Source organism: Nyctereutes procyonoides, unplaced genomic scaffold, assembly GCF_905146905.1.
Source record: "Nyctereutes procyonoides isolate TBG_1078 unplaced genomic scaffold, NYPRO_anot_genome, whole genome shotgun sequence".
Classification (NCBI taxonomy): domain Eukaryota; kingdom Metazoa; phylum Chordata; class Mammalia; order Carnivora; family Canidae; genus Nyctereutes; species Nyctereutes procyonoides.
Window position 1 is genome coordinate 56292807 of NW_026575047.1, and position 142562 is coordinate 56435368.

General features: G+C 46.3%; 1 protein-coding gene, 23 non-coding genes and 1 pseudogene across 24 annotated transcripts; all 25 read left to right on the top strand.

Annotated features, from left to right (window-relative positions):
* The first annotated feature begins 26705 nt into the window (after nucleotides 1–26705).
* LOC129510662 (small nucleolar RNA SNORD109A) lies at nucleotides 26706–26772 on the top strand. The gene has a single exon (XR_008664639.1). It is a non-coding gene; the product is annotated as a small nucleolar RNA SNORD109A (small nucleolar RNA).
* A 5223-nt stretch (nucleotides 26773–31995) lies between these two features.
* LOC129510648 (small nucleolar RNA SNORD116) lies at nucleotides 31996–32088 on the top strand. The gene has a single exon (XR_008664627.1). It is a non-coding gene; the product is annotated as a small nucleolar RNA SNORD116 (small nucleolar RNA).
* A 2842-nt stretch (nucleotides 32089–34930) lies between these two features.
* Nucleotides 34931–35025, top strand: LOC129510708 (small nucleolar RNA SNORD116). The gene has a single exon (XR_008664675.1). It is a non-coding gene; the product is annotated as a small nucleolar RNA SNORD116 (small nucleolar RNA).
* A 3088-nt stretch (nucleotides 35026–38113) lies between these two features.
* Nucleotides 38114–38208, top strand: LOC129510643 (small nucleolar RNA SNORD116). The gene has a single exon (XR_008664623.1). It is a non-coding gene; the product is annotated as a small nucleolar RNA SNORD116 (small nucleolar RNA).
* A 2936-nt stretch (nucleotides 38209–41144) lies between these two features.
* On the top strand, nucleotides 41145–41239 carry LOC129510646 (small nucleolar RNA SNORD116). The gene has a single exon (XR_008664626.1). It is a non-coding gene; the product is annotated as a small nucleolar RNA SNORD116 (small nucleolar RNA).
* A 2870-nt stretch (nucleotides 41240–44109) lies between these two features.
* On the top strand, nucleotides 44110–44204 carry LOC129510707 (small nucleolar RNA SNORD116). The gene has a single exon (XR_008664674.1). It is a non-coding gene; the product is annotated as a small nucleolar RNA SNORD116 (small nucleolar RNA).
* Nucleotides 44205–45939: 1735 nt separating this feature from the next.
* On the top strand, nucleotides 45940–56170 carry LOC129510218 (uncharacterized). Its single transcript, XM_055326190.1, has 5 exons — nucleotides 45940–46209; nucleotides 46820–46960; nucleotides 49890–50030; nucleotides 52958–53098; nucleotides 56026–56170. The coding sequence occupies exons 1-5, from the start codon at nucleotides 46139–46141 to the stop codon at nucleotides 56168–56170; spliced, it is 639 nt and encodes a 212-aa protein (XP_055182165.1). The 5' UTR covers nucleotides 45940–46138.
* Nucleotides 47208–47302, top strand: LOC129510694 (small nucleolar RNA SNORD116). The gene has a single exon (XR_008664662.1). It is a non-coding gene; the product is annotated as a small nucleolar RNA SNORD116 (small nucleolar RNA).
* Nucleotides 50278–50372, top strand: LOC129510695 (small nucleolar RNA SNORD116). The gene has a single exon (XR_008664663.1). It is a non-coding gene; the product is annotated as a small nucleolar RNA SNORD116 (small nucleolar RNA).
* On the top strand, nucleotides 53346–53440 carry LOC129510696 (small nucleolar RNA SNORD116). The gene has a single exon (XR_008664664.1). It is a non-coding gene; the product is annotated as a small nucleolar RNA SNORD116 (small nucleolar RNA).
* Nucleotides 56171–56413: 243 nt separating the features above from the next.
* Nucleotides 56414–56508, top strand: LOC129510697 (small nucleolar RNA SNORD116). The gene has a single exon (XR_008664665.1). It is a non-coding gene; the product is annotated as a small nucleolar RNA SNORD116 (small nucleolar RNA).
* A 2972-nt stretch (nucleotides 56509–59480) lies between these two features.
* Nucleotides 59481–59575, top strand: LOC129510698 (small nucleolar RNA SNORD116). The gene has a single exon (XR_008664666.1). It is a non-coding gene; the product is annotated as a small nucleolar RNA SNORD116 (small nucleolar RNA).
* Nucleotides 59576–62547: 2972 nt separating this feature from the next.
* Nucleotides 62548–62642, top strand: LOC129510699 (small nucleolar RNA SNORD116). The gene has a single exon (XR_008664667.1). It is a non-coding gene; the product is annotated as a small nucleolar RNA SNORD116 (small nucleolar RNA).
* A 2972-nt stretch (nucleotides 62643–65614) lies between these two features.
* LOC129510700 (small nucleolar RNA SNORD116) lies at nucleotides 65615–65709 on the top strand. Its single transcript, XR_008664668.1, has one exon. It is a non-coding gene; the product is annotated as a small nucleolar RNA SNORD116 (small nucleolar RNA).
* A 2973-nt stretch (nucleotides 65710–68682) lies between these two features.
* Nucleotides 68683–68777, top strand: LOC129510701 (small nucleolar RNA SNORD116). The gene has a single exon (XR_008664669.1). It is a non-coding gene; the product is annotated as a small nucleolar RNA SNORD116 (small nucleolar RNA).
* Nucleotides 68778–71750: 2973 nt separating this feature from the next.
* LOC129510702 (small nucleolar RNA SNORD116) lies at nucleotides 71751–71845 on the top strand. The gene has a single exon (XR_008664670.1). It is a non-coding gene; the product is annotated as a small nucleolar RNA SNORD116 (small nucleolar RNA).
* Nucleotides 71846–74817: 2972 nt separating this feature from the next.
* On the top strand, nucleotides 74818–74912 carry LOC129510704 (small nucleolar RNA SNORD116). Its single transcript, XR_008664671.1, has one exon. It is a non-coding gene; the product is annotated as a small nucleolar RNA SNORD116 (small nucleolar RNA).
* A 2971-nt stretch (nucleotides 74913–77883) lies between these two features.
* LOC129510705 (small nucleolar RNA SNORD116) lies at nucleotides 77884–77978 on the top strand. The gene has a single exon (XR_008664672.1). It is a non-coding gene; the product is annotated as a small nucleolar RNA SNORD116 (small nucleolar RNA).
* A 2971-nt stretch (nucleotides 77979–80949) lies between these two features.
* On the top strand, nucleotides 80950–81044 carry LOC129510706 (small nucleolar RNA SNORD116). The gene has a single exon (XR_008664673.1). It is a non-coding gene; the product is annotated as a small nucleolar RNA SNORD116 (small nucleolar RNA).
* Nucleotides 81045–84095: 3051 nt separating this feature from the next.
* LOC129510642 (small nucleolar RNA SNORD116) lies at nucleotides 84096–84190 on the top strand. The gene has a single exon (XR_008664621.1). It is a non-coding gene; the product is annotated as a small nucleolar RNA SNORD116 (small nucleolar RNA).
* A 3089-nt stretch (nucleotides 84191–87279) lies between these two features.
* On the top strand, nucleotides 87280–87375 carry LOC129510645 (small nucleolar RNA SNORD116). Its single transcript, XR_008664625.1, has one exon. It is a non-coding gene; the product is annotated as a small nucleolar RNA SNORD116 (small nucleolar RNA).
* A 1869-nt stretch (nucleotides 87376–89244) lies between these two features.
* Nucleotides 89245–89332, top strand: LOC129510651 (small nucleolar RNA SNORD116; annotated as a pseudogene).
* A 2961-nt stretch (nucleotides 89333–92293) lies between these two features.
* LOC129510644 (small nucleolar RNA SNORD116) lies at nucleotides 92294–92388 on the top strand. The gene has a single exon (XR_008664624.1). It is a non-coding gene; the product is annotated as a small nucleolar RNA SNORD116 (small nucleolar RNA).
* A 2941-nt stretch (nucleotides 92389–95329) lies between these two features.
* LOC129510649 (small nucleolar RNA SNORD116) lies at nucleotides 95330–95424 on the top strand. Its single transcript, XR_008664628.1, has one exon. It is a non-coding gene; the product is annotated as a small nucleolar RNA SNORD116 (small nucleolar RNA).
* A 2871-nt stretch (nucleotides 95425–98295) lies between these two features.
* LOC129510650 (small nucleolar RNA SNORD116) lies at nucleotides 98296–98389 on the top strand. Its single transcript, XR_008664629.1, has one exon. It is a non-coding gene; the product is annotated as a small nucleolar RNA SNORD116 (small nucleolar RNA).
* The last annotated feature ends 44173 nt before the right edge of the window (nucleotides 98390–142562 follow it).

Sequence of the window (142562 nt, forward strand, 5' to 3'; positions counted from 1 at the left end):
AATGTAATGATGCTGTCATTATTGGCAAAGTGTCCAACAGCTTTTTGGGTTTTTTTGTTTGTTTGTTTGGTTGGTTGGTTGGTTTTTTGGTTTTTGAAGGTTTTGTTTTGTTTTTTTGTTTGTTTTTTTGAAATGACTGAGTGGAGTTCATGTTCAAATGCACTCATTCTGTGTAGATGTTAAATCAACAGTGTTCCTCTTTTTGTTCATTATTGCTTTAAGTTTCCATAACACTTTACAGAGTCTGAGACTGATGGTGATGGAATTTCCTTTGAGGTGCTATCTAAAGATGAACACTCAGCTTTCTGACCTTTTTATTCATGCTTTAACTTTCACTGTTCCTCCATCCCTCTGTGGTGCTGTCTGTATAGATGATAGAGAGTGCAGCAGTGGTTGGGTTGACTAAAACCTATATATCCCTAAATTCTGTGTTCTGTGTAACAAGAGAATTTTTTTTTAAGTTTTTATTTATTTTTTTATTTATGATAGTCATACAGAGAGAGAGAGAGGCAGAGACATAGGCAGAGGGAGAAGCAGGCTCCATGCACCGGGAGCCCGACGTGGGATTCAATCCCGGGTCTCCAGGATCGTGCCCTGGGCCGAAGGCAGGCACCAAACCGCTGTGCCACCCAGGGATCCCGTAATAAGAGAATTTTAAGAAATCTATTCAAAAACAGAAATTTTATGCTAATTAAGGAAAGTTTCCAGAATAAAGATGTTTTAAGTTTTCAAAAATGACCTGATGTTTTTATTCATCTGAAAATTATTTTCAAAGTCTGGCTCAGTTTTTCTAAAGTGCAGATCACCTCATATGAATAGAAATGTCATACCAATTTGTAAGTTGTAAATTAAGGCAGTATATTTAGAGAAGCATGGATATGTTATAAGGCTTTGGGTCAAAATAGTGATCTGAATACTCCCTGCTTCCCATATTTATGTTTGTACACAGTCTTTAATGACAAGCTTGTTGGTAGAGGCTCAACAAGTGTTCTTATTAAATGCATAAAGGATAAAACAGAAGTAAGGCACAAATTACTGATTGTAAACAAACGAAGTATCAACTAAATGAATATGCAAGTAGGTGAACAGATAACCAGTGAAGAAACTTGTCATTTTAAAGGTGGAGAAACAGTTTAAAAAATAGCCAGTGACCAATGGAAGTCTGTTAACTATATTAATATAAATATTGTTACTTTCATATATAACATAATAAAGGTATCTGGGAAAATTTGAAATCTGCCTGGCTAAAACACATCTTCCTCTCTTTTATGAGGCAAAATGTATCAGATTACTGTTTTCATGTTGATGTGATTAAAACCACTTTTATTACCAGGTTAATAAACTGAACCTCAACCTAGCAAACCCTTATAATTTCCATGATATGAAGGGAGTTTTCAAAAAAGTAAATAAGATGATGAGCACTGATGTTGTTATATACAACTGGTAAATTATTGAACACTACATTTGAAACTAAGGATGTAGTACTATATGCTAGCTAACTGAATTCAAATAAATAAACAAATGGAAGATCACAGCAGGAGAGCATTAAATTACTATTTAATTATTCTCTGAGATGATAATAGAGATTGTGCTATGAAAAACTTTTTGATACCTAAAGAAATTTAGAGTAGTACCAAATAAAACAACCTCTCAAGTTTCAAATCTAAATGAAATTATATGCCCTTACCCTGGAAAAGAAGGCAAGGGGGCAACATAGCTGGGTTTTTTCATGAAGAAAGCCACTGGGAAGTTATCAGCCAATGAAGTTGAAATGAGACTGCAAATAAGAGTGAATGCATGGCTGACCTCAGAACACTGAAGTCCCCTTAAAGAGAGGCCCAATAAGATCTCTTCATTCAGGATGGAGCCTTTTCCTCCCAGAGTGAGCGATGTGAGGTGTCTGAGAAAAAATTTAGGGAGAAGATTGTAGCCTCTTCTCTCTCACTATGTCTCTTGAGTTTATTACTACTGTGATAAATCATTTGCACAAAAATCCAGACCTGTGGCTCTTCTTGTAATTGGTTTAATAGTGCAGGACATTAAGTTGGTTCCAAGGTAAAACTATGACATTTGTTAAGAATACTACCTTTGTATTTATTTGACAATTTGAAATAATTCTCTGGTATGTTGTTCTACATAGGTCATCGTATGAGATTATGAAACAATCATGTTATCTTTATTTTCATTTCACCATGAAATAAATTCTAAAATTGATATGTCATTTATCTTCAAGAATTATAAGAAATCTTTCCTCCCGTAATTTCTCATTCAACACTTTTCAAGGTAGAGTATTTTCATTTAGTGTTTAGGGCTAGAATTATTGTCCTGTTCAATAGCTGTGTTTTATTCATAATTAACATGCCAACTACTTTTTTTTTAATTTCCAAATTTTGACTTCTACCATTCTTATGTTTTCTATATTTTATATAAATAAATTAGATAAGATTAAGTTCACTGTGCAAGACTTGACATAAGAAGGCAAGGTACATAATTTTTTCAAAAATCGAATGAAAGGTGTTGTACCAGGTTGATGACATGAAAGTAATGGGATTTAGGATGTATTTTGAAAGTATTGTCAGTCCTGCTTAAAATATTGAATGGTACTGGATGAGACAAGAAGAGGATTCCAATAGGATGGTTGTGATCAGGGTCTCACAAACTGAATAAATGGTAATGCCATTTACTATACTAGGCAAAGTTGATTTTCTTGAAATGCATGGTAAGGAAGAAATATGTCTTGCCAGTTTTATATTCATATTAAACCTGTGGTTTTAGATGTTGATTTTTAATGTAAAAACAGGATTTAGGGGCAAAGGGTTTAGATTGGAGACTGAGAGATTTGGATGCAGCAGTATGGAGTGTTGTTACTTATGGCCATGTGAAAGGCTAACATCTAGAGATGGTGTATATGTGGGAGTATTTACCTTAATACTGTTCTTGTATGATCTAGAATTTAGATATTCAATAAATAAGGAGAAATCATTAAAAGAGATTGTCAAGGATGGCTGGAGTCATTGAGTGAAAACTAAAGGATTTTGTTGTTCCTGAAGGGAAATGAATGAATTTCAGAAAAAGTAATGAGGTAGCAGTTGGCTTTCACATGACCTTGAAAGGCTCAGTTAATTTTGGAAATAAACAGAATGTCACTGATTTTAAGTAAAAGTTCTGTGTGGTGGGGGACAGTAAATTTGGGTTGAGACATTGTGGAATACTTAAGTAAAAGTGCTGTACTTATAATCAAAGGAGCCCTCAGAGTCCACATTTTGCTCTGTAATATTGTTATCAGTGTCAACTTGGCACAGACATTTGCTGGTTTCTTGTAAGTTGCTCTCATGAATCATAAAATGAAGATACATCTCAGTTGTACAATTTGAGATCCTTTTCATTATTGAAAATTATATGCATACAGGATAGAATTTGATTGTCTTCATTAGAACTATTCAGTCTTCTAATAATAACCTTTGTTCACCTTTATCTGTTGAGTTCCCACTTGCATCATGTTGATCTGCTCCTATATCTTTGGACCACAGTAGAATTTTCATTAAGGCAAAATTGTTCACTAGTTCCAGAGATCTTAGCTTTTGTGAGATGTTGAGCAAAGACTGTTGAAGAAACAGACGGGTGAGGAGCCAAGTGAAAGGAAGATGAATAACCTAATCATGAATAAATGAAAAAGGCATGAAGAAAGGAGGTTCTTGGAATCGAGTGAAGCAAGACTATATGTACAGAAGGTAGAATTTTGAAGGAATGAGGTATAAGGACAAGGTCAAAGTATGCTGAAGGTACATTTTAGATACTAGTTATATACACTAGTAAAATATCAATAACATCACTTAGGTCGAGGAGAAGATAAGAATGTGGAAGGTGTTATTTCTTTTTTTAAAATTTATTTATTCATGAGAGACACAGAGGCAGAGACCTAGGCAGAGGGAGAAACAGGCTCGCTGCAGGGAGCCCAATGCAGGACTTGACCACAGGGCCCTGGCATCACAACCTGAGCCAAAGGCAGATGCTCAAGCCCTGAGTCACCCAGGTGCCCCAGAAGATAATGTTTCTTAATTGAACCTGGAATGGCTCCAGAAATTTATTATACATTGTCCTTTTCTAATGTTTCGGGAATGAGAATGGAAATTTTTTATCTGACCAGTCTAAGTTACCACCATTTAACTTCTAACATGCTTTATGCTTATTACATTTCAGTTGCCAAATTTTGCTTTATTTATGTGTCTTAATAGACCAGAAATAATGAGCTCCTTTTGACAGGGATATTTTCCTACTCCTATTTAACTTTCCATTACCTTACAGAGCCTAGTATGTAGCAGACACATAATTTTATAATTGTGTTGACTACTTGTTTAGTGTGTGGATGAATGATATTTTGATATGTTAGTTTATCACTTAAAAAGGGCTAGGAAAGTAAAATTTATACAGACTCAGTGTAAGGCAGCTCCTTAGGAATATTTTTTGGGGAGTTTTTGGCCATTCCTGAGGAAAATCATAGATTCTTTAGAATCTGCTGTGTTGGAAATTGCAAATATAGATTATACTATAAGAAAATTGAGTATCTATGGATTAGATATTTTATGATGAAAATTATGGGTTGAGTTATAAATTCCCATTGATAATTGTGGAGAGTAGAATGCCACCCTTGTTTTTTTTTTCCCCTGCTTATATTACATGTACCATTGGTGTTCTTTTTTTTTTTTACAGTGTTCCCTCATATAGAAATAATCCAAATATGAAACTTTATGGATGGCACACTTTTCCCTCTAGAATACAATGAACCTATTTTGTACTCTTTCTCTTTTTACATGTAATCTGTTCCTAGAATACACTTTCTATGTATTATACACTTCTCTATTTTCTTTTTTTTTTTTAAGATTTTATTCATGCGAGAGAGAGAGAGAGAGAGAGAGAGAGGCAGAGACACAGGCAAAGCAGACTCCAAGTAGGTAGTCTGATGTGGGACTTGATCCCAGGACTCCAGGATCATGCCCCGGGCCAAAGGCAGGTGCCAAACCGCTGAACCACCCAGGGATCCCCTACACTTCTCTATTTTCAAAATTACCTTGGAAATAATAAAATAAAATTACCCTGAAAGAGGAGAGTTGTTCTTAAGGAGAGACTATGGATAGGTCCATTTAATGAAACACATCGAATTGTAGAATATAGTAAATAATGGCATTCAGTCATTATACCACATATAATCAGCTTATATGACTGGCTTAAGTGATACCAGTGTCCCTATAATACTGTAGTAATATTGCTGTTTAATTTTCTAACTTTTAAAAATTATTCTTTTGTGTTTATGTATGACACTCTACCATGCTAAGTATGATGAGTATTTCTCAGAAGAGTATAATAGTTATAACCATCTATGTAACCAGTTGACTCGTTTAGTATTTAGATTCAGGGAGTGCTGAAGAAAAGTCTACTGACTTTTCATATATATGTATTTCAAAGAGCAATCCATAAGAGACAAAGAAGTAATTGTATGTACATGAGCCTTTCTCATTACTCTTAGGTTGGGATGTCCAGAAGAGTAAGAACAATCACCTGGTAGAGACTATGACGAGGTGAGAAATGCCTTTTCACTAGGAGTTGACCAAGTTGTCAGTGTTGATTTCTAGAAAGACGGTGAAACAATAGGCAAATAGAAACTGCAATCCTTTGTTTCCTTCTGGTAATCAGCTGTTCTGAGTAAGTTTAAGATATCTTCAGACTACATTACCTTTAATACTTTTAGGAAAACACTACTGCTCTTGGTTCATTTTGGGGTTGTGTCATTGATTCATGGTTATCTTCATTCATAATACTATTTTGCATTGTCATTTCCTAACTAATGGTTTAGAAATATTTTCTATAAGTAATCTCTATGCTCAACAATGGACTTGATCTCATGACCTCTAGATCAAGAGTTGTATGCTGTACTGAGTCAGCAGGCGCCCTAAGTTTAGAAATCTTATGTCCAACCTGGACATGCACACCCATACCTCCTATCCATTGGTGGAGAAAGTGCTGATTTGGAGAGAGAATCTGAATGGATCCATTAATAAAATGGTAAATATGGGATGAGCCATTGTTGAATGGCACCCAGATCTGAGGTGTCTCAGGATTGGTCAATATGCCTTAATGTAAATAGCTGCATTCGTTGAATCCTACTTGCTTTGACTCCCTACTTCAAATACTTCAGTGTTGTATTTATGTCCTTATCAGTGCACACACCAATTTTGATTCATTTTATGCCTTTTTTGTTCTGTCTTCTCCATATATATATTTGAAATGAGCTCCTACTTGACAGGGATTTTTTTCCGTTCTCTTATGCTGCAATGTCTGAAAGCAAGAATTTCATTAAAGTTTGTGAAATAAATTTGTGGAAGAATGAGTGAGAGACATCATAAATAATGAGATAATATAACAATAAAAGAATGATAGTGTGATTCAGATAGACAAGTGATGTTATTTGAAGAGTAACTTGAACCTCATGTTTGACAATGTTGAAAAAGAAGAACCTAAAATTCAGTGATTATTCTTTTTCTGAGACATAGACATGGATATATTAACTCTGAGAATAAAGTGGTTTACAGGTCTTCCTCAACGTACAGTGGGGTTATGTACTGATAAACCTATCATAAGCTGACTGCATTTAATACACCAACACTCCCTACCCTACCCTATCTTAAACATGCTCAGAACATTTACATTAGCTTACAATTGGGCAAAATCATCTTAACACAAAGCCTATTTTATGATAAAATGTTGACTATCATATAATTCATTGGTTATTGAGAGTGCAAAGCAGAATAGTTGTATAGGTATAGAATGGCTATAAGTTTATCAGTTATTTACCCTGGTGATCATATGGTTGCTAGGAGCTGCTACTTGCTGCATCTGCCTAACATCACACGAGAGTATCATATTGTATGTCAGTAGCCCTGAAAAAGTTCAATTAAAAATTTGGAGTTCAGTTACACTGAGTATGTCCCACTTCTAAGCAACATAAAGTAAAAAACTCCTAAGTCAAACTTGTAAGTCAGGGATGTCTGTATTTTAAAAATAATGGATAAAACCCATTAATCATGTTTGAATTTGGGAAATTAGAACAGAATTATTCTTTGTGACTCCCTTCTAAGTATTTTCCATATGAATGTTGTATAATTTTCTTTTAGCCATGGGACTTGTCTACCTCTTGAATTTTTGCATTGAAGGAAGAGGGTCACCAGTGATACCACTTGGGTCTGTCTTCAGATTTATTGTGATGGAAGGTAAATGCTCTCTGCTGCCTATGGAAGTATAAGGGCTTAGTTGTGTCAGTTGTTACTGCTTAAAAAAAATCTTGGATACTGCTTTTAAAAAACTTTATTCCTAATTTTTTGCCAGTTTTATTGAGATATAACTGACATGTATAATTGTAAGACCTTTTTAAAAATATTTTATTTATATATGAGAGACACAGAGGGAGAAGCAAAGACATAGGCAGAGGGAAAAGCAGCCTCCCTGTGGGGAGCCCGTTAGGAGACTTGGTCCCAGAACATGGGGTCACACCCTGAGCTGAAGACAGATGCTCAACCATTGAGCCACCCAGGTGTCTCCTAATTGTAAGATCTTTAAAGTATGATATAAAATTGTAATATTTATAAAGTGATATTCAAAGATGATTCAACGTGTAATACAACAAAAGGATTTCCCTCATCAAATTAACTCTGATACTTGTGTTTTTCAGTAAGATCATTTAAATTCTATTCTTTTCACAAATTTATATAGTACAGTGTTACAAAGCATAGTCACCATATTTTATATATAGATCTTCAGATTTTCTTCACCTTATAATTAAAAGTTTGTACCCCTTATCAACCTCTTCCTATTTATCACATTCCCAAGCCCCTGGCAATTGCCTTTCTACTTTGCTTATGGGGTTGACTACTTCATCTTTTTTTTTAAGATTTCTCATATAAGTATAACATGCAGTATGTGATTTGTCTTTCTATATGGCTTATTTTACTTAGCATGATGACCTCCAGGTTCATCCATATTGTCACAAGAGATAAGATTTCTTTGTTTATAAGGGTTAATGATATTCCATTAGATTACAGTAAAATATTATATAATAATAATTGCATATTAAATTATATGTATTATAATTTAATCCATTTTATCTATCATATATATGCAGCATTTTTCCTTACTGAGTTATTTTAAATAACTTTTTTTAAAGATTTTATTTATTTATTTATTTATTTATTTATTTATTTATTTATTTATGATAGAGAGAGAGAGAGGCAGAGACACAGGCAGAGGGAGAAGCAGGCTCCATGCAGGGAGCCTGATGTGGGACTTGATCCCGGGTCTCCAGAGTCAGGCCCTGGTTGAAGGTAGGCGCTAAACCACTGAGCCACCTGGGCTGCCCCGTCCTTACTGAGTTATTTGTTAATGGAGACATAGATTGTTTCCATGCATAGGCTACTATGAATAATGCTGCTGTGAAAATGGGAGTGCAGCTACTTCTTTGAGATATTTTGATTTATTTTGAACCTATACCCAGAAGTAGTATTGCTGATGATGTGGTAGTTACATTTTTAATTTCTTGAAAAACCTAAATACTGTTTTCCAAGTGGGTTTGCCAATTTGCATTCCCATTGATAGTGTACAAGGGTCCCTTTTCTTTACATCTCACCAGCATTCATTCAATGTTTTGTTTTTTTATTTAAAAATTTACTTATTTTAGAGAGAGAAAGAGAGCACACACATGTGAGAGAGTGGGGAGGGGGCAGAAGGAGAGAATCTTCAAGTCGACTCCCTGCTGAACATAGAGCCTCATTTGGGCCTCTATCTCTTAACCCACAAGATCATGACTTGAGCTGAAACCAAGAGTCAGGTGCTTAAACAACTGAGCTACCCAAGTGCTACTTAGGTCTTAATTAACAAGAGACATCCTAACTGGTACCAGGTAATATATTGTAGTTTTGGTTTGCATTTCCCTCATGATTAGTGATGTTGAACACCTTTTTATTTGCCTGTTGGACATTTGTATATCTTTGGAAGATGTAAGTCCTTGCATATTTTTAAATTGAGTTGTTTTGTTATTGAGTTCTATGAGTTCCTTGTGTATTTTAGCTATTAATCCCTATAAGATAGGTGGTTTGCAAATATTTTCTCTCACTATGTAGGTTGTCTTTTCATTTTGTTGATGACTTCCTTTCCTGAGAGGAGGCTATTTAGTTTGATGTAGCCTCCTGTGAAATCCAAAAAATTATTGACAAGAGTAATGTCAAAGACCTTGTAGCCCTATAGAGTTTTAGGATTTCAGGTCTTATATTTGAATGCTTAATCCATCTTGAGTTGGTTTTTTTCTGCATGGTAGAAGGTAGGGTTCTACCTTGGTTTCATTTTGTTTGTTTTATATGTACCTGTCCGGGTTTCAATACCATTTATTGAAAAGACTATTTTTTCCTTCTTATGTATTCTTGGCTCCTTTATTGAAAATTAATTGACCAAAGATGAATGGATTTATGTCTGGTCTCTCTGTGTTGTGTTGATGTATAGATCTGTTTTTATGTCAATACTATTCTGTTTTGATTATATGTCTTTGTAATATAGTTTGAAATCATGAAGTGTGTTACCTCTGGATTTGTTCTTCTTTCTAAAGATGGCTTTGGCTGTCCAGGGTCTTTTCTGGTCTCGTAAAAATTTCAGAAATTTTTCCTACTCTTGTGAAAAATTCCATTGGGATTTTTATAGAGATTATCTGTGGATTACTTTGGTTAGCATGAACATTTTAACTATAATTCTTCCAATTCATAAAGACTGAATATTTCTTTCATTAATTTCTTAGTTTCTTTCATTATAGTCTTACAGATTATAGTAAACAGATCCTTCACCTCCTTGGTTAAATTTATTCCTAAGTACTTTATTATTTTTGATGATATTATAAATTAGATTATTTTCTTAATTTCTCTTTTCAAAAATGTATTATTAGTGTTAGACACAAAAGTGATTTTTGTATATTGATTTTTTTGTATACTACAACTTTACTGAACTTGATTATTTGTTCAATAGATTTTTGTTGGAGTCTTTGGAGTTTTCTATATACAATATCATTCCATCTGCAAAGAGTGATAGTTTAACTTTTTTCTTTCTGATTGGGATTCCTTTTATTTCTTTTTCTTGCCTAATTTCATTGTTTGGGACTTCCAGTAGCATTGAATAAAAGTGGCAATTGTGAGCATCCTTGCCTTGTTCCAGATCTTAGAGGAAAAGCTTTCTACTTTTTTTACTTTTGAGTATGATGTTAGCTGCGGATGTGTCATACATGGCTGTTCTTAGGTTGAGATATATTTTCTCTAAACCCACCTTATTGAAAGTTTTTTATCATGAACGATCATTGATTTTTTAAATGGTTTTCTGCATCTCCTCCTCCTTCAGATTATTTTAAGAAGCATTGGTATTAGTTCTTATTTAAATATTGGGTTGAATTTACTAGTGAAGCCTCTGGGTGGACATCTCTCTGTTGGGGTGTCTGTGATTATTTATTCAGTCTCTGTACTAGTAATGCATTTGTTCATATATTTTATTTCTTGATAGATTCAGTTTTCATAGGTTTTATGTTTTTAGAAATTTGTCCATTTCCACTGCATTATTCAGTTTGTTGGCATACATTGTTAAACTAGTCTCTTATGATTCTTTGTATTTCTCTGTATCAGCCATTATGTCTCTTCTTTCATTTATGCTTTTATTTAAGTCTTTTCTCTTTTTTCCTGGTAAGTCTATCCAAAGTTTAGGTTTTTTTCTATTTTGATTATCTTTTCACAAAAACTAGATCTTAGTTTCATTGCTATTTCCTATTGTCTTTTTAGTTTCTATCGATTTTCTGCTCTAATCTTTGTTATTTCTTTTATTAACTTTTGGTTTAGTTCTTGTTCTTGTTGTTTGAGGTATAAAATTTGTTTATTTGAGATCTTAATGTAGGTGCTTATCATAAACTGCTTTTTTAAAACTGATTTTGCTGCATATTTAATTTTTGAATGTTCTTACTACATTTTAGTTTGTCTCAATATTTTTTTCTTCCAACCTCTTGTTTTTACATTTTAGTTTGTCTCACAATTTTTTTCTTTCAATCTCTTGATTTTTTTCTTTAATATATTGATTTTTTCTGGAGAATATTGTTTAATTTCTATGTATTTGTGGATTTTTCAGTTTTCTTGTAACTGATGTTTAGTCTCATACCATTATGGTAAGGAAAGCCATATGATATGATTTCAATCTTTTTTTGACTTCAAATATTTTATTTAAGTTTAATTTAGTTAACATATACTGTATTACTAGTTTTTGAGGTAAAATTTTGGGATTCATCAGTTTCATATGACACCAAGTACTAATTACTTCAAGTGTCCCCCTTAATGCCCATCATCCAGTTACCCCATCCCTTCACTTACCTCCCTTCCAGCAATCCTGTTTGTTTCCTATAGTTAAAAGTCTCTTGGTTTGCCTCCCTCTCTATTTTCATTTTATTTTTCCTTCCCTTCACCTATGTTCTTCTGTTTTGTTTCTTAATTTTCACATACAAGTAAAATCATATGATTCTTATTTGTCCTTTTCTGCCTTATTTCACTTAGCATATACTTACTAGTTCCATCCACGTTGTTGAAAACGGCAATGTTTCATTCTCTTTAATGGCTGAATAATATTTAATTATATCTATCATGTCATATCTGTATCCATTCATCTGTTGATGGACATCTGGGCTCTTACCATATTTTGTCTATTGTGGACATTGCTGCTATAACCAATCCTCTGAAATTTATTAAGACCTTTTTTGTAGTCTGACTCAGTTCTATGGAATGCTCCATGTTCACTTGATAACAATCTGCATTCTGCTGCTTTTAGATAGAATGTTCTGTATATATCTGTTAAGTATATCTGGTCTAATATCTGTTAAGTATATCTGGTCATCTAGATGATCTATCCATTGTTGAAAGTGGATTATTGAAATTCCTTACTATTATCGTATTTTCATATATTTCTGCTTTTGGACCTGTCAGTATTTGCTTTATGCATTTAGGTGTTAATGTTGAATATATAAGTATTAACAGCTGTCATATCCTCTTAATTGGTTCCTTTATCATTATATAATGAATTTTAAGTCTTTTCTTACAGTCTTTGGCTTAAGGGTTTTTTTTTGATATAAGGATAGCTACCCCTGCATTATTTTGGTTTCTACTTGCAAAGAATATCTTTCTCATCCATTCACTTTCTTTCTATGTCTCTCCTTAAAGCTTATTTGAAACTCTTGTAGGCAATATATTGTTGGGTCTTATTTATTTATTTTATTTTCAATTAAAAATAATCTGTCCATATTGTCTTTTTTTAATATTTTTTAAAATTTATTTATGATAGTCACACAGAGAGAGAGAGAGAGGCAGAGACACAGGCAGAGGAAGAAGCAGGCTCCATGCACCAGGAGCCCGACGTGGGATTCGATCCTGGGTCTTCAGGATCGCACCCTGGGCCAAAGGCAGGCGCCAAAATGCTGTGCCACCCAGGGATCCCCATATTGTCTTTTGATTGGAGACCATTATCCATTTACATTTAAAGTAATTATTGATAGATTTGGAACTACTGCTCTTGTTGATATTTTAATTGTTTTCTAAATTGTTTTTTTAACATCTTTGTTTCTTTTCTTCTTTCTTAACCTATTCCTTTGTGATTTGATAATTTTTTATAGTAGTGTGTTTTGATGCCTTTGTTTTTATCATTTGCCTGGTATAGGCTTATATTTGTGGTTACCATGAGGCTTACATAAAATATTTTTTATATATAACACTCTATTTTAAGCTGATAACTCCAAATGTATACCAATATGCTGTAACACAACATGTTATATTTTTGATGTCACCATTTGCATCTTTTTTTAGGTTTTATTAGGTTTTCTAGGTGGGCAATTAATTTTTTTTTTTTTTTTTTTTTTTTTTTTTTTTTTTTTTTTTTTTTGCAGTTTGAATATATCCTCATACTCCCTTCTGGCCAGCAAGATTTCTGCTGAAAGATGTATTGATAGTCTTATTGGGGGTTTCCTTGTACCTAACAAGTTGCTTTCTCTTAACTGCTTTTAATACTATTTTCCTAGTCTTTGACAAGGGAATTACACTGTCTTCACGTGAATCTTTTTGAGTTTCTTTTATGCGGTATTATCTGGGATTTATAGATATGAATATCTGTTTCTTTCCCCATTTTAGGGAAGTTTTCAACCATTATTTCTTTGAATAAGTCTTTGAATCCTTTTTTTCTCCTTCTTCTGTGACCTCTATAATGTGCATATCACTCAAATTGATGTTTTCTAAGTCCCTTAAGCTACCTTCACTTTTTTCATTTATTTTTCTTTTAGCTAATCTACCTTCATAAATTATGCTTTACTCAATTTTACTAATCCTTTCTCTCACTTGTTGGACCTGCCTATCATAATTTTTCATTCAGTTATTGTATTCTTTAGCTCTGTGATTTATGTTTGTTACTGTTTTTACACATTTTTATTTGACTTTAGTTAACATACGGTATTATATTCATTTTATGTGTACAATAGAATGATTAGACATTCCATACATTATGCAGTGCTCACCACAGTAAGTATAGTTATGTCACCACACAAAATTATTGCAATATTATTAACTATATATTCCCTATGCTATACTTTAATTAGTGATTTATTTTATAACTGGAAGTTTGTATCTTTTAATCTCTGTTACCTACTTTGCTCTCCCCCACCCTCCCCTCTGACAATCATCAGTTTTTTTATATATATTTATAAAACTATTTCTGTTCATGTGAGTTCATTTCTTTTGGGTTTTAGATCACACATATAAGTGAAATCATATGGTATTTCTTTTCCTGTGATTTATTTTACTTACCATAATACTATGTAGGTACATCAGTGTTGTTGCAAATGACAAAATTTTTTTATGACTGAGTAATATTCTGGTGTGTGTGTGTTGTGTGTGTGTGTGTATACACACAACACACAGAAACATACCATCTTCTTTATCCATTCATTTTCTTGGTACTTCAGCAACAACAACAAAACTTCAGGGGTGCCTGGCTGGCTCAGTCTGGAGAATATGTCAGTCTTGATCTCAAGGTTGTAGGTTTGAACCTCATTTTGGGTGAGAGATTACTTAAAATAAAATCTTTAAAAGAATTTATTATCTCTATTGAAATTCTTACTTTATTCATACATTGCTCCTCTACCTCAGTGAACATATCTGTGACCATTATTTTGATATGAGGTTTATCACTTATTTCCATTTTATTAAGATTTGTTAAGACTAATTAGATTTATTAATTAGACAGAATGGTCTCTTACAGAAAATGAACCTCACTGATCAACTCAGCTTGGGTTCCTAGTTGTCTTTCAAACCTTCAGGATTGTCCAAGCCTTTGTACTTTGTAGCTTTCACTTGTGGGTATAGCAACACCCATCTGTGTCCCCAAGGGGTAGACCAGTTAACCCTAGATGCAAACTGATTAGAAGCTTGCCCCTTAGGCAGCAGGTGGGAAACTTTATAGTTAAACCCTTTCCAGAGGGAACGTGTGTGTGTGTGTGTGTGTGTGTGTGTGTGTGTGTGTGTTTGTGTTCATAAATAAAAGTATTTGTTTCTGCCAACTCTTTTCCCAATTTGGCTTTTTTTGCCTGCTCCTTCTCCTGTGGACCTGGGTGTATAGCCATGGGAGTGCGCTGCTGAACCTATTAAGAACTACTTAGTTTGCTACAATCCTGTGGAACTTGTAAATGCAAGCCCTCTTGGCTTGTAAAGCCAGGTGATCGTAGGGCCTGACCCTAGGTGAATGCTGCAAAATATGTATATAGAAATTTCTTTCAGGGAAATAATGGTAACTTGGTTTTATTATTGGAGTAAGGTAAAGGAGAAGATGTAAGAAGTGTCCACCTACTTTCTTGGTTGCTGTATAAGATAGCAGCCAACTCCTAGATACCAATCAAATTAGACCATCAGCTAGTTTATCCCTTTCAGAGGAAATTTCTCAATGTGTATAAATTTCTCAATATATTCAATTTGTCTGAGGAAGGAGATAAACTCAGGAGCCTCCTGAGTCACCATCTTAGTTGATTTTAATTGTGGTTCTCAGTTAAAATTTTTGCCTTTGCTCTAACATTTTTTTCCTCCAAATTTAAGGTATTTTCTTCAATAATATTGCAATAACCTGAGTTTCCTTAGCTTTGGTAAGATGCCTTACTTAAATGATATTAAAAAATATTTAATTCTGCCAAATCTTTTCATGATGGGATGGGATCATTATTCAAGAGTTGCCTTTTAGTTCTTTGCAGACTTACTGTTTCATGTAAGGATTGCTTAACTTTAAAACTGGAAAATCAGAGTTTCATTTTCTATAAAAATTACATTAGCTAAAGAAATATATACGTCCTTCACTGTTTTTTAAAAAAATGTTTTATGTATTTCTAATTTTTATTATGGTCATTGGACATATTCTCTATCAATTGATTTAGGTTTTTTGAGATTTATTTGTGAAAAGTTCATGGAAAATTTGAACACACATGCAATTGTTCTAAAATCATTGGCTATAGTGTTTTATAAATGTCTTTTAGGAGCAGGTTGACAGTATTTGAATGAGTATTTTCTCATTCTTCTATGCTGATGTTTTGTCTTGTTTTATAAATTACTGAAGGAGTTGAGTTTAAAATCATCAACTATGATTGTGGATTTATCTACAACAGCTTTTATTTCTCTTGGTTTCATTTTACATAATTTGTCTTTTTTTATAGTATACAAATAGGTTTATTTTTATTTCTTTATAATAAATTTATTTTTTATTGGTGTTCAATTTGCCAACATAAAGAATAACACCCAGTGCTCATCCCGTCAAGTGCCCCACTCAGTGCCTGTCACCCAGTCGCCCCCATCCCCCCGCCCTCCTCCTCTTCCACCACCCCTAGTTTGTTTCCCAGAGTTAGGAGTCTTTATGTTCTGTCTCCCTTTCTGATATTTCCCACACATTTCTTATCCCTTCCCTTGTATTCCCTTTCACTACTATTTATATTCCCCAAATGAATGAGACCATATAATGTTTGTCCTTCTCCGATTGACTTACTTCACTCAGCATAATACCTTCCAGTTCCATCCACGTTGAAGCAAATGGTGGGTATTTGTCATTTCTAATGCCTGAGTAATATTCCATTGTATACATAAAGCACATCTTCTTTATCCATTCATCTTTCGAAGGACACCAAGGCTCCTTCCACAGTTTGGCTATTGTCATTTCACATAATTTGAAGCTGTTATTAGTCACAAGCATTTGTAATTATTAATGTATTCTTTATAATTTGACTCTCATAAATGTATCTCTCTGGCAACATAGTCTTGAGTTTTACTTTGTCTGAAATTAATATAGCTACTCTAGTCTTCATATTTTTAGTTTGCATGGTGTATCTTTTCATCTTTTTTTTCTAACCTATATTGTTATATGTAATAAGTTTTGTCATTTAATTAATTTATTTTTAGGTTTCATCATTTTAATTTTTTTTAATTTATGATAGAGAGAGAGGCAGAGACATAGGCAGAGGGAGAGGCAGGCTCCATGCACCGGGAGCCTGACGTGGGATTCGATCCCGGGTCTCCAGGATCGCGCCCTGGGCCAAAGGCAGGCGCTAAACCGCTGCGCCACCCAGGGATCCCTGGTTTCATCATTTTAGACCGCAGAGTGTTAGGTATATGTTTTAAGATTTAGCAGATGGATTATTTATTCCAGTTTACATTTAATACAATTTTTGAAATGGTAGTTTTAAGTCTACCATTTTTATCATTTAAGTATGAACTCTGTGCTATTGTCTCTCTTCTGTTTTTTGTTATTCTATTCCTTCTTACCCACCATCTTTGATGGCATTTTTTTCAGAATTCCATTTTCTTTTACCTTTATAACTCCACCTCTTTGTGTATTTTAGTGGATATTCTAGTGATTAAGCTATACATGTTTTCAACCATATATGTCCATTTCTCTAGTTCCTGACCCTTTTTATGCTAGCGTTGTCATATATATATATATTTGCCATATGCCTTACAGCCAATAGTATAATTGTTCTAAATAGGTATATTTTTCAAGACAAAAGAAAAAATCCTATTTACTTAAATATTAACTAGTTTCAATGCTCTTCTATCCTGAAGATCCATATTTCCTTCTGTTATCATTATCTATCTTCTTCCTTTTTTAAAATTTACTTTTTATTGATGTTCAATTTGCCAACATATAGAATAACACTCAGTGCTCATCCCATCAAGTGTCCCCCTCAGTGCCCGTCACCCAGTCACCACCCCCCGCCCACCTCCCTTTCTACCACCCCTAGTTCTTATCCCAGAGTTAGGAGTCTCTCATGTTCTGTCTCCCTTTCTGATATTTCCCACTCATTTTTTCTCCTTTCCCCTTTATTCCCTTTCACTATTTTTTATAGTGAATATAGCTTTTGCACATTATATATCTTCTTAAAGAACTTTCTTTAGCACCATAACTACTAGTGGTAACTTTGCTCAGTTTTCTTTTATCTGACAATATATTTATTTAGCATTTTTATATTTATCATTCTTTATTGAGGTATATTGTTACTGAATATAATTCTGGTTTGATTTTTTTATCCTTAGTACATTAAAGATAATAACAATATTAAAGATAACATTCCATAATTTTTTCAATGAAAAAAAACTATTTCCTTTTCTCGATATACATGTGTCCATTTCCTTCTTTTGATACTTGTAGAAAATAATAGAAACAAAAATTTTGGCTAGCAAAGCATGATTTGATATTTTAACAAAGTGCAGTTCTGAAGAGCTCTTAATTAACAGTTTGTCTTATGTGTTCCTTCCTCTTTCTCTTTCAAGATTTTGATAGAATAATCTCCTTTGACAGAGAACTGGGCTTTTTAATATTCTTACCATACATGCAAAGTAATATAAAATAATCATTCATATTTTTAAATGTCTGGTTTTGCGTTCATGGTATTTATAGAGAAAAATCAGAGTATTTGAAAGAATTATATTATTGTAAGAGTGTTAAAGAGAAGAAACAAGGTAAAAAGATTGTAGTGAAATGAGTGGGCAAAATCAGAGAGGGTAACATAACATGAGAGACACCTAACTGGGTAGTGGAAAGGGAGTTGGGTGGGGGTGGGGTTGGGGTGACTGGGTGACGGGTACTGAAGGGGGCAACAGGATGAGCACTGGGTGCTATACTACATTGGCAAATCAAGTTCCAATAAAAATATACAAAAAATATTAGAGTGATTTGATGATAGAAATATAATTTCATTAAATAATTGATAAACTGCCATTATTGTCAAAGCATAGAAATATGGAATGTTTTGTGAATTGTGCTGTGTTGCAAACATTTGATGTGCATTCTCTGAACACAGAATTGTTGTAGCTCTTGAAATACCATCTTTTTATTGAAAAAAAGTGGAACATAGGCATTTTACAACTTCTGAATTTGGAAAAGATAAAATTTGATACGAATGGCATTTTTTTCACTTTGGCGTGACTCCCACGTGTCAACCCTCATGACAACCATGCAGGAAAGGAAATCTGTTGCAGCTTTTTACATGAGGACTATCACAAAACATACTATTGTTCTTCTATGATCTTATAAGAAATTTACAAATAGCATTCCAATGGACATGTAAGATAAATACAGTTTTGTGGAAACAAATACTCAGTTTTGAAAAACACTGTGATTGATATTGTAAGGTCTTATTTTAATGATTCACAAATCCTTCCCAATTCTATTATCCTCTATCTACCTGCCAATTTATTTTCCATGATCTATCTGTGTATCTCTACCTTTCAATAATCTATCCTCTATTTTACCTCTTTGTCTATCATCTATCTATCTGCCTATCTTTCTGTGTATCCATCCTGCCATTAGATATGAGGCAAAAGAGCATAGAAATAGAGGACCAAGGAAGTTACTTCCCATGAGTGAGGAGAGTAGTAACAGTGGTTTCTGTGGTGATAATGTATAGATGGAGAAAGCAAAAAGAGAATATGACTGAGGACCTTTAATTCTGGGACCTGCCTCGTGGAACTTTGGCCCTATTACTATGCTTGAACTCATAGAATCAAAATAGAACTGCTTTCATTGTATGGCAGCCTGACATGATAAAATTTGAACTGAATATGAGGATTCTATTTTTTCCAGTCTTTCTATACTTCCATATTTTAATACAGTTTAATTAGTTGGAATTATCACCTCAGTCTATATTATACTAGACCGTGGATTGGCAAATCTTTTCTGTAAAGAACCAAATAACAGTTTTAATTTTTCATGCTGTTGCAATTATTCCACTCTGCTATTGTAGTATGAAAGCAGCCAAACACAATGTGTCTTTGAATAAGTGTTGCTGTATTCCAGCAAAACTTTGTTTCTAACTGTAGACTGTGGGCTTGAGTTTACCAATCCCTGATCTAGAGCATTTGTAAACAAGACCCTGAACAATGATTAACTAATTCAGACACATGGTAAAAATGTCTGAAAATTATATCTCCACTTTATTTTCATTAAAATTATTTTAGCTCATTGGCTATATGCCCCTCACAAGAGAGTCATGAGTGCTACATTCCATCATCAGCTAAACAATGTAAAACTAGCACTGATTGAGGAATTAGAGTTATATGATCTCTTTTCCATTTATAACCAATAAATTAAATTTCAAAATTGAAAATATTTCTCCCACATAGATCCTTAATGGCATTAAGGAATTAGTGACCAAAATCAAAGTGCCTGCTTTCTTTTCTCCTTTAGCATAGTTTAAATTGAAATGTTGTCTGGAAGCTTCCTTTGTGGTATCCAGTCTCCTTACGCAGTGCCTTCAATTTATTTTGATTTCATCTAAGCAGGTTTAATTGTTTCAACATATCTAAATAGAATTTCTATTTTCCAAGGCTGTTATTTAAACTAATTTATAAAAACTTGAGTCAACAATACTCCTAGGCAATGGATACAATCCTTAATCCAGTTTAACTTTTCTTCCAAATTTACTATTGTTTTCTCATGTTATATGTATGGAAGATGAAGAGGAAAGAAACTCAGAATCTCTAAAATCTGGTAACGTAAAACTGAGTTCTTTGCAGTCAAATTAAAAATCTATATCATATATATAGGCATATTTGCTTAAAATTTATATGACCAATTTAGTGTTAATATTCTATAAAAACCTCCCTGAAATCAGTCAGATAAAGACAAGCATCTCAGTACAAATTTGGGAAGCACATAAATGAGCAATTCATAAGGGAAAAGCATTGTGAATGGTCAAGAGCATAGAATAACATGCTCAGCTGTCCCAGTCTTTATAATTAAATAATTAAATATGTATGAAATAATTACAAATTGTTACAAACATATAAGGAAATTAAATATATGTGTGCATACACAGACACACTCATAATGTAGTAAATCAACAATTGTCTTTTTTTCACCTATCAGATTAACATGTACATTTGTTAACCAAGCAGGAGAATTTGGCATTCCAAATTCTAGTCTTTCTAGAAGACAGTGGAAAGTATCTTAGATGGAAATTAGCACATTTCAACTATTATTTAGAAATGTACCTAAAGTATGTAATGGAAAGTATTCAAAGATGTATGTAAACTTAAGGGTAATCATTACAGCCTTAGTTGTACTTATAAAATTGTAAGTAACTTGTTTACCTAAAGTCATAATTCTAAGTAAATTAATGTTGTTACATTTATCCAATTGGATTATATTCTGTTATATCATAATGTATATTCAAATTAATTGATACGCCAATCCAGGTTTGTCAGAAGTTTATCTACCACTTACAGAGTACCAAGTATGTTTGAGGCAATAATACTGTATTTCATTCATGTAAAATGATATAAATATGTGCTGTGCAGAATGGTCAATAAACTGATTTTACAGGAACAATATCAAATATTGATAATGAGTTCTGGTCATTAATTTGCTGTTCATTTGTGTGTTGCTTATGTGTGTGTGTGTGTGGTTTCAGATACACATATTTCAGTTACACATAGTAGTAATTTAATTGTTGGTATAAGCATGAAATGCCAAGATAAACTCTATTTCAAGAATTATATCAGTGCTAATAATAATCATACAAAGTAGGATATTCCTTTTTAAAAAATAAATGAGAATCTGAGTCTTAGGCTAAGTTTGAACGTAAAATTTATTTGCAACTTAAAAACACAGCCCTATGGTGGAACAGCCATTGGAAGATAATAATTAAATATAGTTATACTTTGGGGCCTCTGGCTGGCTCAGTCAGTGGAGCATGAGACTCTTGATCGCATGGTTGTGAGTTCAAGCCCCCTGTTGGACATGGAACCTACTAAAAAGAGAATTAAAATGTTTGCATTCTGCTAAGTCCATCGAGCAAAATCATGTTTTGGGGAAGAATGCAAATTTCTGAGATCATGTTAATTTACCCTGTGTTTTTAATAAGGTCAGAGCCATAAGAATTTTCAAGTGCAACTTAGGCTAAAATAAGTGTTTAGATATGGCAGGAACATGAGAAAACAATGTCAAGGTATGGTTTGTGAAAAATTCCACTGTATAAAACTACAAAGAAGCTTTATAGTCTCTGGAAATGTGGGGTACCAGTGCTTAAGAGATATTGTCTTACTTAGAAACCATTTCACAAGAGCACATATCACATTCCAAACTACTGGCTAAGAGAAAGAGTGTCATTCAATGGAAGAAACAGCTTTGGAAGAGATACAATGATAGGCATAAATACTGTGGATAATAGGGAAAAGGCCACTGAGGGTCTTAGAAGAAGCTATTCTGAACTGACAGAAATTTAAATGTCATGATCTCCCATTGGAATATTTTTTTCTTTCTCTGTTTTATGACCATGTAGTCTGGATTCTAAACTGTCTGCATTCTATTAACCTGTGTTTCATAATCAGTTTACTTTCCCCCAATTATCTGTATTCATGCTAACCCTTTTCTAAAGATAACACTTTGTGTCTTGCAAGTATAATTAATAGACAGAACTACTAGCTAAAATTTTGGCCAAAATGATAGAGAATTATAACAAATTCTGCCTGAATATGCCAAAATAGAGGCAAGATTATGTTTAGAAATTTGGCTTATAATGTAAGGAATGTGCTAAGCTGTTCTAACTTTGCCTTTTTATATTCTGTATTTTGAGGGGAAATGGACTGTATAAGATACTCCCAGTTGGGGCTTTGGAACATCATGAATAACACTGAAGAAGTATAGAAGGAGAAAGCTTTCATAGATGGGTAAGGCTGCATCTGTCAAAGGAGGACTGCTTGATAGTAAGCAGTGAGCCAATTCTAGGTTTGACTGATAAAATTCAGGCATATCTTGGTATGGTAAATTTCTTTAGTAATGATAAAAGCTGATTACTAATGATAAGATGTTATAATGTTATTAAACTAATATGTGAATGAATGGATAATAGGGTAGAAATTAAAGTTCCACATGATAGAATGGTGTAATAAATGAAGTAGAAATTATATAAAGTATAAACAGTTGGGAATGATTATAATAATTGTTTCAACCTGAAAACATTAAAAGATGCTAAAACTTTTTGGAGAAAATTTGAGGAAGAAGCAGGATACATGGGATGCCTGGGTTCTCAGTGGTTGAGCATCTGCCTTCCGCTGAGGGTGTGATCCCAGACTCTCAGGATCAAATGTTGCATTGGGCTCCCTGCATGGAGCCTGCTTCTCCTCCCTCTGCCTATGTCTTTCCGCCTCTCTCTCTCTCTCTCTCTCTCTCTCTCTCTCATTTGTAAATAAATAAGTAAAATCTTAAAAAAAAAGAAACAGGATACTTTTATAGATTGTGATTATCTCCTCCATGATATACTTATCAGTTGCAAAGAGAAAATGATGGTGGAGAACTAGGCAGACACCACCTGAATTAAGTAAGAGATGAAAGATAATACTACCAGTGATGGGAACATCTGGCATCACTGATAGGAAGCACTGAGGAGAACCTAGCCTTATTTCTTTAGTACCTCAGACAAAAGTGAATAAACCTGAATCAACTCATGAGAAAGTATCAGTCCCAAATTGAGTGACGTTGTACAAAGTAAACAAAACAAAATCACCACAAACTGTCATTTAGTTTCGAAACATTAATATCACTGTGGTAATGTTCTAGATTATGTTAGACTAAATAGATATGAAAACAATACGATATTTATTCAAGATCTCTATATAAGATAGCAGAGGGAAAACTGGCAAAATTCTAAGAAAGTCAAATAGATTACAGTATTTTTTATGGCAGGTGATAATTGCTTGGATTTAATAATGATACTGTGGCTATGTAATAGAAAATCCTTGTTTTGAAGAAATTAATTTAGGGGATAAAGGAAAATCATAGCCTGTTTTATTGTAAATGGTTCAAAAGAAGTTTCAGACAAATATTTTAACTCTTAATCACTTATCAAAATGTTTTCACAGTTCAGCCTGTGGTAGCATTTATTGGAACCCCATTTCCTTTTTATGGATGAGTGATTTTCCACTGTATGGATATATCACGTTTTGCTAATCCATTTATCACTTAATAGATATTTGAGTTGTTTTCACTTTTTGTCTATTATGAGAAGAAACTTTCCTATGAACATTTATGTAGAGGGTTTTGTGTATACATGTGTTTTTAATTTCTTACGGGTGAGAATATGGTAAATATATGTTACTATTTTGAATAACTGGTTGACATGGATTTTTAAGACCCTATTTCTTGCAATTAAAAGAAAAGTCTATGCATAGTGAATATTCTATTAAATAGTGGTGGAAACTCTTCCTGTAGACATAATTAAGTAAATGGAATAAGTGTATATAACATTGAAGTCTATTTCTTTATATCTGTTGAGTGTGAGGTGTATATATATATATTTTTATCATTGGACATTTTTGTTTTTGTATTCTCAGTTTTAAATTTTATAGAATCATTGTTGGTTTGGATATAAACCTTGGATATATTTCCTTGTCTTGTTACATTAAGATGTAGAAAGGGTATCTAGAATAGATGAGCTGCATAATACTCAAGGATAATAGAGATTGTTCAGATCAGTAGAATTTTGCCACAGAAATTATACTGGTTTTCTTATAATGTTCATGTAGAACTATAATGAAAAACTTTCTTTTGTGGGCTTCATAGCTGACATAGGCTCCCTCAGTTATTGTCATCTCCAGTTTCTATGTGTAAATGAAATGGTTCAGTATGTTTTAGGGTTATGAATGTTTGTCTGACTTCATGGATGAAAAGTGTTTTACTGAGTGAATGTGCTTGGATTATATATTCGTACATTGTAAAATATCTGAAGAAAATGAGAGAATAAACCACTGTTGATAAACATTCCACTATTTCTATTCTAAGCAAATGAGGATGGACTTCTACTTAACTCATTTTAGTGTTAGCCCACAATTTTTGTGGTTTTGAATTCTACCAGTCTTGCATGTATTAAGTATTTAATCTATGAATATCTTGTTCCTTGGTTAAATGGTGTGTGCCTGCTAACAAATACACAGGCTTAATACAGGAGAGTGTGCAGTGAGTATGTGTCTGTTCCAGCCTGTTTTCATTTTTATATTTGAATCTTTTATTTTTATTTTATCTACAGTAAAATTCACTCTGTCATGTGCAGTTATATGGATTTTGACAATTGTATAGACTAGTATATCTAACACCACAATTATGATATGGAGGAGTTCTATTACTCTTAAAATTTTTCTTTGTTTTACTCCTTTGTAATCAACCTCTCATTCTACTCCATAATCTATTGCAACCATTGTTTTTATAGTTTTGCCTATTGCGAAATGCCTGAAGTCCAGCTCCTTGTACCTAACACTTTGAATTTTCCAGTTTACTTGCAAGCATTTATGCTTAAAAGACCTCTGCTTAGCCTAACTATGAACTCCTAGGATTATTAATTACGTTCTGTTTTGAGTAAAGATTGGCCATGCTTGTTTTCAGTCCTCTTATGTCTTGCCCTTCTGATGTTCTTTTCAATTTGGTTCTGTTTTATAATTTCCATTATTTTATGAAATTGTTAATGTTTTTTAGAAAAATTATACCATTGTTCCATCAGTTTTTATATGTTGTTTGCAATAAATATTTTTTAAAGATTTATTCATTTATTCATGAGAAACACAGAGAGACGGAGAGACATAGGCAGAGGGGAGAAGCAGGCTCCTTGCAGGGAGCCTGATGCAGGACTCAATTCCAGGACCCTGGAATCACGACCTGAAGGCAGACGCTCGACTGCTGAGCCACCCCAGTACTCCTGTTTGTAATAGATTTTTGAAGTTCTTATCACTTACTTTGAGAATATAAGTCTTAAAACACACTTGTCATGTGCCCTTCATTTTACCCAACAAAGAGCATTTTTATAGTCTTTATTTGGTAGAATACAATTTTATTTTATTTTATTTTTTTAATAATAAATTTATTTTTTATTAGTGTTCACTTTGCCAGCATGTAGAATAAAATACCCAGTGCTCATCCCGCAAGTGCCCCCTTCAGTGCCCATCTCCCATTCACCCCCACCCCCTGCACTCCTCCTCTTCCACCACCCCTAGTTCATTTCCCAGAGTTAGGAGTCTTCATGTTCTGTCTCAGAGACAGAGAATACAATTTTGGAATTTCTCAAAGAGAAAATTAATGTGCCGCTAATTTTTTTATATTTTATTTAAATTCAATTTGCCAGCATATAGCACCCAGTGCTCATATCATCATGCTAATTTACATAGCATAATAGAGAGGATTATTGACTATTTGCAGAGTTAATAATTCAGAGGGGAGACATGAACTGGCAAAGATGGCTAAGCAACTGTGGCTTGGACTTGGATGCTATGTATGGTAGGGACTAGAAGTATGGGGATTCCAGTATGACAATGACTACAGAACAAATGATTGTGCTTTATTATTAAGTGAATTTCATGTATATTCTGATCTAACATATTATTTGTGATGTTTTGCTGCAGGACAAAGGCTGGAACAACTTAACATACTTTAGGGAGGAGAGATGAGCAGTTATTCTGATGCTTTCAAAAATCTGTTTCTGTTGTGGCCAGTGATGTCAGAACTTCAGGTTCTCTGGGCTCATTATTTCAGAAGCCCAAGGTAGACTATTTTGATAATAGGTTTCTTGTCCCATGAGTGAGCCTACTTTGTTAAAGCAATAGTCATTATTATTTGTTTATTTTATTGAATAAAAAATCTCTTTTGAAAGTAACTTGAATAATCCTGGGAATCATTGATGTATTTCCTTTCTATACCATTTTATAGTATATGAAAATAATATTTTAAAGAAAATTAAATGTAACAAAATATTTATTCATTTATTTTTAAATTATTGGCATATCCAAAATAGCTGTTCTTACTCATATTTGTACTGTAATCACACCTTATTTACTAGGACATTTATGAATACCTTTCCATTTCTCCTTGAAATTTTAGTTGAGTATTTTTTAAATTTTCCCAAAATGATTTATGTAATTTTATTAGAAAAATACAAGGTCACATCCATTTTGTTCTATGTACATTAGAGTTCGGTTGTTCAGATATTAATAAAATATCCATTGTGCATTTACTATTCTTTATTTATAATGCAGCAGATAAACCTGAAGAAAATAAGCCTGGCTATGGAAATGCTTATTTGTTTGGGAGGATGTTTGTCTGGATCAATGATGATCACAATTGTCTGAGGATGCTGAGGGACTCATTCCAGATGTCAATCTGAGGTCCAGATGAGTGGCCCCTCTTGTAGGACAAATAAGACTCTCAAAGCCTGGCTGTATTTCATGACCTTAAAGAAAAAACACTATCCCTTGGGCATGTCTTTTATTAATTTTGCAGCAAAGCATTAACTTCCTATCTCATGAGACAGTGTGCAACTTTAGATATGCTGTATGACCACGCCCTTGCTTCATTTTGCTCACTTTGAACATAGAGTTGTTGATAGATATTTGTATATGTGAAACATGTTCTTGAGTAATAAATGATGAAACAAATGAAAGATTGAATTAAGAGGTCAAAGAACTAATATAGGTACTGAAAATTTCATTAGTGTTGGCTGAAAGAAGGAAACATTGCTTATCTATACTAAAAATTGACAATGGAGACAATTTTAGTGTTATTATTTTTCATGGTCTACCATGAAATTTCAGAGATAATATCTTCTCTTTTCTTTCTGTCATGTTTTCCTGAGGTAGACAGGATGGAATGAAATCCTCCACTTCAGAGAAGAGCAGTGAGTATCTATGCCAGCATCCTTAAAATTTACATCATGTGCTTTTTACCACATGCTGAGCTCTGAGTTCATCTTTTCAATGACTTATTGGATAATATATTCATTTTGTGTCATTATCTTTGGTGAGTGTCTCTACACTCATATCCAAATTTTAAATTTATTTTATTTGAATTCTGTGTGAACTGACAAATATAGAACTTTGGAAAATATTTGATTTGTTTTAATTTTGTATTCCAGTGAAATATTCTTTTATGAAATTAAACTATGGGAGTTTCCTTAAAGATTATTATGGCTTTAACTCCGTGAGTAAGATTATCATAGATAATTTTGGCCAGATATACAAGATCATTATGGATCATTAATGTTACTGTTTGCATCATTATGATTTTATGTCATTTTGATTTATTTTTTTTCATTCTTTGGTATAAAAAAATTATATGTTAATTTTATGAGATGTTTCTAAGGCCTTCATTTTATTTTATTTCATTTTTAAAGATTATTTATTTATTTATTTATTTATTTATTTATTTATTTATTTATTTATGAGCATGTGAAGGGGGAGGGTCCATGGGGGAAAGAATCTCAAGCAGATTCTAGGTTGAGCACAGAGCCCCACATGATTTGATCTCATGACACTGAGATCATGACCTGAGCCAAAACCAAGAGTTGGACACTTCGCCGACTAAACCACCCAGATACCCCCTAAGCCCATCATTTTAAAACATAAAGAACCAAACCCAAAATTATTTTTTAAAACAGTCCAACTTTCCATATAGTGTTTGTGTCATGAAAGATATTAGGTTGGAATAATCAAGTGAACGAATAATGAAATTTCATATGTTAAATTATTAATCATTTTGTATAATTTGAAATATCCTTCAATAAGAAAAATAGTCTATCTTCCTTAGGATGATCACATCGAATGTTTTATGTTTCCTGGGGTCTGGTGTTTAATATTTTAGGAAGAGTTAAATTTTTTTCTTGACAAAGTTTCTATCACACATTGTTTCAATCAGTAATTATTTTTGTGTTCTCTTCATATTTATGTATTTATGTATGTATTTTAATGAGAGTATTTTTTTCTCCAGAATCTAGGAAGTTCATTCAAATGAGCTTAATAATAATGAGTAAAATAGCATTGAACACTAATAATTGTAATATCAGAAAGTAAAAAAGCCCTACTAGAATCTGATGTAAATTCCAGAACTTCTATTATTAATAATGTATATATTAAGAAAAAAATTTGAGGATGAATGTAAATGATAGGAACACTAGAATATATTTTTGTCTAATAAATATGATCCTACAAATAATCACATGTATATTTTTCCATTTGTATATTTATATAATACTTAAATATATATTTGCCATGCATCATTTCTGTATCAAGGTATAGAAGTATATCACATAAATATTTATGCTGTAAGGGCCGGTATTAAAACTGTACAACCCAGGGGCACCATGGTAGCTCAGTTGATTAAGTGTCTTGCTCTTGGTTTCAGCTCAGGTCCTGATCTCTGGTTCATGGGATTGAACCCAACATCAGGCTCCATGCTCAGAAGAGAGTCAACTTGACATATGATCTCTCTTCTTCTCCATCTCTCCTCCCTCCACTGGCATGCTAAAATAAATAAATAAATAAATAAGAAATAAATAAAAATGTACCACCAATAAAAAACCGAGTGTGTTTTAAATAGAAATACTTTCTCCCTAAGATTGGGAACAAGACAACAGTGTCCTCTCCCATCACTTCTGCTTATATTTTTCTGTACAATCATAACCCATGCAAGAGGGCAAGAAAAGTAAATTAAAGGCATAAAAACCAGAAAGTAAGAAACAAAGTTTACTTGTAGATAACTGAATTGTCTCTGTTATAAAATACCAAAGAATCAAGAATATCACTCCCAGATTTAAAAACTGAGTTTAGCAAGTTTGCAGGATACAAAGTCAATATAAAAACAATAAATTCTGTTACTATATACTGGCAGGGAACAATTAGAATGTGAAATAAATCCCATTTATAATATTACAGAAAATAAGCTACTTCTGTAATAAAATGCAATAAAATATGTGCAATATCTCTGAAAAAACTGCAAAAACACTGATTAAAACTATGAAAGACAACATAAGTAAATGTAGAGATATATTCTGTTCATGGATCATAAGTCTCAATATTGTGAGGTCTATTATCCCAATCTCTAATGTATATTAAATGCAATCTAAATTAAAACCATTGTAAGCTTTTTGTAGATATCAACAAGGTAATTCTAAAATTCATATTCAAGGTAAAGGAATGTGGGCAGCCCGGGTAGCTCAGCAGTTTAGTGCCACCTTCGGCCCAGAGTGTGATTCTGGGTACCTGGTATCTAGTCTCATGTTGGGCTCCCTGCATGGAGTCTGCTTCTCCCTCTGCCTGTGTCTCTTCCTCTCTCCCTCTATCTCTTTCTCTCTCTCTCGAATAATTTAAATCTTAAAAAAAAGGTAAAGGAACTAGAATAGCAAAAGAGATAATGAAAAAGTTGTAAAGTCAGAGAACTCACACTGGTATTTTAAAGATTACTAGAAAACTGTTGGAAACACTATAGTGTGTTGCTGAAGGAATTAACAAATAGCTGAAAGAAGATAATTATAACTCTTCAAGATAGTCATGTGGAAAGATAGCTGGGTGGTTTTTATAATGCTAATAGTGTTTGTTTCCAGATCTGTTTATTGAAAAATTGTGGTTTTTAAGATGCAATTTCATGACGTCTATAATGTAAACATACATTTTCATGTATCTATATTATATTTCAACAGAGAGTTTAAAATATAGCATAAAACTTGTCAAATTTTGATAATATATTTCCTAGGAATATTGTTCACTAGACTGTGTGTAACCTGGGGACAGAAGACTGACATTCTTAGGATATGTCAAGAGCATTCTCTAATTCATGGACCTAACTAGCTAAGTCCATAGCACTTGCAATTTGAAAGAGGGTGGTGATGTCATGAATCAAGATGGTATACCGTAAAATTAAAAAAAAAAAAGACAGTTGTTTCTGTAACACAGGCATTTCAAAGTTACATCAGGAATAACTGGAGATTGATAATTTTTCCACTTTAATTATTTTCCATTAGTAATATTACATATCAAATTTTCTATTGCTTTATGCAAAGATATTGAGAAATTTCATATTTAATATATTATATTATTGTGGTGTAACAATCTTTATTTTTATTATCATATAATTAATTATAGGTGTTTCAGTTCACTCAGCTGTTCTAAGTGCTATCAGTCATAAAGGCCACCACCTGCAGGGTCTTGTTTTGCCTGCCTCCCTAGGGCCTTAGCCAAAACAGGGAGACTGGGCTTCTGATTTGCCTTACCATGGCCAACTTGCCACAAGAGGGCCTACAGGAGGCTTCAGGACTGCAGCAAGAAACCTATGGCAACTGAATTGCAGGGGGCACATTGCTTTGTCCCATGATCACTCAGATTTCAAGTGATATAAGTGTGCCCGGAAAAACAGGATATCCCAGTGCACATCAGCATCTCACAATAACAGGCAGATGTATGTAGGAGAACCAGTGTGTGCTGTGTGTTAGGAGAGGGATTTGGACACATGGATTTTCTGGATATTTGCAGCCACCTGCTATGTTAGAAATATCGTCTCGTGATGCTGCGTGGCAGGACATGAGGCCAGGGATCCACATAAGGGTCTAGCACTTTGCGGAGATGACCTCCACATGTGAGCACCTCTGCCATGGCCAAGCAGCCTGAAAGCCTACCCTGCACATGCACGCACATGCACATCTGCTAATAAACACATAGAGTCACACTGACAACACACACTCAAACACACCCACAGAGGGCCCCTCTTACACAGACACACGCAAGCCCCCATTCATGGTACATGGCCTTACCAGACACCATTTCTTTTTTTTTTTAAGATTTTATTTATTTATTCATGAGAGAGAGACAGAGCAAGCAGAGGCACACAGGCAGAAGGAGAAGCAGGCTACATGCAGGGAGCCTGATGTGGGACTCATCCAGGGACTCCAGGATCACTCCCTTGGCTGAAGGCACATGCTAAACCTCTGAGCCACCCAGGAATCCCAACCAGATGCAATTTCATACACTCACATGGAAATTCCTAGACACACGTGAGACACGTCCCCTTGTATGAGATGAAGTGGGCCCGTGCCATCTCACTGATGAACAGCTAGTCCTGTGGGACAGAGGGACAGCATAGGTAGATGCAAAGCTTCCCCACAGAACCGTTAGGAACGCTCAGGCCATCTGAGCGACTGGGTACATTGTGACACATTCACCTGATGTCTCCACACTTCCTCAAGTGCCAAGGCCTAGCCAGGTTTGCACGGTGAAGAGGACCTTCCTTTCCGTGGAGGTGTGGAGGAATGATGGAAAGGAAGGAAATGTGGAAGAAGAGTGACCCAGGTCAGGAAGCTTGCACATGGATTGCTATGCGGGTAAGCCTTTCATTCCCTCAAAGCAAGCCAATGGACCTAGAAACTCCGGGTGGGTCTGCGGGCCTACCATGTGGCTTGTGACTTGTGGCAAAGGGCGATTGCTCCCCAAAAGGATTGCCCAAGCCTCTTGCTCAGGGGCATAGCTCTGGATGGTCTCCAGTGTGCTAGAGGGTGCTGAGGTTACGGGGAGACCCTATGAGCTGTTCAGCCTGCGTAGTTCAATTTACCAGGAGGCCGAGAAAGTGATTGGATCGATGATGACTCCCTCAATCTGCATTCCTTGGAAAAGCTGAACAAAATGATTGAGAACTCCCTACCATCGTTCTCATCAAAACAGGTCCAGCACCTTGTCTCCCCCAGGGAAAGTAGGAGTGAGGGACAGCTTCACCTTGGTCCAGCCACACACTTGCAACCACCAACACCATCTCCAACCATGGGCCTTGAGATCAGAGAGCCTGGCGGAGGACTGAGGGCCCAGAAGACATGTGCTCTCCTAGGATGGAAGTCCTCAACTAGGTGGTGCTCCATGGCATGGCTGGGCTTTGGTGGATTTCAGACAGCCAGCAGCCAAGCAGTAGGAGTTGTGTTAGGCAGGGTTGGGAGGTCCTCAAGAGCATCTTTGCTGGAGCAAGTCAGCCAGGCTGATGATTGAGCCAGAACTCCTGGTGGTGTGTGCAGTGACCCCTTTCAGGGTCAAGCGCCATGGATTTACAGGTGGACTCCCATCCAGGGAAGCAGCAATCTTTGCCCGAGGCCTCTGTCCCAAGTTCTCAGCTGAGAGCTGAATGGGGATGGGGGAGGACAGGAAAGGCATCAGCTAGGGCCAGTTCATTTGACAGCACCTGAATTCATCTCAGGCCAGACAAGGACAGACACATACAAACTCCCATGCACACATGAACATACACCCACATACACTATGTGTTTACACAGGCATTTAAACACACACATGCAAGGAGGTCCAAGAGCTCGTGGTGTACATTCAGGGCAGGAGTGTCGATGCTCTGCTGGCACTGGGATGAATGGGAATGGCAGAGCCCAGGGAGTCCACAGGATGGGTAGGTGCGGGAAGCGGCGGCCTCCCTAAATTTGGATGGTGTTGTGAAAACCAATGGGTCAGTGCTAGATGGGCTGTGTGCAGCCCCACCACCTTTCTACATGGGCTGTGACTTACAGGCATTAAGGGGCTGCCTGGCGATGGCGATGAGGGCTCTGTCGGATGGGCCCCTGGCCACTGATTTCCCGAAGAAGGGCTCTCCTGGGCATCTACCTGTGCCTGTGAGAGGTATGCCACATTTTGCCAACCTGGCTGGCCCTCGCTTTGCCGGCTGACCTTGCAGACCCTGACCGTGAGGACCTTGCTTCCTGGACTGAGGGGTTCCTGTGTAAAGGCGTCCACCCAGGGAAGCCCTTGATTCAGTGTCTGGGGTGGCTCCTTCATGCTCTGTGGGCACAAGACTTCTCTGGGCTAGCCTGTAGTCCAGGCCACAGGGACCTGATAGAAGTCAGGTACAGCCCTGTTTTGTGGCATTGGAGCTTGGCCCACGTCTTCCACTTCATGAGAAGGGCACCAGTCCACCTTTGTGTGTGATTCTCACCTGCGATACTGTGGCCATGACCCTGCACCAGAACCACTGTGTTGGACCTGTGTCTGCCGATCGATGGGACCTGCCTTGAGTTCCACAATATGGATGCCTATGGAGAGCATGCCGTGTATTGCTCATCTCTTTGAGGTTCCCAGCCCCCGACACGGGAGTCCCTTTCAAGGGCAGTGGTGACTTTCCCTGCAGCAATGAGGACTCCAGGACATGGACCTGGAAACAGCAGCCTGACTGATGGCACGTGTTCCCGGAGGCCGAGAACATGAAGCACAATGGTCATGGACATGCCAGTTCTCTTGGTGGTAGCCCTCCCCTGGTTCCCTCGACTGTTCTTTGGCTCTCAGTGTCCTAGAGCTGTTGTGCCCACACACCAAGAGCCAAATTGTTCTGTGAGCGGGACGGGTCACCTGGCCAACCTTTGGGTGACTCACTTGCCTCAATAGGGCTTTATGGAGGACTGAGGCATGAAGCCAGTACCTGAGGCCTGTTGACCTGCACAAATGCTCATTGCCTCACCCCATGATTGCTGAGGTTTCATGCTGCTGGCCAGAACTAAAGCAGCTAACGAGATGACCTAGTCCTCATTGATGTCGCTTCGAGTGTCGAAAGTGAGTTTTTGGAGGAGAGTCATTCTGCTGTGCGTTGCCAAAGGACTTTGGACATGTGGTGTCTCAGGCCTTTGTGGCCTCCCCTGAGATCAATCACGTCATCTCGTGCCATTGTGTGCCAGAGTCTGAGGCCACGAATCCCGGGATGGGCCATGTGCTTAGCGGAGATGAACTCCAAACATGAGCACCCAAGCCACAGCCGGCCAGCCTGCCAGCCTTCCCTGCACACACACACACATGCATACCTGCTAATAAACCCATAGAGTCACACTGATGCACACACACTCAAAACACTCACAGAGGGCCCCTCATAAACAGATGTACACATGGCCCACTAATGGCACATGGTCTTACCAGACACATTGTCATGCACTCACAAGGAAATCCCAAGAAACACATGACGCAGAGGCACATCACCATGTGTGGGATGATGTGGGCCATGGCATCTTACCGATAGGCAGCTAGCCCTTTGGGACAGAGGGACCGCACAGGCAGATGCACAGCTTCCCCACGGAACCATTCAGAACGCTCAGGCCATCTGAGCACATGGGTGCATTTGTGATGCATTGACCCATTTTCTCCACAATTCCTCACATGCAGAGGCCTAGCCAGGCTTGCCATAGACACAGAGAAGAACATCCTTTCCCAGGAGGTGTGGAGAGATGATGTTGGGATCTGTGGAAGAAGAATGGCCCAGGATGGGAAACCTGCACACATAACACCAGGAGGTAAGATTTTCGTTGTCTCAAAGTGAGCTGATGAGACTAAGAAGGTCCTGGGCCAGCCTGCAGACCTGCCAGTTGGCTTGTGCTCATGACGAGAGGCGATGGCTTCCCAAGAGGATTGGCCAGGCTCTTGCTCAGGGGCATTGCTCTAGATGGTCTACAGGGTACTGGAGGGTGCTGAGGCCATGGGGAGATGCTATGAGCTGTTCAGCCTGCATAGTTCCTTACCAGGAGGCCGAAAAAGTGCTTGGATCAATGATGACTCCCTCAATCTGCATTCCTTGGAAAAGCTGAACAAAATGAGTGAGAACTTCCTACCGTCGTTCTCATCGAAACTGAGGTCCAGCACATTGTCTCCCCCAGGGAAGCTAGGAGTGAGAGACTGCTTCACCTTGGTTGGGCCACATGCTCGCAAACAACCATCACCAACAACGCCATCTCCACTCAAGGGCCTTGGGATCAGAGAGCCTGGCAGAGGTCTGAGGGCTTAGAAAACGTGTGCTCTCCTTTGGTGGGAGTCCGCTACAAGGTGGTGCTCTGTGGCATGGCTGGGCTTTGGTGGCGTCTCAGACAGGCAGCAGCCAAGCAGTAGGAATTGTGTTAGGCGGGGTAGGGAGAGCCTTGAGAGCATCTTTGCTGGAGCAAGTTGGCCATGCTCATGATTGAGCCAGAGCTCCTGGTGGTGTGTATGGTGCCCCCCTTTCAGGGCCAGGCATCATGGGGTTACAGGTGGACTTCCGTCCTGGAAAGTGTCAATCTTTGCCTGAGGCCTCTGACTCGAGTTCTCAATGAGAACTGAACAGGGTTGGGGGAAGAAAGGAGAGGCACCAGGTAGGGACAGTACCTTTGAGAGCACATGAATTCATCTGAGGCCAGACAAGGACAGACACACAGATTTGCACGCACACACGAAAACAGACACACGGATACGAAACACATACATGCACAAACACAAAGATGCACACACCACACACGAAAGGAGGTACAGCAGAGCTTGTGGTGTACGTTCGGGGCAGGAATGTCAACGCTGTACTGGCCACTGGGATGAATGGGAATGGCAGGACCCAGGGAGTCTGCAGGATGGGTGGGTGCAGATGGCCGACGGCATCCCTAAATTCGGATGGTGTTGCAAAAACCAACGGGTTGGTGCTAGATGGGCTGTGTGTGGCCCCACCACCTTTCCACATGGGCTGTGACTTAACGGCCTTAAAGGGGCACCTGGTGATGTCGCCGAGAGCTCTGTCTAACATGCCCTGGCCACTGCTTTCCCGAAGAGGGGCTCTCCTGGGAGTGTATCCCGTGTCTGTGAGAGGTATGCTGGCCATTGCCACCTGTCCAGCCCTTGCTTCGCCGGCTGGCCGTTCAGACCCTAACCATGTGGACCTTGCCTCCTGGGGTATGGGGCTCCTGTGTAAAAGCATCCACCCAGGGAGGCCCTTGATTCAGTGCTGGGGTGGCCCCTTCCTGCTTGGTGGGCACAAGACTTCTCTGGGCTAGCCTGCACACCATGCAGGACAGGCCACAGGGACCCTGATAGAAGTCTGGTGCAGCCCCATGTTGTGGCCATGGAGCTTGGCCCACATCCTCCTCTTCATGGGAAGGGCACTGGTCCTCCTTTGTGTGTGCCTCTTGCCTGTGGGACTGTGGCCATGCCCATGAAATGGAGCCACTGGTGGCACCCGTATCTGCCGATCAGTGGTCCCTACCTTGAGTCCCACAATGTGGATGCCCGTGAAGAGCATGCTGCATGTTGCTGTTCTCGCTGAGGATACCAGCTACCCGATGCAGGAGTCCTGTTTGAGTGCAGTGGTGACTTTCCCTGCAGTGGAGGAATCAAGGACATGGACCTGGACAAGGCAGTCCAACTAATGGCATGTGTTCCCAGAGGCCGTGCTCATGAAGCATGATGGCTGTGGACTTGCCAGTTCCTTTTGTGGTAGCGCACCCCTGGTTCCCTCAGCTGTCGCATGGCTCTCAGTGTAGCATGGGCACTGCTTGCCTAGGGCTGTTCTGCCGGCACACCAAGAGCAATTTGTGTGTGTGTGATGGATCACCGGGACAATATTCGTGTGGCCACCTTGCCTCATAGGGCTTTGTGAAGCCCTGAGACGTGCAACCAGTACCCGAAGCCTGGCAGCCTACACAAGAACTCGTTGCCTTACCCCATGGTCACTGAGGTTTCTTGCTGCACTCCAGACCCAGCCCAGCTAACCGCTTGACATAGTCCTCATCGAAGTCTCTTTGACTGTCGAAACTGTTTTTTTTAATTTTTTTTATTAATTTTTATTTATTTATGATAATCACAGAGAGAGAGAGAGAGAGAGAGAGAGGCAGAGACACAGGCAGAGGGAGAAGCAGGCTCCATGCACCGGGAGCCCAACGTGGGATTCAATCCCAGGTCCCCAGGATCACGCCCTGGGCCAAAGGCAGGCGCCAAACCACTGCGCCACCCAGGGATCCCTCGAAACTGTTTTTTTTAGCAGTCATTGTACTATGCATTGCCAGAGGTCTTAGGACACGTGGTGTCTCAGGCCTTTGCAGCCTAGGCCAAGGTCAGTCGCATCATCTCGTGCCATTGCATGCCAGAGTCTGAGGCTACAGATACCTGGATGTGCCATGTTCTTTGAGATGAACTCCAAACATGAGTACCTCAACCCAGCTGGCCACACCACCAGGCTGCTCTATACACACAGACACCATACCTGCTAATAAACCCAGAGTCACACTGATGCACACACACTCAAACACACCCACAGAGGGCCCCTCATAAACAGACGCATGCACGGCTCCATTCATGGCACGTGGCCTTACAAGACACATTGTCATGCACTCACAAGGAAATTCCTAGACACACGTGAGACATGCACATCGCCATGTGTGGGATGACATGGGCCCATGGCATCTCACCGACGAGCAGCTAGCCCTGTGGGACAGAGAGACCACACAGGCAGATGCAAAGCTTCCCCATGGAACTGTTCAGAACACTCAAGCCATCTGAGTGCCTGGGTGCATTTGTGACACATTTGCCCGATTTCTCCACTCGTCCTCAGGTGTGGAAGCCTAGCCAGGTTTGCCATCAGCACAGAGAAGAAGACCTTCCTTTCCTAGGAGGTGTGGAGAGAGAATGGTGGGAATGTGGAAAAAGAGTGGCCCAGAAAGGTGAACCTGCACACAGATCACCAGGAGGTAAGCCTTTCATTGTCTCAAAGTGACCTGATGAGACTAGAAGGTCCTGGGCCCACCTGCGGACCTGCCAGTTGGCTTGCTCATGGTGAGGGGCAATGGCTCCCCAAGAGGATTGCCTGAGCCTCTTGGTCAGGGACATAGCTCTGGATGTTCTCCAGGGTGCTGGAGGATGCTGAGGCTATGGGGAGATCCTATGAGCTGTTCAGCCTGCATATTTCAATTTACCAGGAGGCCAAGGAAGTGCTTGGATCAATGATGACTCCTTCAATCTTCATTCCTTGGAAAAGCTGAACAAAATGAGTGAGAACTCCCTACTGTCGTTCTCATTGAAACTGAGGTCCAGCACGTTGTCTCCACAGGGAAGGGAGGAGTGAGGGACAGCTTCACCATTATTGGGCCACACACTCGCAAACACCACCACCACCAATGCCATCTCCACCCAAGGGCCTTGGGATCAGAGACTCTAGTTGAGGGTTGAGGGCCCTGAAAACATGTGCCCTCCTTGGGTGGGAGTCCTCGACTAGGTGGTCCTCCGTGGCGTGGCTGGCCTTTGGTGGTGTTTCAGACATCTAGCAGGCAAGCAGTAAGAGGTAAGAGTTGTGTTAGACTGGTTTGGGAGGCCTCGAGAACATCTTTGCTGGAGCAAGACAGCCAAGCCGATGAGCCAGAACTCCTTGCAGTGTGTGCAGTGACTGCCTTTAGGGCCAGGCCCTGTGGGTTTATAGGTGGAATCCTCTCTAGGCAAGCAGCAATCTTTGCCCAAGGCCTCTGTCCCGAGTTTTCAGCTGAGAGCTGAACAGTGTTGGGGGAAGACAGGAAAGGCACCAGGTAGGGCTGTTGAATTTGACTGCACCTGAATTCATCTCAGGCCAGAAAAGAACAGAAACACATAGACTTGCATGCACACACGAATACACACAGAAACATACACAAACGCATACATGCTCTCACACACACACACACATGCAGATGCAGGCACAGTCTTGCAAACCTAAACATACACACACACGCACACACCACAGATGCAAGGAGGTCAGGAGATCTCGTGGTTTATGTTCAGGGCAGGAGTATCGACCCTCTCCTGGCCACTGGGATGAAAGGAATGACAGGGCCCAGGGAGTCCGCAGAATGGGTGTGTGCATACAGCTGTCAGCCTCCTTAAATTCTGATGGTGTTGCGAAACCAATGGGTCAGTGCATGGTGGGCTCTGTGGCCCCACTGCCTTTCCACATGGGTTGTGACTTACGGCTTTAAGGGGTTCCTTGGTGATGGCACTCAGAGCTCTGTCTATTGTGCCCCTAGCCACTATTTTCCCGAAGAAGGGCTCTCCTGGGCATCTATCCTCTGCCAGTGAGAGGTTTTTCAGCCATTGCCACCATGGCCGGCCCTCGCTTTGCCGGCTGGCCTTTCAGATCCTGACCGTGTGGACCTTGCCTCCTGGGGTGTGGGGCTCCTGTGTAAAGGCGTCCAACCAGGGCAGCACTTGATTCAGCCCTGGAGTGGCTCTGTGGGCAGAAGACTTCTCTAGGCTAGGCTGCAGACCATGCAAGATATGCTGCAGAATCCCCGATAGCCATCAGGTATAGCCCCATGTTGTGGCCATGGAGCTTGGCCCATATCCTCTGCTTCGTGGGAAGGGCACTGGTCTACCTTGTAGTGTGCTTCTTGCTTGCAGTAATATGGTCATGCCTACATCAGAGCCACAGTGTTGCACCTGTGTCTGCTGATGGACGGACCATGCCTTTAGTTCCACAATCTGGATACCTGTGGAGAGCTTGCTGTGTGTGCTGTTCTCGCTGAGGACCCCAGCCCCCGATGTGGGAGTTCCATTAGAGGGCAGTGGTGACTTTCTCTACAGCAATGAGGAATCATGGACATGGTCCTGAACGTGGCAGCCCGATGATGGCACATGTGTCCGGAGGCCATGTCATGAAGCACAATGGCCATGGACATGCCACTTCCCTTGGCAGTAGCATGCCCTGGTTCCCTCGGCTGAGGCATGGCTCTCAGTGTACCATAGGCACTGCTTGCCTAGGGCTGTTGTGCCCGCACACCAAGAGCCAAATTGTCATGTGAACGGGACGGGTCACCGGGCTGACCTTTGGGTGGGCAACTCGCCTCACTAGGGCTTTGTGGAGGCCTGAGGCATGCAGGAGTACCCGAAGCCTGCCAGCCTGCACGAGGTTTTGTTGTCTTGCCCCGTGGTCGAAGAGGTTCCATGTTGCACTCCAGACCAGGCCCAACTAACGATGTGACCTAGTCCACATCAATGTCGTTTCAATGGTCAAAAGTGGGTTTTTGGAGGAGAGTTTTTGTGCTGTGGGTTCCCAGAGGGCTTTGGACACGTGGTGTCTCAGGCCTTTGTAGCCTCCCTTGAGGTCAATCTCATCATCTTGTGCCATTGCATACCAGGGACTGAGGCCACGGATCCCCGGATGGGCCATGTTCTTTGAGGAGATGAACTCCAAACATGTGTACATGAGCCACGGCCAGCCAGCCTGCCAGCTTGTCCTGCACACGCACACATGTGCACACCTACTAATAAACCCATAGAGTCACACTGGTATACACACACTCAAACACTCACAGTGTTTTATGAGGACCCTCATAAACAGATGCACGCACTGCCCCACTCATAGCACGTGGCCTTACCAGACACATTGTCATGCACTGTCAACGAAATTCCTAGACACACATGAGACAGAGGCACATCGCCATGTGTGGGATGACATGGGCCTGTGGCATCTCACCGATGAGAAGCTAGCCCTGTGGGACAGAGGGACAGCACAGGCAGATGTACAGCTTCCCAACGGAACCATTCCTAACATTCAGGCGACCTGAGCACCTGAGTACGTTTGTGACGCATTCCCCTGAATTCTTCTCAATTCCTCAGGTGCAGAGGCCTAGCCAGGCTTGCCTTCGACATGGAAAAGAAGACCTTCCTTTCTAGTGAGGTGTGGAGAATGATGGCAGGCTCTGTGGAAGAAGAGTGGCCCAGGAGGGGGAACCTGCCCACGGATCACAAGGAGGTAAGCCTTTCGTTGTCTCAAAGTGAGCCGATGGGACTAGAAGGTCCTGGGCTGGCCTGAGGCCCTGGCAGTTGCCTTGTGCTCATGGCGAGGGGCGATTGCTACCCCAGAGGATTGCCCATGCCTCTTGCTGAGGGTCATAGCTCTGGATGGTATCCAGGGTGCTAGAGGGTGCTGAGGCAACAGGGAGATCCTATGAGCTGTTCAGCCTGCATAGTTCAATTAACCAGGAGTCCGGGAATGTGCTTGGATTGATGATGACTCCTTCAATCTGCATTCCTTGGAAAAGCTAAACAAAATGAGTGAGAACTCCCTACCATCGTTCTCACTGAAACTGAGGTCCAGCATGTTGTCTCTCCCAGGGAAGGAGGAGTGAGGGACAGCTTCACCTTGGTCATGCTACACGCTCGCTACCACCACCACCAACAACACCAGCTCCACCCAAGGGCCTTGAGATCAGAGAGCATGGTGGAGGGCTGAGGACCCAGAAAACATGTGCTCTCCTAGGGTGGGTGTCCTCAACTTGGTGGGCCTCTGTGGCGTGGCTGAGCTTTGGTGGCATCTCTGACAGCCAGTGCAAAGACAACAGTAAAGTGTTAGGAGTTGCATACGCAGCGTTGGGAGGTCCTCGAGAGCGTCTGTGCCAAATCACGTCGGCCAGGCCAATGACTGAGCCAGAGAGTCTGGCATTGTGTGCGGTGCCCCCCTTTCAGTGCCAGGCATCCTGGGGTTACAGATGGACTCCCGTCAGGCAAGCTGCAATCTTTGCCCGAGGCTTCTGACCCGAGTTCTTAATGAAAGCTGAACAGGGTTGGGGGAAGACAGGAAAAGCACCTGGTAGGGCCGGTGCATTTGACAGCACCTGAATTCATCTCAGAGCAGACAAGGACAGACACACAGACTCGCACGCACACACGAAAACAAAAAACACATGCACACACACACACAGACGCAAACACCACACATGCAAGGAGGTCCAGGAAATCTTGTAGTGTACATTCAGGGAAGGATTGTAGCCTCTCTACTGGCCACTGGGAAGAATGGGAATGGCAGGGCACAGGGAGTCTAGAGGACAGGTGGGTGCGGGCAGCTGGCGACCTCCCTACACAGGGATGGTGTTTCAAAAACCAGCGGGTCAGTGCTTGGTGGGCTGTGAGTGGCCCCACCACCTTTCCACATAGGCTGCGAGTTATGGCCTGAAGAGGCTGCTGGGCAAGGGGCTGCGGCTCTGTCCAACGTGCCCCTGGCCACTACTTTCCTGAAGAAGGGTTCTCCTGGGCATCTACTCTGTGCCTGTGAGTGGTATTACAGCCATTACCACCCTGGCCACTGCTAGGTTCGCTGGCTGACTTTGCAGACCCTGGCTGTGCAAACCTTACCTCCTGTGTTGAGGGGCTCATGCATAAAGGAGTCCACCCAGGGAAGCATGTGATTCAGCATCCAGGATGGCTCCTGCCTGCTCTGTGGGCACAAGACTTCTCTGGGCTATGCTGCAAACCATGCAGGACAGGCCACAGGGACCCAATAGTAGTCAGGGAATCCCCATGTCCTGGACGTGGAAATTGGCCCACATCCTCCTCTTTGTAGGAAGGGCACCAGTCCTCCTTTGAGTGTGCTTCAGGCTTGAGGGACTATACCCCTGCATCAGAGCCACTCTGTTGAGCCTGTCTTTACCAGTGTTTGGGCCCTACCTTGAGTCCCACATTGTAGATATCTGTGAAGAGCATCCCACGTGTTGCTGTTCTTGCTGACTATCCCAGCCCCAATGTGAGAGTCCCATTCTAGGTAAATGGTGACTTTCCCTGCAGTGATGAGGACTCAGGGACATGGATCTGGATGCAGCAGCCCGACTGATGGCACGTGTTCCTGGAGGCCGAGCCCATGAAGCACAAAGGCTGTGGATATGCCAGTTCCCTTGGCAGTAGTGCATCCTCAGTTCACTTGGCTGTTCTTTGGCTCTCAGTGTAGCATGAGCACCACTTGCTTAGGGCTGTTCTGCCCAAACACCAAGAGCCTTATTGTCGTGTCTGTGGGACAGGTTGCCTGGCTGACCTTTGTGTGGCCACCTCATCTCAATAGAGCTTTGTGGAGGTCTGAGGTGTACAGCCAGTACCCAGGGCTTGCCGGCCTGCCTGAGGGCTCGTTGCCTTTCCCTTTGGTCACTGAAGTTTCGTGCTGTGCTCCGGACCTGGCTCAGCTAACGGAATGATCTAGGCCACATCGACATCGCTTTGAAGTTCGAATGTGGGTTTTCTGAGGGGAGTGGTTGTGCTGTGAATTGCCAGAGGGCTTTGGACACGTAGTGTCTAATGCCTTGGCGGCCTCCCCCAAGGTCAATCGTGTCATCTCGTGCCACTGTGTGCCAGGGTCAGAGGCCTTGGTTCCCAGATGCGCCATGTGCTTTGCGGAGATGAACTCCAAACATGAGCACCTGAGTCATGGCTGGCCAACCTGCCAGGCTACCCTGCACACACACACATGTGCACACCTGCTAATAAATCCATAGAGTCACACTGATGCACACACACTCAAACACCCACACAAAGGGCCACAGACAGGCACACAAACAGCCCCACTCATTGCACGTGGGCTTACTGGTCACATTGTCACCCACTCACAAGGAAATTCCTAGACACATGAGACAGAGGAACATTGCCTTGTGTGGGATGATGTGGGCCCATGCCATTTCACCGACGAGAAGCTAGCACTGCGGGACAGAGGGATAGCACAGGGAGATGCAAGCTTCCCCATGGAACCGTTCAGAACACTCAGGCCATCGGAGTACCTGGGTGGGTTTGTGACCCATTCACCTGATTTCTCCACACTTCCTCAGGTGCGGAGGCCTAGCCAGGCTTGCCCTCGACATGGAGAAGATGACCTCTTTTCTTATGGAGGTGTGGAGTGATGACGGCAGGCCTGTGTGAAGAAGACTGGCCCAGGACGGGGAACCTGCACACAGTTCAGAAAGAGGTAAGCCTATCGTCTCAAAGTGAGCCGATAGAAATAGAAGGCCCTGGGCCAGCCAGCAGAACTGAAGTTTGCTTGTGCTCATGGCAAGAGGCGAAGGCTCCCCAAGAGTATTGACCATGCCTCTTGCTTAGGACATAGATCGGGATGGTCTCCAGGGTACTAGAGGGTGCTGAGGCCACGGGGAGACCCCATGAGCTGTTCAGCCTGCATAGTTCAATTTACCAGGAAGCCGAGAAAGTGCTTGGATCGATGATGACTCCCTCAATCTGCATTCCTTGGAAAAGCTGAACAAAATGAGTGAGAACTCCCTGCCGTCGTTCTCATTGCAACTGAGGTCCAGCACCTTGTCTCCCCCAGGGAAGGAAGGAGTGAGGGACAGCTTCACCTTCGTCGTGCCACACGCTTGCAACTACCACCATCACCACCACCAACAACAACAACAAAACCAACAACACCATCTCCACCCAAGGACCTTGGGATCAGAGAGCCTGGCGGAGGGCTGAAGGCCTAGAAAACGTGTGCTCTCCTTGGGTAGGAGTCCTCGACTTGGTGGTCCTCCATGACATGGCTGGGATTTAGTGGTGTCTCACACAGCCAGCAGCCAAGTGGTAGGAGTTGCGTTAGGTGGCTTTGGCAGGGCCTTGAGAGCATCTATGTCGGAGTACGTCGGCCAGGCCAAAGATTGAGCCAGTACTCCTGGTGGTGTGTGGTGCCCCCCTTTCAGGGCCAGGCACTGCCGGTGTACAGGTGGACACCGGACCGGGCAAGGAGCAATCTCTGTCCGAGGCCTCTGTCCCCCGTTCTCAGCTGAGAGCTGAACAGGGTTGCGGGTGGACTGGAAAGACACCAGATGGGTTCGGTGCATTTGATAGAGCCGTAAATCATCTGAGGCCAGACGAGGATGGAGACACAGAACTCGCACACACACACGAATACACATACAAACATACAGAAGCACATATACAGTCACACGCACGCTCACATACCTGTAGTCACATGCACAGGCATGCAAACAAACACACACACACACAAACACACACACACGCCAGGAAGTCCAGGAGAGCTCATGGTGTACGTTCTGGGCAGGAGTGTAGAAGCTTTGGTGGCCAATGGGAAGAATGGGAATGGCAGGGCCAAGGGCGTCTGGAGGAAACGTGTGTGCGGGCAGGGCAGCTGGTGGCCTCCCTACACCTGGATGCTGTCGGGAAAAGCAAGGTGTCAGAGCTTTCTGAGCTGTTTGAGGCCCCACCACATTCCAACTTCCCCATGGGCTGTGATTTACGGCCTTAAGGGGCCGCCTGGCGATGGTGCCGAGGGCTCTGTCCGACCCGCCCCTGGCCACTCCTTTCCCAAAAAGGGTCTCTCCTGCGTGTCTACACTGTTCCTGGGATAGCCGTGCCTGCCATTGCCACCCTGGTTGTCCCAGCTAGGCCTTGCAGACTCTGGCCGTGCAGACCTTGCCTCCTGGGCTGCCGGGCTCCTGTGTAAAGGCATCCACCCAGGGCAGCCCTTGATCAGCATCCGGATTGGCTCCTTCCTGCTCTGTGGGCACAAGACTTCTGTGGGCCAGGCTGCAGACCTTGCAGGACAGGCCACAGGGACCCGATAGTAGGCAGGCGGAGCCTCTTGTCAAGGCTGTGGGGCTTGGCCCTTGTCCTCCTCTTCGTGGGAAGGCACTGGTTCTCCTTTATGTGTGCCTCTCACCGATAGTAATGTAGCCATGCCCCTGCACCAGAGTCTAAACACCACCTGTGCACCTGTGTTTAGCCTGTCTCTGCCAATGGACAGGCCCTCCTTTGAGTCCCACAATATAGATGCCTGTGAAGAGCGTGTCACGTGTTGCTGTTCTTGCTGAGGATCCCAGCCCCGACGTGGGAGTCCCTTTCGAGGGCAGTGGTGACTTTCCCTGCAGTGATGAGGACTCAGGACATGGACCCGGATGCGGCAGCCCGACTAACGGCGCGTGTTCCCAGAGGCCGAGCCCGTGAAGCACAATGGTGGTTGCGATGCCAGTTCCCTTGTCAGTAGCGCACCCCCGCTTCAGTCGGCTGTTCTTTGGCTCTCGGTGTAGCACGGGCACCACTTGCCTAGGGCTGTTCTGCCCGCACGCCAAGAGCCAAATTGTCATGTGTGTGGGACCAGTCGCCTGTCCGACCTTCGTGTGGCCACCTCTTCTCATAGGGCTTCGTGAAGGCCTGAGGCGTGCATCCATTACCTGAGGCCCGCTGCCCTCACAGGGCTCGTTGCCTTTCCCCGTGGCCGCTGAGGTTTCATGCTGCGCCCGGACCCGGCTCAGCTAATGGGGCGACGTAATCCACATCGACATCGCTTCGAAGGTCGAAAGTGGGTTTTTGGAGGAGAGTCCTTGTGCTGTGCTTTGCCAGAGGGCTTCGGACACGTGGTGTCTCAGGGCTTTGCAACGTCCCCTGAGGGCAGTCCCGTCATCTCATGCTATTACGTGGCAGGGTGTGAGGCCACGGATCCCCGGATTGCCCGTGTACTTTGCGCTGATGAACTCTAAACATGAGCTCCTGAGCCACGGATGGCCAGCCTGCCAGCCTGCCAGCCTGCCCTGCACACGCACACATGTGCACACCTGCTTGCTAAGAAACCCATAGAGTCACGCTGATGCACACACACTCAAACACACCCACAGAGGGCCCCACACAAACAGACGCATGCACATCCCCACTCATGGCGTGCGGTCTTACCAGAAACATTGTCATAGTCTAACAAGGAAATCCCTAGACACACAGGAGACAGAGGCACATCCCCTTGGGTCGGATGACGTGGGCCCGTTCCATCTCACTGATGAGCAGCTAGCCCTGTGGGACAGAGGGACAGCACAGGGAGATGCAAAGCTTCCCCCACAGAACCGTTTGGAACGCTCAGGCCATCTGAGCGCCTGGGTGGGTACGTCACGCATTCGCCTGATTTCTCCACACCTCCTCAGGTCCCGAGGCCTAGCTAGGCGTCCTGTGCACATGGAGAAGAAGACCTTCCTTTCCTTTCCACGGTGGTGTGGAGAGATGATGGCGGGCCCTGTGGAAGAAGAGTGGTCCAGGACGGGGAACCTGCACACGGATCACCAGAGGTAAGCTTTTGTTGTCTCAAAGTGTACTGATGGCACTAGAAGGTCCTGAGATGGCCTGCGGACCTGCCAGCTGGCTTGTGCTCCTGGCCATGCACGTTGGCTCTCCAGGAAGTTTGCCTAAGCCTGTTGCTCAGGGGCATTGCTGTGGATGGTCTCCAGGGTACTGGAGGGTGCTGAGGCCACCGGGAGACCCTAAGAGCTGTTCAGCCAGCGTAGTTCAATATACCAGGATGCCGAGAGAGTGCTTGGATCGATGATGACTCCCTCAATCTGCATTCCTTGGAAAAGCTGAACAAAATGAGTGAGAACTCCCTGCCGTCGTTCTCATCGCAACTGAGGTCCAGCACCTTGTCTCCCCCAGGGAAGGAAGGAGTGAGCGACAGCTTCACCTTCGTCGTGCCACACGCTTGCAACCACCACCACCAACACCACCACCACTACCACCACCACCACCAACACCACCATCTCCACCCAAGGGCCTTGGGATCAGAGAGCCTGGCGGAGGGCTGAGGGCCTAAAACAACGTGTGCTCTCCTTGGGTGGGAGTCCTCGACTTGGTGGTCCTCCATGACATGGCTGGGCTTTGGTGGTGTCTCAGACAGCCAGCAGCCAAGTGGTAGGAGTTGCGTTAGGTGGCTTTGGCAGGGCCTTGAGAGCATCTATGTCGGAGTACGTCGGCCAGGCCAAAGATTGAGCCAGTACTCCTGGTGGTGTGTGGTGCGCCCCCATTCGGGGCCAGACGCCGCCCGTGTACAGGTGGACTCCCGACCGGCAAGGAGCAATCTCTGTCCGAGGCCTCTGTCCCCCGTTCTCAGCTGAGAGCTGAACAGGGTTGCGGGAGGACAGGAAAGACACCAGATGGGTTCGGTGCATTTGATAGAGCCGTAATTCATGTGAGGCCAGACGAGGATGGAGACACACAACTCGCATGCACACACGAATACACATACAAACATACAGAAGCACGTATACAGTCACACACACACACACACACACACACACACACACACACACAGACACGCCAGGAAGTCCAGGAGAGCTCATGGTGTACGTTCAGGGCAGGAGTGTAGAAGCTTTGGTGGCCACTGGGAAGAATGGGAATGGCAGGGCCAAGGGCGTCTGGAGGAAACGTGTGTGTGGGCAGGGCAGCTGGTGGCCTCCCTACACCTGGATGCTGTCGGGAAAACCAAGGTGTCAGAGCTTTCTGAGCTGTTTGAGGCCCCACCACATTCCAACTTCCCCATGGGCTGTGATTTACGGCCTTAAGGGGCCGCCTGGCGATGGTGCCGAGGGCTCTGTCCGACCCGCCCCTGGCCACTCCTTTCCCAAAAAGGGTCTCTCCTGCGTGTCTACACTGTTCCTGGGATAGCCGTGCCGGCCATTGCCACCCTGGTTGTCCCAGCTGGGCCTTGCAGACTCTGGCCGTGCAGACCTTGCCTCCTGGGCTGCCGGGCTCCTGTGTAAAGGCATCCACCCAGGGCAGCCCTTGATCAGCATCCGGATTGGCTCCTTCCTGCTCTGTGGGCACAAGACTTCTGTGGGCCAGGCTGCAGACCTTGCAGGACAGGCCACAGGGACCCGATAGTAGGCAGGCGGAGCCTCTTGTCAAGGCTGTGGGGCTTGGCCCTTGTCCTCCTCTTCGTGGGAAGGCACTGGTTCTCCTTTATGTGTGCCTCTCACCGATAGTAATGTAGCCATGCCCCTGCACCAGAGTCTAAACACCACCTGTGCACCTGTGTTTAGCCTGTCTCTGCCAATGGACAGGCCCTCCTTTGAGTCCCACAATATAGATGCCTGTGAAGAGCGTGTCACGTGTTGCTGTTCTTGCTGAGGATCCCAGCCCCGACGTGGGAGTCCCTTTCGAGGGCAGTGGTGACTTTCCCTGCAGTGATGAGGACTCAGGACATGGACCCGGATGCGGCAGCCCGACTAACGGCGCGTGTTCCCAGAGGCCGAGCCCGTGAAGCACAATGGTGGTTGCGATGCCAGTTCCCTTGTCAGTAGCGCACCCCCGCTTCAGTCGGCTGTTCTTTGGCTCTCGGTGTAGCACGGGCACCACTTGCCTAGGGCTGTTCTGCCCGCACGCCAAGAGCCAAATTGTCATGTGTGTGGGACCAGTCGCCTGTCCGACCTTCGTGTGGCCACCTCTTCTCATAGGGCTTCGTGAAGGCCTGAGGCGTGCATCCATTACCTGAGGCCCGCTGCCCTCACAGGGCTCGTTGCCTTTCCCCGTGGCCGCTGAGGTTTCATGCTGCGCCCGGACCCGGCTCAGCTAATGGGGCGACGTAATCCACATCGACATCGCTTCGAAGGTCGAAAGTGGGTTTTTGGAGGAGAGTCCTTGTGCTGTGCTTTGCCAGAGGGCTTCGGACACGTGGTGTCTCAGGGCTTTGCAACGTCCCCTGAGGGCAGTCCCGTCATCTCATGCTATTACGTGGCAGGGTGTGAGGCCACGGATCCCCGGATTGCCCGTGTACTTTGCGCTGATGAACTCTAAACATGAGCTCCTGAGCCACGGATGGCCAGCCTGCCAGCCTGCCAGCCTGCCCTGCACACGCACACATGTGCACACCTGCTTGCTAAGAAACCCATAGAGTCACGCTGATGCACACACACTCAAACACACCCACAGAGGGCCCCACACAAACAGACGCATGCACATCCCCACTCATGGCGTGCGGTCTTACCAGAAACATTGTCATAGTCTAACAAGGAAATCCCTAGACACACAGGAGACAGAGGCACATCCCCTTGGGTCGGATGACGTGGGCCCGTTCCATCTCACTGATGAGCAGCTAGCCCTGTGGGACAGAGGGACAGCACAGGGAGATGCAAAGCTTCCCCCACAGAACCGTTTGGAACGCTCAGGCCATCTGAGCGCCTGGGTGGGTACGTCACGCATTCGCCTGATTTCTCCACACCTCCTCAGGTCCCGAGGCCTAGCTAGGCGTCCTGTGCACATGGAGAAGAAGACCTTCCTTTCCTTTCCACGGTGGTGTGGAGAGATGATGGCGGGCCCTGTGGAAGAAGAGTGGTCCAGGACGGGGAACCTGCACACGGATCACCAGAGGTAAGCTTTTGTTGTCTCAAAGTGTACTGATGGCACTAGAAGGTCCTGAGATGGCCTGCGGACCTGCCAGCTGGCTTGTGCTCCTGGCCATGCACGTTGGCTCTCCAGGAAGTTTGCCTAAGCCTGTTGCTCAGGGGCATTGCTGTGGATGGTCTCCAGGGTACTGGAGGGTGCTGAGGCCACCGGGAGACCCTAAGAGCTGTTCAGCCAGCGTAGTTCAATATACCAGGATGCCGAGAGAGTGCTTGGATCGATGATGACTCCCTCAATCTGCATTCCTTGGAAAAGCTGAACAAAATGAGTGAGAACTCCCTGCCGTCGTTCTCATCGCAACTGAGGTCCAGCACCTTGTCTCCCCCAGGGAAGGAAGGAGTGAGCGACAGCTTCACCTTCGTCGTGCCACACGCTTGCAACCACCACCACCAACACCACCACCACTACCACCACCACCACCAACACCACCATCTCCACCCAAGGGCCTTGGGATCAGAGAGCCTGGCGGAGGGCTGAGGGCCTAAAAAAACGTGTGCTCTCCTTGGGTGGGAGTCCTCGACTTGGTGGTCCTCCATGACATGGCTGGGCTTTGGTGGTGTCTCAGACAGCCAGCAGCCAAGTGGTAGGAGTTGCGTTAGGTGGCTTTGGCAGGGCCTTGAGAGCATCTATGTCGGAGTACGTCGGCCAGGCCAAAGATTGAGCCAGTACTCCTGGTGGTGTGTGGTGCGCCCCCATTCGGGGCCAGACGCCGCCCGTGTACAGGTGGACTCCCGACCGGCAAGGAGCAATCTCTGTCCGAGGCCTCTGTCCCCCGTTCTCAGCTGAGAGCTGAACAGGGTTGCGGGAGGACAGGAAAGACACCAGATGGGTTCGGTGCATTTGATAGAGCCGTAATTCATGTGAGGCCAGACGAGGATGGAGACACACAACTCGCATGCACACACGAATACACATACAAACATACAGAAGCACGTATACAGTCACACACACACACACACACACACACACACACACACACAGACACGCCAGGAAGTCCAGGAGAGCTCATGGTGTACGTTCAGGGCAGGAGTGTAGAAGCTTTGGTGGCCACTGGGAAGAATGGGAATGGCAGGGCCAAGGGCGTCTGGAGGAAACGTGTGTGTGGGCAGGGCAGCTGGTGGCCTCCCTACACCTGGATGCTGTCGGGAAAACCAAGGTGTCAGAGCTTTCTGAGCTGTTTGAGGCCCCACCACATTCCAACTTCCCCATGGGCTGTGATTTACGGCCTTAAGGGGCCGCCTGGCGATGGTGCCGAGGGCTCTGTCCGACCCGCCCCTGGCCACTCCTTTCCCAAAAAGGGTCTCTCCTGCGTGTCTACACTGTTCCTGGGATAGCCGTGCCGGCCATTGCCACCCTGGTTGTCCCAGCTGGGCCTTGCAGACCCTGGCCGTGCAGACCTTGCCTCCTGGGCTGCCGGGCTCCTGTGTAAAGGCATCCACCCAGGGCAGCCCTTGATCAGCATCCGGATTGGCTCCTTCCTGCTCTGTGGGCACAAGACTTCTGTGGGCCAGGCTGCAGACCTTGCAGGACAGGCCACAGGGACCCGATAGTAGGCAGGCGGAGCCTCTTGTCAAGGCTGTGGGGCTTGGCCCTTGTCCTCCTCTTCGTGGGAAGGCACTGGTTCTCCTTTATGTGTGCCTCTCACCGATAGTAATGTAGCCATGCCCCTGCACCAGAGTCTAAACACCACCTGTGCACCTGTGTTTAGCCTGTCTCTGCCAATGGACAGGCCCTCCTTTGAGTCCCACAATATAGATGCCTGTGAAGAGCGTGTCACGTGTTGCTGTTCTTGCTGAGGATCCCAGCCCCGACGTGGGAGTCCCTTTCGAGGGCAGTGGTGACTTTCCCTGCAGTGATGAGGACTCAGGACATGGACCCGGATGCGGCAGCCCGACTAACGGCGCGTGTTCCCAGAGGCCGAGCCCGTGAAGCACAATGGTGGTTGCGATGCCAGTTCCCTTGTCAGTAGCGCACCCCCGCTTCAGTCGGCTGTTCTTTGGCTCTCGGTGTAGCACGGGCACCACTTGCCTAGGGCTGTTCTGCCCGCACGCCAAGAGCCAAATTGTCATGTGTGTGGGACCAGTCGCCTGTCCGACCTTCGTGTGGCCACCTCTTCTCATAGGGCTTCGTGAAGGCCTGAGGCGTGCATCCATTACCTGAGGCCCGCTGCCCTCACAGGGCTCGTTGCCTTTCCCCGTGGCCGCTGAGGTTTCATGCTGCGCCCGGACCCGGCTCAGCTAATGGGGCGACGTAATCCACATCGACATCGCTTCGAAGGTCGAAAGTGGGTTTTTGGAGGAGAGTCCTTGTGCTGTGCTTTGCCAGAGGGCTTCGGACACGTGGTGTCTCAGGGCTTTGCAACGTCCCCTGAGGGCAGTCCCGTCATCTCATGCTATTACGTGGCAGGGTGTGAGGCCACGGATCCCCGGATTGCCCGTGTACTTTGCGCTGATGAACTCTAAACATGAGCTCCTGAGCCACGGATGGCCAGCCTGCCAGCCTGCCAGCCTGCCCTGCACACGCACACATGTGCACACCTGCTTGCTAAGAAACCCATAGAGTCACGCTGATGCACACACACTCAAACACACCCACAGAGGGCCCCACACAAACAGACGCATGCACATCCCCACTCATGGCGTGCGGTCTTACCAGAAACATTGTCATAGTCTAACAAGGAAATCCCTAGACACACAGGAGACAGAGGCACATCCCCTTGGGTCGGATGACGTGGGCCCGTTCCATCTCACTGATGAGCAGCTAGCCCTGTGGGACAGAGGGACAGCACAGGGAGATGCAAAGCTTCCCCCACAGAACCGTTTGGAACGCTCAGGCCGTCTGAGCGCCTGGGTGGGTACGTCACGCATTCGCCTGATTTCTCCACACCTCCTCAGGTCCCGAGGCCTAGCTAGGCGTCCTGTGCACATGGAGAAGAAGACCTTCCTTTCCTTTCCACGGTGGTGTGGAGAGATGATGGCGGGCCCTGTGGAAGAAGAGTGGTCCAGGACGGGGAACCTGCACACGGATCACCAGAGGTAAGCTTTTGTTGTCTCAAAGTGTACTGATGGCACTAGAAGGTCCTGAGATGGCCTGCGGACCTGCCAGCTGGCTTGTGCTCCTGGCCATGCACGTTGGCTCTCCAGGAAGTTTGCCTAAGCCTGTTGCTCAGGGGCATTGCTGTGGATGGTCTCCAGGGTACTGGAGGGTGCTGAGGCCACCGGGAGACCCTAAGAGCTGTTCAGCCAGCGTAGTTCAATATACCAGGATGCCGAGAGAGTGCTTGGATCGATGATGACTCCCTCAATCTGCATTCCTTGGAAAAGCTGAACAAAATGAGTGAGAACTCCCTGCCGTCGTTCTCATCGCAACTGAGGTCCAGCACCTTGTCTCCCCCAGGGAAGGAAGGAGTGAGCGACAGCTTCACCTTCGTCGTGCCACACGCTTGCAACCACCACCACCAACACCACCACCACTACCACCACCACCACCAACACCACCATCTCCACCCAAGGGCCTTGGGATCAGAGAGCCTGGCGGAGGGCTGAGGGCCTAAAAAAACGTGTGCTCTCCTTGGGTGGGAGTCCTCGACTTGGTGGTCCTCCATGACATGGCTGGGCTTTGGTGGTGTCTCAGACAGCCAGCAGCCAAGTGGTAGGAGTTGCGTTAGGTGGCTTTGGCAGGGCCTTGAGAGCATCTATGTCGGAGTACGTCGGCCAGGCCAAAGATTGAGCCAGTACTCCTGGTGGTGTGTGGTGCGCCCCCATTCGGGGCCAGACGCCGCCCGTGTACAGGTGGACTCCCGACCGGCAAGGAGCAATCTCTGTCCGAGGCCTCTGTCCCCCGTTCTCAGCTGAGAGCTGAACAGGGTTGCGGGAGGACAGGAAAGACACCAGATGGGTTCGGTGCATTTGATAGAGCCGTAATTCATGTGAGGCCAGACGAGGATGGAGACACACAACTCGCATGCACACACGAATACACATACAAACATACAGAAGCACGTATACAGTCACACACACACACACACACACACACACACACACACACAGACACGCCAGGAAGTCCAGGAGAGCTCATGGTGTACGTTCAGGGCAGGAGTGTAGAAGCTTTGGTGGCCACTGGGAAGAATGGGAATGGCAGGGCCAAGGGCGTCTGGAGGAAACGTGTGTGTGGGCAGGGCAGCTGGTGGCCTCCCTACACCTGGATGCTGTCGGGAAAACCAAGGTGTCAGAGCTTTCTGAGCTGTTTGAGGCCCCACCACATTCCAACTTCCCCATGGGCTGTGATTTACGGCCTTAAGGGGCCGCCTGGCGATGGTGCCGAGGGCTCTGTCCGACCCGCCCCTGGCCACTCCTTTCCCAAAAAGGGTCTCTCCTGCGTGTCTACACTGTTCCTGGGATAGCCGTGCCGGCCATTGCCACCCTGGTTGTCCCAGCTGGGCCTTGCAGACCCTGGCCGTGCAGACCTTGCCTCCTGGGCTGCCGGGCTCCTGTGTAAAGGCATCCACCCAGGGCAGCCCTTGATCAGCATCCGGATTGGCTCCTTCCTGCTCTGTGGGCACAAGACTTCTGTGGGCCAGGCTGCAGACCTTGCAGGACAGGCCACAGGGACCCGATAGTAGGCAGGCGGAGCCTCTTGTCAAGGCTGTGGGGCTTGGCCCTTGTCCTCCTCTTCGTGGGAAGGCACTGGTTCTCCTTTATGTGTGCCTCTCACCGATAGTAATGTAGCCATGCCCCTGCACCAGAGTCTAAACACCACCTGTGCACCTGTGTTTAGCCTGTCTCTGCCAATGGACAGGCCCTCCTTTGAGTCCCACAATATAGATGCCTGTGAAGAGCGTGTCACGTGTTGCTGTTCTTGCTGAGGATCCCAGCCCCGACGTGGGAGTCCCTTTCGAGGGCAGTGGTGACTTTCCCTGCAGTGATGAGGACTCAGGACATGGACCCGGATGCGGCAGCCCGACTAACGGCGCGTGTTCCCAGAGGCCGAGCCCGTGAAGCACAATGGTGGTTGCGATGCCAGTTCCCTTGTCAGTAGCGCACCCCCGCTTCAGTCGGCTGTTCTTTGGCTCTCGGTGTAGCACGGGCACCACTTGCCTAGGGCTGTTCTGCCCGCACGCCAAGAGCCAAATTGTCATGTGTGTGGGACCAGTCGCCTGTCCGACCTTCGTGTGGCCACCTCTTCTCATAGGGCTTCGTGAAGGCCTGAGGCGTGCATCCATTACCTGAGGCCCGCTGCCCTCACAGGGCTCGTTGCCTTTCCCCGTGGCCGCTGAGGTTTCATGCTGCGCCCGGACCCGGCTCAGCTAATGGGGCGACGTAATCCACATCGACATCGCTTCGAAGGTCGAAAGTGGGTTTTTGGAGGAGAGTCCTTGTGCTGTGCTTTGCCAGAGGGCTTCGGACACGTGGTGTCTCAGGGCTTTGCAACGTCCCCTGAGGGCAGTCCCGTCATCTCATGCTATTACGTGGCAGGGTGTGAGGCCACGGATCCCCGGATTGCCCGTGTACTTTGCGCTGATGAACTCTAAACATGAGCTCCTGAGCCACGGATGGCCAGCCTGCCAGCCTGCCAGCCTGCCCTGCACACGCACACATGTGCACACCTGCTTGCTAAGAAACCCATAGAGTCACGCTGATGCACACACACTCAAACACACCCACAGAGGGCCCCACACAAACAGACGCATGCACATCCCCACTCATGGCGTGCGGTCTTACCAGAAACATTGTCATAGTCTAACAAGGAAATCCCTAGACACACAGGAGACAGAGGCACATCCCCTTGGGTCGGATGACGTGGGCCCGTTCCATCTCACTGATGAGCAGCTAGCCCTGTGGGACAGAGGGACAGCACAGGGAGATGCAAAGCTTCCCCCACAGAACCGTTTGGAACGCTCAGGCCGTCTGAGCGCCTGGGTGGGTACGTCACGCATTCGCCTGATTTCTCCACACCTCCTCAGGTCCCGAGGCCTTGCTAGGCGTCCTGTGCACATGGAGAAGAAGACCTTCCTTTCCTTTCCACGGTGGTGTGGAGAGATGATGGCGGGCCCTGTGGAAGAAGAGTGGTCCAGGACGGGGAACCTGCACACGGATCACCAGAGGTAAGCTTTTGTTGTCTCAAAGTGTACTGATGGCACTAGAAGGTCCTGAGATGGCCTGCGGACCTGCCAGCTGGCTTGTGCTCCTGGCCATGCACGTTGGCTCTCCAGGAAGTTTGCCTAAGCCTGTTGCTCAGGGGCATTGCTGTGGATGGTCTCCAGGGTACTGGAGGGTGCTGAGGCCACCGGGAGACCCTAAGAGCTGTTCAGCCAGCGTAGTTCAATATACCAGGATGCCGAGAGAGTGCTTGGATCGATGATGACTCCCTCAATCTGCATTCCTTGGAAAAGCTGAACAAAATGAGTGAGAACTCCCTGCCGTCGTTCTCATCGCAACTGAGGTCCAGCACCTTGTCTCCCCCAGGGAAGGAAGGAGTGAGCGACAGCTTCACCTTCGTCGTGCCACACGCTTGCAACCACCACCACCAACACCACCACCACTACCACCACCACCACCAACACCACCATCTCCACCCAAGGGCCTTGGGATCAGAGAGCCTGGCGGAGGGCTGAGGGCCTAAAACAACGTGTGCTCTCCTTGGGTGGGAGTCCTCGACTTGGTGGTCCTCCCTGACATGGCTGGGCTTTGGTGGTGTCTCAGACAGCCAGCAGCCAAGTGGTAGGAGTTGCGTTAGGTGGCTTTGGCAGGGCCTTGAGAGCATCTATGTCGGAGTACGTCGGCCAGGCCAAAGATTGAGCCAGTACTCCTGGTGGTGTGTGGTGCGCCCCCATTCGGGGCCAGACGCCGCCCGTGTACAGGTGGACTCCCGACCGGCAAGGAGCAATCTCTGTCCGAGGCCTCTGTCCCCCGTTCTCAGCTGAGAGCTGAACAGGGTTGCGGGAGGACAGGAAAGACACCAGATGGGTTCGGTGCATTTGATAGAGCCGTAATTCATGTGAGGCCAGACGAGGATGGAGACACACAACTCGCATGCACACACGAATACACATACAAACATACAGAAGCACGTATACAGTCACACACACACACACACACACACACACACACACACACAGACACGCCAGGAAGTCCAGGAGAGCTCATGGTGTACGTTCAGGGCAGGAGTGTAGAAGCTTTGGTGGCCACTGGGAAGAATGGGAATGGCAGGGCCAAGGGCGTCTGGAGGAAACGTGTGTGTGGGCAGGGCAGCTGGTGGCCTCCCTACACCTGGATGCTGTCGGGAAAACCAAGGTGTCAGAGCTTTCTGAGCTGTTTGAGGCCCCACCACATTCCAACTTCCCCATGGGCTGTGATTTACGGCCTTAAGGGGCCGCCTGGCGATGGTGCCGAGGGCTCTGTCCGACCCGCCCCTGGCCACTCCTTTCCCAAAAAGGGTCTCTCCTGCGTGTCTACACTGTTCCTGGGATAGCCGTGCCGGCCATTGCCACCCTGGTTGTCCCAGCTGGGCCTTGCAGACCCTGGCCGTGCAGACCTTGCCTCCTGGGCTGCCGGGCTCCTGTGTAAAGGCATCCACCCAGGTCAGCCCTTGATCAGCATCCGGATTGGCTCCTTCCTGCTCTGTGGGCACAAGACTTCTGTGGGCCAGGCTGCAGACCTTGCAGGACAGGCCACAGGGACCCGATAGTAGGCAGGCGGAGCCTCTTGTCAAGGCTGTGGGGCTTGGCCCTTGTCCTCCTCTTCGTGGGAAGGCACTGGTTCTCCTTTATGTGTGCCTCTCACCGATAGTAATGTAGCCATGCCCCTGCACCAGAGTCTAAACACCACCTGTGCACCTGTGTTTAGCCTGTCTCTGCCAATGGACAGGCCCTCCTTTGAGTCCCACAATATAGATGCCTGTGAAGAGCGTGTCACGTGTTGCTGTTCTTGCTGAGGATCCCAGCCCCGACGTGGGAGTCCCTTTCGAGGGCAGTGGTGACTTTCCCTGCAGTGATGAGGACTCAGGACATGGACCCGGATGCGGCAGCCCGACTAACGGCGCGTGTTCCCAGAGGCCGAGCCCGTGAAGCACAATGGTGGTTGCGATGCCAGTTCCCTTGTCAGTAGCGCACCCCCGCTTCAGTCGGCTGTTCTTTGGCTCTCGGTGTAGCACGGGCACCACTTGCCTAGGGCTGTTCTGCCCGCACGCCAAGAGCCAAATTGTCATGTGTGTGGGACCAGTCGCCTGTCCGACCTTCGTGTGGCCACCTCTTCTCATAGGGCTTCGTGAAGGCCTGAGGCGTGCATCCATTACCTGAGGCCCGCTGCCCTCACAGGGCTCGTTGCCTTTCCCCGTGGCCGCTGAGGTTTCATGCTGCGCCCGGACCCGGCTCAGCTAATGGGGCGACGTAATCCACATCGACATCGCTTCGAAGGTCGAAAGTGGGTTTTTGGAGGAGAGTCCTTGTGCTGTGCTTTGCCAGAGGGCTTCGGACACGTGGTGTCTCAGGGCTTTGCAACGTCCCCTGAGGGCAGTCCCGTCATCTCATGCTATTACGTGGCAGGGTGTGAGGCCACGGATCCCCGGATTGCCCGTGTACTTTGCGCTGATGAACTCTAAACATGAGCTCCTGAGCCACGGATGGCCAGCCTGCCAGCCTGCCAGCCTGCCCTGCACACGCACACATGTGCACACCTGCTTGCTAAGAAACCCATAGAGTCACGCTGATGCACACACACTCAAACACACCCACAGAGGGCCCCACACAAACAGACGCATGCACATCCCCACTCATGGCGTGCGGTCTTACCAGAAACATTGTCATAGTCTAACAAGGAAATCCCTAGACACACAGGAGACAGAGGCACATCCCCTTGGGTCGGATGACGTGGGCCCGTTCCATCTCACTGATGAGCAGCTAGCCCTGTGGGACAGAGGGACAGCACAGGGAGATGCAAAGCTTCCCCCACAGAACCGTTTGGAACGCTCAGGCCGTCTGAGCGCCTGGGTGGGTACGTCACGCATTCGCCTGATTTCTCCACACCTCCTCAGGTCCCGAGGCCTTGCTAGGCGTCCTGTGCACATGGAGAAGAAGACCTTCCTTTCCTTTCCACGGTGGTGTGGAGAGATGATGGCGGGCCCTGTGGAAGAAGAGTGGTCCAGGACGGGGAACCTGCACACGGATCACCAGAGGTAAGCTTTTGTTGTCTCAAAGTGTACTGATGGCACTAGAAGGTCCTGAGATGGCCTGCGGACCTGCCAGCTGGCTTGTGCTCCTGGCCATGCACGTTGGCTCTCCAGGAAGTTTGCCTAAGCCTGTTGCTCAGGGGCATTGCTGTGGATGGTCTCCAGGGTACTGGAGGGTGCTGAGGCCACCGGAGACCCTAAGAGCTGTTCAGCCAGCGTAGTTCAATATACCAGGATGCCGAGAGAGTGCTTGGATCGATGATGACTCCCTCAATCTGCATTCCTTGGAAAAGCTGAACAAAATGAGTGAGAACTCCCTGCCGTCGTTCTCATCGCAACTGAGGTCCAGCACCTTGTCTCCCCCAGGGAAGGAAGGAGTGAGCGACAGCTTCACCTTCGTCGTGCCACACGCTTGCAACCACCACCACCAACACCACCACCACTACCACCACCACCACCAACACCACCATCTCCACCCAAGGGCCTTGGGATCAGAGAGCCTGGCGGAGGGCTGAGGGCCTAAAACAACGTGTGCTCTCCTTGGGTGGGAGTCCTCGACTTGGTGGTCCTCCCTGACATGGCTGGGCTTTGGTGGTGTCTCAGACAGCCAGCAGCCAAGTGGTAGGAGTTGCGTTAGGTGGCTTTGGCAGGGCCTTGAGAGCATCTATGTCGGAGTACGTCGGCCAGGCCAAAGATTGAGCCAGTACTCCTGGTGGTGTGTGGTGCGCCCCCATTCGGGGCCAGACGCCGCCCGTGTACAGGTGGACTCCCGACCGGCAAGGAGCAATCTCTGTCCGAGGCCTCTGTCCCCCGTTCTCAGCTGAGAGCTGAACAGGGTTGCGGGAGGACAGGAAAGACACCAGATGGGTTCGGTGCATTTGATAGAGCCGTAATTCATGTGAGGTCAGACGAGGATGGAGACACACAACTCGCATGCACACACGAATACACATACAAACATACAGAAGCACGTATACAGTCACACACACACACACACACACACACACACACACACACAGACACGCCAGGAAGTCCAGGAGAGCTCATGGTGTACGTTCAGGGCAGGAGTGTAGAAGCTTTGGTGGCCACTGGGAAGAATGGGAATGGCAGGGCCAAGGGCGTCTGGAGGAAACGTGTGTGTGGGCAGGGCAGCTGGTGGCCTCCCTACACCTGGATGCTGTCGGGAAAACCAAGGTGTCAGAGCTTTCTGAGCTGTTTGAGGCCCCACCACATTCCAACTTCCCCATGGGCTGTGATTTACGGCCTTAAGGGGCCGCCTGGCGATGGTGCCGAGGGCTCTGTCCGACCCGCCCCTGGCCACTCCTTTCCCAAAAAGGGTCTCTCCTGCGTGTCTACACTGTTCCTGGGATAGCCGTGCCGGCCATTGCCACCCTGGTTGTCCCAGCTGGGCCTTGCAGACCCTGGCCGTGCAGACCTTGCCTCCTGGGCTGCCGGGCTCCTGTGTAAAGGCATCCACCCAGGTCAGCCCTTGATCAGCATCCGGATTGGCTCCTTCCTGCTCTGTGGGCACAAGACTTCTGTGGGCCAGGCTGCAGACCTTGCAGGACAGGCCACAGGGACCCGATAGTAGGCAGGCGGAGCCTCTTGTCAAGGCTGTGGGGCTTGGCCCTTGTCCTCCTCTTCGTGGGAAGGCACTGGTTCTCCTTTATGTGTGCCTCTCACCGATAGTAATGTAGCCATGCCCCTGCACCAGAGTCTAAACACCACCTGTGCACCTGTGTTTAGCCTGTCTCTGCCAATGGACAGGCCCTCCTTTGAGTCCCACAATATAGATGCCTGTGAAGAGCGTGTCACGTGTTGCTGTTCTTGCTGAGGATCCCAGCCCCGACGTGGGAGTCCCTTTCGAGGGCAGTGGTGACTTTCCCTGCAGTGATGAGGACTCAGGACATGGACCCGGATGCGGCAGCCCGACTAACGGCGCGTGTTCCCAGAGGCCGAGCCCGTGAAGCACAATGGTGGTTGCGATGCCAGTTCCCTTGTCAGTAGCGCACCCCCGCTTCAGTCGGCTGTTCTTTGGCTCTCGGTGTAGCACGGGCACCACTTGCCTAGGGCTGTTCTGCCCGCACGCCAAGAGCCAAATTGTCATGTGTGTGGGACCAGTCGCCTGTCCGACCTTCGTGTGGCCACCTCTTCTCATAGGGCTTCGTGAAGGCCTGAGGCGTGCATCCATTACCTGAGGCCCGCTGCCCTCACAGGGCTCGTTGCCTTTCCCCGTGGCCGCTGAGGTTTCATGCTGCGCCCGGACCCGGCTCAGCTAATGGGGCGACGTAATCCACATCGACATCGCTTCGAAGGTCGAAAGTGGGTTTTTGGAGGAGAGTCCTTGTGCTGTGCTTTGCCAGAGGGCTTCGGACACGTGGTGTCTCAGGGCTTTGCAACGTCCCCTGAGGGCAGTCCCGTCATCTCATGCTATTACGTGGCAGGGTGTGAGGCCACGGATCCCCGGATTGCCCGTGTACTTTGCGCTGATGAACTCTAAACATGAGCTCCTGAGCCACGGATGGCCAGCCTGCCAGCCTGCCAGCCTGCCCTGCACACGCACACATGTGCACACCTGCTTGCTAAGAAACCCATAGAGTCACGCTGATGCACACACACTCAAACACACCCACAGAGGGCCCCACACAAACAGACGCATGCACATCCCCACTCATGGCGTGCGGTCTTACCAGAAACATTGTCATAGTCTAACAAGGAAATCCCTAGACACACAGGAGACAGAGGCACATCCCCTTGGGTCGGATGACGTGGGCCCGTTCCATCTCACTGATGAGCAGCTAGCCCTGTGGGACAGAGGGACAGCACAGGGAGATGCAAAGCTTCCCCCACAGAACCGTTTGGAACGCTCAGGCCGTCTGAGCGCCTGGGTGGGTACGTCACGCATTCGCCTGATTTCTCCACACCTCCTCAGGTCCCGAGGCCTTGCTAGGCGTCCTGTGCACATGGAGAAGAAGACCTTCCTTTCCTTTCCACGGTGGTGTGGAGAGATGATGGCGGGCCCTGTGGAAGAAGAGTGGTCCAGGACGGGGAACCTGCACACGGATCACCAGAGGTAAGCTTTTGTTGTCTCAAAGTGTACTGATGGCACTAGAAGGTCCTGAGATGGCCTGCGGACCTGCCAGCTGGCTTGTGCTCCTGGCCATGCACGTTGGCTCTCCAGGAAGTTTGCCTAAGCCTGTTGCTCAGGGGCATTGCTGTGGATGGTCTCCAGGGTACTGGAGGGTGCTGAGGCCACCGGAGACCCTAAGAGCTGTTCAGCCAGCGTAGTTCAATATACCAGGATGCCGAGAGAGTGCTTGGATCGATGATGACTCCCTCAATCTGCATTCCTTGGAAAAGCTGAACAAAATGAGTGAGAACTCCCTGCCGTCGTTCTCATCGCAACTGAGGTCCAGCACCTTGTCTCCCCCAGGGAAGGAAGGAGTGAGCGACAGCTTCACCTTCGTCGTGCCACACGCTTGCAACCACCACCACCAACACCACCACCACTACCACCACCACCACCAACACCACCATCTCCACCCAAGGGCCTTGGGATCAGAGAGCCTGGCGGAGGGCTGAGGGCCTAAAACAACGTGTGCTCTCCTTGGGTGGGAGTCCTCGACTTGGTGGTCCTCCCTGACATGGCTGGGCTTTGGTGGTGTCTCAGACAGCCAGCAGCCAAGTGGTAGGAGTTGCGTTAGGTGGCTTTGGCAGGGCCTTGAGAGCATCTATGTTGGAGTACGTCGGCCAGGCCAAAGATTGAGCCAGTACTCCTGGTGGTGTGTGGTGCGCCCCCATTCGGGGCCAGACGCCGCCCGTGTACAGGTGGACTCCCGACCGGCAAGGAGCAATCTCTGTCCGAGGCCTCTGTCCCCCGTTCTCAGCTGAGAGCTGAACAGGGTTGCGGGAGGACAGGAAAGACACCAGATGGGTTCGGTGCATTTGATAGAGCCGTAATTCATGTGAGGTCAGACGAGGATGGAGACACACAACTCGCATGCACACACGAATACACATACAAACATACAGAAGCACGTATACAGTCACACACACACACACACACACACACACACACACACACAGACACGCCAGGAAGTCCAGGAGAGCTCATGGTGTACGTTCAGGGCAGGAGTGTAGAAGCTTTGGTGGCCACTGGGAAGAATGGGAATGGCAGGGCCAAGGGCGTCTGGAGGAAACGTGTGTGTGGGCAGGGCAGCTGGTGGCCTCCCTACACCTGGATGCTGTCGGGAAAACCAAGGTGTCAGAGCTTTCTGAGCTGTTTGAGGCCCCACCACATTCCAACTTCCCCATGGGCTGTGATTTACGGCCTTAAGGGGCCGCCTGGCGATGGTGCCGAGGGCTCTGTCCGACCCGCCCCTGGCCACTCCTTTCCCAAAAAGGGTCTCTCCTGCGTGTCTACACTGTTCCTGGGATAGCCGTGCCGGCCATTGCCACCCTGGTTGTCCCAGCTGGGCCTTGCAGACCCTGGCCGTGCAGACCTTGCCTCCTGGGCTGCCGGGCTCCTGTGTAAAGGCATCCACCCAGGTCAGCCCTTGATCAGCATCCGGATTGGCTCCTTCCTGCTCTGTGGGCACAAGACTTCTGTGGGCCAGGCTGCAGACCTTGCAGGACAGGCCACAGGGACCCGATAGTAGGCAGGCGGAGCCTCTTGTCAAGGCTGTGGGGCTTGGCCCTTGTCCTCCTCTTCGTGGGAAGGCACTGGTTCTCCTTTATGTGTGCCTCTCACCGATAGTAATGTAGCCATGCCCCTGCACCAGAGTCTAAACACCACCTGTGCACCTGTGTTTAGCCTGTCTCTGCCAATGGACAGGCCCTCCTTTGAGTCCCACAATATAGATGCGTGTGAAGAGCGTGTCACGTGTTGCTGTTCTTGCTGAGGATCCCAGCCCCGACGTGGGAGTCCCTTTCGAGGGCAGTGGTGACTTTCCCTGCAGTGATGAGGACTCAGGACATGGACCCGGATGCGGCAGCCCGACTAACGGCGCGTGTTCCCAGAGGCCGAGCCCGTGAAGCACAATGGTGGTTGCGATGCCAGTTCCCTTGTCAGTAGCGCACCCCCGCTTCAGTCGGCTGTTCTTTGGCTCTCGGTGTAGCACGGGCACCACTTGCCTAGGGCTGTTCTGCCCGCACGCCAAGAGCCAAATTGTCATGTGTGTGGGACCAGTCGCCTGTCCGACCTTCGTGTGGCCACCTCTTCTCATAGGGCTTCGTGAAGGCCTGAGGCGTGCATCCATTACCTGAGGCCCGCTGCCCTCACAGGGCTCGTTGCCTTTCCCCGTGGCCGCTGAGGTTTCATGCTGCGCCCGGACCCGGCTCAGCTAATGGGGCGACGTAATCCACATCGACATCGCTTCGAAGGTCGAAAGTGGGTTTTTGGAGGAGAGTCCTTGTGCTGTGCTTTGCCAGAGGGCTTCGGACACGTGGTGTCTCAGGGCTTTGCAACGTCCCCTGAGGGCAGTCCCGTCATCTCATGCTATTACGTGGCAGGGTGTGAGGCCACGGATCCCCGGATTGCCCGTGTACTTTGCGCTGATGAACTCTAAACATGAGCTCCTGAGCCACGGATGGCCAGCCTGCCAGCCTGCCAGCCTGCCCTGCACACGCACACATGTGCACACCTGCTTGCTAAGAAACCCATAGAGTCACGCTGATGCACACACACTCAAACACACCCACAGAGGGCCCCACACAAACAGACGCATGCACATCCCCACTCATGGCGTGCGGTCTTACCAGAAACATTGTCATAGTCTAACAAGGAAATCCCTAGACACACAGGAGACAGAGGCACATCCCCTTGGGTCGGATGACGTGGGCCCGTTCCATCTCACTGATGAGCAGCTAGCCCTGTGGGACAGAGGGACAGCACAGGGAGATGCAAAGCTTCCCCCACAGAACCGTTTGGAACGCTCAGGCCGTCTGAGCGCCTGGGTGGGTACGTCACGCATTCGCCTGATTTCTCCACACCTCCTCAGGTCCCGAGGCCTTGCTAGGCGTCCTGTGCACATGGAGAAGAAGACCTTCCTTTCCTTTCCACGGTGGTGTGGAGAGATGATGGCGGGCCCTGTGGAAGAAGAGTGGTCCAGGACGGGGAACCTGCACACGGATCACCAGAGGTAAGCTTTTGTTGTCTCAAAGTGTACTGATGGCACTAGAAGGTCCTGAGATGGCCTGCGGACCTGCCAGCTGGCTTGTGCTCCTGGCCATGCACGTTGGCTCTCCAGGAAGTTTGCCTAAGCCTGTTGCTCAGGGGCATTGCTGTGGATGGTCTCCAGGGTACTGGAGGGTGCTGAGGCCACCGGAGACCCTAAGAGCTGTTCAGCCAGCGTAGTTCAATATACCAGGATGCCGAGAGAGTGCTTGGATCGATGATGACTCCCTCAATCTGCATTCCTTGGAAAAGCTGAACAAAATGAGTGAGAACTCCCTGCCGTCGTTCTCATCGCAACTGAGGTCCAGCACCTTGTCTCCCCCAGGGAAGGAAGGAGTGAGCGACAGCTTCACCTTCGTCGTGCCACACGCTTGCAACCACCACCACCAACACCACCACCACTACCACCACCACCACCAACACCACCATCTCCACCCAAGGGCCTTGGGATCAGAGAGCCTGGCGGAGGGCTGAGGGCCTAAAACAACGTGTGCTCTCCTTGGGTGGGAGTCCTCGACTTGGTGGTCCTCCCTGACATGGCTGGGCTTTGGTGGTGTCTCAGACAGCCAGCAGCCAAGTGGTAGGAGTTGCGTTAGGTGGCTTTGGCAGGGCCTTGAGAGCATCTATGTTGGAGTACGTCGGCCAGGCCAAAGATTGAGCCAGTACTCCTGGTGGTGTGTGGTGCGCCCCCATTCGGGGCCAGACGCCGCCCGTGTACAGGTGGACTCCCGACCGGCAAGGAGCAATCTCTGTCCGAGGCCTCTGTCCCCCGTTCTCAGCTGAGAGCTGAACAGGGTTGCGGGAGGACAGGAAAGACACCAGATGGGTTCGGTGCATTTGATAGAGCCGTAATTCATGTGAGGTCAGACGAGGATGGAGACACACAACTCGCATGCACACACGAATACACATACAAACATACAGAAGCACGTATACAGTCACACACACACACACACACACACACACACACACACACAGACACGCCAGGAAGTCCAGGAGAGCTCATGGTGTACGTTCAGGGCAGGAGTGTAGAAGCTTTGGTGGCCACTGGGAAGAATGGGAATGGCAGGGCCAAGGGCGTCTGGAGGAAACGTGTGTGTGGGCAGGGCAGCTGGTGGCCTCCCTACACCTGGATGCTGTCGGGAAAACCAAGGTGTCAGAGCTTTCTGAGCTGTTTGAGGCCCCACCACATTCCAACTTCCCCATGGGCTGTGATTTACGGCCTTAAGGGGCCGCCTGGCGATGGTGCCGAGGGCTCTGTCCGACCCGCCCCTGGCCACTCCTTTCCCAAAAAGGGTCTCTCCTGCGTGTCTACACTGTTCCTGGGATAGCCGTGCCGGCCATTGCCACCCTGGTTGTCCCAGCTGGGCCTTGCAGACCCTGGCCGTGCAGACCTTGCCTCCTGGGCTGCCGGGCTCCTGTGTAAAGGCATCCACCCAGGTCAGCCCTTGATCAGCATCCGGATTGGCTCCTTCCTGCTCTGTGGGCACAAGACTTCTGTGGGCCAGGCTGCAGACCTTGCAGGACAGGCCACAGGGACCCGATAGTAGGCAGGCGGAGCCTCTTGTCAAGGCTGTGGGGCTTGGCCCTTGTCCTCCTCTTCGTGGGAAGGCACTGGTTCTCCTTTATGTGTGCCTCTCACCGATAGTAATGTAGCCATGCCCCTGCACCAGAGTCTAAACACCACCTGTGCACCTGTGTTTAGCCTGTCTCTGCCAATGGACAGGCCCTCCTTTGAGTCCCACAATATAGATGCCTGTGAAGAGCGTGTCACGTGTTGCTGTTCTTGCTGAGGATCCCAGCCCCGACGTGGGAGTCCCTTTCGAGGGCAGTGGTGACTTTCCCTGCAGTGATGAGGACTCAGGACATGGACCCGGATGCGGCAGCCCGACTAACGGCGCGTGTTCCCAGAGGCCGAGCCCGTGAAGCACAATGGTGGTTGCGATGCCAGTTCCCTTGTCAGTAGCGCACCCCCGCTTCAGTCGGCTGTTCTTTGGCTCTCGGTGTAGCACGGGCACCACTTGCCTAGGGCTGTTCTGCCCGCACGCCAAGAGCCAAATTGTCATGTGTGTGGGACCAGTCGCCTGTCCGACCTTCGTGTGGCCACCTCTTCTCATAGGGCTTCGTGAAGGCCTGAGGCGTGCATCCATTACCTGAGGCCCGCTGCCCTCACAGGGCTCGTTGCCTTTCCCCGTGGCCGCTGAGGTTTCATGCTGCGCCCGGACCCGGCTCAGCTAATGGGGCGACGTAATCCACATCGACATCGCTTCGAAGGTCGAAAGTGGGTTTTTGGAGGAGAGTCCTTGTGCTGTGCTTTGCCAGAGGGCTTCGGACACGTGGTGTCTCAGGGCTTTGCAACGTCCCCTGAGGGCAGTCCCGTCATCTCATGCTATTACGTGGCAGGGTGTGAGGCCACGGATCCCCGGATTGCCCGTGTACTTTGCGCTGATGAACTCTAAACATGAGCTCCTGAGCCACGGATGGCCAGCCTGCCAGCCTGCCAGCCTGCCCTGCACACGCACACATGTGCACACCTGCTTGCTAAGAAACCCATAGAGTCACGCTGATGCACACACACTCAAACACACCCACAGAGGGCCCCACACAAACAGACGCATGCACATCCCCACTCATGGCGTGCGGTCTTACCAGAAACATTGTCATAGTCTAACAAGGAAATCCCTAGACACACAGGAGACAGAGGCACATCCCCTTGGGTCGGATGACGTGGGCCCGTTCCATCTCACTGATGAGCAGCTAGCCCTGTGGGACAGAGGGACAGCACAGGGAGATGCAAAGCTTCCCCCACAGAACCGTTTGGAACGCTCAGGCCGTCTGAGCGCCTGGGTGGGTACGTCACGCATTCGCCTGATTTCTCCACACCTCCTCAGGTCCCGAGGCCTTGCTAGGCGTCCTGTGCACATGGAGAAGAAGACCTTCCTTTCCTTTCCACGGTGGTGTGGAGAGATGATGGCGGGCCCTGTGGAAGAAGAGTGGTCCAGGACGGGGAACCTGCACACGGATCACCAGAGGTAAGCTTTTGTTGTCTCAAAGTGTACTGATGGCACTAGAAGGTCCTGAGATGGCCTGCGGACCTGCCAGCTGGCTTGTGCTCCTGGCCATGCACGTTGGCTCTCCAGGAAGTTTGCCTAAGCCTGTTGCTCAGGGGCATTGCTGTGGATGGTCTCCAGGGTACTGGAGGGTGCTGAGGCCACCGGGAGACCCTAAGAGCTGTTCAGCCAGCGTAGTTCAATATACCAGGATGCCGAGAGAGTGCTTGGATCGATGATGACTCCCTCAATCTGCATTCCTTGGAAAAGCTGAACAAAATGAGTGAGAACTCCCTGCCGTCGTTCTCATCGCAACTGAGGTCCAGCACCTTGTCTCCCCCAGGGAAGGAAGGAGTGAGCGACAGCTTCACCTTCGTCGTGCCACACGCTTGCAACCACCACCACCAACACCACCACCACTACCACCACCACCACCAACACCACCATCTCCACCCAAGGGCCTTGGGATCAGAGAGCCTGGCGGAGGGCTGAGGGCCTAAAACAACGTGTGCTCTCCTTGGGTGGGAGTCCTCGACTTGGTGGTCCTCCCTGACATGGCTGGGCTTTGGTGGTGTCTCAGACAGCCAGCAGCCAAGTGGTAGGAGTTGCGTTAGGTGGCTTTGGCAGGGCCTTGAGAGCATCTATGTTGGAGTACGTCGGCCAGGCCAAAGATTGAGCCAGTACTCCTGGTGGTGTGTGGTGCGCCCCCATTCGGGGCCAGACGCCGCCCGTGTACAGGTGGACTCCCGACCGGCAAGGAGCAATCTCTGTCCGAGGCCTCTGTCCCCCGTTCTCAGCTGAGAGCTGAACAGGGTTGCGGGAGGACAGGAAAGACACCAGATGGGTTCGGTGCATTTGATAGAGCCGTAATTCATGTGAGGTCAGACGAGGATGGAGACACACAACTCGCATGCACACACGAATACACATACAAACATACAGAAGCACGTATACAGTCACACACACACACACACACACACACACACACACACACAGACACGCCAGGAAGTCCAGGAGAGCTCATGGTGTACGTTCAGGGCAGGAGTGTAGAAGCTTTGGTGGCCACTGGGAAGAATGGGAATGGCAGGGCCAAGGGCGTCTGGAGGAAACGTGTGTGTGGGCAGGGCAGCTGGTGGCCTCCCTACACCTGGATGCTGTCGGGAAAACCAAGGTGTCAGAGCTTTCTGAGCTGTTTGAGGCCCCACCACATTCCAACTTCCCCATGGGCTGTGATTTACGGCCTTAAGGGGCCGCCTGGCGATGGTGCCGAGGGCTCTGTCCGACCCGCCCCTGGCCACTCCTTTCCCAAAAAGGGTCTCTCCTGCGTGTCTACACTGTTCCTGGGATAGCCGTGCCGGCCATTGCCACCCTGGTTGTCCCAGCTGGGCCTTGCAGACCCTGGCCGTGCAGACCTTGCCTCCTGGGCTGCCGGGCTCCTGTGTAAAGGCATCCACCCAGGTCAGCCCTTGATCAGCATCCGGATTGGCTCCTTCCTGCTCTGTGGGCACAAGACTTCTGTGGGCCAGGCTGCAGACCTTGCAGGACAGGCCACAGGGACCCGATAGTAGGCAGGCGGAGCCTCTTGTCAAGGCTGTGGGGCTTGGCCCTTGTCCTCCTCTTCGTGGGAAGGCACTGGTTCTCCTTTATGTGTGCCTCTCACCGATAGTAATGTAGCCATGCCCCTGCACCAGAGTCTAAACACCACCTGTGCACCTGTGTTTAGCCTGTCTCTGCCAATGGACAGGCCCTCCTTTGAGTCCCACAATATAGATGCCTGTGAAGAGCGTGTCACGTGTTGCTGTTCTTGCTGAGGATCCCAGCCCCGACGTGGGAGTCCCTTTCGAGGGCAGTGGTGACTTTCCCTGCAGTGATGAGGACTCAGGACATGGACCCGGATGCGGCAGCCCGACTAACGGCGCGTGTTCCCAGAGGCCGAGCCCGTGAAGCACAATGGTGGTTGCGATGCCAGTTCCCTTGTCAGTAGCGCACCCCCGCTTCAGTCGGCTGTTCTTTGGCTCTCGGTGTAGCACGGGCACCACTTGCCTAGGGCTGTTCTGCCCGCACGCCAAGAGCCAATTTGTCATGTGTGTGGGACCAGTCGCCTGTCCGACCTTCGTGTGGCCACCTCTTCTCATAGGGCTTCGTGAAGGCCTGAGGCGTGCATCCATTACCTGAGGCCCGCTGCCCTCACAGGGCTCGTTGCCTTTCCCCGTGGCCGCTGAGGTTTCATGCTGCGCCCGGACCCGGCTCAGCTAATGGGGCGACGTAATCCACATCGACATCGCTTCGAAGGTCGAAAGTGGGTTTTTGGAGGAGAGTCCTTGTGCTGTGCTTTGCCAGAGGGCTTCGGACACGTGGTGTCTCAGGGCTTTGCAACGTCCCCTGAGGGCAGTCCCGTCATCTCATGCTATTACGTGGCAGGGTGTGAGGCCACGGATCCCCGGATTGCCCGTGTACTTTGCGCTGATGAACTCTAAACATGAGCTCCTGAGCCACGGATGGCCAGCCTGCCAGCCTGCCAGCCTGCCCTGCACACGCACACATGTGCACACCTGCTTGCTAAGAAACCCATAGAGTCACGCTGATGCACACACACTCAAACACACCCACAGAGGGCCCCACACAAACAGACGCATGCACATCCCCACTCATGGCGTGCGGTCTTACCAGAAACATTGTCATAGTCTAACAAGGAAATCCCTAGACACACAGGAGACAGAGGCACATCCCCTTGGGTCGGATGACGTGGGCCCGTTCCATCTCACTGATGAGCAGCTAGCCCTGTGGGACAGAGGGACAGCACAGGGAGATGCAAAGCTTCCCCCACAGAACCGTTTGGAACGCTCAGGCCGTCTGAGCGCCTGGGTGGGTACGTCACGCATTCGCCTGATTTCTCCACACCTCCTCAGGTCCCGAGGCCTTGCTAGGCGTCCTGTGCACATGGAGAAGAAGACCTTCCTTTCCTTTCCACGGTGGTGTGGAGAGATGATGGCGGGCCCTGTGGAAGAAGAGTGGTCCAGGACGGGGAACCTGCACACGGATCACCAGAGGTAAGCTTTTGTTGTCTCAAAGTGTACTGATGGCACTAGAAGGTCCTGAGATGGCCTGCGGACCTGCCAGCTGGCTTGTGCTCCTGGCCATGCACGTTGGCTCTCCAGGAAGTTTGCCTAAGCCTGTTGCTCAGGGGCATTGCTGTGGATGGTCTCCAGGGTACTGGAGGGTGCTGAGGCCACCGGGAGACCCTAAGAGCTGTTCAGCCAGCGTAGTTCAATATACCAGGATGCCGAGAGAGTGCTTGGATCGATGATGACTCCCTCAATCTGCATTCCTTGGAAAAGCTGAACAAAATGAGTGAGAACTCCCTGCCGTCGTTCTCATCGCAACTGAGGTCCAGCACCTTGTCTCCCCCAGGGAAGGAAGGAGTGAGCGACAGCTTCACCTTCGTCGTGCCACACGCTTGCAACCACCACCACCAACACCACCACCACTACCACCACCACCACCAACACCACCATCTCCACCCAAGGGCCTTGGGATCAGAGAGCCTGGCGGAGGGCTGAGGGCCTAAAACAACGTGTGCTCTCCTTGGGTGGGAGTCCTCGACTTGGTGGTCCTCCCTGACATGGCTGGGCTTTGGTGGTGTCTCAGACAGCCAGCAGCCAAGTGGTAGGAGTTGCGTTAGGTGGCTTTGGCAGGGCCTTGAGAGCATCTATGTTGGAGTACGTCGGCCAGGCCAAAGATTGAGCCAGTACTCCTGGTGGTGTGTGGTGCGCCCCCATTCGGGGCCAGACGCCGCCCGTGTACAGGTGGACTCCCGACCGGCAAGGAGCAATCTCTGTCCGAGGCCTCTGTCCCCCGTTCTCAGCTGAGAGCTGAACAGGGTTGCGGGAGGACAGGAAAGACACCAGATGGGTTCGGTGCATTTGATAGAGCCGTAATTCATGTGAGGTCAGACGAGGATGGAGACACACAACTCGCATGCACACACGAATACACATACAAACATACAGAAGCACGTATACAGTCACACACACACACACACACACACACACACACACACACAGACACGCCAGGAAGTCCAGGAGAGCTCATGGTGTACGTTCAGGGCAGGAGTGTAGAAGCTTTGGTGGCCACTGGGAAGAATGGGAATGGCAGGGCCAAGGGCGTCTGGAGGAAACGTGTGTGTGGGCAGGGCAGCTGGTGGCCTCCCTACACCTGGATGCTGTCGGGAAAACCAAGGTGTCAGAGCTTTCTGAGCTGTTTGAGGCCCCACCACATTCCAACTTCCCCATGGGCTGTGATTTACGGCCTTAAGGGGCCGCCTGGCGATGGTGCCGAGGGCTCTGTCCGACCCGCCCCTGGCCACTCCTTTCCCAAAAAGGGTCTCTCCTGCGTGTCTACACTGTTCCTGGGATAGCCGTGCCGGCCATTGCCACCCTGGTTGTCCCAGCTGGGCCTTGCAGACCCTGGCCGTGCAGACCTTGCCTCCTGGGCTGCCGGGCTCCTGTGTAAAGGCATCCACCCAGGTCAGCCCTTGATCAGCATCCGGATTGGCTCCTTCCTGCTCTGTGGGCACAAGACTTCTGTGGGCCAGGCTGCAGACCTTGCAGGACAGGCCACAGGGACCCGATAGTAGGCAGGCGGAGCCTCTTGTCAAGGCTGTGGGGCTTGGCCCTTGTCCTCCTCTTCGTGGGAAGGCACTGGTTCTCCTTTATGTGTGCCTCTCACCGATAGTAATGTAGCCATGCCCCTGCACCAGAGTCTAAACACCACCTGTGCACCTGTGTTTAGCCTGTCTCTGCCAATGGACAGGCCCTCCTTTGAGTCCCACAATATAGATGCCTGTGAAGAGCGTGTCACGTGTTGCTGTTCTTGCTGAGGATCCCAGCCCCGACGTGGGAGTCCCTTTCGAGGGCAGTGGTGACTTTCCCTGCAGTGATGAGGACTCAGGACATGGACCCGGATGCGGCAGCCCGACTAACGGCGCGTGTTCCCAGAGGCCGAGCCCGTGAAGCACAATGGTGGTTGCGATGCCAGTTCCCTTGTCAGTAGCGCACCCCCGCTTCAGTCGGCTGTTCTTTGGCTCTCGGTGTAGCACGGGCACCACTTGCCTAGGGCTGTTCTGCCCGCACGCCAAGAGCCAAATTGTCATGTGTGTGGGACCAGTCGCCTGTCCGACCTTCGTGTGGCCACCTCTTCTCATAGGGCTTCGTGAAGGCCTGAGGCGTGCATCCATTACCTGAGGCCCGCTGCCCTCACAGGGCTCGTTGCCTTTCCCCGTGGCCGCTGAGGTTTCATGCTGCGCCCGGACCCGGCTCAGCTAATGGGGCGACGTAATCCACATCGACATCGCTTCGAAGGTCGAAAGTGGGTTTTTGGAGGAGAGTCCTTGTGCTGTGCTTTGCCAGAGGGCTTCGGACACGTGGTGTCTCAGGGCTTTGCAACGTCCCCTGAGGGCAGTCCCGTCATCTCATGCTATTACGTGGCAGGGTGTGAGGCCACGGATCCCCGGATTGCCCGTGTACTTTGCGCTGATGAACTCTAAACATGAGCTCCTGAGCCACGGATGGCCAGCCTGCCAGCCTGCCAGCCTGCCCTGCACACGCACACATGTGCACACCTGCTTGCTAAGAAACCCATAGAGTCACGCTGATGCACACACACTCAAACACACCCACAGAGGGCCCCACACAAACAGACGCATGCACATCCCCACTCATGGCGTGCGGTCTTACCAGAAACATTGTCATAGTCTAACAAGGAAATCCCTAGACACACAGGAGACAGAGGCACATCCCCTTGGGTCGGATGACGTGGGCCCGTTCCATCTCACTGATGAGCAGCTAGCCCTGTGGGACAGAGGGACAGCACAGGGAGATGCAAAGCTTCCCCCACAGAACCGTTTGGAACGCTCAGGCCGTCTGAGCGCCTGGGTGGGTACGTCACGCATTCGCCTGATTTCTCCACACCTCCTCAGGTCCCGAGGCCTTGCTAGGCGTCCTGTGCACATGGAGAAGAAGACCTTCCTTTCCTTTCCACGGTGGTGTGGAGAGATGATGGCGGGCCCTGTGGAAGAAGAGTGGTCCAGGACGGGGAACCTGCACACGGATCACCAGAGGTAAGCTTTTGTTGTCTCAAAGTGTACTGATGGCACTAGAAGGTCCTGAGATGGCCTGCGGACCTGCCAGCTGGCTTGTGCTCCTGGCCATGCACGTTGGCTCTCCAGGAAGTTTGCCTAAGCCTGTTGCTCAGGGGCATTGCTGTGGATGGTCTCCAGGGTACTGGAGGGTGCTGAGGCCACCGGAGACCCTAAGAGCTGTTCAGCCAGCGTAGTTCAATATACCAGGATGCCGAGAGAGTGCTTGGATCGATGATGACTCCCTCAATCTGCATTCCTTGGAAAAGCTGAACAAAATGAGTGAGAACTCCCTGCCGTCGTTCTCATCGCAACTGAGGTCCAGCACCTTGTCTCCCCCAGGGAAGGAAGGAGTGAGCGACAGCTTCACCTTCGTCGTGCCACACGCTTGCAACCACCACCACCAACACCACCACCACTACCACCACCACCACCAACACCACCATCTCCACCCAAGGGCCTTGGGATCAGAGAGCCTGGCGGAGGGCTGAGGGCCTAAAACAACGTGTGCTCTCCTTGGGTGGGAGTCCTCGACTTGGTGGTCCTCCCTGACATGGCTGGGCTTTGGTGGTGTCTCAGACAGCCAGCAGCCAAGTGGTAGGAGTTGCGTTAGGTGGCTTTGGCAGGGCCTTGAGAGCATCTATGTTGGAGTACGTCGGCCAGGCCAAAGATTGAGCCAGTACTCCTGGTGGTGTGTGGTGCGCCCCCATTCGGGGCCAGACGCCGCCCGTGTACAGGTGGACTCCCGACCGGCAAGGAGCAATCTCTGTCCGAGGCCTCTGTCCCCCGTTCTCAGCTGAGAGCTGAACAGGGTTGCGGGAGGACAGGAAAGACACCAGATGGGTTCGGTGCATTTGATAGAGCCGTAATTCATGTGAGGTCAGACGAGGATGGAGACACACAACTCGCATGCACACACGAATACACATACAAACATACAGAAGCACGTATACAGTCACACACACACACACACACACACACACACACACACAGACACGCCAGGAAGTCCAGGAGAGCTCATGGTGTACGTTCAGGGCAGGAGTGTAGAAGCTTTGGTGGCCACTGGGAAGAATGGGAATGGCAGGGCCAAGGGCGTCTGGAGGAAACGTGTGTGTGGGCAGGGCAGCTGGTGGCCTCCCTACACCTGGATGCTGTCGGGAAAACCAAGGTGTCAGAGCTTTCTGAGCTGTTTGAGGCCCCACCACATTCCAACTTCCCCATGGGCTGTGATTTACGGCCTTAAGGGGCCGCCTGGCGATGGTGCCGAGGGCTCTGTCCGACCCGCCCCTGGCCACTCCTTTCCCAAAAAGGGTCTCTCCTGCGTGTCTACACTGTTCCTGGGATAGCCGTGCCGGCCATTGCCACCCTGGTTGTCCCAGCTGGGCCTTGCAGACCCTGGCCGTGCAGACCTTGCCTCCTGGGCTGCCGGGCTCCTGTGTAAAGGCATCCACCCAGGTCAGCCCTTGATCAGCATCCGGATTGGCTCCTTCCTGCTCTGTGGGCACAAGACTTCTGTGGGCCAGGCTGCAGACCTTGCAGGACAGGCCACAGGGACCCGATAGTAGGCAGGCGGAGCCTCTTGTCAAGGCTGTGGGGCTTGGCCCTTGTCCTCCTCTTCGTGGGAAGGCACTGGTTCTCCTTTATGTGTGCCTCTCACCGATAGTAATGTAGCCATGCCCCTGCACCAGAGTCTAAACACCACCTGTGCACCTGTGTTTAGCCTGTCTCTGCCAATGGACAGGCCCTCCTTTGAGTCCCACAATATAGATGCGTGTGAAGAGCGTGTCACGTGTTGCTGTTCTTGCTGAGGATCCCAGCCCCGACGTGGGAGTCCCTTTCGAGGGCAGTGGTGACTTTCCCTGCAGTGATGAGGACTCAGGACATGGACCCGGATGCGGCAGCCCGACTAACGGCGCGTGTTCCCAGAGGCCGAGCCCGTGAAGCACAATGGTGGTTGCGATGCCAGTTCCCTTGTCAGTAGCGCACCCCCGCTTCAGTCGGCTGTTCTTTGGCTCTCGGTGTAGCACGGGCACCACTTGCCTAGGGCTGTTCTGCCCGCACGCCAAGAGCCAAATTGTCATGTGTGTGGGACCAGTCGCCTGTCCGACCTTCGTGTGGCCACCTCTTCTCATAGGGCTTCGTGAAGGCCTGAGGCGTGCATCCATTACCTGAGGCCCGCTGCCCTCACAGGGCTCGTTGCCTTTCCCCGTGGCCGCTGAGGTTTCATGCTGCGCCCGGACCCGGCTCAGCTAATGGGGCGACGTAATCCACATCGACATCGCTTCGAAGGTCGAAAGTGGGTTTTTGGAGGAGAGTCCTTGTGCTGTGCTTTGCCAGAGGGCTTCGGACACGTGGTGTCTCAGGGCTTTGCAACGTCCCCTGAGGGCAGTCCCGTCATCTCATGCTATTACGTGGCAGGGTGTGAGGCCACGGATCCCCGGATTGCCCGTGTACTTTGCGCTGATGAACTCTAAACATGAGCTCCTGAGCCACGGATGGCCAGCCTGCCAGCCTGCCAGCCTGCCCTGCACACGCACACATGTGCACACCTGCTTGCTAAGAAACCCATAGAGTCACGCTGATGCACACACACTCAAACACACCCACAGAGGGCCCCACACAAACAGACGCATGCACATCCCCACTCATGGCGTGCGGTCTTACCAGAAACATTGTCATAGTCTAACAAGGAAATCCCTAGACACACAGGAGACAGAGGCACATCCCCTTGGGTCGGATGACGTGGGCCCGTTCCATCTCACTGATGAGCAGCTAGCCCTGTGGGACAGAGGGACAGCACAGGGAGATGCAAAGCTTCCCCCACAGAACCGTTTGGAACGCTCAGGCCGTCTGAGCGCCTGGGTGGGTACGTCACGCATTCGCCTGATTTCTCCACACCTCCTCAGGTCCCGAGGCCTTGCTAGGCGTCCTGTGCACATGGAGAAGAAGACCTTCCTTTCCTTTCCACGGTGGTGTGGAGAGATGATGGCGGGCCCTGTGGAAGAAGAGTGGTCCAGGACGGGGAACCTGCACACGGATCACCAGAGGTAAGCTTTTGTTGTCTCAAAGTGTACTGATGGCACTAGAAGGTCCTGAGATGGCCTGCGGACCTGCCAGCTGGCTTGTGCTCCTGGCCATGCACGTTGGCTCTCCAGGAAGTTTGCCTAAGCCTGTTGCTCAGGGGCATTGCTGTGGATGGTCTCCAGGGTACTGGAGGGTGCTGAGGCCACCGGGAGACCCTAAGAGCTGTTCAGCCAGCGTAGTTCAATATACCAGGATGCCGAGAGAGTGCTTGGATCGATGATGACTCCCTCAATCTGCATTCCTTGGAAAAGCTGAACAAAATGAGTGAGAACTCCCTGCCGTCGTTCTCATCGCAACTGAGGTCCAGCACCTTGTCTCCCCCAGGGAAGGAAGGAGTGAGCGACAGCTTCACCTTCGTCGTGCCACACGCTTGCAACCACCACCACCAACACCACCACCACTACCACCACCACCACCAACACCACCATCTCCACCCAAGGGCCTTGGGATCAGAGAGCCTGGCGGAGGGCTGAGGGCCTAAAACAACGTGTGCTCTCCTTGGGTGGGAGTCCTCGACTTGGTGGTCCTCCATGACATGGCTGGGCTTTGGTGGTGTCTCAGACAGCCAGCAGCCAAGTGGTAGGAGTTGCGTTAGGTGGCTTTGGCAGGGCCTTGAGAGCATCTATGTCGGAGTACGTCGGCCAGGCCAAAGATTGAGCCAGTACTCCTGGTGGTGTGTGGTGCGCCCCCATTCGGGGCCAGACGCCGCCCGTGTACAGGTGGACTCCCGACCGGCAAGGAGCAATCTCTGTCCGAGGCCTCTGTCCCCCGTTCTCAGCTGAGAGCTGAACAGGGTTGCGGGAGGACAGGAAAGACACCAGATGGGTTCGGTGCATTTGATAGAGCCGTAATTCATGTGAGGCCAGACGAGGATGGAGACACACAACTCGCATGCACACACGAATACACATACAAACATACAGAAGCACGTATACAGTCACACACACACACACACACACACACACACACACACAGACACGCCAGGAAGTCCAGGAGAGCTCATGGTGTACGTTCAGGGCAGGAGTGTAGAAGCTTTGGTGGCCACTGGGAAGAATGGGAATGGCAGGGCCAAGGGCGTCTGGAGGAAACGTGTGTGTGGGCAGGGCAGCTGGTGGCCTCCCTACACCTGGATGCTGTCGGGAAAAGCAAGGTGTCAGAGCTTTCTGAGCTGTTTGAGGCCCCACCACATTCCAACTTCCCCATGGGCTGTGATTTACGGCCTTAAGGGGCCGCCTGGCGATGGTGCCGAGGGCTCTGTCCGACCCGCCCCTGGCCACTCCTTTCCCAAAAAGGGTCTCTCCTGCGTGTCTACACTGTTCCTGGGATAGCCGTGCCGGCCATTGCCACCCTGGTTGTCCCAGCTGGGCCTTGCAGACCCTGGCCGTGCAGACCTTGCCTCCTGGGCTGCCGGGCTCCTGTGTAAAGGCATCCACCCAGGTCAGCCCTTGATCAGCATCCGGATTGGCTCCTTCCTGCTCTGTGGGCACAAGACTTCTGTGGGCCAGGCTGCAGACCTTGCAGGACAGGCCACAGGGACCCGATAGTAGGCAGGCGGAGCCTCTTGTCAAGGCTGTGGGGCTTGGCCCTTGTCCTCCTCTTCGTGGGAAGGCACTGGTTCTCCTTTATGTGTGCCTCTCACCGATAGTAATGTAGCCATGCCCCTGCACCAGAGTCTAAACACCACCTGTGCACCTGTGTTTAGCCTGTCTCTGCCAATGGACAGGCCCTCCTTTGAGTCCCACAATATAGATGCCTGTGAAGAGCGTGTCACGTGTTGCTGTTCTTGCTGAGGATCCCAGCCCCGACGTGGGAGTCCCTTTCGAGGGCAGTGGTGACTTTCCCTGCAGTGATGAGGACTCAGGACATGGACCCGGATGCGGCAGCCCGACTAACGGCGCGTGTTCCCAGAGGCCGAGCCCGTGAAGCACAATGGTGGTTGCGATGCCAGTTCCCTTGTCAGTAGCGCACCCCCGCTTCAGTCGGCTGTTCTTTGGCTCTCGGTGTAGCACGGGCACCACTTGCCTAGGGCTGTTCTGCCCGCACGCCAAGAGCCAAATTGTCATGTGTGTGGGACCAGTCGCCTGTCCGACCTTCGTGTGGCCACCTCTTCTCATAGGGCTTCGTGAAGGCCTGAGGCGTGCATCCATTACCTGAGGCCCGCTGCCCTCACAGGGCTCGTTGCCTTTCCCCGTGGCCGCTGAGGTTTCATGCTGCGCCCGGACCCGGCTCAGCTAATGGGGCGACGTAATCCACATCGACATCGCTTCGAAGGTCGAAAGTGGGTTTTTGGAGGAGAGTCCTTGTGCTGTGCTTTGCCAGAGGGCTTCGGACACGTGGTGTCTCAGGGCTTTGCAACGTCCCCTGAGGGCAGTCCCGTCATCTCATGCTATTACGTGGCAGGGTGTGAGGCCACGGATCCCCGGATTGCCCGTGTACTTTGCGCTGATGAACTCTAAACATGAGCTCCTGAGCCACGGATGGCCAGCCTGCCAGCCTGCCAGCCTGCCCTGCACACGCACACATGTGCACACCTGCTTGCTAAGAAACCCATAGAGTCACGCTGATGCACACACACTCAAACACACCCACAGAGGGCCCCACACAAACAGACGCATGCACATCCCCACTCATGGCGTGCGGTCTTACCAGAAACATTGTCATAGTCTAACAAGGAAATCCCTAGACACACAGGAGACAGAGGCACATCCCCTTGGGTCGGATGACGTGGGCCCGTTCCATCTCACTGATGAGCAGCTAGCCCTGTGGGACAGAGGGACAGCACAGGGAGATGCAAAGCTTCCCCCACAGAACCGTTTGGAACGCTCAGGCCATCTGAGCGCCTGGGTGGGTACGTCACGCATTCGCCTGATTTCTCCACACCTCCTCAGGTCCCGAGGCCTAGCTAGGCGTCCTGTGCACATGGAGAAGAAGACCTTCCTTTCCTTTCCACGGTGGTGTGGAGAGATGATGGCGGGCCCTGTGGAAGAAGAGTGGTCCAGGACGGGGAACCTGCACACGGATCACCAGAGGTAAGCTTTTGTTGTCTCAAAGTGTACTGATGGCACTAGAAGGTCCTGAGATGGCCTGCGGACCTGCCAGCTGGCTTGTGCTCCTGGCCATGCACGTTGGCTCTCCAGGAAGTTTGCCTAAGCCTGTTGCTCAGGGGCATTGCTGTGGATGGTCTCCAGGGTACTGGAGGGTGCTGAGGCCACCGGGAGACCCTAAGAGCTGTTCAGCCAGCGTAGTTCAATATACCAGGATGCCGAGAGAGTGCTTGGATCGATGATGACTCCCTCAATCTGCATTCCTTGGAAAAGCTGAACAAAATGAGTGAGAACTCCCTGCCGTCGTTCTCATCGCAACTGAGGTCCAGCACCTTGTCTCCCCCAGGGAAGGAAGGAGTGAGCGACAGCTTCACCTTCGTCGTGCCACACGCTTGCAACCACCACCACCAACACCACCACCACTACCACCACCACCACCAACACCACCATCTCCACCCAAGGGCCTTGGGATCAGAGAGCCTGGCGGAGGGCTGAGGGCCTAAAACAACGTGTGCTCTCCTTGGGTGGGAGTCCTCGACTTGGTGGTCCTCCATGACATGGCTGGGCTTTGGTGGTGTCTCAGACAGCCAGCAGCCAAGTGGTAGGAGTTGCGTTAGGTGGCTTTGGCAGGGCCTTGAGAGCATCTATGTCGGAGTACGTCGGCCAGGCCAAAGATTGAGCCAGTACTCCTGGTGGTGTGTGGTGCGCCCCCATTCGGGGCCAGACGCCGCCCGTGTACAGGTGGACTCCCGACCGGCAAGGAGCAATCTCTGTCCGAGGCCTCTGTCCCCCGTTCTCAGCTGAGAGCTGAACAGGGTTGCGGGAGGACAGGAAAGACACCAGATGGGTTCGGTGCATTTGATAGAGCCGTAATTCATGTGAGGCCAGACGAGGATGGAGACACACAACTCGCATGCACACACGAATACACATACAAACATACAGAAGCACGTATACAGTCACACACACACACACACACACACACACACACACACACAGACACGCCAGGAAGTCCAGGAGAGCTCATGGTGTACGTTCAGGGCAGGAGTGTAGAAGCTTTGGTGGCCACTGGGAAGAATGGGAATGGCAGGGCCAAGGGCGTCTGGAGGAAACGTGTGTGTGGGCAGGGCAGCTGGTGGCCTCCCTACACCTGGATGCTGTCGGGAAAAGCAAGGTGTCAGAGCTTTCTGAGCTGTTTGAGGCCCCACCACATTCCAACTTCCCCATGGGCTGTGATTTACGGCCTTAAGGGGCCGCCTGGCGATGGTGCCGAGGGCTCTGTCCGACCCGCCCCTGGCCACTCCTTTCCCAAAAAGGGTCTCTCCTGCGTGTCTACACTGTTCCTGGGATAGCCGTGCCGGCCATTGCCACCCTGGTTGTCCCAGCTGGGCCTTGCAGACCCTGGCCGTGCAGACCTTGCCTCCTGGGCTGCCGGGCTCCTGTGTAAAGGCATCCACCCAGGGCAGCCCTTGATCAGCATCCGGATTGGCTCCTTCCTGCTCTGTGGGCACAAGACTTCTGTGGGCCAGGCTGCAGACCTTGCAGGACAGGCCACAGGGACCCGATAGTAGGCAGGCGGAGCCTCTTGTCAAGGCTGTGGGGCTTGGCCCTTGTCCTCCTCTTCGTGGGAAGGCACTGGTTCTCCTTTATGTGTGCCTCTCACCGATAGTAATGTAGCCATGCCCCTGCACCAGAGTCTAAACACCACCTGTGCACCTGTGTTTAGCCTGTCTCTGCCAATGGACAGGCCCTCCTTTGAGTCCCACAATATAGATGCCTGTGAAGAGCGTGTCACGTGTTGCTGTTCTTGCTGAGGATCCCAGCCCCGACGTGGGAGTCCCTTTCGAGGGCAGTGGTGACTTTCCCTGCAGTGATGAGGACTCAGGACATGGACCCGGATGCGGCAGCCCGACTAACGGCGCGTGTTCCCAGAGGCCGAGCCCGTGAAGCACAATGGTGGTTGCGATGCCAGTTCCCTTGTCAGTAGCGCACCCCCGCTTCAGTCGGCTGTTCTTTGGCTCTCGGTGTAGCACGGGCACCACTTGCCTAGGGCTGTTCTGCCCGCACGCCAAGAGCCAAATTGTCATGTGTGTGGGACCAGTCGCCTGTCCGACCTTCGTGTGGCCACCTCTTCTCATAGGGCTTCGTGAAGGCCTGAGGCGTGCATCCATTACCTGAGGCCCGCTGCCCTCACAGGGCTCGTTGCCTTTCCCCGTGGCCGCTGAGGTTTCATGCTGCGCCCGGACCCGGCTCAGCTAATGGGGCGACGTAATCCACATCGACATCGCTTCGAAGGTCGAAAGTGGGTTTTTGGAGGAGAGTCCTTGTGCTGTGCTTTGCCAGAGGGCTTCGGACACGTGGTGTCTCAGGGCTTTGCAACGTCCCCTGAGGGCAGTCCCGTCATCTCATGCTATTACGTGGGCAGGGTGTGATCACGGATGATGGAATGCCCGTGTACTTTGCACGTGATGAACTCCACACTGATCGAGAGCTCCTAAGCCACGGATGGCCAGACCTCCACACCCAGCCTGGTACTTTCCCTCCGCTGCACACGCAGCCACATGTGCACACCTGCTTGTACCAACCCATCAGAGTCACACTGCCCCATACACACACTCAAACACACCCACAGAGGGCCCCACACAGAAAGCAACCCACAGCCCTAACATGTTGCGTGCTCTTACCAGATTTTTTGTCATACACTCACAATTGGAAATTCCTAACCACACACAGGGTACCTACACAGAACAAGAGGCATCCCTCCATCAACCTGTGTGGATTGGATGACATGGGCCTGTGCCAAGGTACTGAGAGAGCAGGGCCCCCTGTGGGACAGAGGGGACACTGGTCCCCACAGGCAGATGCAACGCTTCCCTTGGAACTGTTCCAACCATGCTCAGGCCATCTCTGCGCCTGGCCCGGGTGCGTCTTTGCATTCATTCACCCATTTTTCTCCACTCCTCCTCAGGTCCCGAGGCCTAGCCAGGCTTCCTGTGGCCTCCACGGAGAAGTAGACCTTCCTTTCCTTTGGAGTGGTGTGGAGAGATGATGACGGGGCGGGCCCTCTGGAAGAAGATACTGCCCAGGACGGGAACCTGTTGTGGGATCACTCCCGATGAAGTAGGTAAGCTTTTGTTGTCTCAAATTGTACTGATGGCGACTAGAAGGTCCTGAGATGGCCCTGCCCGGACCTGCCAGCTGGGTTGTGCTCATGGCGATGCCGTTGGATCTCAGGAAGTTTGCCTAAGCAACCCCTCAGGGGCATAAGCTGTGGATGACCTCCATTTTGCTGGAGGGTGCTGAGGCCACACGGGGAGACCCTGTGAGCTGTTCAGCCCAGCCGTAGTTCAATATACCAAGGATGCCGAGCAAGTGCTTGGATCGATGATGACTCCCTCAATCTGCATTCCTTGGAAAAGCTGAACAAAATGAGTGAGAACTCCCTGCCGTCGTTCTCATCAACTCTGAGGTCCAGCACCTTGTCTCTCCCACAGGGGAAGGCAAAAAGTGAGTGACACCGTGCCACCTGCTTGCAATCCACCTCCAACACCACCGACCCAACCCCACCACCAGATTCTCCACCCAAGGGTCTTGGGATCTTAGAGCTTTGACGGAGGGCTGAGGAGTCCAAAAAAACGTATGCCCTCCTTTGGGTGGGAGTCCCAGCCTTGGTGGTCCTCCATGACATGGCTGGTTGGGATTTGGTGGCGTCTCAGGTGGCCAGCAGCCAAGCAGTAAGAGTTGCATTAGGTGGTTTGGCGAGGCCTCGAAAGCTTCTATGCTGGAGCACGTAGGCTAGGCTGATCATTGAGCCAGTACTCCTGGCAGTGTGTGCCGTGCCCCCCCTTTCAGGGCCAGACGCCGCCATGGTTTGTACAGGTGGACTCCCGACCGGCAATCAGCAATCTCTGCCCGATGCCCTCTTGTCCCAAGTTTCAGCTGAGAGCTGAACAGGGTTGCGGGAGGACAGGAGAGGACACCAGATGGGGCCGGTGCATTTGACAGTGCCTAATTCATCCCCCCCCAGACGAGGATGGAGACACACAAGAGACCCCCATGCACACCCACCCCCACACACAAACCCCCCCCCACACAGTATACCAGTCTACACACAAAACACATACACCCACACAAGCACAGACACACACAGCAAACATGCCAGGAGGTCCAGCAGAGCTCATGGTGTACGTTCAGGGCAGGCGTGTAGAAGCTTTCTGCAGTGGCCCCTGGGATGAATGGGAATGGCAGGGCCAAGGGCGTCCGCAGGAAACGTGTGTGTGGGCAGGGCAGCTGGTGGCCACCCCACAAACCTGGATGCATTGTCGGGAAAACCCAAGGTGTCAGAGCTTTCTGAGCTGTTTGGGCCCCCCACCACATTCCAACTTCCCCATGGGCCCCTGGTGATTTACCATGGCCTTCAGGGGCCCCTGGCGATGGTGCTGAGGGTCTGTCTGTCCCCCGCCCCTGGCCACTGCACTTCCTAAAAAAAAAGGGTCATTCTAACCTGCGTGTCTACAAACTGTTCCAGTGGGGTTGGATAGCCCCCTGGCCATTGCCCCCTGGTTGACCCCCCCTGGGGCCTTGCAGACCCTGGCCATGTGCAGACCTTGTCCTCCTGGGCCTGCCGGGGCTCCTGTGTAAAGGTGTCCACCCATGGCCCAGCCCTTGATTCAGCATCCGATTGGCTCCTTCCTGCTCTGTGGGCACAAGACTTCTGTGGGCCAGCCTGCAGACCATGCAGGACAGGCCACAGGGACCCGATAGTAGGCAGGCGGAGCCCAGCTTGTCCAAGGCTGTGGGGCTTGGCCCCAATCTCTCTTGGTGGGAGGGGCACTGGTCCGCCTTTATGTGTGCCTCTCACCAGTGCAGTACTGTAGCCATAGTGCCCCTGCCCATCAGAGTCATTCTGTTGCGCCTGTGTGCTGCAACACTGATGTTTCCTGTCTCTGCCAATGGACCCACAATGTGGATCCCCACCACCCCCCCATGCCTGTGAAGAGCGTGTCCACCTTGCTGTTCTTGCTGAGGATCCCAGCCCCCGACGCTGGGAGTCCCTTTCGAGGGCAGTGGTGACTTTCCCTGCAGTGATGAGGACTCCAGGACATGGACCCGGACCGCGGCAGCCCGACTAACGGCGCGTGTTCCCAGAGGCCAGCCAGCCCATGAAGCACAATGGTGGTTGCGGAAATGCCAGTTTCCACTTGTTGGTAGTACACCCCCCGGTGCCATCGGCTGTTCCTTTGGCTCTTAGTGTATCATGGGCACCACTTGCCTAGGGCTGTTCTCCCCGCACACAGCAGGAGCCAAATTGTCGTGTGTGGGACCCAGTGCCCGCCTGTCCAAACTTCATGTGGCCACCTCTCACCTCATAGGGCTTCGTGAAGCCTGAGGCGTGCATCCATTACCCGAGGCCTGCTGCCCTGCACAGGGCTTGTTGCCTTCCCCCCCATCGGGGCCCTGATGTTTCATGCCCCCCCGCCCCGGACCCGGCTCAGCTAATGGGGCGACCTAATCCACATTGACATTGCTTCCCCCCCGGTCAAAAGTGGGTTTTCTGGAGGAGAGTCCTTGTGCTGTGTATTTGCCAGAGGGCTTCGGACACGTGGTGTCTCAGGGCTTTGCAACGCTCCCCTGAGATCAGTCCCGTCATCTGGTGCCATTAACTGGCAGGGTCCCCCCCCACGGATCCCCGGATTGCCCGCTGTACTTTGCGCTGATGAACTCTAAACATGAGCTCCTGAGCCACGGATGGCCAGCCTGCCAGCCTGCCCACACCCCCACGCCACAACACCCCCCCCACCCCACCCCACACATGTGCACAACCTTGCTAAATAAACCCATAGAGTCACGCTGATGTACACACACTCAAACACACCCACAGAGGGCCCCACACAAACAGACGCATGCACATCCCCACTCATGGCACGTGGCCTTACCAGACACATTGTCATACACTCAGAATGGGAAATCCCTAGGCACACGTGAGACAAAGACACATCACCACGTTGTGGGATGGTGTGGGCCCATGACATCTCATCGACAAGCAGCTAGTCCTAGTCCTGTGGGACAGAGGAACAGCACAGGCAGATGCACAGCTTCCCCCACAGAAACCATTCAGAATGCTCAGTCCACCTGAGCACCTGGATGCGTTTGTCACACATTCGTCTGATTTCTCCACACTTCCTCAGGTTTTGAGGCCTAGCCAGGCTTGCTGTTGACACGGAGAAGAAGACCATTCCTTTCCTGTGGAGGTTTGGTAGATGATAGATGGCGGGACCTGTGGAAAAAGAGTGGTCCAGGACATGGAACCTGCATGGCCTTTCATTACCTCTTAAAGTGAGAGCCAATGGGACTAGAAGGTCCTGGGCCAGTGAGTGGACCTGCCAGTTTGCTTGTGCTCATGGCAAGCAGGTGATGGATCCCCAAAGATTGGCCATGCCTCTTGCTCAGGGGCATAGCTGTGGAAGGTCTCCAGGGTCCTGGAGGGTGCTGAGGCCACAGGGAGACCCTATGAGCTGTTCGGCCTGCATAGTTCAATTACCAGGAGGCCAAGAAAGTGCTTGGATCGATGATGATTCCCTCAATCTGCATTCCTTGGAAAAGCTGAACAAAATGAGTGAGAACTCCCTACCAATCGTTCTCATCGAAACTGAGGTCCAGCACGTTGTTTCTCCAGGGGAAGGTAGGAGTAAGGGACAGCTTCTCCTTGTTCCTGCCCACATGCTCAAAAGGCACACCACCAACACCTCCATCTCCACCCCAAGGGCCTTGCAATCAGAGGCCTGGTGGAGGGCTGAGGGCCCAGAAAAACATAATGCTCTCCTTGGTGGGAGTCATCGGCTTCATGGTTCTCCGTGGCATGGCTGGGCTTTAGCAGCATCTCAGATAGCCAGCTGCCAAGCAGTAGGAGTTTGCATTAGATGGCATTTGGCAGGGCTTCGAAAGTGTCTGTGCCAGAGTACATAAGCCAGTCTGATGATTGAGCCAGAAATTCTGGCGTTGTGTGCAGCTCCCCCCCTTTTCAGGGTCACGTGTCATGGGGTTACAGGTGGACTATCATCCAGGCAAGGAGCTATCTTTGCCCGAGGCCTCTGTCCCGAGTTTTCAAATGAGAGCTGAATATGGTTGGGGGGAGACAGGAGAGGCACCACGAGGGGACCGTAATGCATTTGACTGAGCCTGAAACTCATCTGAGCCCAGACCAGGACAGACACACACAGTCTCGCACCCCACACATGAACACCCACATACACACGCATACACAAACACAGACGCGCGTACACACAGACGCACACCACCACACATGCAAGGAGATGCAGCAGAGCTCATGGTGTATGTTCAAGGCAGGAGTGTTGACACTCTGCTGTCCACTGGTATCAATGGGAATTGTAGGGCCCAGGCTCTCCACCAGGTTTGGTGCGGGCAGCCAGTGGCCTCTCTAAATTTGGATGGTGTTGCAAAAACCAACAGGTCAGTGCTTTGTTAGGCTGTGTGTAGCCCCACCACCGTCCCCATGGGCTGAGACTTAATGGCCTTAATGGGCTGCCTGGCAATCGTGCAGAGAGCTCTTTGTGACCCACCCCTGGACTACTACTTTTCTGAAGAAGCGCTCTCCTGGGTGTCTACCCTTTGCCTGTGAGAGGTATGCCAGCCATTGTAACCCTGGTCAGCCCTCACTTCGCCAGTTAGCCTTGCAGACCCCTGGCTGTGCAGAGCTTGCCTCCTGGGCTGCGGGGGGGCTCCTGTGTAAATGCGTTCACCCAGGGAGGCCCTTGATTCAGCATTCGCGGTGACTCCTTGCTCTGAGGGCACAAGTCTTCTCTGGGGTAGCCTGCACACCATGCAGGATAGGCCACAGGGACCCTGATAGCAGTCAGGCCCAGCCCCATGTTTTGGCCTTGGAGATTGACCTACGTCTTCCTCTTCATAGGAAGGGCACTGGTCGTCCTTTATTTGTGCCTCTCACCTGCAGTACTGTGGCCATGTTCCCCAGCCGCCCAGCCAGCCTTCCTGCCCTGCACATGCACACACACACACTCCTGCTAATGTTTCCCACGTAACTGTTTGGACCACTCTCGCCAGCTGAGCACCTGGGTGCATTTGTGACATAATTGTGTGATTTCTCCTCCATTCCTCAGGTGAGGAGTCCAAGCCATGCTCGCTGTTGACTAAAAAAAACAGAACTTTCTTTCTTTGGAGTTGCACAAGCATGATGGCGCACCTTTGGAAGAAGAGTGGCCCAGGGTGGGGAGCCTGCGCATGGATCGGTATGTGGGTAAGCCTTTCATTGTCTCAAAGTGAGCGAATTGGACTAGAAGATTCTGGGTTGGCCACCGTCCTGCCAGTGGGCTTGTGCCTCATGGCAAGGGGCAATGGTTCTCTGAGAGGATTGCCTGGGCCTCTTGCTCAGGGGTGAAGTTTGGAGGGTTTCCAGGGTGCTAGAGGGTGCTGAGGCCTCGGGGAGTCCCCTATGAGCCATCCAGCCTGCTTGGTTCAGTTTGCCAGTCGGCCCAGGAAGTGCTCCAATGGATCATGACTCCCTCAATCTGCTTTCCTTGGAAAATTGAACAAAATGAGTGAGAACTCCCTGCCGCCGTGCTCATCAAAACAGGTCCAGCACGTTGTCTTCCCCAGGGAAGGTAGGAGTGAGGGACAGCTAGCTTTGCCTTGGTCGTGCCACATTCTCGCAGCCTCCACCACCAGCTCCACCCAAGGGCCTTGGGATCTGAGAGCCTCATGGAAGGCTGAGGGCCCAAAAGGCATGTGCCCTCCTTGGATGGAAGTCCTCAGCTTAGTAGTCCCCCGAGGCATATCTAGGCTTTGAAGGCATCTCAGACAACCGGGAGCCAAGCAGTAGGAGTTGCATTGGGCAATGTTGGTGCAGCCTCAAGAGGCTCTGTGTCACAGCAAATCAGCCAGACTGATGATTGATCCAGAGCTCCTGGCAGTGTGAGCTGTGCAACTCCTTCAGGGCCAGGCACCATGGGTTTGGAGGAGGACTCTCATATGGGCAAGTGGGAATCTTTGCTCGAGGCCTCTGTTCCAGGTCATCAGGTAAAAGCTGCACAGGGTTGAGGGAATACAGGAAAGACACTAGGTAGGGCCAATGCACTTGACAGTGCCTTTAATGTGTCTCAGGCCAGAGAAGCGCACATACCCACACACACAGTCTCCCACACACATGAACACACACACGCATACACAGACAAATACACGCACAGACACACATAAAGATGCAGAGACAAGCACGCGCGCGCACACCCACCCACCCACACACACACACATGCACACACCACACATGCAAGTAGGACCTGCAGAGCTCGTGGTGTTTGCTCAGGGCAAAGTGTAGATGCTCTGCTGTCCACTGGGATGGATGGGAATGGCAGGGCCTCTGGAGTCCGCAGGATGGGTGTGTGCGTGTAGCTGGCAGGCTCCCTACACTCGGTGGTGTTGCAACACCAACGGGTCAGTGCTTTGTGGGCTGTGAGAGGTCTCACCGCCTTCCCACATGAGCTTCTACTTATTAACCTATGGGGCCTACTTTGGATGTAGCCCAGGACTCTGCCCGACATGCCCCTGGCCACTACCTTCCCAAAGAAGGGCTCTCCTGGGCATTTTCCATGTGCCTGTGAGAGGTATGCTGGCCATTGCCATTCTGGCCAACCCTCGCTTTTTTGAGTGAACTTGCAGTCCTTGGCCATGCAGACATTTCCTTCTGGGGTTCTGGGTTTCTATGTGAAGGCATCCATCCATGGCAGCCCTTGATTCAGCATCTGGGGTGGCTTCTTCCTGTTCTGTGGCCACAAGACTTCTCTGGGCTTGATTCTCAACCATGCTGGACAGGCCCTGGTGATGCTGATAGCAGTCAGGCACAGCCCGACATCGTGGCCATGGAGCTTGGCCCATGTCTTCCTCTTCATGGGAAGGGCACCGGTCCTCCTTTCTCTGTGCCTGTCATCTGCAGTACTTCAGCCATGCCCTTGCTCCAGAATCACTATGTTGCGCCTATCTCTTCCAATGAATGGGCCCTGACTTGACTCCTAAAATGTGGCTTCCTGTGAAGAGCACACTGCATGTTGCTGTCCTCACTGAGGATTCCAGCCCCCGACATGGGAGTCCCGTTCCAGGGCAGTGGTAAGAGACTTTCCCTGCAGCGATGAGGACTCAAGGACATGGACGTGGACATGGCAGCACGAGTGATGGCACATGTTCCTGGAGGCCATGCTCATGAAGCACAATGGCCTTAGGCATGCCAATGTCCTTGGCTGTAGCACACCGTGGTTTCCGTCAGCTGTTGCTACTTGCTCTTGTTGGGGCATGGGCACTGCTTGCCTAAGGCTGTTCTGCCCACATACGAAGAGTCATATTGTCGAGTCGTATTGTCGAGCGAGTGGGACGAGTCACCTGTCCAACCTTTGTATTGCTCCCTTGGCTCACTAGGGCTTCTGGAGGCCTGAGGCGTGAAGCCATCCCCCTGGGCTCCCAGCCTGCATCAGGACTCATTGCCTTGATCCATTTTCACTGAGATTTCATGCTGGGCTTTGACACCAAGACAGCTAACAAGGTGACGTAGTCCACAACAACGTCACTTTGACGGTTGGAAGTGGGCTTTTTTGAGGAGAGTCATTGTGCTCTGTGTTGCCAGAGCATTGGACATGTACTGTCTGACCTGCATTCTCCCATTGGGTAAATCACGTCAATTCATGCTGTGGTGTGGCAGGGTCTGAGGCAACATATCCATGGATGGCCCATGTGGTTTGTGGAGATGAACACCACACGTGAGCACCTCTGCCATGGCTGCCCAGCCTGCCAGCCTGTCTAGCACATGCACGCACGTGCACACCTGCTAATAAACTCACAGAGTCACACTGATGCACAATGAAACAGCACGGAGGGCCCCTCATACACAGATGCACATCTGTCCCCACTCATGACACGTGGCCTTGCCAGACACATTGTCATGCATTCACAAGAAAATTCTTAGACACACATGAAACAGAGGCACATCCCCATGTGTGGGCTGACGTGGGCCCGTGGCATCTCACCGACGAGAAGCTAGCCCTGTGGGACAGAGGGACAGCACAGGCAGATGCAAAGCTTCCCCCACGCAACTGTTTGGACCACTCTGGCCAGCTGAGCACCTGAGTGCATTTGTGATGCATTCTTATGTTTTCTCCACCATTCCTCAGGTGAGGAGAGCAAGCCAGGCACTCCATTGACTCAGAGAAGAAGACCTTCCTTTCCTTGGAGGTGTGGAGGGATGATGTGGGATTTCTGGAAGAAGAGTGGCCCGGGGCGGGGGACCCTGCACACAGATCGCTATGTGGGTAAGCCTTTTGTCATCTCAAAGTGAGATGATGGGACTAGAAGGTCCTAGATCTGCCTGTGGCCTGCCAGTTGGCTTGTGCCTCATGGAGAGGGGTGATAGCTCCCCGAGTGGAATGCCCATGCCTCTTGCTCAGGGCCGTAGTTCTGAATGGTCTCCAGCTTGCTGGAGGGTGCTGAGGCCTCGGGTACTACCCTACGACCTGTCCAGCCTGCGTGGTTCAATTTGCCAGGCAGCCCAGCAAGTGCTCAGATTGATGATGACTCCCTCAATCTGCATTCCTTGGAAAAGCTGAACAAAATGAGTGAGAACTCCCTACTGTCATTCTCATCAAAACTGAGGTCCAGCATGTTGTCTCTCCCAGAGAAGGTAGGAGTGAGGGACAGCTAGCTTGTCCTTGGTCATGCCACATGCTCGCAAATACCACCACCACCACCACCACCACCATCTCCACCCAAGGGCCTTGGAATCGGAGAGCCTCATGCAGGGCTGAGGGCCCAGAAAGCTCTCCTTAGATGGGAGTCCTCAGCTTGGTAGTCTTCTGAGGCATGTCCCGGCTTTGAAGGCGTCTCAGACAACTGGCAGCCAAGCTGTAGGAGTCGCGTTGGGCAATGTTGGCATGGCCTGGAGAGGTTCCATGCTGGAGCAAGTCAGCCAGACTGATAATTGAGCCAGAGTTCCTGGCAGTGTGTCCGGTACCCCCCTTTCAGGGCCAGGCACCGTGGGTTTCCAGGTGGACTCCCCTCTGGGCAAGCGGCAATCTTTGCCCGAGGCCTCTATCCCAGGTTGTAGCTGAGAGCTTCGCAGGCCTGGGGGAAGACAGGAGAGGCACCAGGTAGGGCTAATGCACTTGACAGTGCCTGAATGTGTTTCAGGGCAGAGAAGCACACACTCACAACACACACGCGCACACCTATGCACAGACTTGCACACACATGGAGACACACAAACGCATATGCAGTCACATACACCCCCCCCACACACAGTCACAGATGCAGACACAGGCATGCACACACACACACAAACACACCACACGTACAAGGAGTTCCAGCAGAGCTCATGGTATACACTCACATCAGGAGTATAGATGCTCTGCTGGCCCCTGGGATGGATGGGAATGGTAGGGTCTGGGGAGTCCACAGTTTGGGTCGATAGAACAGCCAGTAGTCTCCCTACACTTGGGTGGTGTTCCAACACCAACCAGTCACTGCTTGGTGAGCTGTGTGTGGCCCCACCACCTGCCCACATGGACTATGACTTATGGCCCTTAGGAGCAGCCTTCAATGGTGCCGAGGGCTCTCTCCAATGTGCCCCTGTCTACTACTCTCCCAAATAAGTACTCTCCTGGGCATCTACCCTGTGTCTTTTAGACGTGTGCCCACCATCGCCACCCTGGTTGGCCCTAGCTTCACCCGCTGGACTCACGGAACCTGGCTGTTTGGACATTGCCTCCTAGGGCATGGGGCTCGTGTGTGAAGGCATATACCCAGGACAGCCCTTGATTCAGTGTCTGGGGTGGCTCCTTCCTGTTTTGTGGGCAAAAGTCTTCTCTGCGCTAGCCTGCAGACCATGCAGGACAGGCCACAGGGACCCTGATAGCAGTCAGGCGCAGCCCCATGTCGTGTCCGTGGAGCTTGGCCCATGTCCCCCTCTCCTGTGGAAGGGCACTGGTCCTCCTTTGTGCGTGCCTCTCTCCTTCGTGACTGAGGCCATGCCCCTGTGCCAGGGCCACTATGTTGTGCCTGTGTCTGCCAATGGATGGGCCCTGCCTTGACCCCACAATGTGGATGCCTGTGAAGAACATGCTGCATGTTGCTGTCCTCACTGAGGATCCCTGTCCCTGATGCAGGAGTCCCTTTTGAGGGCAGTGGTGAGATATTTTCCCTGCAGTGATGAGGACTCAACAAGGTGGACATGTAGAGGTTGTCTGATTGATGGCACCTGTTCCTGGAGGCCGTGCCCACTAAGCACAATAGCCAGGGACATTCCAGGTCCTTTGGCAGTAGTGCACCCTGAATTCCGTCAACTGTTGCACTGGCTCTAGGTGGGGCATGGGAACCACTTGCCTAGGTCTGTTTTGCTTGCACACCAAGAGCCATGTTGTTGAGTGAGCGGGATGGGTCGCCTGGCCGACCTTCGCATAGCTACCTTACATCAGTAGACTTTGTGGAGGCCTGAGGCATGCAGCCAGCCCTGGAGGCCTAACAGCCTGCACCATGGTCATTGATTTGCCACATGATTACTGAGATTTCATGCTGCATCTGACCCCAATGGATTGACCTAGTCCACAACATCGCTTCGACAGTCAAAAGTGGATTTTTGGAGGAGAGTTGTTTTCCTGTGCGTTGCCAGAGGGCTTTGGACACATGGTGTCTCAGGCAATTGTAACCAGGGTCAATTGTGTCATTTTGTGCCATTGCATGGCAGGGTCTGAGGCCATGGATCCCTGTATGGGCCATGTGCTTTGTGGAGGTGACTCCATACGTGAGCACCTGTGCCACGGCCACCCAGCCTGCCAGCCTACCCTGCACACGCACACACGCTCACACCTGCTAATAAACCCAAGAATCACACGGAAGCACACACACTCTAACCCACCCACAGAGGGTCCCTCATACACAGGCACACACACACCCCACTCATGGAACATGGCCTTACCAGACACATTGCCATGCACTCACACAGAAATTCCTAGACACACATGAGACAGAGGCATATCCCCATGCATGGACTTACCATAGACAATGGCATCTCACCCATGTGCAGCCAGCCCTTTGGGATAGAGGGACAGCACAGGCAGATGCAAGGCATCCCCACAGAACTATTTGGAACGCTCTGGCCAGCTGAACACCTGGGTGCATTTGTGATACCTTGGTGTGTTTTCTCCACCCTTCCATAGGTGCGGAGGCCAAGCCAGGCTTGCCGTCTGCCCAGAGAAGAAATCCTTCCTTTCCTTGCAGGTGCAATGGGTTATGGCAGGACCTATGGAAGATGATTGGTCTAGGGTGGGGAGCCTATGCATGGATGGCTATGCAGGTAAGCCTTTCATTGTCTCAAATTGAGCAAAAGGGCATAGAAGGTCCTGGGCCAATCTGCAGGCCTGCCACTTGGCTTGTGCCTCGTAGTGAGGGGCAATGGCTCCCTAAGAGGATTGCCTGTGACTCTTGCTCAGGGGCATAGCTCTGGATGGTCTCCAGGGTACTGGGGGGGGTGCTGAGGCCACGGGGAGTCCCCATGAGCCATCCAGCCTGCATGTTCAATTTGCCAGGCATTCCAGAAAGTGCTCAGATCGATGATGACTCCCTCAATCTTCATTTCTTGGAAAAGCTGAACAAAATGTGTGAGAACTCCCTACTATCGTTCTCATCAAAACTGAAGTCCAGTACATTGTCTTCCCCAGGGAAGGTAGGAGTGGGGGAGAGCTTCACCTTGGCCGTGCCTCTCACTCAACCACCACCACCACCAGCACCACCACTTAAGGGCCTTGGGATCGGAGAGTCTCGGGGAATCCTGAGGGCCCAGGAGGTGTGTGCCCTCCTTGGGTGGGAGTCCACAGCATGGAGTCCATGGCATGGCTGGGCTTTGGAGGTGTGTCGGACAGCCAGTAGCCAAGAGGTAGGAGTCACATTGAGCATTGTTGGCACAGCCTTGAGAGCGTCTGTCCAGAGGAAGTCGGCCAGGCCAATGATTGAGGTAGATCTCCTGGCGGTATATGTGGAGCCACACTTTCAGGGCCAGGCACTGTGTATTTGGAGATGGGCCTCCGATGGGCAAGCAGCGATATTTACCCACGTCCTCTGTCCCAGGTTTGACAACTGAGCGCTACATAGGGATGCAGGAAGATGCCAAAAGCACCAGAAAGGACCACTGCCCTTGACAGCACCTGAATGTCTCTTAGGCCAGAGAGGCACACATACAAACACACACACATACACACACAGACACGCACACACCACACATGCATGGTGATCTGGCAGAGCTCGTACTACATGCTCAGGCCAGGAGTGTTGATGCTCTGCTGGCCAATGGCCTGCATGGGAATGGCAGGGCCTGGGGAGGACTGCAGGACCGGTGGGTGCAAGCAGCCGGCAGCCTCCATATACTTGGGTGGTGTTGCGACACTAACAGGTCAGTGCTTGGTGAGTGTTGTGAGGCCCTACTACCTACCCACCAGGGTGCGACTTATCGGCCCTAAGGGGACACGTGGAGATGGTGCCAAGGGCTCTGTCTGATGTGCCCCTAGCCACTACTTTCCCGAGGAAGGGCTCTCCCAGGTGTCTCCTCTGAATCTGTGAGATGTATGCTGGCCATCCACCCTGGCCGGCTCTCACTTTGTCAGGTGGCCTTGCAGATCCTGGCTGTGGGGATCATGACTCCTAGAGGACAGGGCTCTTGTGTGAAGGCTTCCAGCATGGGCGACCCTTGATTCAATGCCTGCGGTGGCACCTTCCTGTTTTGTGGGCACAAGACTTCTCTGGGCTAGCCTGCAGGCTGTGTGGGTAAGGCTCTGGGCCCTGATAGCAGTCAGGCACAGCCCTGTGTCGTGGCTCATGTCTTGCTCTCCTTGGGAAGGGCACTGGTCCTCCTTTGTGTGTGCCACTCTCCTATGGGACTGTGGCCATGCGCCTATGTCAGAGCCACTGTGTTGTGCCTGTAACTCTGACAAGAGGCCCTATCTTAGGTCCCACAATGTGGATGCCTGTGACGAGCACACCATGTGTGATTGTCCTCGCTGAGGATCCCAGCCCCCGATGTGGGAGTCCCTTTCGAGGGCAGCAGTGCAAGACTTTCCCTACAGTGATGAGGATTCAAGGACATGGACGTGGGCAAGGTAGCCCAAGTGATGGCATGTGTCCTGGAGGCTATGCCCATGAAGCACGCTGGCCATGGACACACCAGTTTCCTTGGCAGTAGCATGTCCTGCATTCCATTGGCTGTTTTACTGGCTCTCGGCAGGGCGTGGGCACCGCTTGTTTAGGACTGTTCCACCCACAGTCCAAGGGCCATATGGTAGAGTGGGCACGACAGGTTGCCTGTCCTCATGGCGTCACCTCAGGCCTGTCTTCATGTGGTCACCTTGCCTCAGTAGGGCTTTGTGGAGGCCTGGGGCCTCCAGCCAGTGCCCAAGGGCTGCTGGGCCTGCACGGGGGCTCCTTGCCTTGCCCTGTGGTCGCTGAGGTTTTGGGCAGCTCTCTGGCCCCTGGTCATCTAGCGAGGCACCTAGTCCACGTCGACGTCGCTTCAGTGGTCCTAAGTGGGTTTGTAGAGAAGAGTCCATGCGCTGTGCATTGCCAGAGGGCTTTGGATACGTGGTGTCTCAGGCCTTTGTAGCCTCCCTCAGGGTCAAACGCATCATCTCATGCCTTTGCATGGCAGGGCGTGAGGCCAGGGTTCCACATACGGGCCATGCGGTTTTAAGTGATGACTTCCACATGTGAGCACCTCTGCTCCAGCCAGCTAGTCTGCCAGCCTGTCCTGCACACGCCCACATGCACACACCTGCTAGTAAACACATAGATAACACTCTTGCACACACACCCAAACATACCCATAGAGGGCCCCTCACTCACAGACTCATGCACACCCCCACTCACAGCACGTGGCACTTATCAGGCACATTGCTCATGGAAATTCCTCGACACACATGAAATAGCCACATCTCTGTGTGTGGGCTGACCTGGGCCTGTGACATTTCACCCATGTGCAGCCAGTCCTGTGGGACAGAGGAACAGCACAGGCAGGTGCTAGGCTTCCACATGGATCTGTTCTTTCTGATCTCACCACCTCTGGGTATGTTTATCATTTGTGAGTGCAATTTTCCCAAATTTTCAGGTGTTGTGTCATCGCCAGCCTCACTTCGGCTCAGAATAGAAAGCCTTCTTCTCCTTGGAGGAGTGGAGTGAGGTTGGCCTCACCAGGTTAGCTGCCCAGGTTGGGCAGATTCCACATGGATCGGTAAGAAGGTAAACTTCTTTTGTCTTAGAGTGAGCCTTTGGGCAAGGAAATCTTGTGCTTGCCTGAGGGCCTTCTGACTGGTGTGTTATCCTGACATGTAGGGTTTAGCTCCCCAAGATGATATCCTGTTCCCCCCTCTTGCTCATAGTCATGTCCTTGGATTGTCTCCCAAGTCTGGAGGTCCCTGTGGTCATGCGTCCTTCCCAGGTCCTCCTTGATGTGGCAGGACAATAGTTCCTCCCAAGGGTGAGCATGTCTGCACTAATGGGCTGTCCCAGCCAGACCCCACAGGTGGTCACATCCATGATGACTCCAACATGTGCATTCCTTGGAAAGCTGTACATAGTGAATGAGGAATCCTTTACTATTGTCCTCATGGAAGCTGAGGTCTAGCTCGAGATCCCAGCCAGGGAGATACAGTGAGGGACAGGTGCCGAGGTCAGGGTCACCCACAGCCTAGAGGAGGGTGCACAGGGCTGGAAATTGGCCCTGAAGCAGAGATGTGATTCGGGCACAGGGATACCCTGTCCCTGCCCCCAGGGGATGCCCTGGGTGGGGTAGCATGGGTGGTGCAGGGGCACCAGCACACCCTGCAGCCTGTGGAGGGCGAGTGAGACACAGGTCACCTGTCTGTCTTCCACCGTTCTTGCTGCCTGTCAGCCATTGAAGTCTTCCTCCCAAGGTTTCTTTCCTTTTCTGCTTTAGGGTATCAAGTGTTGTATGGCTTAGGGAAGTGGTCTTTGCAGAGGACATACATTGTTTCCTCCATATCTTGTCAGTGGTTTGGCTCCGTACTTTGTGTTTTTTTGCTAAGTTCTGTGGTCTTCAGGTTTCTGGTATTTTCCTGAGCCTGTTAGCCTTCCTGAGAGCCTTTAGTCATAGGTCCTTTCCTTTCCTCTTATTTCTTCACCCCCCCAAGAAATTTCATTTTTTCACTCTATTTTCTTCTATACCCACTTTGTTAGAAGTATATGATAAAGGATGCTTTATTTTTGTTTTTTTATGCTACTTATGTTATAGTATTTGCTATTTTCCTTCCTCTTCTTTTTCTGTGTATCCTTTATATTACTTGTGATGTATGTTTCTTTTTTTCATGACTCATACCTGATATTGTCTATTAGAAATAGTGCACATTTCAGTGTTTCAGACTTTATTTTGCATTTTCATTTTGTATTTCTGCTTCATATAATATTTTTATATGAGTGCGTTTCAAGTTCATTTTATCTTATCATTGATCTACCCCAATTATGTATTGTGAATGATTCAATGGAATTATATCTTTTTATAGATTGGTTTTCATCAATCAATTGGCATTAGAATTTTCTAGTACTTTTCTATATTTATTTTTTAGAAAGGAAGATATTGTGCCCTGCTTGTCATATTAATCGTGCTTTCAAATGGCTCTTGCCCTGTTACGATGAGCATCCTCTTTCACTTGCTAATGCTCTTGTGCTACCATTTTTGGTCATTGCAATCTCATGGGTTTGTGGCCATATTCTTTTTCAAGCATAATTCTTTTGAAACACACCTGAGATTGTCTGTCTAAAACATCAAGTTTGTAGTTGGAACAATATATACATTATGGGCTTTTTTGTTTGTTTCCATAGAAGGTAGAGGATTTTATTGAAGGTGTCTCTCTTATATTTAGCTCATACAATGTTCCACAATTCATGTCCCTGCACTATTAGTCACTAATCTTCAGATATATGATCAACTTCATGTGGATCAGTGCCTCCTATGGTAACAGAATCCTGAATGCTCACTGCCTACCAGGTATCACATTCTGATGGTCCATTTTATAATTGTTGTGGGATAAATGATGACTCCACAAAGGGATCTTGTTGGAAAATGGACAGAGTGAATAATGAAAATCACTTCTGTGAGCTGAGATCCAGCCCATAGATCATACTAAGCAAAACTGTGGAGGGGAATTCAGCATGGTCAGCAAATGCTCCCAAAAAAGTACTATGGTAGTGGAAAAATAACATGCTGGCATATGCTAGAGGAAACAAATTGTAGAAAGGTCTATATAACCAATTATGGGATGATATTACAATTCTTGGCTGCCAATATGTACATATATGTCATAAATAGACCTTGGGAAACCACTCCTTAAATAATGAGTCCTATGTGACTACACTTGAGCTATTTACATGTTTGAGCTACTGTAATTTTCTGAGTGATGATCAGTGTCTTTAGTGTGATTAGATTGTAAAAATACAAAGATATGGAATTTTACTTATCATTTTCTATTAAGTGGAACAATTGTATAGAAATTGAAAAGTAATAGGTGGAAAAATTAGAGAGGGTGACAAAGCATGAGAGACTCCTAACTCTGGGAAATGAACAAAGGGTGGTGGAGGAGAAGGTAGGTGGAGGTGTGGGGTGACTGTGTCACGTGGGCTGAGGAGGGCCCTTGATGGGATGAGCACTGGATGTTATACTATATATTAGCAAATTGAACTTAATTTTTAAAAATTGAAAAGTAGATGCTCTATGTGAAATCTTCACTGTCTATTTCAATTTGCTTTCCAATGCAGTCACTATGATTAGAACAATTGTTTACACATTGTTTTGTTTTTTATCCATAGTATGAGCAAGAAATTTCATATACTCTTCAACAATGTCTTCTATTACATGCTAAATATTTTTAGATGTGAGATGATTGTATTTAAAATTCTTCGATTCTTATTGTAGTAAGAGATGAAGAGGGACACTATATCATACTTAAAGGATCTATCGAAGAAGAGGACTTAACAATCATCAGTATATATGCCCCGAATGTGGGAGCTGTCAAATATATCAATCAATTAATAACCAAAGTTAAGACATAGTTAGATAATAACACACTTATACTTGGTGACTTCAATCTAGCGCTTTCTACACTTGATAGGTCTTCTAAGCACAACATCTCCAAAGAAACAAGAGGTTTAAATGATACACTTGACCAGATGTATTTCACAGATATTTAGAGAACTTTATATCCAAACGCAACTGAATACACATTCTTCTCAAGTGCACATGGAACTTTCTCCAGAATAGACCACATATTGGGTCACAAATCGAGTCTGAAGTGAACCAAAAGATTGGGATCGTCCCCTGCATATTCTCAAACCATAATGCCTTGAAATTAAAACTAAATCACAAGAAGAAGTTTGGAAAGATTTCAAACAGGGGAGGTTAAGGACCATCCTGCTGAAAGATGAAAGGGTCAACCAGAAAATTAGAGAAGAATTAAAAAGATTAATGGAAACTAATGAGAACGGAGATACAACCATTCAAAATCTTTGGGATAGAGCAAAAGCAGTCCTGAGGGGAAAATACATCACAATATAAGCATCCCTCCAAAAACTGGAAAGAACTCAAATACAAAAGCTAACCTTACACCTAAAGTAGAAAAAACAGCAAATAGATCCTACACCCAGCAGAAGAAGAGAGTTAATAAAGATTCAAGCAGAACTCAATGAAATCGAGACCAGAAGAACTGTGGAATAGATCAACAAAACCAGGAGTTGGTTCTTTGAAAGAAATAATAAGATACATAAACCATTAGCCAGCCTTATTAAAAAGAAGAGAGAGAAGACTCAAATTAATAAAATCATGAATGAGAAAGGAGAGATCACTACCAACACCAAGGAAATGCAAACGATTTTAAAAAACATATTATGAACAGCTATATGCCAATAAACTAGGCAATCTAGAAGAAATGGACGCATTCCTGGAAAGCCACAAACTACCAAAACTGGAACTGGAAGAAATAGAAAACCTGAACAGGCCAATAACCAGGGAGGAAATTGAAGCAGTCATCAAAAACCTCCCAAGACACAAAAGTCCAGGGCCAGATGGCTTCCCAGGGGAATTCTATCAAACGTTTAAAGAAGAAACCATACCTATTCTACTAAAGCTGTTGGGAAAGATAGAAAGAGATGGAGTACTTCCAAATTCATTCTATGAGGCCAGCATCACCTTAATTCCAAAACCAGACAAAGACCCCACCAAAAATGAGAATTATAGACCAATATCCCTGATGAACATGGATGCAAAAATTCTCAAGAAGATACTAGCCAATAGGATCCAACAGTACATTAAGAAGATTATTCACCATGACCAAGTAGGATTTATCCCCAGGTTGCAAGTCTGGTTCAACACTCGTAAAACAATCAGTGTGATTCATCATATCAGCAAGAGAAAAATCAAGAACCATATGATCCTCTCAAGAGATGGAGAGAAAGCATTTGACAAAATACAGCATCCATTCCTGATCAAAACTCTTCAGAGTGTAGGGATACAGGGAACATTCCTTGACATCTTAAAAGCCATCTACGAAAAGCCCACAGCAAATATCATTCTCAATGGGGAAGCACTGGGAGCCTTTCCCCTAAGATCAGGAACACAACAGGGATGTCCACTCTCACCACTGCTATTCAACATAGTACTAGAAGTCCTAGCCTCAGCAATCAGACAACAAAAAGACATTAAACGCATTCAAATTGGCAAAGAAGAAGTCAAACTCTCCCTCTTCGCCGATGACATGATACTCTACATAGAAAACCCAAAAGCCTCCACCCCAAGATTGCTAGAACTCATACAGCAATTTGGCAGTGTGGCAGGATACAAAATCAATGTCCAGAAATCAGTGGCATTTCTCTACACTAGCAATGTGACTGAAGAAAGAAATTAAGGAGTCAATCTCATTTACAATTGCACCGAAAAGCATGATATCTAGGAATAAACCAACCAAAGAGGTAAAGGATCTATACCCTAAAAACTGCAGAACACTTCTGAAAGAAATTGAGGAAGACACAAAGAGATGGAAAAATACTCCATGTGCATGGATCAGAAGAATTAATATTGTGAAAATGTCAATGTTACCCAGGGCAATTTACACGTTTAATGTAATCCCTATCAAAATATCATGGACTTTCTTCAGAGAGTTAGAACAAATTATTTTAAGATTTGTGTGGAATCAGAAAAGACCCCAAATAGCCAGGGGAATTTTAAATAAGGAAACCATATCTGGGGGCATCACAATGCCAGATTTCAGGTTGTACTACAAAGCTGTGGTCATCAAGACAGTGTGGTACTGGCACAAAACAGACTCATAGATCAATGGAACAGAATAGAGAACCCAGAAGTGGACCCTCAACTTTATGGTCAACTAATATTCAATAAAAGAGGAAAGACTATCCACTGGAAAAAAAATAGTGAATGGGAATAAAGGGGAAAGGAGAAAAAATAAGTGAGAAATATCAAAAAGGGAGACAGAACATGAAGGTCTCCTAACTCTGGGAAACGAATTAGGGATGGTGGAAGGGGAGGTGGGCGGGCGGTGGGGGTGACTGGGTGACGGGCACTGAGGTGGGCACTTGATGAGATGAGCACTGGGTGTTATTCTATATGTTTGCAAATTGAACACCAATAAAAATAAATTTATTAAAAATAAAAACAAATGCAGAAAAAAATAAATAATATTCTTCGATTCTTACATGAATTTCATTGACCACTTTCATGTATCATCAGTGAGTTTCTAATGAGTTTAGAGAGACACCCTCAATATAATACATGATTTTACAGTGAGTGTTCTGGGGAAATTTTGATACAAATATCAGGAACAATTATTTCTGTACTACTTCATCAAAATTGTGAGCTTAATCATTCTTTTCATCCCATGGTCGAATGAATATTCATTATGAATTCTTATAAGTTTTTATAAGTAAATATGCCACTAGGAAAATTTTGTTTCACAACTTCTCTAATTTTCTATATACTTTGTAGACTAGTTGTAGAATTAGAATTCCATGGATTATCATCACCAATGAAGTGCTCCCTTATTTGGAATGAAACAAAACTCCTGATATAACACACATTTAATAGAAAATTTAGTGTCTCTTATGTCTTTGAGTAAGACAAACAAATGGTAATTTTAGAGTCTTCATTCCTGTGAATGTTTTAGGGTGTATTTTAATTAGATTGATGACACAGTCACGGGAAGTAGAATAACTTTTTTTTTTCTTACTGGAGACAATTTTCTAGACATAGAGTAAAGGATTTAGGTAGATGGTACATGAAACACCTTTTAAATAAAAAAAATAAATATCCCAGTCTTGGTATTCAAAATAGATTTTACTAGCCAATATATATTCAGCCAATTTTATATGTATTTAAAGGTGGATTATATAGTCATAATGAATGACACTGAGGGAAATAATTGGGGAAACTTTGACACCAGTGTCTTTTACATAAAAAATGACTTCCTATGCTACTCTACTTTAAGGAGTAATTATAATTTTCTTTTCATGTAGGTTATCATCTGCATATCTATAGTTAATTCCTTGTAGCCTCTTAATTGTAAATATTTGATCAAGAAGTTTTTTTCTTTTTTAACTTCCCTAACTTCCCCCAAGTTATTGACTGGAAATGACATTGGAATTGCTTGAAATTGTTCCTGCCACTTCATGGGAAGTTCTAATGTTATTTATTAGTACAAATTTCCTTATCTGGAAATGATCAGAACACTGATTTCCAAAGGTAACATTACAGTTTTTAATAAATTCATTTTTTATGGACCACTCTTATTTATTTTTTTAAGTTTTTATTTAAATTCCAGTTAGTTAACATATAGTATAATACAAGTTTCAGGTGTACAATATAGTAATTCACCAGTTCAATACAATACCCATTGCTCACCACAGCAATTGCACTCTTTTTTTTTTACTAGTTAATAATACAACTGGTTGTACAAAAGTCTGTGAAACCAACCAGTGTGAGGTTTAATGTGGAGTCGGGAGGCCCGGGTGGCTCAGTGGTTAAGTGCCTGCCTTTGGCCCACGGAGTGATCCTGAAGTCTCAGGATTGAGTCCTACATCGGGCTTCCTGCATGGAGCCTGCTTCTCCCTCTACCTATGACTCTGCCTCTCTCTGTGTGTTTCTCATGAATAAATAAATAAATAAAATCTTTAAAAAATAATAATTTGTGGAATCACATCTTAGGCTTCTGTCTCATTTATTTCCAGGAATAATATCAGAAAAAAACCCTAGTAGAGTTAGTATATTTTATGTGCAGGTACATGATGAAGCATCCAGTCTTTTCCATGATTGACAAATGGACATATATACATCTCATATGTCCCTACTTTTACTTTACTTTCACAGGTCAATATGAACTAAAACCTTGACTTCATATGAATAAAAATATTATCCCTTTTTCTTGAGGCGATAAGGAAGAAATTATTGCAAATAATTGTATCATCTAATCCTCAAGAGCCAGTAGGAATTCTACCATCTGTAAGCGTTTTGTCCTGAAGATACTGACATTTCTCTTAACACGCTATAGCAGTCCAATTACAATAAGACTCTGGCTGGGCTAGTCAATCATGAGGCCAGATCATTATGTATGATGACTGGTCTCCATGAGTAAATACTATGAGTTAGTGTGTCCCAGGGCGAAATAATCTGAAGTACTCAGTGTTGCCACATCTGTCAGGATCAATATTTTTTTAAAGATTTATTTATTGGGATCCCTGGGTGGCGCAGCGGTTTGGCGCCTGCCTTTGGCCCAGGGCGTGATCCTGGAGGCCCGGGATCAAATCCCACGTCGGGCTCCCGGTGCATGGAGCCTGCTTCTCCCTCTGCCTGTGTCTCTGCCTCTCTCTCTCTCTCTCACTGTGTGCCTATCATAAATTAAAAAAATTTTTTTTAAAAATTAAAGATTTATTTATTTATTTATTTATTTATTTATTTGAGACAGAGAGAGAGAGAGAGAGAGAGAGAGAGAGAGAGAGGCAGAGACACAGGCAGAGGGAGAAGCAGGCTCCATGCAGGGAGCCTGACAAGGGACCCAATCCTAGGTCTCCAGGATCACCCCCTGGGCTGAAGGTGGTGTTACCTCTGAGCCACCCAGGCTGCCCAGGATCAGTATTTTTTTTTTTTAAGAAATGTGCCTGGATCAATGATTCTCATTGTAATCTGAGCAAAATGAGTGACAAAGTGACTTCTGTGAACTGAGGTCCAGCACAAGAGATCATGCTAGGCAAAAATGTGGAGAAGGGTTTAGTTTGGTCAGCTGATATGACTAATAGGGGATACAGTAATTGAATTTTATCTTGATTGCATATATTAAGGTAATGAATCCTACAAAATACCCATTTCTGATTTAGGGATGACATGGCAGATCTTTGAGTGCTCGGCTGGCAGGGTGCATACATTCATAGCAACCACACCCTGGAGAACCAGAACATAAGGAGAGAGACCAATGGTAAATGATTATGCCTACCTTTAAGGCATTCATACATTTTTCTTACATGAAAAAATCTTTAGAGTAAGAAACAGTTGATTGAGACCAACTAGGTAATTAATGTAAAGGATATGAATCTTTACTTATTTATCTCTTAAGTAAAAGAAACTTAGAAATTAAAGAGTAGTTCTAATCAAAATGTCTTAAAGGATATTTTAATTTCCTTGCTGAAGCCATAAGATTTAGAACACTATATTTCCCCTCTCACCTAAACAGAAATGCTCTAGGCATTTGAGCTATGGACCCAAGTGGATGCTGAACTAAACATTTTCAATTGTAATATGATTATATTTCCAATTCTTGGTATTTTAGGTAGATTTGATAGCCTAATATTCATATTTTGTTAGTGGGTTTCATAGTTAGTGTTGAAGGGGAGATCCTAGTTTCAACATCCAATGCTGATGGAGGCCGTTTGAAGAATCTTTGAGACCAAGATCTTGTTTCAAGTAGTGAACATAATTTTTCATGTTATTTAGAGAGTCAAATGAATACCTTTGGTTTATTTCTTATAGCTTTTTATTAGTAAACTTTCAATTATAGTGGTTTGGTTTGTCAAGTTTCCTAATTTCTTGGTATATTTTGTAGATTAGAAGTGATATTGGAACTGGTTGGAATTTCTACCACTGCTCCAAAGAACTACTGATTTTGTCATTGTTATCAGTTCTTTTCTATGGGAATAATCAGCAGTGCACTCCAGAGGTAACATTGCAACTTTAAAAAAATTATTATTTAGATTATTTCTATTATATATCTTTGGCAAACAAGATTACACATGATTTTGAATAGTCTCTTAATCCAAACAATGTGAGGCCTTTATATTCTAGGTCATCTGAGGTTTCTATGCACTTTTCCCACAGAATTTGTATGCTTCCTCTTTTAAATAACATCAGAAGAGCCTACTTGAAAATATTATTACGATATACTTATACATAATCAATCTCTTGTATTGTGCATGATACAGATGGACATGTATAATTCTCATCTTTCCACAATTTTATTCTATGCTAACATCAACATGGACTAAGATCTTGGTTTCATATAAAAGCTTTAATTTCTTCCCTTTAAGACATAAAATGATGGAGAGTTTTGGGAAGAATTCTGTATCCCCTCCTCATGGGCCAGTGGGAAATTTTACACTGGTAAGCATTTTTCCTGAAGATTGTAACATTCCTCTCAGGGAATTATAACACTCTAATGACAAGATTTTGGCTAAGCTAGTCAGCCATAGGCTGAGTTCTTGACTGTAGTGACTAGTCTCCATAATTGAATAGTATGGTTCAGTGTATCCTAGTGAGACAGAATCCTGAGTGCTCAATGTCTGCCATATATTCAGAATTAAAACTCCTTTTGCAAATGTAGTTCGATCATTGTGGTTTCAAAAATGGGTCTTATCGAAATCTGAACGAAATGAATGACAAAGTCATTTCTGTAAGCTAAGGTCCAGCAGAAGGACTACGATGCTAGGCAAAAAAATGTGAATGAGAATTCAATTTGGTCAGCTAGTGGTACCAAACAAAAAGCACTATGGCATTGGAAAACTAGCATGTTGGCAAATACTAGAAGTGTATTATACCGAGGCTATAAATAACCATTGTGGAATGACATGGCAACTCTGAGTACTTGACTGGTGGCCTTCATTTTTTTTTAATAGGAAGTTCTTTTTTTTTCCTTAATTATTTATTTATTTTTTTAATAAATTAATTTTTATTGGTGTTCAATTTACCAACATACAGAATAACACCCAGTGCTCATCCTGTCAAGTGTCCCCCTCAGTGCCCGTCACCCATTCACCCCCACACCCGCCCTCTTCCCCTTCCACCACCCCTAGTTTGTTTCCCAGATTTAGGAGTCTTTATGTTCTGTCTCCCTTTCTGATATTTCCCACACATTTCTTCTCCCTTCCCTTATATTCCCTTTCACTATTATTCATATTCCCCAAATGAATGAGAACATACACTGTTTGTCCTTCTCCAATTGACTTACTTCACTCAGCATAATACCCTCCAGTTCCATCCACGTCAAAGCAAATGGTGGGTAATTGTCATTTCTAATGGCTGAGTAATATTCCATTGTATACATAAACCACATCTTCTTTATCCATTCATCTTTCGATGGACACCGAGGCTCCTTCCACAGTTTGGCTACTGTGGACATTGCTGCTAGAAACATTGGGGTGCAGGTGTCCCGGCGTTTCATTGCATCTGAATCTTTGGGGTAAATCCGTAACAGTGCAATTGATGGGTCACAGGGCAGGTCGATTTTTAACTCTTTGAGGAACATCCACACAGTTTTCCAGAGTGGCTGCACCAGTTCACATTCCCACCAACAGTGTAAGAGTGTTCCCTTTTCTCCGCATCCTCTCCAACATTTGTTGTTTCCTGCCTTGTTAATTTTCCCCATTCTCACTGGTGTGAGGTGGTATCTCATTGTGGTTATGATTTGTATTTCCCTGATGGCAAGTGATGCAGAGCATTTTCTCATGTGCATGTTGGCCATGTCTATGTCTTCCTCTGTGAGATTTCTCTTCATGTCTTTTGCCCATTTCATGATTGGATTGTTTCTTTCTTTGCTGTTGAGTTTAATAGGAAGTTCTTTATTGTAGGAAGTCTGGGTGCCTTTTTTTATTATTGGAGTTCAATTTGCCAACATACAGAATATCACCCAGTGCTCATCCCATCAAGTGCCCCCCTCAGTGCCCGTCGCCCAGTCACACCCCCCCCAACTCCCTTTCCATCACCCCTTGTTCGTTTCCCAGAGTTAGGAGACTTCTCATGTTCTGTCTCCCTCTCTGATATTTCCAACTCATTTTCTCTCATTTCCCCTTTATTCCCTTTCACTATTTTTTATATTCCCCAAATTAATGAGACCATATAATGTTTGTCCTTCTCTGATTGACTTAATTTCACTCAGCATAATACCCTCCAGTTCCATCCACATCAAAGCAAATGGTGGGTATGTGTCATTTCTAATGCCTGAGTAATAGTCCATTGTAAACATATACCACATCTTCTTTATCCATTCATCTTTTGATGGACACCGAGGCTCCTTCCACAGTTTGGCTATTGTGGACCTTGCTGCTAGAAATATCGGGGTGCAGGTGTCCCGGCATTTCACTGCATCTATATCTTTGGGGTAAATCCCTAGCAGTGCAACTGCTGGGTCATAGGGAAAATCTATTTTTAACTCTTTGAGGAACCTCCACACAGTTTTCCAGAGTGGCTGCACCAGTTCACATACCCACCAACAGTGCAAGAGGGTTCCCCTTTCTCCACATCCTCTCCTACCTTTGTTGCTTCCTGCCTTGTTAATTTTCCCCATTCTCACCAGTGGGAAGTGGTATCTCATTGTGGTTAAAAGCCATCTATGAAAAGCCCACAGCAAATATCATTCTCAATGGGGAAGCACTTGGAGCCTTTCCCCTAAGATCAGGAACCAGACAGGGATATCCACTCTCACCACTGCTATTCAACATAGTACTGGAAGTCCTAGCCTCAGCAATCAGACAACAAAAAGACATTAAAGGCATTCAAATTGGCAAAGAAGTCAAACTCTTCCTCTTCACAGAGGGAAGAGGGCCTTCATACACCCACAGCAAACAGACTGGAGAACTGGCACATGAGTGATGAACATTGTGGGAAATGGTTGCGCTTATTCTTGAGCCATTCACATCATTTCCTTAATCACAGTAATTTGTGAGATCCTACTCGAAAATAGTATTATTATATACTTATGGTATTCAATAGTCAGAAATAAATCAGTTTTTGCTTGTCATTTATCTCTTAAATATAAGAAGTGTGGGGAAATTGAAGAGTAAGTAGATCATATTTATTGGGTGATCTTATTATGTATTTTAATTTGTTTGCTAGCTCAGTTTCAAGATTAGAACTTTTTTCTTGTCACTTAGGGAGAAATTTTCTAGATATTTGATGTTGATTTAAATTAGATATTTCATTAAACATTTTAACATAAAATGATTAACGTTCCAATTCTTGGAATTTTATGTTGATGTGATTGCTTAACACTCATATTCCATCAATGGGTTTATGTATATAAAGCTAAGTTACAATTTTAGCGAGTAATGCTGGGGGGAGGTGGGCTTTGCATCAACTTTGAGACCAAGGTCATAGAAAATTTGATTTTCTATACTACTTTTTTTTTGAGGATAAAGCATAATTTTTTAAAATTAGATACATAGTCAAGGGAGTATCTATGGTTAATTCTTTAAATATCTATTATTAGTAAGCACTCAACTGGAAAGGTTTTGTTTCACAACTTTTTAATTTTCCTCTATGTTTTTGTGGGATGGAAGTGATTTTTTGAATTATGTGGAATATTCATGACCATAGCAAAGAAGTGCTGATTTTGTTGGATTTTTTTTCTGTTCCTTTTCTCTGGAATGGAACAAAATAATGCACTCCAAGTTTAATAACCAATTTTAAATAAATATACTTTTATGGCTTACTTTTTTATATTTTTCTGTAGTCAAGTAGATAATTGGTTTGGTGAAATATCTGTTAATCCAAACAGTGTGAGCTATTAATTATCTAGTGAGATACCCAATATTTTGTCTTTTTTATTTCCAGGATTTTTGTGGCTTCTGTCTTTGAATAACAACAGAAACATCCTAATAAAGTAATATGAATTCATTTGATGTAAAGTTATATCATAATCCCTTCTGTGTTGTGCATGTTTGTCAAATAGACATATATACATCACATTTTCCATATTTTACTCTATTTCCATAGGTTAACATGAACCACTAGTTGGGCCTCATGTGAATTTATTCCTTTTTCTTGAAAGAATTCCAGTAGGAATTGCGACATCAATAAGCATTTTGTCCTGAAAATACTAGAATTCCTGTTAGGACATTCTAACATTCACATGACAGTGAAACTGTACTAATCAATTGTGGAGCTGAGTCATTGACTGATGACTCCATGTCACCATGTCTCCATGATTAAATAGTATGGATCAGTGTGTCCCAGGGACACAGAACCTGGAATGCTTACTTAGTGTCTGCCATATATCTTAGGATCTATATCCCTTTTATAAATGTGACTGAATCAATGATGAACTTATTGCAAGATACATCCATGAAGGCAAGAGAAACAAAAGCAAAAATGAACTATTGGGACTTCATCAAGATAAGAAGCTTTTGCACATTAGAAGAAACAGTCAACAAAACTAAAAGACAACCTACAGAATGGGAGAAGATATTTGCAAATGACGTATCAGATAAAGGACTAGTATCCAAGATCTATAAAGAACTTATTAAACTCAACAGCAAAGAAACAAACAATCCAATCATGAAATGGGCAAAAGACATGAACAGAAATCTCACATAGGAAGACATAGACATGACCAACAAGCACATGAGGAAATGCTCCGCATCACTTGCCATCAGGGAAATACAAATCAAAACCACAATGAGGGATCCCTGGATGGCGCAGCGGTTTGGCGCCTGCCTTGGCCCCAGGGCGCGATCCTGGAGACCCGGGATCGAATCCCACGTCGGGCTCCCGGTGCATGGAGCCTGCTTCTCCCTCTGCCTGTGTCTCTGTCTCTCTCTCTCTCTCTCTGTGACTATCATAAATAAATTAAAAAAAAAAACCACAATGAGATACCACCTCACACTAGTGAGGATGGGGAAAATTAACAAGGCAGAAAACAACAAATGTTGGAGGGTATGTGGAGAAAGGGGAACCCTCTTGTACTGTTGGTGGGAATGTGAATTGGTACAGCCACTCTGGAAAACTGTGTGGAGGTTCCTCAAAGTTAAAAATAGATGTGCCCTACGACCCAGCAATGGCACTACTGGGGATTTACCTCAAAGATACAGATGCAATGAACTGCTGGGACACCTGCACCCCGATGTTTCTAGCATCAATGTACACAATAGCCACACTGTGGAAGGAGCCTCGGTGTCCATCGAAAGATGAATGGATAAAGAAGATGTGATATATATATATATATATATACACACACACACACACACACACACACACACACAATGGAATATTACTCAGCCATTAGAAATGACAAAAGTAAATGACCCACCATTTGCTTCGATGTGGATGGAACTGGAGGGTATTATGCTGAATGAAATAAGTCAATTGGAGAAAGACAAACATTATAGGGTCTCATTCATTTGGGGAATATAAAAAATAGTGAAAGGGAATAAAGGGGAAAGGAGAAAAAGTGAGTTGGAAATATCAGAAAGGGAGACAGAACATGAGAGACTCCTAACTCTGGGAAATGAACTAGGAATGGTAGAAATGAGGTGGGCGGGGGGTTGGGGTGACTGGGTGACGGGAACTGAGGGGGCTACTTGATGGGATGAGCACTGCGTTTATTCTATATGTTGGGAAATTGAACACCAATAAAAAATAAATTTATAAAAAGAATAAAAATAAAAAATGAATATCACTGGAATCTGAAAAAAGTGACAGAATCAGTTCTGTGAGCTAAAATCTGCCAAAAGACCTTATGAGGCAAAAAATATGGGTAAAGTTCAGTTATTCAGGTAGTCGTACCAACCAGATGTGTGGTATTTGAAACCTTAATTATATACTTTAAGAGAAATGAATTGTAGACATCTATAAATATCTGAATTAGGAATGATGTAATTCTTTGAGTGCTTGGCTGGCAGCATGCATACACTTAAACACTGGGGAAACAGCACATGTGTATTTGAGACTGATGAGTTATATGTTTGTCTACCCTTAATGGGATTTCCTTAGATGCTGCAATCTTGTGAGTGAGGCTTAGTCCAATGAGGTCGATTAGCGAATTCAAAACATATTAAAAGTCATCAGATACTAATTAGCTTTTGGATAAAGGAAATATAGTGGAAACTGAATAATGGTTTATATTTATGGACTATCTCAGAGAGTGTTTTCATTTGCTTGTTAACCCAGTCACAGTAATTCATACCGTGTTTTTTCTTGTCACCCAAGAGAAATTTTCTAGGCATTTGTGCAATGGATTCAAATACATACTGCACTAAATATTTTTAACTGTGAAATTATTGCATTTCTAAATCTTGAAATTGTATTGGTTAATATTCATATTCCTTCAGTCTATTTCATTTCTGCTTAAAGGAAGATCCTAATTTTAATGAATGATGCTAAGTATTCTTTGGAGAAATTTTGACTAAGTCTTAAAACAAATGATTTTCCATACCATTATATCTCATGAAAAAAGTATATTTTTTTCTTGTCATATAGTATAACCCCTTATCACTAAACATTGAATTAGAAAGTTTTTCTTCCTTAGCTCCTCTGACTGTCCCTGTGGTTTATAGGTTGGAAGTAAGATTGCAGTTGCATGGAATTCTTGCCACATCCCAAGAATAGCTGATTTTGTCACATTTACCAGCTCCCTTATCTGTGAAGAAACAATGATGTACTCACAAGGTAATACCTATTTTTTATAAACTTTTTCCTGGGTTATATTTATTATTTATTTAGGTAATCAGGAATTAATTAGTGTTATATGGAGTCTGTCAATTTAAACAGCATGAAGCTTTAATAATCTAGTGATTTTTTTCCAGAATCTTTGTACTTTCTCAGTTGATGCCTCATACAAATATTAGGCACAGTAACGATGGCAAGGTCATTTCTCATGAGTGTGGCAGAGAGAAGTTTGTTCATACTAAGAAGTATGCTTACAGAAATGCCACTAGTACTTAGCGATGTATCCTTGTGAGCACCACCCTAAAAATAGAATGAGAAGTATTTTATGTAAGGGGGCTCAGTGTCTGACATTTAGGTACACTCTAAACCCCTCTAATCATGTCATACTTGTGCTTATGTGAGTCCTGCATGCATTACTGTGGCCACACTATGGAACTGGATGTAGCCTAACCTTAAGTGTCTGCAAATTGCCCTGTGCCTGAGCTCAAGCAAATTAAGTGCTGTAAGTGATTTTTAGACAACTGTTTTTTTTTTATTCCCCATTATGGTTTTTTGTGATTTTCTCTCCAAATCACTGCATCATCTTTGAGGATAAAGTATTTCTGAGGTTGAATTATCAGAAATATATGTACATTGTTGTGATTGAATTTTTCACCAGACCAACATTTTCCTGGAACTTTAAGCATACTCAGATACTCTGATTGCTTGTTTAATTTGTCTGGCGGAAAATACTGGACAAAATTTACTCTGATGGAGACTAGAAATTAACACAATATTGTTGGGAGAACATTGGAAACATTCTAGGAGATCAATATGTTGGCTTATTTAATAAGAGATATGTATTGAATCCTCCCATCTTGTGCCTCTGGCAGGCAAATGAACATTTTTATTTCTCATCTTTCACATTTTTACCTATTTACACAAGTCAAGGATAAGACACATGAAAATGTGAATTCCTTACTCTCGAGATATGACAAGAAGAAAACGCCCATTCTCAAGAGCCAGTAGGAATTCTCTTATAATTCTCAGTAAGCATTTGTCCTTAAAATATTGATCTTTCTTCTAGGGATTATATAATACTCCAGTTACCATAAGGCACTCCATGATAATCAGCTAGGAAATCTGAATCATTTATGTAGGGGCTTATCTCCATGACTGAATAGGGTGAATAACTATGTCCCAGAGTGATGAATTCCAGAGTGCTTAGTTTCTCTCATTTCCTCACGTACACAGTATGCTATTTTAGCGACTCATGTATATTGAGGATGATTGTAATTGACCTCATTGAAAAATCTGAACAAAATAAGTTACACAATCACTTCTGTGAAACTGAGGCCCAGCAAAGATATCCATCATAAACAAAATATGTACAAGGAGGAGATCCATGTTTTCATTTGTCCAGTACCAGCAAGAACTGCAGTATTAGAAAACTAAGCTGCTGAATTCTTAAGATGGTAGAGAAGTAGGGGGATTCTGTGCTTGCCTCGTCCTTCAAACACAGATAGATATCAGATAATTCTGAACACCCAATAAATCCATCTGAGGACTGAGACAACACACTGCACATCTAGAGAGAAAAATAGCCACACTATGGAAGGTGGAGCTATGGAGAGTTGACTTGGGGGAGAAAAGGATTGCAGGTGCTACAAAGGGGAAGGAGCCCTGAACGCAGAAAGAGGGAGGGAGGGAGAGAGAGAGAGAGAGAGAGAGAGAGAGAGAGAGAGAAAATGCAGCATGCAGGAAACTGCACAAGAAAAACTTTTCCCCAAAACCAGACTGGGAAAAGAAGAGGGGCTTATTATTAGAAGATTTTGCAAGCAACCTAGCTGAAAGTCTGAAGTTTTAAAAGTCCATGCCATCACCAGGATCATGCTTGGCAGGCTAGCAGTGCTCCTGTGGTAAGCAGGGTCAGAGGCCCTAGAGCAGATAGCATCTAAAGATCTCTGTCACACTAGGAGAGGCAGTTCCCCTTCTTGGAGTGCATTTGGGAAACATAGCACTGCCTCTCAGGACAAAAAAGATGGTGAGCACTATTTATTAAGCAGCCCTGTTACTTAGCATAGCAGAAGAGGCATCTGTTGAAGGAAACTAACCTGGAAGCCAGCTTATGTCTGTGCTTTACCATAAACTCTGAGCCCCTGTGTAGTCATGCAACTACTTTTCTGGAACAAATGGCACCAGCCACAGCGCAGCAAGACCCTAACCCAGAGAATCAGTGTGAGTGTTAGCCATGCTAAGTCCCTAAAATTTGGAGTTTTGAAACCCATGCCTGAGATAAAACACAGGAGCACTGTGCTGCCAGGCAGACAGATGGCTCAGACACAGACACTTTCTGATGGAAGCCAGGGACACAAGAGGGGGAAGTTATTCTTCTCTGAGTGCTTCCTGAACAGCTGAAAGTGCAAACTCCCCTCACTGGGGACAAGAGAATAGGGTGACAACATTTTCCCCAAAACCCATCATCACACACAGACTACAATGAGCAGCATAGCACCAGTGGAGGTTGGAGTTTCTTACACCAATGTCCAGGCTACTGTGCCCTGTAGGTTCATCCTTTTTTTAAAGGGACAATGGGAAGAGGGAGAGAATCTTACACAGACTCCACATCCAGCACAGAACCCAATGCAGAGCTTGATCTCATGACACTGAGATCATGACCTGAGCCAAAATTAATAGTCAGTTGCTTGACCAACTGAGGTACCAAGGTGTTCCTGCAGTTTAATCTTTACTAGGGCAAGTCTGCCTGGAAATGAGCACTAGGTATTATATATAAGTGATGAATCACTGGATTCTACTCCTGAAACTACTATATTATATGTTAACTGTCTTGATTTTATTTTTTTATTTTTATTTTTTAAATTTTTATTTATTTATGATAGTCATCACAGAGAGAAAGAGGCAGAGACATAGGCAGAGGGAGAAGCAGGCTCCATGCACCCGGAGCCCGACATGGGATTCGATCCCGGGTCTCCAGGATTGCGCCCTGGGCCAAAGGCAGGCGCCAAACCGCTGCACCACCCAGGGATCCCCTGTCTTAATTTTAAATACAAACTTGCAGGGAGAAAAAAAGAATATAAAGGAAAAAGGAGAGGTAAAGAGTTTCCCAGACAAACAAAAACTAAAGGAGTTTGAGACCACTAAACCAGCCCTGCAAGAAATATTAAAGGGGACCCTTTGAGTGGGAAAGAAAGACTAAAAGCAAGAAAGAGGGCAGCCCAGGTGGCTCAGCGGTTTAGCGACGCTTTCAGTCCCTGCATGGAGCCTGCTTCTCCCTCTGTCTGTTTCTCTGCCTCTCTCTTTCTGTGACTCTCATTAATAAATAAATAAATAAAATCTTTTAAAAATAAAAGCAACAAAGACTATAAAGGAACACAGAAAATCTCCAGAAACATGAACTTCATAGTTAATACAATGGTACTAAATCTATATATCAAAAATCACCTTGAATCTAAATGGACTAAAGACTCCAATCAAAAGACATAGGGTACCTGAATGGATAAAAAGATAAGATTTATCAATATGCTCCTTACAAGAGACTCACTTTAGACCTAATGAAAGGGTTAACCAGGAAATTAAAGAAGTAATAAAAAATACATGGAAGCAAATGTAAATGAAAACATGACAGTCTAAAACCTTTGGAAAGCAGCAAAGGCATTTATAAGAGGGAAGAATATGGCAATACAGGCCCACCTCAAGAAGCAAGAAAAGTCTCAAATACACAACCCAAACTTACCACTAAGGGAATTAGGAAAAGAAGAGCAAATAAAGCCTAAAAGCAGCAGAAGAAGGGAAACAATAAAGATTAGAGTAGAAATAAATGACATAGAAACAACAATCAAAAATCAGTAAATAGATTTTTTAAACTCATTATTTGAAAGAATTAATAAACCCCTTGCCAGATTTATCAAAAAGAAAAGAGAAAGGACTCAAATAAAACTATGAGTGAAAGAGTAGAGACCATAACTAACCACAGATATATAGATGACTATAAGAGGAATATTATTAAAGATTATATGCCAATTAACTGGGAAACCTGGAAGAAATGGATAAATTGTTAGAAATAGACAAACTACCAAAACTGAAACAGGAAGAAACAAAATTTGAACAGAACCATAACCAGCAAAAAAATGGATCAATAATCAAAAATCTCCCAACAAACAAAGACCCAGGAGCAAATGGATTGCCAGAGAAATCCTACCAGACATTTAAAGATGAGTTAATACCTTTTCTCCTCAAACTGTGCCACAAAAATTGAAATGGAAGGAAAACGTCTAAACTCATTCTATGGGGCCAGCATTACCTTGCTTCCAGAACCTTACAAAGACCCTACTAAAAGGGAGAATTGCAGGCCAATATCCTTGATAAATATGGATGCAAAACTTCTCATTAATATATGAGCAAATCGAGTCTAACAGTACTTAAAAGAATTATTCACCGTGATCAAGTGATATTTACTCCTGTGTTGCAGAGGTGGCTCTATATCTGTAAATCAATCAACATTATACCACATTAATAAAATAAAAACAAAAACTTATGATAATTTAATAGATGCAGGAAAAAGCATTTGACAAAATACAGTATGCATTCTTGATAAAAAAAAATCAAAAAGAAAGGATGTATGTATACAATGGAATATTACTCAGCCATTAGAAACGACAAATACCCACCATTTGCTTCAAATACCCACCATTTGCTTCCATGGATGGAACTGGAGGGTATTATGCTGAGTGAAGTAAGTCAATCAGAGAAGGACAAACATTGTATGTTCTCATTCATTTGGGGAATATAAATAATAGTGAAAGGGAATAAAAGGGAAGGGAGAAGAAATGTGTGGGAAATATCAGAAAGGGAGACATAAAATAAAGACTCCTAACTCTGGGAAACAAACTAGGAGTGGTGGAAGGGGAGGAGGGCGGGGGGTGGGGGTGAATGGGTGACGGGCACTGAGGGCAGCACTTGACGGGATGAGCACTGGGTGTTATTCTGTATATTGGTAAATTGAACACCAATAAAAAAATAAATTTATTATAAAAGAAGGGATAAAGGTAACATACCTCAACACCATAAAGGTCATATATGAAAGAACCACAGCTAGTATCCCAAATGGGACACTGAGATCTTTTCCTCTAAGGTCAGGTACAAGAGAGAGATGTCCTGTCTATTTTATAGTACTGGAAATCCTAGCCTCAGCAAAAAGACAACAAAAAGAAATAAAAGGCATCCAAATCAGTAAAGAAGAAATCAAACTTACACTATTTGTAGATGCCATGATACTCTATGTAGAAAAACTGAAAGGCCCCAGCAATAAATTGGGAGAACTGATACATGAATTTGTATCACAAGATATAAAATCAAGGCATAGAAATCTGTTGCATGGGAGGACTGAGTGGGTCAGTCACTTGGGCATCTGCCTTCGGTCAGAATATGATCCCAGGGTCCCTTGGGCTTCCTCTCAGTGGAGAGCCTACTTATCCCTCAACCTCTTCCCCTCCCCACCCACTCATGCTCACTGACTTTCACACTCATGTCCTCTTATAAATTAAATCAATCAATCTTTAAAAAAGATATTTATTGAATTTCTATATGCCAATAATAAAGCAGCAGAAAGAGAACTCAAGGAATCCATCTCATTTATAATTACACCAAAACCCATAATATCTGTAGGAGTAAACCTAACCAAAGAGATAAGGGATCTATACTCTAAAAATTACAGAACATTTGTGAAAGAAACTGAAGAAAATAGGGGCACCTGAGTGGCTCAGTAGTTGATCACCTGCCTTTGGCTCAGGTCATGATTCTGTGGTCCTGGGACTGAGTCCTGCATTGTGCTCTACCCATGGAGCCTTCTTCTCTCTCTGCCTGTGTGTCTAATTCTGTCTGTTTCTCATGAATAAATAAATAAAATCTTTTAAAAAAGAAATTGAGGATATACAAAACATGGAAAAATATTCAATGCTCATGGATTGAAAGAAAAATATTGTGAAAATGTCTATAATACCCAGAGCAATCTACACATTCAATGCAATTCCTATTGAAATATCATCAACACTTCCCACTGAGCTGGAACAAAAATTCCTACAATTTGTATGGAACCATAGGAAGGCTTGAATAGTAAAGCAATCTTGAAAAAGAAAACCAAAGCGGGAGTTATCACAATTCCAGACTTAAGCTGTATTACAAAACTGTAATCATCAAGACAGAATGGTACTGGCCCAAACCAGACACATGGCTCAATGTAACTGAATGGAAAACCAAGAAATGGACTCTCAACTCTATGGTCAACTAATCATTGACAAAGCAGAAAAGAATATCCATTGGTAAAAAAAGTCTCTTCAACAATGGTGTTGGGAAAACTGGACAGCCACATGAAGGAGATTGAAACTGGACTACTTTCTTACACCATATTCAAAAATATTCAAAATGGATGAAAGACCTAAATGTGAGACAGGAAACCATAATAATCCTTGATAAGAACATAGGCAGCAAGATCTTTGACTTCATCTGTACCAACTTTTTAGTAGATAGTCTTGGGAGGCAAGGAAAACAAAAGTAAAAATGAACTATTGGGACTAAATCAAGACAAAAAAGTTTTGCACAGTGAAGGAAATAACCAAGAAATGTAAAAGGCAGCCTATGGATTGGGGGAATATATTTTCAAATGACATATAAAATAAAGGGCAAGTATCTGAGATCTATAAAGAACTTTTCAAATTCAACAAACAAATAACAAATAATACAGTCAAGAAATGTGCTTAAGAAATGGATAGACATTTTTCCAAAGAGGACATACAAATGACCAAAGACACATGAAAAAATGCTCAATATCACTCATCATCAGGGAAATAAAATCAAAACCAACAATGAGATATCACCTCACACCAGTCAGAATAGCTAAAATTAACAAGACAGGATATAAGAAATGTTGGTGAGGGTACAGAGGAAGGGGAATCCTCTTACTGTTGGTGGGAATTCAAGCTGGTATGGCTTCTCTGGAAAAGTTTGGAGGTTCTTCAAGAAGTTAAAAATAGAGCTACCATGACCCAGCAATTGCACTACTCAGTATTTACACAAAGGATAAAATAAATACCAATTTGAAGGGACAAAGTTTATAGCAGCATAAAAAAACAATAGCCAAACATAAAAAGAGCCCAGATGTCCATCAACTGATGAATGCATAAAGAAGAAGTACATACATATATATACATATATACACACAATGGAATATTACTTAGCCATCAAAAACAATGAAATCTTGCCATTTGCTACAAATGAATAAATGAGTGAAGCTAGTGTGCATAATGCTAAGCAAAATAAATCAGTCACAGAATGGCAAATACCATGTGACTTCACTCATATATGGAATTTAAGAAATAAAACAAATGATATGAATAATAGTGAAGAGGAATATAAGGGAAGGGAGAAGAAATGTGTGGGAGATATCAGAAAGGGACACAGAACATAAAGACTTCTAACTCTGGGAAATGAACTAGGGGTGGTGGAAGGGGAGGAGGGCGGGGGGTGGGGGTGAATGGGTGACGGGCACGGAGGGGGACACTTGACGGGATGAGCACTGGGTGTTATTCTGTATGTTGGTAAATTGAACACCAATAAAAATTAATTTATAAAAAAAAAGAAATAAAACAAATGAACATAGAGGAACGGAAAAAAAGAGGGAAGCCAACCATGAAATAATTTTTTAAATTATAATTCATTTAGCCAACATATAGAACACCATTAGTTTCAGAGGTAGGAATCAGTAATTCATTAGTTGCATATACCACCCAGTGCTCATCATATCACATGCCCATAGTTAAGAATCTCTCATGGTTTGAGTCTCTCTCTTATTTCTTCCCATTCCATTTTTCCCTCACTTCCCCTATGATCCTCTGTGCTTTTCCTTATGTTCCTTATAAGAGTGAAACCATATAATAATTGTCTTTCTCTGATTAACTTCTTTCACTCAACATAATAACTTCCAGTTCCATCCATGTTAATGAAAACGGTAAGTATTCATCCTTTCTGATGGCTGAGTAAATCATGTCAGTGGGCATCTTGGCTCTTTCCACAGTTCGGCTATTATGGACATTGATGCTATAAACATTGAGGTGCAGTTGCCCCTTCTGATCACTACATTTGGATCTTTAGCATCTTCCATCCATTTTAACTGATTTTTCAATATGGTTTAAGAAAGTAGTCTATTTTCATTCTTCTGCAATTGGCTGTCCAGTTTAGTTGACCAAAGAGGTCAGGGTCCATTTCTGGGGTTTCCATTCTGTCCCATTGATCTATACGGCTGTACCATACTATCTTTTTTTGTATAATTTTTTATTGGAGTTCAATTTGCCAACATATAGTATAACATGCAGTGCTCATCCTGTCAGGTACCCCCCTCAGTGCCTATCACTCAATCACCCCAACCCCCTGCCCATCTCCCCTTCTTCTACTGCTTGTTCGTTTCCCAGAGTTAGGAAACCCCCATGATCTGTAACCCTCTCTAACTTTTCCCACTCATTTTCTCTCTTTTCGCCTTTAATCCCTTTCACTATGTTTTATATTACCCATATGAACGAAACCATATAATGTCGGTCCACCAATTGGCTATTGTGGACAATGCTGCTATAAACATTGTGGGGTGCAGATGTCTCAGACTTTCATTGCATCTGAAACTTTAGGGTAAATCCCCATCAGTGCAACAGTTGGGTCATAGGGTAGCTCTATTTTTAACACTTTGATGAACCTCCACACAACTTTCCAGAGTGACAGTACCAGTTCACATTCCCACCAACAGTACAAGAGGGTTCCCTTTTCTCCACATCCTCTCCAAAATGTGTTGTTCCCTGCCTTGTTAATTTTCACCATTCTCACTGGTGTGAGGTGGTATCTCATTGTGGTTTTGATTTTTACTTCCCTGATGGCAAGTGATTCAGAGCATTTTTTCATTTGCTTTTTGGCCATGTGTATGTCTTCCTCTGTGAGATTTCTGTTCATGTCTTTTGCCCATTTCATGATTGGATTATTTGTTTCTTTGCTGTTGAGTTTAATAAGTTCTTTATAGATCTTGGAAACTAGCCCTTTATCTGATATGTCATTTGTAAATATCTTCTCTCATTCTGTAAGTTCTCTTTAGTTTTGTAGATTGTTTCTTTTGCTGTGCAGAGCTTTTTATCTTGATTAAGTCCCAATAGTTCATTATTGCTATTGTTTCCCTTGCCTTCATAGATGTATCTTACAAGAAGTTGCTGTGGCCCAGTTCAAAAAGGATGTTGCTTGTGCTCTCCTCTAGGATTTTGATGGAATCTTCTCTCACATTTAGATATTCCTTCCATTTTGAGTTTATCTTTGTGTATGGTATAAGAGAATGGCCTACTTTCATTCTTCTGCAAGTGGGTGATCAATTTTCCCAGCACCATTTATTGAAGAGATTGTCGTTTTCCAATGAAAAGGACAGTCTCTTCGTCTTTCCTGCTTTGTCAAGTATTAGTTGACCTTAGAGTTGAGGGTTCATTTCTGGATTTTCTATTCTTTTTTTTTTATAAATTAATTTTTATTGGTGTTCAATTTACCAACATACAGAATAACACCCAGTCCTCATCCGGTCAAGTGTCCCCCTCAGTGCCCATCACCCATTCACCTCCACCCCCCGCCCTCCTCCCCCTCCACCACCCCTAGTTCATTTCCCAGAGTTAGAAGTCTCTATGTTCTGTCTCCCTTTCAGATATTTCTCACACATTTCTTCTCCCTTCCCTTATATTCCCTTTCACTATTATTCATATTCCCCAAATGAATGAGAACATACACTGTTTGTCCTTCTCCAATTGACTTACTTCACTCAGCATTTCCCTAATGGCAAGTGATGCAGAGCATTTTCTCATGTGCATGTTGGCCATGTCTATGTCTTCCTCTGTGAGATTTCTCTTCATGTCTTTTGCCCATTTCATGATTGGATTGTTTGTTTATTTGCTGTTGAGTTTAATGAGTTCTTTATAGATTTTGGAAACTAGCCCTTTATCTATGTTATTTGCAAATATCTTCTCCCATTCTGTAGGCTGTCTTTTGGTTTTGTTGACTGTATCCTTTGCTGTGCAAAAGCTTCTTATCTTGATGAAGTCCCAATAGTTCATTTTTGCTTTTGTTTCTTTTGCTTTCGTGGATGTATCTTGCAAGAAGTTACTGTGGCCAAGTTCAAAAAGGGTGTTGCCTGTGTTCTCCTCTAGGATTTTGATGGAATCTTGTCTCACATTTAGATCTTTCATCCATTTTGAGTTTATCTTTGTGTATGGTGCAAGAGAGTGGTCTAGTTTCATTCTTCTGCATGTGGATGTCCAATTTTCCCAGCACCATTTATTGAAGAGACTATCTTTCTTCCAGTGGATTGTCTTTCCTCCTTTATTGAATATTAGTTGAACATAAAGTTCAGGCTCCACTTTTGGGTTCTCTATTCTGTTCCATTGATCTATGTGTCTGTTTTTGTGCCAGTACCACACTGTCTTGATGACCACAGCTTTGTAGTACAACCTGAAATCTGGCATAGTGATGCCCCCAGATATGGTTTTCTTTTTTTAAAATTCCCCTGGCTGTTCGGGGTCTTTTCTGATTCCACACAAATCTTAAAATAATTTGTTCTAAGTCTCTGAAGAAAGTCCATGGTATTTTGATAGGGATTGCATTATACGTGTAAATTGCCCTGGGTAACATTGACATTTTCACAATATTAATTCTGCCAATCCATGAGCATGGAATATTTTTCCATCTCTTTGTGTCTTCCTCAATTTCTTTCAGAAGTGTTCTATAGTTTTTAGGGTATATTTTGAGAACCATTTGAATGGTAAATGGGTCTCCAACCTTTTATTTTCAGGTTGTAGGTGTTCTTTTGTCTAAAATGAGTCTCTTGTAGACAGCAAATAGATGGGTCCTGCTTTTTTATCCAGTCTGAAGCCCTGCGCCTTTTGATGGGGTCATTAAGCCCGTTCACGTTCAGAGTTACTATTGACAGATATGAGTTTAGTGTCATCATGATATCTATTTAGTCCTTGTTTTTGTGGATTGTTCCACTGAACTTCTTCTTAAAGGGGAATTTTAAGAGTCCCCCTTAAAATTTCTTGCAGAGTTGGTTTGGAGGTCACATATTTTTTCAGTTCCTGCCTGTCTTGGAAGCTCTTTATCTCTCCTTCCATTCTGAATGAGAGCCTTGCTGGATAAAGTATTCTTGGTTTCATGTTCTTCTCATTTAGGACCCTGAATATATCCTGCCAGCCCTTTCTGGCCTGCCACATCTCTGTGGAGAGGTCTGCTGTTACCCTAATATTCCTCCCCATGAAAGTCAGGGACTTCTTGTCTCTTGCTGCTTTAAGGGTCTTCTCTTTATCTTTGGAATTTGCAAGCTTCACTATTAGATGTTGAGGTGTTGAATGGTTTTTATTGATTTTACGGAGGGATCTCTCTATTTCCTGGATCTGAATGCCTGTTTCCCTTCCCAGATTGGGAAAGTTTTCAGCTAGGATTTGTTCAAATACATATTCTGGCCCTCTGTCCCTTTCGGCGCCTTCGGGAACCCCAATTAAACGTAGGTTTTTCTTCCTTAGGCTGTCATTTATTTCCCTTAATCTGTCTTCATGGTCCCTTAATTGTCTCTTTTTTCCTCAGTTTCCCTCTTTGCCATTAACTTGTCTTCTATGTCACTCACTCGTTCTTCCACCTCGTTAACCCTCGTCGTTAGGACCTCTAGTTTGGATTGCATCTCATTCAATTGATTTTTAATTTCTGCCTGATTGGATCTAAATTCTGCAGTCATGAAGTCTCGTGATTCCTTAATGCTTTTTTCTAGAGCCACCAGTAGCTGTATAATAGTGCTTCTGAATTGGCTTTCTGACATTGAATTGTAATCCAGATTTTGTAACTCTGTGGGAGAGAGGGCTGTTTCTGATTCTTTCTTTTGAGGTGAGGTTTTCCTTCTAGTCATTTTGCTCAGTGCAGAGTGGCCAAAACAAGTTGTATTGGAACACGGGGGAGTATCTTCTGAATCTGTAGACTTTAAGTCCCTTGACTTCCCCTGGAACTGGTCCGTCCAGCTGGTCTTCTGGGGGAGGGGCCTGCTGTGCTGATTTTCAGGTGTTAGCACTTGGGGGAGCTGCTCTGTCCCTGCCTGCTGCAGTGCTCAGTGGGGGTTGTTTACCCCGTGAGGTCCCAGGAGGAACAGCCGCAGTTGCTATGGCAACTCTGGAAGCCTGGATTCAGCCTCCGCAGGAACTACGGGGCTCTCCGTCTGCAGGGCCTGGAGGCTCCGGCGCGGGCCCGCTGATCTGCTCAGCTCGGGGCAGGAGCGTCCTTGCTGTCCTGGGCCCTCCCGGCCTCTGCCTGTCCCGGGGGAGGCCGGATCCTGGGCTGTGTCCCGGCGCCCTGTGCTCCGGGGCCTGCGCTGTTGGATTCGCGCTCCCTCCCCGCAGCCCCCTCCGCGGAGCCGCCGCCCGAGCCCCTCCGAGCTGCACCGGGTCCCGCCGTGCGCGCTGCAGCCCTTAGGGAGCTCGGCGCACTCTCCCGGGGCGCAGTTGTCTGTTAGTGTCCAGGGAACCCGAGGGCATCCCCGCCCTCCTGGGTCCTGCTCCAACTCCCTGCGAGCCCCTTGCCGCCCGGGAAGGTTGGTGCAGCTCCTGCTTCTCCGGGACGGGGCTCTCCTGTCCTGGGGACACTCGCCCCGGCCTCAGCCCGGCTCCTCGCGGGGCCCTTCCCCCGTGGATGCCTTTTGTTTCTTTATTTCTTTTTCCCCGTCTTCCTACCTTGATAGAAGCGGGAACTCTTCTCACTGTAGCATTCCAGCTGGTCTCTCTTTAAATCTCAGGCCGAATTCGTAGATTTTCAGGATGATTTGAAGGTTATCTAGGTAATTTTTGGGGGACAGGTGGTTTGGGGACCCTACTCTTCCGCCATCTTGTCCCTCCCTCTCTGGATTTTCTATTCTGTTCCATTGATCTATGTGTCTGTGTTTGTGCCAGTACTACACTGTCTTGATGATCACCGCTCTGTATTATAGCTTAAAATATAGCATTGGGACATCCCCGACATTGCTTTTCCTTTTCAGTATTCCTCTGGTTATGTGGGTCTTTTCTGATTCCATACAAATCTTAAGATTATTTGTTCCAACTCTCTGAAGAAAGTACAAGGTATTTGATATGGATTGCATTAAATTTGTAAGTTACACCTGGTAGCATAGAGATTTTCACAATAGTAATTTTTCCAATCCATGAACATGGAATATTTTTCCATCTCTTTGTGTCTTCTTCAATTTGTTTCAGATTTGTTCTGTAGTTTTTAGGGTATAGATCCTTTACCTCTTTGGTTAGGTTTGTTCCTAGGTATCCTATGCTTTTGGGTGCAATTGTAAAGGGGATTGACTCCTAATTTCTCTCTCTTCAGTCTCATTGTTACTGTATAGAAATGCCGCTTTCTGGGCATTGATTTTTTATCCTGCCACACTGCCAAATTGCTGTATGAGTTCTAGGAATCTTGGGGTGGAGTCTTTTGGGTTTTCTATGTCATTATCATGTCATCTATGAAGAGGGAGAGTTTGACTTCTTTGCCAATTTGAATGTCTTTTATTTCTTTTTGTTGCCTGATTGCTGAGGCTAGGACTTCTAGTACTATGTTGAATAGCAGTGGTGAGAGTGGATGTCCCTGTCATGTTCCAGATCTTAGGGGAAAGGCTCCCAGTGAGAATGATATTTTCTGTGGGCTTTTTGTAGATGGCTTTAAGATGCTGAGGAATGTTCCCTCTATCCCTATACTCTGAAGAGTTTTGATCAGGAATGGATGCTGTATTTTGTCAAAGGCTTTCTCTGCATCTATTCAGAGGATCATATGGTTCTTGTTCTTCCTCTTGTTGATGTGATCTATCACGTTGATTGCTTTATGAGTGTTGAACCAGCCTTGCATCCTGGGGATAAATCCCATTTGGTCATGGTGAATAATCTTCTTAATGTATTGTTGGATCCTATTGGCTAGTATCTTGTTGAGAATTTTTGCATCCATGTTCATCAGGGATGTTGGTCTATAATTCTCCCTTTTGGGGGGGGTCTTAAGATGTCTTGTTTTGGAATTAAGGTGATGCTGGACTTATAAAAGTAGTTTTGAAGTATTCTGTCCCTTTCTATCTTTTGGAACAGCTTTAGTAGAATAGGTATTGTTTCTTTAACCATTTGATTGAATTCCTCTGGAAAGCCATCTGGCCCTGGACTGTTGTGTCTTGGGGTTTTTGATGACTGCTTCAATTTCCTCCCTGGTTATTGGCCTGCCAGGTTTTTTGTTTCTTCCTGTTCCAGTTTTGGTAGTTTATGGTTTTCCAGAGATGCATCCATTTCTTCTAGATTGCCTAATTTATTGTTGTATAGCTGCACATAATATGTCTTCTTTTTTTCATAATATGTCTTTACAATCCTTTGTGTTTCCTTGGTGTTGGTGGTGATCTTCCCTTTTTCATTTCTGATTTTATTAATTGGAGTCTTTTCTCTCTTCTTTTTAATAAGACTGGCTAATGGTTTTTCTGTCTTATTAATTCTTTCAAAGAACCAACTCCTGGTTTTGTTGATCTGTTTCACAGATCTTCTGGGATCTATTTCTTTGCATTCTGCTTGGATTTTTATTAACTCTCTTCTTCTGTTGGGTATAAGTTTTATTTTCTGTTCTTTCTCCAGTTCCTTTAGGTGCAAGTTTAGCTTGTGTATTTGTTTCTCCAATTTTTTGAGGATGCTTGTTTTGCAATGTATTTCCCTCTTAGGACTGCTTTTGCTGTATCTCAAAGATTTTGAGTGGTTGTATCTTCATTCTCATTAGTTTCCATGAATCATTTTAATTCTTCTCTGATTCCCTGGTTGACCCAGCAGGATGGCTTTTAACCTCCATGTGTTTGAATTTCTTCCAAATTTCTTCTTGAGATTGAGTTCTAGTTTCAATGCATTCTGGTCTGAAAATACGCAAGGGACAATCCCAATCTTTTGATGTCAGTTAAGACCGGATTTCTGACCCAGTATGTGATCTATTCTGGTGAAATTTCCATGTGCACTTGAGAAGAATGTGTATTCAGTTGCGTTTGGATGTAAAATTCTGTAAATATCTGTGAAATCCATCTGGTCCAGTATCATTTAAAGCTCTTGTTTCTTTAGAGATGTTGTACTTAGAAAATATCTGTCATTTACAGAAAGCACTGTGTTGAAGTCTCCCAGTATTAGTGTATTATTATCTATGTATGTCTTTACTTTGGGTTTTAATTGATTGATATACTTGGCAGCTCCCACATTCGGGGCATTAATATTCATGATTGTTAGATCCTCTTGTTGGAAAGATCCTTTAAGTATGATATAGTGTCCCTCTTCATCTCCTACTAAAGTCTTTGGCATAAACTTTAATTTATCTGATATGGTTATTGCTATCCCTGCTTTCTTTTGAGGTCTATTTGAATGGCAAATGGTTCTCCAACCTTTTATTTTCAGGTTGTAGGCGTCCTTCTGTCTAAAATGAGTCTCTTGTAGACAGCAAATAGATGGGTCTTGGTTTTTTATCCAGTCTGAAACCCTGCACGTTTTGATGGGATCATTCAGCCCATTAGCATTCAGAGATACTATTGAAAGATATGAATTTAGTGTCATCATAATAGTATTCTGTCCCTGTTTTTGTGGATTGTTTCTTGTATTTCCTCTTTTTTTCAGAGTCTTCCTTAATATTTCTTGCAAAGCTGGTTTGGTGGTCACATATTCTTTTAGTTTCTGCCCATCTTGGAAGCTCTTTATCTCTCCTTCTATTTTGAATGAAAGCCTTGCTGGATAAAGTAATCTTAGCTTCATGTTCTTCTCATTTAGGATGCTGAATATCTCCTGCCAGCCCTTTCTGGGTTGCCAGGTCTCTGTCTGCTGTGAATCTAATACTTCTCCCCATATAAGTTAGGGATCTCTTGTCTCTTGCTGCTTTAATGATTTTCTCTTCATCTTTGGAATTTGCAGATTTCACTAATATTTTTATTTTTTATAATAAATTTATTTTTTATTGGTGTTCAATTTACCAACATACAGAATAACACCCAGTGCTCATCCCGTCAAGTGCCCCCTTCAGTGCCAGTCACACATTCACCCCCACCGCCAGTCCTCCTCCCCTTCCATCAACCCTAGTTCATTTCCCAGAGTTAGGAGTCTTTATGTTCTGTCTCCCTTTCTGATATTTCCCACACATTTCTCCCCCCTTCCCTTGTATTCCTTTTCACTATTATTTATATTCCCCAAATGAATGAGAACATATAATGTTTGTAATTCTCCGATTGACTTACTTCATTCAGCATAATACCTTCCAGTTCCATCCACGTTGAAGCAAATGGTGGATATTTGTCATTGCTAATGGCTGAGTAATATTTCATTGTATATATAAACCACATCTTCTTTATCCATTCATCTTTCGATGGACTCCGAGGCTCCTATCACAGTTTGGCTATTGTGGACATTGCTGCTTTAAACATCAGGGTGCAGGTGTCCCAGCGTTTCATTGCATCTGAATCTTTGAGGTAAATCCCCAACAGTGCAATTGCTGGGTCTAGGGTACGTCTATTTTTAACTCTTTGAGGAACCTCCACACAACTTTCCAGAGTGATTGTACCAGTTCACATTCCCACCAACAGTACAAGAGGGTTCCCTTTTCTCCACATCCTCTCCAAAATGTGTTGTTCCCTGCCTTGTTAATTTTCACCATTCTCACTGGTGTGAGGTGGTATCTCATTGTGGTTTTGATTTGTATTTCCCTGATGGCAAGTGATGCAGAGCATTTTCTCATGTGTTTGTTGGCCATGTCTATGTATTCCTCTGTGAGATTTCTGTTCATGTCTTTTGCCCATTTCATGATTGGATTGTTTGTTTCTTTGCTGTTGAGTTTAATAAGTTTTTTATAGATCTTGGAAACTAGCCCTTTATCTGATATGTTATTTGCAAATATCTTCTCCCATTCTGTAGGTTGTCTTTTGGTTTTGTTGACTGTATCCTTTGCTGTGCAAAAGCTTCTTATCTTGATGAAGTCCCAATAGTTCATTTTTGCTTTTGTTTCTTTTGCCTTCGTGGATGTATCTTGCAAGAAGTTACTGTGGCCGAGTTCAGAATGGGTGTTGCCTGTGTTCTCCTCTAGGATTTTAATGGAATCTTGTCTCACATTTAGATCTTTCATCCATTTTGAGTTTATCTTTGTGTATGGTGCAAGAGAGTGGTCTAGTTTCATTCTTCTGCATGTAGATGTCCAATTTTCCCAGCACATTTATTGAAGAGACTGTCTTTCTTCCAGTGGATAGTCTTTCCTCCTTTATCGAATTAGTAGACCATAAAGTTGAGGGTCCACTTCTGGGTTCTCTATTCTGTTCCATTGATCTATGTGTCTGTTTTTGTGCCAGTACCACACTGTCTTGATGACCACAGCTTTGTAGTACAACCTGAAATCTGGCATTGTGATGCCCCCAGATATGGTTTTCTTATTTAAAATTCCCCTGGCTATTCGGGGTCTTTTCTGATTCCACACAAATCTTAGAATAATTTGTTCTAACTCTCTGAAGAAAGTCCATGGTATTTTGATAGGGATTGCATTAAATGTGTAAATTGCCCTGGGTAACATTGACAATATTAATTCTGTCAATCCATGAGCATGGAATATTTTTCGATCTCTTTGTGTCTTCCTCAATTTCTTTCAGAAGTGTTCTATAGTTTTTAGGGTATAGATCCTTTACCTCTTTGGTTAGTTTTATTCCTAGATATCCTATGCTTTTGGGTGCAATTTTAAATGTGATTGACTCCTTAATTTCTCTTTCTTCAGTCTCATTGCTAGTGTAGAGAAATGCCATTGATATCTGGGCATTGATTTTTGTATCCTGCCACAATACCAAATTGCTGTATGAGTTCTAGCAACTTGGGGTGGAGACTTTTGGGTTTTCTTTTTTTTTAATTTTTTTAAAAATTTCATTTATTTATGATAGTCACAGAGAGAGAGAGAGGCAGAGACACAGGCAGAGGGAGAAGCAGGCTCCATGCACCGGGAGCCTAATGTGGGATTCAATCCCGGGTCTCCAGGATCGCGCCCTGGGCCAAAGGCAGGCGCCAAACCACTGTGCCACGCAGGGATCCCACTTTTGGGTTTTCTATGTAGAGTATCATGTCATCGGCGAAGAGGGAGAGTTTGACTTCTTCTTTGCCAATTTGAATGCCTTTAATGTCTTTTTTTTATCTTATTGCTGAGGCTAGGACTTCCAGTACTATGTTGAATAGCAGTGGTGAGAGTGGACATCCCTGTCTTGTTCCTGATCTTAGGGGAAAGGCTCCCAGTGCGTCCCCATTGAGAATGATATTTGCTGTGGGCTTTTCGTAGATGGCTTTTAAGATGTCAAGGAATGTTCCCTCTATCCCTACACTCTGAAGAGTTTTGATCAGGAATGGATGCTGTATTTTGTCAAATGCTTTCTCTCCATCTCTTGAGAGGATCATATGGTTCTTGATTTTTCTCTTGCTGATATGATGAATCACATTGATTGTTTTACTAGTGTTGAACCAGCCTTGTGTCCCGGGGATAAATCCTACTTGGTCATGGTGAATAATCTTCTTAATGTATTGTGGATCCTATTGGCTAGTATCTTGTTGAGAATTTTTGCATCCATGTTCATCAGGGATATTGGTCTATAATTCTCCTTTTTGGTGGGGTCTTTGTCTGGTTTTGGAATTAAGGTGATGCTGGCCTCATAGAATGAGTTTGGAAGTACTCCATCTCTTTCTATCTTTCCCAACAGCTTTAGTAGAATAGGTATGGTTTCTTCTTTAAACGTTTGATAGAATTCCCCTGGGAAGCCATCTGGCCCTGGACTTTTGTGTCTTGGGAGGTTTTTGATGACTGCTTCAATTTCCTCCCTGGTTATTGGCCTGTTCAGGATTTCTATTTCTTCCTGTTCCAGTTTTGGTAGTTTGTGGCTTTCCAGGAATGCATCCATTTCTTCTAGATTGCCTAATTTAGTGGCGTATAGCTATTCATAATATGTTTTTAAAATCGTTTGCATTTCCTTGGTGTTGGTAGTGATCTCTCCTTTCTCATTCATGACTTTAATAATCTGAGTCTTCTCTCTCTTCTTTTTAATAAGGCTGGCTAATGGTTTATCTATCTTATTAATTCTTTCAAGGAACCAACTCCTGGTTTTGTTGATTGTTCCACAGTTCTTCTGGTCTTGATGTCATTGAGTTCTGCTCGAATCTTAATTAACTCTCTTCTGCTGCTGAGTGTAGGGTCTAACTGCTGGTTTTTCAGTATCTATGTGCTGTTTTTTCTCTAGCTCCTTTATGTGTAAGGTTAGCTTCTGAGTTCTTTCCAGTTTTTGAATGGATGCTTGTATTGCAATGTATTTCCCCCTTAGGACTGCTTTTGCTGCATCCCGAATATTTTGAATGGTTGTATCTTCATTATGATTAGTTTCCATGAATGTTTTTAATTCTTTCTTAATTTTCTGGTTGACCCTTTCATCTTTTAGCAGGATGGTCCTTAACCTCCACGTGTTTGAAGTCCTTCCAAACTTCTTGTTGTGATTTAGTTCTAATTTCAAGGCATTATGGTCTGAGAATATGCAGGGGACGATCCCAATCTTTTGGTATCAGTTCAGACCTGATTGTGACCCAGTATGTGGTCTATTCTGGAGAAAGTTCCATGTGCACTTGAGAAGAATGTGTACTCAGTTGAGTTTGGATGTAAAGTTCTGTAGATATCTGTGAATTCCATCTGGTCCAGTGTATCATTTAAAGCTCTTGTTTCTTTGGAGATGTTGTGCTTAGAAGCCTTATCTAGTATAGAAAGAGTTAGATTAAAGTCACCAAGTATAAGTGTATTATTATCTAAGTACTTCTTCACTTTATTTATTAATTGATTTAAATATTTGGCAGCTCCCACATTCGGGGGCATATATACTGAGGATTGTTAAGTCCTCTTGTTGGATAGATCCTTTAAGTGTGATATAGTGTTCCTCTTCATCTCTAACTACAGTCTTCGGGGTAAATTTTAGTTTATTTGATATAAGGATGGCTACCCTGCTTTCTTTTGAGGACCATTTGAATGGTAAGTGGTTCTCCAACCGTTTATTTTCAGGCTGTAGGTGTCCTTCTGTCTAAAATGTGTCTCTTGTAGACAGCAAATAGGTGGGTCCTGCTTTTTTATCCAGTCTGAAACCCTGCGCCTTTTGATGGGGTCATTAAGCCCGTTCACGTTCAGAGTTACTATTGACAGATATGAGTTTAGTGTCATCATGATATCTATTCAGTCCTTGTTTTAGTGGATTGTTCCACTGAACTTCTTCTTAAAGGGGAATTTTAAGAGTCCCCCTTAAAATTTCTTGCAGAGCTGGATTGGAGATCACTTATTCTTTCAGTTCCTTCCTGTCTTGGAAGCTCTTTATCTCTCCTTCCATTTTGAATGAGAGCCTTGCTGGATAAAGTATTCTTGGTTGCATGTTCTTCTCATTTAGGACCCTTAATATGTCCTGCCAGCCCTTTCTGGCCTGCCAGTTCTCTGTGGAGAGTTCTGATGTTACCCTAATACTCCTCCCCATAAAGGTCAGGGATTTCTTGTCTTTTGCTGCTTTAAGGATCTTCTCTTTATCTTTGGAATTTGCAAGCTTAACTATTAGATGTCGAGGTGTTGAACGGTTTTTTTTTTTTTTAGGGGGGATCTCCCTATTTCCTGGATCTGAATGCCTGTTTCTCTTCCCAGATTAAGAAAGTTTTCAGCTATGATTTGTTCAAATACATATTCTGGCCCTCTGGCCCTTTCCGCACCCTCGGGAACCCCAATTAAACATAGGTTTTTCTTCCTCAGGCTGTCTCTTATTTCCCTTAATCTATCCTCATGGTCTTTTTTTTTTTTTTTAAATATAATGACTTTTATTTTTTTTTATTTATAAATTAATTTTTATTGGTGTTCAATTTACCAAAATACAGAATAACACCCAGTGCTCATCCCGTCAAGTGTCCCCGTCCGTGCCCGTCACCCATTCACCCCCACCCCCCGCCCTCCTCCCCTTCCACCACCCCTAGTTCATTTCCCAGAGTTAGAAGTCTTTATGTTCTGTGTCCCTTTCTGATATCTCCCACACATTTCTTCTCCCTTCCCTTATATTCCCCTTCACTATTATTCATATTCCCCAAATGAATGAGAACATACACTGTTTGTCCTTCTCCGATTGACTTACTTCACTCAGCATAATACCCTCCAGTTCCATCCACGTTGAAGCAAATGGTGGGTATTTGTTGTTTCTAATGGCTGAGTAATATTCCATTGTATACATAAACCACATCTTCTTTATCCATTCATCTTTCGATGGGCACCGAGGCTCCTTCCACAGTTTGGCTATTGTGGACATGGCTGCTAGAAACATCGGGGTGCAGGTGCCCCGGCGTTTCATTGCATCTGAATCTTCGGGGTAAATCCCTAACAGTGCAATTGCTGGGTCGTAGGGCAGGTCTATTTTTAATTCTTTGAGGAACCTCCACACAGTTTTCCAGAGTGGCTGCACCAGTTCACATTCCCACCAACAGTGTAAGAGGGTTCCCTTTTCTCCGCATCCTCTCCAACATTTGTTGTTTCCTGCCTTATTAATTTTCCCCATTCTCACTGGTGTGAGGTGGTATCTCATTGTGGTTTTGATTTGTATTTCCCTGATGGCAAGTGATGCAGAGCATTTTCTCATGTGCATGTTGGCCATGTCTATGTCTTCCTCTGTGAGATTTCTCTTCATGTCTTTTGCCCATTTCATGATTGGATTGTTTGTTTCTTTGGTGTTGAGTTTAATAAGTTCTTTATAGATTTTGGAAACTAGCCCTTTATCTGATATGTTATTTGCAAATATCTTCTCCCATTCTGTAGGTTGTCTTTTAGTTTTGTTGACTGTATCCTTTGCTGTGCAAAAGCTTCTTATCTTGATGAAGTCCCAATAGTTCATTTTTGCTTTTGTTTCTTTTGTTTTCGTGGATGTATCTTGCAAGAAGTTACTGTGGCCAAGTTCAAAAAGGGTGTTGCCTGTGTTCTCCTCTAGGATTTTGATGGAGTCTTGTCTCACATTGATTCATCATATCAGCAAGAGAAAAACCAAGAACCATATGATCCTCTCATTAGATGCAGAGAAAGCATTTGACAAAATACAGCATCCATTCCTGATCAAAACTCTTCAGAGTGTAGGGATAGAGGGAACTTTCCTCGATATCTTAAAAGCCATCTACGAAAAGCCCACAGCAAATATCATTCTCAATGGGGACGCACTGGGAGCCTTTCCCCTAAGATCAGGAACCAGACAGGGATGTCCACTCTCACCACTGCTATTCAACATAGTATTGGAAGTCCTAGCCTCAGCAATCAGACAACAAAAAGACATTAAAGGCATTCAAATTGGCAAAGAAGAAGTCAAACTCTCCCTCTTCGCCGATGACATGATACTCTACATAGAAAACCCAAAAGCCTCCACCCCAAGATTGCTAGAACTCATACAGCAATTTGGTAGCGTGGCAGGATACAAAATCAATGCCCAGAAATCAATGGCATTCCTATACACTAACAATGAGACTGAAGAAAGAGAAATTAAGGAGTCAATCCCATTTACAATTGCACCCAAAAGCATAAGATACCTAGGAATAAACCTAACCAAAGAGGTAAAGGATCTATACCCTAAAAACTATAGAACACTTCTGAAAGAAATTGAGGAAGACACAAAGAGATGGAAAAATATTCCATGCTCATGGATTGGCAGAATTAATATTGTGAAAATGTCAATGCTACCCAGGGCAATTTACACGTTCAATGCAATCCCTATCAAAATACCATGGACTTTTTTCAGAGACTTAGAACAAATTATTTTAAGATTTGTGTGGAATCAGAAAAGACCCCGAATAGCCAGGGGAATTTTAAAAAAGAAAACCAAAGCTGGGGGCATCACAATGCCAGATTTCAGGTTGTACTACAAAGCTGTGGTCATCAAGACAGTGTGGTACTGGCACAAAAACAGACACATAGACCAATGGAACAGAATAGAGAATCCAGAAATGGACCCTGAACTTTATGGTCAACTAATATTCGACAAAGGAGGAAAGACGATCCACTGGAAGAAAGACAGTCTCTTCAATAAATGGTGCTGGGAAAATTGGTCATCCACATGCAGAAGAATGAAACTAGACCACTCTCTTGCACCATACACAAAGATAAACTCAAAATGGATGAAAGATTTAAATGTGAGACAAGACTCCTCATGGTCTTTTAATTGTTTGTCTCTTTTTTCTCAGTTTCCCTCTTTGCCATCAACTTGTCTTCTATGTCACTCACTCACTCATTCTTTCACCTCGTTAACCCTCGTTGTTAGGACTTCTAGTTTGGATTGCATCTCATTCAATTGATGTTTAATTTCTGCCTGATTGGATCTAAATTCTGCAGTCATGAAGTCTCGTGAGTCCTTAATGCTTTTTTCTAGAGCCACCAGTAGCTGTATAATAGTGCTTCTGAATTGGCTTTCTGACATTGAATTGTAATCCAGTTTTTGTATGTCTGTGGGAGAGAGGACTGTTTCTGATTCTTTCTTTTGAGGTGAGGTTTTCCTTCTAGTCATTTTGCTCAGTGCAGAGTGGCCAAAAACAAGTTGTATTGGGAAAGTAGAAAAAGAGAGGAGAGAAAGAAGGAAAGAAGAGAGAAAAAGAAAAAAGGAAGAAAAAAAGAGAAGAAAATAAAGAAAAAGAAAGAAATGAAAAAAAAAGGGTGGGGCAAGCAAACAGAAATCAAAAAGAAAAAAAAAACACGGGGAGTATCTTCCGTCTGTATACTTTAAGTCCCTTGACTTCCTCTGGAACTTGTCCATCTCGTTGGTCTTCTCAGGGAGGGGCCTGTTGTGCTGATTCTCAGGTGTTAGCACTTGGGGAGCTGCTCTGCCCCTTGCCTGGTGCAGGGCTCAGTGGGGGTTGTTTACCCCGTGAGGCCCCGGGAGGAACAACCCCAGTGGCGGCGGCCAGCTCTGGAGCCCTGGCTTCAGCCCCCCAGGAACTTCAGAGCTCTCTGTCTGCAGGGCCTGGAGGCTCCAGGGCGGGGCTGCTGATCTGCTCAGCTTGGGGCAGGAGCGTCCTTGCTGTCCTGGGCCCTCCAGGCCTCTCCCTGTTCCGGGGGTAGGCCGGATCCTGGGCTGTGTCCTGGTGCCCAGTGCTCCCGGGCCTGCGCTGTTGGATTCGTGCTCCGGAGGCGCAGCCCCCTCCGCTGAGCTGCCACCGGAGCCCCTCAGAGCTGCTCCGGTCCCACCCGAGCTGCTCCGGGTCCCGCTGCAGCCCTTTAGGGAGCTCCGCGCACTCTCCTGGGCGCGCAGGTGTCTGTTACTGTCCCGGGGAGCCTGAGGGCATCCCCGCCCTCCTGAGGTCCTGCTCTGACTCCCTGCGAGCGCCTTTCCAACCGGGAATATTGGTGAAGCTCCTGCTTCTTCGGGACGGGGCTCTCCTCTCCTGGGGACACTCTCCCTGGCCTCAGCCCGGCTCCTCGCGGGGCCCCTCCCCCTTGGATGCCTTTTGTTTCTTTATTTCTTTTTCCCCGTCTTCGTACCTTGATAGAAGCGTGAACACTGTAGCATTCCAGCTGTTCTCTCTTTAAATCTCAGGCCGCATTCATAGATTTTCAGGATGATTTGAAGGTAATCTAGTTAATTTTGTGGGGACAGGTGATTTGGGGACCCTACTCTTCCGCCATCTTGCCCCTCCCCCAGGTTTCACTATTAAATGTTGGGGTGTTGAATGTTTTTTATCGATTTGGCTTGCGACGTCTCTATCTCCTGGATCTGAATGCCTATTTCCCTACCCATGTTAGAGATGTTCTCTGCTATGATTTGTTCAAATATGCTTTCTGGCCCTCTGGCACTCTCTGGAACCCCAATTATATTGATTTTTTTTATGAAGCTATCATTTATTTCCTTTAACCTTTCATCATGGTCTTTTAATGGTTTTCCTCTTTTCCTCAGCTTCCTTCCTTTCCACCCACTTGTCTTCTATGTCACTCAGTTCTTTTTTCTTCCTCATTAACCCTCGTCATTAGGACTTCCAGTTCAGATTGCATCTCACTTAATTGATTTTTAATTTCAGCCTGATAAAATCGAAATTCTGCAGTCACGAAGTCTCTTGATTCCTTTATGCTTTTTTTCCATAGCCACCAGTAGCTTTATAATTGTGCTCCTGAGTTGGCCTTCTGACACTGAATTGTAATGCAAAATCTGTAACTCCTTGGCAGAGCGTACTGTTTCTGATTCTTTCTTTTGTCTTGAGTTTTTCTTTCTAGTCATTTCGCTCAGTGCAGAGTGGCTGTATGAGTGCCTGAGTCAAGAATATCAACCACGTATATGTATGGAATGGAATACTACTCAGCCATTAAAAATGACAAATACACCAATAAAAATTAATTTATAAAATTTAAAAAAAAAAGAAAAAAAAGAAACCCAATGTGTAATCAGAAAGCAGTACTTTAATTGATACTTGACTCCTGTCAAGTTCTATTTGCATGGAAATAATAGACATTCCCTCGGTGTTTTCACTGTATATTGATTCTGTATCATTGTATACATTTGCATTAGCTACTTTTGTGTGACATGAAAATAAAAAGCATACTTTGAGAAAAAAAAATGACAAATACCCTCCATTTGCTTCTATGTGGATGGAACTGGAGGGTGTTATGCTGAGTGAAATAAGTCAGAGAAGGACAAACTTTATTTGGTCTCATTCATTTGGGGAATATAAAAAATAGTGAAAGGGAATAAAGGGGAAAGGAATGAAAATGAGTGAAAATATCATTTAGGGTGATAGAACATGACAGACTCCTAACTCTGGAAAACAAACAAGGGGTAGTGGAAAGGGAAGTGGTCAGGCCTTGGGGTGACTGGGAGATGGGCACTGAGGGGGACACTTGACGTGATGAGCCCTGGGTGATATGATGTATGTTGGCAAATTGAACTCAAAAAATAAATATTAAATAAATGAAATACATTTTTAAAAAGCAATAGCCTTTAAAAAAAAAGGATGGTGGGATACACAAACAAAGCTGTGTTTTCGTTGAAAAAAAAAAGGAATATCAACCACAACCTGAGTAAATTTCATCCTAGATGATTCTGCCAAGCTCAGAGACCACAAATTGAAAACAACGATCCGAGCAATACAAAAAAAAAGGACTGCTAAAGTGAAAAACAAATTTTCAAACAAAGTAGTAAAAAAAAAAAAGGCCAAAAATCCCAAAGAAGTTTTTTAAAAAAAGGGAAAAATTTTTTAAAAAGGGGGGTATTGAGAGATGGTGTTGGTGATGAAGTTGTAGTGGAGGGAGAATGTAGTCTTCCTGAGGGGTTCTAGACGGTGATTCTCTTATTTCTGAGTATATTAAGTTCTGTATGTTAGAAGATGCTCAGTCCCAAAGTTATATAAACCAGAAATACTTGTAGAAGGCCCCAATATTGACCACCAAAATATAAATGAGTTAAAAGACGGGGGCAGAATGGGACTGAGGAATCTTACAGAATGAACCAGCATGGTATTCCACTTGGTTCTGGGTGCATGCTGGTCATGTTTTAGAAGGTATTAACTTCTTCCATATTAGAACACAATGAGGCAGACAAAACAAAAAACACAAAACAAAAAAAAAACCCATATCTTATATATCTCCCAAAATTAAGTTGAATATGTTGAAGGGAATCTAGAATTGGAAAATATATCTAGGACCTCTAATTGTAGAAATAATGAAAGCCAATAAGAAGAATCTTAAAAATAAAAAGGTGGTAAAATATTGTAGTTAAGGTGGGAAAAGAGAAAAAAATTGGATATTTGCAGTCTGATATAAAAACAAGTTGTATTGGAAAAAGGAAGAAAAAAATAGGAGGGGTACCCTCTGGTTCTATTTACTGTAAATCCCTCAACTTCCCCTGTAGCTTTCCAGCGCTGCTTGGTCAAGAACTTACTTTTCCCCTGTCCTTCCAGCTGGTCTTCTGGGGGAGGGGCCTGCTATGCTGATTCTTAGGTGTGTGTACCTGGGGGAGATGCCCCATCCCCTGCCGGGTGCCGGGCTCAGTGGGAGCTGTTCACCCAGTGAGGCCTCTGTTCCCTGGCGGCCCTGCCCCTCCCAGGCACAGAGTGACAGGAGGAGGAAGAACAGCACTGGCGGTGGCCGGTTCTCCAGCCCTGGAGTCAGCTCCCAGCAGTAACTACCATAGTCTCCCAGTAGCACTGCCTAGATGCTCCCGCCGGAAGGGGGTGCTGACCTGCACAGCTTGGGGGCACCTGGCGCCAGGAGATTCCTCACTGTCCTGTGCCCTCCCCTCCTCCGCCTATCCCAGGAGGAATGCAGGATGCCGGCTGTGTCCACTCACTTCCCTGGGATCTGGGGCCTGTGCTGCTGGAATTGCACTCCTGGGGCATGTGGCTCCCGAAGGCAGCAGGGCACAGCTCCCTCTGCCTGAAGCCCTCACCTGACTGACGGGCTTCTCCGGGTGCCCACCGGATGCCCACTCCATCTCTTTACTGAGATCAGCCCACAGTCCATGGTGTGCTTTACCTTGGGGCACACTTCCTCTATTAGTGACTCTGGGAGACTGGAGGCTCCACTGCCCCTCCTGGGATTCTGCTTGATTTCCCTGTTAAGTGCCTTTCCATCCGGGAAAAATCTGGGTCAGATTTTTTAAAATTCTGCTTCTCTGGGTTTGGACTTTCCTGTCCTGGAGGCTTTCACCTCAAGGCTTGAGCCCAGCTCCTTGCAGGGCTCTTCCCTCACTTGATTTTTTAAAATTCTTTTCCACCTTCTTACCTTGTTAGAAGAAAAGCCCTTCTCTCTGTAAGGTTACAGCTGTTCTCTCTTTAAATCTCAGGTGGAATTTGTAGGTTTTCAGGATGGTTTGAAAGTAATCTAGGTAAGTTGGTGAGGCCAGGTGAGTTGAGGACCCCTACTCCTCTGCCATCTTCTCTCTCCTGTACCATATATCTGGTGACTACAGCTTTGTAATATTGCTTAAGTCTGGAATTGTGATGCCTCCAGCTTTGATTTTCTTTTTCAAGATTGCTTTTCTATTCAGTCTTTCTGTAGTTCCATATAAATTTTAGGATTTTTTTGTTTCAGCTCAGTGTAAAATGTTGATGGGGATTGCAAATGCATAGATTGCTCTGGGTATCATAGACATTTCACAGTATTTGTTCTTTCAATTCATGAGCATAAAATGTCTTTCCATCTCTTTATCTTCCTCAATTTCTTTCATAAGTGTTCTGTAGTTTTTAGAGTACATTTCCTTTACCTCTTTGGTTAGATAGATTCCTAGGTATCTCATGGTTTTTTGTGCTATTTTAAATGGGATCAATTTATTAATTTCTATTTCTTCACTCTCATTGTATAGAAATGCAACTGAATTCTGCACATTGATTTTATATACATTGTGGTTTGAAAATATGCAGGTTATTATCACAATCTTTTGGTACTGGTTGAGACCTGATTTGTGGCTCAGCATGTTTGGGGCATGTTCCATATGCACTTGAGAAGAATGTGTATTCTGTTGCTTTCGGATGGAATTCTCTGTATATAACTGTGAAATCCATCTGGTCCTCGGGTCCATTGTTTCCTCATTGATCTTCTGCTTGGATGATCTGTCCATTGATGTGGGTGTGTTTGTAAAGTCCCCTACTGTTATTGTATTATTTTTGACGTGTTTCTTTAATTTTGTTATTAATCAGTTCATATAATTATCTGCTCCCATTTCAGGAGCATAAATATTCACAATTGTTAGATCTTCTTGTTGGAGAGACCTTTTTAGTATGATATTGTGTCCCTCTTCATCCCTTACTGCAGGATTT

Excerpts from the sequence above, each read along its gene's own strand:
- LOC129510218 (XM_055326190.1), top strand. The coding sequence starts at position 46,139 with ATGCTGCGCCCGGACCCGGCTCAGCTAATGGGGCGACGTAATCCACAT. Across the intron at positions 46,961-49,889 it reads CTGCACACGGATCACCAGAG|GTCCCGAGGCCTAGCTAGGC; the intron begins GTAAGCTTTTGT and ends ACACCTCCTCAG. Across the intron at positions 50,031-52,957 it reads CTGCACACGGATCACCAGAG|GTCCCGAGGCCTAGCTAGGC; the intron begins GTAAGCTTTTGT and ends ACACCTCCTCAG.